This window comes from Rhinichthys klamathensis, unplaced genomic scaffold (genome assembly GCF_029890125.1).
Source record: "Rhinichthys klamathensis goyatoka isolate OS25496 unplaced genomic scaffold, OSU_Roscu_1.1 h1tg000006l_1, whole genome shotgun sequence".
Classification (NCBI taxonomy): domain Eukaryota; kingdom Metazoa; phylum Chordata; class Actinopteri; order Cypriniformes; family Leuciscidae; genus Rhinichthys; species Rhinichthys klamathensis.
The window spans coordinates 1,685,206-1,829,384 of record NW_026606559.1 but is presented as its reverse complement, the minus strand read 5'-3'; the positions used below and the strand labels follow the sequence as shown (position 1 = coordinate 1,829,384).

General features: G+C 38.9%; 4 protein-coding genes and 1 long non-coding RNA gene across 6 annotated transcripts; 4 read left to right on the top strand and 1 right to left on the bottom strand.

The window, feature by feature from the left end:
* Positions 1 to 17,629: 17,629 nt before the first annotated feature.
* Positions 17,630 to 34,542, top strand: tcaim (T cell activation inhibitor, mitochondrial). The gene is made up of 11 exons (XM_056257355.1): positions 17,630 to 17,742; positions 19,220 to 19,265; positions 19,403 to 19,535; positions 19,938 to 20,088; positions 22,367 to 22,622; positions 24,753 to 24,875; positions 26,063 to 26,160; positions 26,255 to 26,346; positions 27,259 to 27,491; positions 29,431 to 29,562; positions 33,938 to 34,542. Exons 2-11 carry the CDS (start codon positions 19,234 to 19,236, stop codon positions 34,161 to 34,163), a joined length of 1,476 nt encoding a protein of 491 aa, XP_056113330.1. The 5' UTR covers positions 17,630 to 17,742; positions 19,220 to 19,233; the 3' UTR covers positions 34,164 to 34,542.
* A 5,997-nt stretch (positions 34,543 to 40,539) lies between these two features.
* On the top strand, positions 40,540 to 74,414 carry trim71 (tripartite motif containing 71, E3 ubiquitin protein ligase). The gene is made up of 4 exons (XM_056257342.1): positions 40,540 to 42,111; positions 64,807 to 64,974; positions 72,279 to 72,413; positions 72,555 to 74,414. Exons 1-4 carry the CDS (start codon positions 41,395 to 41,397, stop codon positions 74,004 to 74,006), a joined length of 2,472 nt encoding a protein of 823 aa, XP_056113317.1. The 5' UTR covers positions 40,540 to 41,394; the 3' UTR covers positions 74,007 to 74,414.
* Positions 74,415 to 83,423: 9,009 nt separating this feature from the next.
* Positions 83,424 to 103,439, bottom strand: cnot10 (CCR4-NOT transcription complex, subunit 10). Of its 2 annotated transcripts, none has more exons than XM_056257325.1 (19): positions 103,263 to 103,439; positions 102,689 to 102,783; positions 102,442 to 102,603; positions 101,369 to 101,519; positions 101,093 to 101,235; positions 98,895 to 98,981; positions 98,621 to 98,704; positions 98,369 to 98,486; positions 97,960 to 98,109; positions 97,643 to 97,848; positions 95,819 to 95,940; positions 95,354 to 95,533; positions 95,107 to 95,187; positions 86,563 to 86,676; positions 85,619 to 85,749; positions 85,495 to 85,530; positions 84,498 to 84,625; positions 84,275 to 84,350; positions 83,424 to 84,121 (listed from the first exon to the last, which is right to left on the bottom strand). In XM_056257325.1, exons 1-19 carry the CDS (start codon positions 103,279 to 103,281, stop codon positions 83,955 to 83,957), a joined length of 2,250 nt encoding a protein of 749 aa, XP_056113300.1. In that variant the 5' UTR covers positions 103,282 to 103,439; the 3' UTR covers positions 83,424 to 83,954. The 2 variants fall into 2 exon arrangements, with proteins under 2 accessions (XP_056113300.1, XP_056113307.1); XM_056257332.1 differs by having other exon boundaries at positions 101,093 to 101,232.
* A 19,484-nt stretch (positions 103,440 to 122,923) lies between these two features.
* LOC130090987 (putative ferric-chelate reductase 1) lies at positions 122,924 to 141,026 on the top strand. Its single transcript, XM_056258657.1, has 6 exons — positions 122,924 to 122,990; positions 124,068 to 124,168; positions 124,252 to 124,446; positions 140,348 to 140,443; positions 140,535 to 140,718; positions 141,010 to 141,026. Exons 2-6 carry the CDS (start codon positions 124,070 to 124,072, stop codon positions 141,024 to 141,026), a joined length of 591 nt encoding a protein of 196 aa, XP_056114632.1. The 5' UTR covers positions 122,924 to 122,990; positions 124,068 to 124,069.
* Positions 141,027 to 141,996: 970 nt separating this feature from the next.
* Positions 141,997 to 142,310, top strand: LOC130090920 (uncharacterized). The gene is made up of 2 exons (XR_008807745.1): positions 141,997 to 142,061; positions 142,189 to 142,310. It is a non-coding gene; the product is annotated as an uncharacterized LOC130090920 (long non-coding RNA).
* The last annotated feature ends 1,869 nt before the right edge of the window (positions 142,311 to 144,179 follow it).

Genomic DNA, 144,179 nt, shown 5'->3' with positions numbered 1-144,179 from the left:
TTTCCTCTGAATTCACCCCTTTGAAATTATTTTACTTTGGAAACCATGTATCTGAATTTATTTGTTTGTTTGTTTTGTTTAAAAACCTGAATTTCAACTTTAATATTTTTCAATGCTCACAAATTCAGATAAAAAAAAATCAACTTACAGAATTTCAGATAAAATAGATTCAGGTTGATCAAATTCGACTGCTCAAATTCAGATCTCAAATTAATTTCAAGTTAAATATTCACATGGTAACATCCGGGCTACCCAGGATAGGCCACGCCCACACCGGGGGGAAAACAATCCAACCGTCTCTATTGATTTGCGTTGCGAGTGGCTGCCTCCTTGTCATTTATGACTTATGACAAAAAAACAAAACAATGTCTAAAAGCTGTTGTGAGACAAGGTGTACAGCAAACAAGCTAAATAATCCAGAAATGATTTTTTATATGCTGTCGACCCCAAAAACGGTTTGTTTTCAGGACATAAAAGTGGATCAATTGAGAAAGAGCGCAACTATTTCTCGAACTACTCTGAGAGAACTACGCCCACTGGAACGCGACATGATATTGTAAAAAAAAAAAAAAAAAAAAAAATCATAATTTTAACCATGTCGATTGCTTATTTCACCACCCTATGTGAACCTGAGAAGAGGAGATATATTAAATGTACACCCATTCTTCCTGCTGATGTTCGGAAGCTTATAAAACTGTATTTCTGTTGTGTTTTTTTTAGCTTATTTGCTGTAGGCCTACACATTGTCACACAGCAGCTTTTATGCATTTTTCTGTCTTTTGTTATGTTATAAGGAGGCAGCCTCTCGCAATGCAAAGTCAATGGAGACGGTTGGATTGTTTCGCCCCGTGTGGGCGTGGCTTAAATACGCTCTGTCTCTACACAGGCTCAGCTGTTTTTCCTATCCTGGGTAGCCCGGATGTTACCATGTGAATATTTAACTTGAATTTTTCGATCTGAATTTGAGCAGTCGAATTTGATCAACCTGAATCTATTTTATCTAAAATTCTGTAAGTTGATTTTTTTTTTTTTGTATCTGAATTTGTGAGCATTGAAAAATATAAAAATCGAAATTCAAGTTTTTAAACAAAACAAATAAACAAATAAATTCAGATACATGGTTTCCATAGTAAAATAATTTTAAAGGGGTGAATTCAGAGCAAATAAATTCAGATAAATGTTTTTCAAAATAAAATATTTCAAAACTAAGTATTCAGTGGCTGTTAAATTTCAAATAGTTATGTCTCTTATTTGCTTCCATACTAGTAACAATTACAAAAGATGTCTAATAAATAGGTACTAGTATCTATTGAATAAGTATAGCTAATGAATAAGTAATAGTATCTATTTAATAGGTACTAGTATCTAATGAATAACTACTAGTATCTAATATATATATGTACTAGTCACACATTTGGAATACATAATAGTCTGAACTGAATAGTTGATATCTGAATGACAGATCCACATAGAAGTCAATGGCAAAAAAATTAATTTGTAACTAGTAACAAAAGAATAGTTACTAGTCACTATCGAAATAAGTAAAGAACTTATCTGAAGCAGCAGAAAGGAGCTGGCTGTGGTTGAGACGGAAAGATTCTAGCTGGCTGTGTACAGGCCGCACAGGATTTGAAGAGTCTGTTGGTTTATTTGTATGCATTCCTGTGGATATTGCGTGAATGACGGGTGGTTGGGCAGATATTGTGTTTTGCGGTAGGTGGTATGCCATACGGAACCGTTGCCACTGAAACTGCTTTAACGCACCAGTGGGGCTCGACAGCCTTAGTCAAACGGGTTGGCGCGTATGGTTGGGTTGCGGAGAGATTGTGAGATTGTGGTTAGGTCTCAGCAGCAGGAGGGATGTAGAGGTCAGTAAGCTGGGCTGAGTTGAGTGGGGGACGGAGGGGGGTGACTCTGGGACGCCAGAGTCACTGTCGAGCCCTCTTGAGGTGTCGTGGGCTAGTCGACGAAACACTGAGGATGGAAGGTGCCCACTTGAAGACCCTAGAGATGTCCCCTACTCGGCTCAATCCAGACGGTTGTCGTGCTGGTCCTGAAGTTGCAGCCGTCGCGTGTGCTGACGCGCCAAGTACACTCCAGCCGTTAACGTCGGACAGAAGGGGAGTCACACCACCATATGGAAAGAAGCGTAAATGGATGGAGAAGCATAGTTTACTGTAAAGCTACGTCTTAGTTTTGCTTATCTTGGCGAAAGCCGAGTACAAATCAGCATGAAGTTTTATCTACTATCGTGTAATGGAAATCAGTACTAGTATCTAATGAATAGGTACTAGTATCTATTTAATAGGTACTAGTATCTATTTAATAGGTACTAGTATCTAATGAATAAGTACTAGTAACTAATGAATAAGCACTAGTATCTAATAAATAAGGACTAGTATCTATGAATAAGTACCAGTATCTTTAAAAGGGTACTACCTAAAGAATAAGCACTAGTATCTAAAGAATAGGCACTAGTACCTAAAGAATAAGCACTAGCTAATGAATAAGTACTAGTACTTAATGGAATAGATACTAGTATCTAAAAAATAAGTACTAGAAGCATGAAAATAGAGACTAGTAGTTTTAAATGATTAAATGTTAAAACGGCTTGCCATAGAGTTGGCTTTACAACCTTGGCTATATGGAGTATACACGATACTAGATAATGATCTGAGATGTCATCGCTCTGCTGCAGAATTTCAACGCCATTAACATTGATTCCATGTGACAATACTAGATCTAAAGTATGATTATGACAATGAGTGGGTCCTGACAGGTGTTGTTTAACTCCAATAGAGTTCAAAATGTCTTTAAAGGAAAATCCCAATGCATCTTTTTCGTTATCTCTATGTATATTAAAATCACCAACAATTAGGACTTTATCTGCAGCCAGTACTAACTCCGAAAAAAAATCAGCAAATTCTTTAATAAAGTCTGTATGGTCGCCTGTATACAATAGCTAGCACAAATGTCAAGCACGATTTATCATTTACACAAGAATTATATTTGAAACTAGACTTATCAGTAATTCTGAAGATATTACTATAGATTACAGCAACACCACCCTCTTTTCTTTTCAGACCTGGCTCATTTTTATAACAGTAATCTTGGGGACTCATTTAAAGTAATGTAATTGTCTGGTTTTAGCCAGGTTTCTGTCAAACACAGCACATCTAGGTTATAATCTGTAATCATATCATTAATAATAAGTGCTTTTGAAGTAAGGGATCGAATATTCAGAAACCCAAGCTTTATCATTTGCTCATCTGTATTACAGGTCCTTCTCCAAAAAATAGCATATTGTGATAAAGTTCATTATTTTCCATAATGTAATGATAAAAATTAAACTTTCATATATTTTAGATTCATTGCACACCAACTGAAATATTTCAGGTCTTTTATTGTTTTAATACTGATGATTTTGGCATACAGCTCATGAAAACCCAAAATCCCTGTCTCAAAAAATTAGCATATAATGAAAAGGGTCTCTAAACAAGCTATTAACCTAATCATCTGAATCAACTAATTAATTCTAAACACCTGCAAAAGATTCCTGAGGCTTTTAAAAACTCCCAGCCTGTTTCATTACTCAAAACCGCAATCATGGGTAAGACTGCCGACCTGACTGCTGTCCAGAAGGCCATCATTGACACCCTCAAGCAAGAGGGTAAGACAGAAAGAAATTTCTGAACAAATAGGCTGTTCCCAGAGTGCTGTATCAAGGCACCTCAGTGGGAAGTCTGTGGGAAGGAAAAAGTGTGGCAAAAAACGCTGCACAACGAGAAGAGGTGACCGGACCCTGAGGAAGATTGTGGACAAGGACCGATTCCAGACCTTGGGGGACCTGCGGAAGCAGTGGACTGAGTCTGGAGTAGAACATCCAGAGCCACCGTGCACAGGCGTGTGCAGGAAATGGGCTACAGGTGCCGCATTCCCCAGGTCAAGCCACTTTTGAACAGCGGCAAAAGCGCCTGACCTGGGCTACAGAGAAGCAGCACTGGACTGTTGCTCAGTTTTGCATGTCATTCGGAAATCAAGGTGCCAGAGTCTGGAGGAAGACTGGGGAGAAGGAAATGCCAAAATGCCTGAAGTCCAGTGTCAAGTACCCACAGTCAGTGATGGTCTGGGGTGCCATGTCAGCTGCTGGTGTTGGTGCACTGTGTTTTATCAAGGGCAGGGTCAATGCAGCTAGCTATCAGGAGATTTTGGAGCACTTCATGCTTCCATCTGCTGAAAAGCTATATGGAGATGAAGATTTCATTTTTCAGCACGACCTGGCACCTGCTCACAGTGCCAAAACCACTGGTAAATGGTTTACTGACCATGGTATTACTGTGCTCAATTGGCCTGCCAACTCTCCTGACCTGAACCCCATAGAGAATCTGTGGGATATTGTGAAGAGAAAGTTGAGAGACGCAAGACCCAACACTCTGGATGAGCTTAAGGCCGCTATCGAAGCATCCTGGGCCTCCATAACACCTCAGCAGTGCCACAGGCTGATTGCCTCCATGCCACGCTGCATTGAAGCAGTCATTTCTGCAAAAGGATTCCCGACCAAGTATTGACTATTGAGTGCATAACTGAACATAATTATTTGAAGGTTGACTTTATTTTTTTGTATTAAAAACACTTCTTTTATTGGTCGGATGAAATATGCTAATTTTTTGAGACAGGAATTTTGGGTTTTCATGAGCTGTATGCCAAAATCATCAGTATTAAAACAATAAAAGACCTGAAATATTTCAGTTGGTGTGCAATGAATCTAAAATATATGAAAGTTTCATTTTTATCATTACATTATGGAAAATAATTAACTTTATCACAATATGCTAATTTTTGGAGAAGGACCTGTATATCTTTCCAGAAGATTTTCCAGAAATTAAACCGCATAAAATTTTAAGAGCACCAGCCGTTTGTTTTCAGTGTGGACAAGAGGGCGACACAAGACCAGCCTGCCTACAAAATGCATCTAAACTTACTTATGCTATTTTCCTAGTGGTGGGGCAGCAAAAGGAAACATCCCAAATGTACTGCTACAGACAATTACAGTGACAGTAAATGGTAAAGAACTAAATGCCCTAGTCGATACTGGGAGTGACCAGACCCTGGTGAACAGGAAATTTGTGGCTCCATCTTTAATGAGGTCCTCTAATAAATTACCCATCTGCTGCATTCATGGGAAGGAAAGAATGGTGCCCACTGCAGACCTAATGGGGTAGCAGATAATCTTCTGTTCTCTTACGAGAGGTTCTCTCGTATTGCGTAAGCTAGCTTACGCTGCGGGAAAGATTCATCTTTGCTGAGAATTTGAAGCCAAAAAATTATTTCATAATTTGTATCCATTGACAACGCAGTTCCTCTGCGGCAGACCTTGAGCAGGCTAGCTAGCGGCTCATTGGTTCGCTCAGAGAGAACTGCTTAAGCCTATGGGAGAGCGGGGCTGAACCCGCTGCCAATGAGAAGCGCCCGCGCGCTCATTGCGTCATGGCCCGCCAGAATGGGCGTGGCTATGGTGTATATAACAGTCTCTCCCAGGCTTATATGTTGATTCATTTCATCTTCAGCGAGCTACACGCTTCTGCTGACTTGAGAAAAGCCGTCGCCGTCGAGAAGGCATCACTCTAGTGAGCTCCCGGACCCTGAAGAAGCCGGCCGTCTTCGCCACCTTCAGCCGCCCTGCAAGCTAGCGCCATCCGACGACTGTATCCTTCTCTCATTATCTAAAAGAGCGCGAGCGTCTTTTTAAAGATGCCTCGCTTCGCCTGCGGCTCTTGCCGCGCTCCTCTCGAGGACGGAGACCGCCATGTCATTTGCGCTCTCTGCCTGGGACTCGAGCACGCGGAACTCGCCCTCGCTGATGGAGGATGCGACTTCTGTGAGAGCCTGCCGTTGTCGTCCCTGCGGGCACGACTTCTGGCGGCTAAATCCGCTCCCGCGCCGCCTCTCTCTTCGCCGCGGAAGAAGAAACGCCGCGCCCAGAGGCCGCCGGAGCCCCCTGCGGAACCATGCGGGCCGCCGCCGCCGCCTCCCGCTTCCCGCTCTCCCTCCCCGCCCCAGCCAGACATACAGTTGCCGCCGAGTGGCCGCTCTGTCGCTTCCGATGACGCCGCGGAGGAGAAGGATTCCTGTTCACTGCTCGCGTCAGACAGTGAGGAATGGTCATCTCTCGGATCCACGAGAGAGTCGGCGGGGATCCGCGCCGGAATAGAGGAGGAACTAATGCGCCTCCTCTCACAGGCCGTCGAACGCCTCGGTCTCGAGTGGTCTCCTCCACCCGAGCAGGCCCCGAACCGGATGGACGGCAGCTTTTTTCATCGGCGCTCGACCCCCGCGTGCAACCGGGCCGCCCCATTCCTGCCTGAACTTCACACAGAGCTGACGAAGTCCTGGAATGCCCCGCTCTCGGCCAGAAACCGCTCCGATATCTCCGCCTCGCTGCGCTCGGTGGACGGAGCCGCCGAAAAAGGTTATTCAGCCATGCCGCCCGTTGAGGACTTGGTCGCCGCCCACCTCTGCCCGCCCTCTGCTAGATGGCGCTCTTCCCCCACGCTTCCTTCGAAAGCTTGCAGAGCGACCTCGAGCTTTCATGCTCGCGCCTATGCCGCCGCCGGTCAGGCCGCCGCGGCGCTGCATTCTATGTCTGTCCTCCAAGTGCTACAGAGCGATATTCTCCGTGAGTGGGCCGAGAGCGGTAGAACCCCCCCCTCCGCTGTCACGGATCTGAGAAGTGCTACGGACCTCGCCCTTCGCGCCACTAAAGCCGCCGCACAAGCTCTGGGAAAATGCATGGCTAGCCTTTGTATATCCGAGAGACACTTATGGCTCACGCTCGCCGACATGGGAGATTCTGAGCGCGCCGCGTTTCTTAACGCGCCCCTCTCCCCGACGGGCCTTTTTGGATCTGCTGTCACGGGGATCGTCGATCGCTTTTCCGAGGTCCAGAAAGCCACTCAGGCCATGAATTTGTTTCTGCCCCGCCGCGCTAGCTCTTCCGCAGGCCGCTCTCGCGAGCCTCCTGCCAGAGCCCCACCACAGCGCCCTCCTCCGCAGACTCAAACAGCCCAGCGCAGACAGGGCGGCCGCCCTCGCTCTCGCTCTGACAGCCGCCGCAGACCGCCGCCCCCACGGGGTCCGCGACCCAAGATCACGCTGAAGCCTGATCATCAGAAGTCTGCCTAGCACAGTTAAGAAAACGACGGCGCTCTCCCGCTGTGGCCGGACCGCCGTCAAAGCTTCACCCTCTGCCAGTCCCCGTTGTTTCGCCGACTGCTGTAGTGTTTACCGCCACAAACAAGCCGGTGTCCCAGCCCGCTTGCGAGCGACAAAAAGCCGTTTTTACGGCTACCCAGAGAAATCTCAAAAAGAGAAAATATGCCAGTTGTGTAGAAAATGTGCCCACAATCATGTGTTCACCCATACACACAAGCATAACATATCCCGTGTCTCTCTCAGAGCCCCCCCACATGAAGCACAGCCCGCTCTAGTATCAGAGAACATAAACACGCCCACGAGCTCATGCGCGTGTCCCCTCTCTGCTCGCTCTGTTTCACGGCCCATAGACTCCTCTCTGAGTGTAAGTCCCGTTGCCACACACATTCAAAGCGCGCCCACACACTGTGTCCAGCCCGCTATGTGCAGCAATCAGGGCGATATAGCCATTCGGCCACTAGCCGCATGCTCCAAAGCGTGGGAAGCCATTCCAGGCATTTCCCCGTGGGTGCTAAGCATTATAAAGAACGGCTATCTGCTACAGTTTCGCCGCCGCCCGCCTCGTTCGCGCGCTCGGCTCGAATCTACTGTCAGCCCGCTGGCCGCCAACACGCTCAGAAATTGCGACGCTGTTGCAAAAGGGCGCTATAGAGAGAGTCCCGCCATCTATGACCGAGTCGGGGTTTTACGGCCGTTATTTTCTGGTTCCCAAGAAAGACGGCGGCCTCAGACCGATTTTAGATCTCAGGTTTTTGAACAAAGTGCTCATGAAGAGACCGTTCAAGATGCTCACTATCAGGAAACTCCTCGCGCAGGTGCGCCAGGGGGACTGGTTCATCTCTCTAGACCTGAAAGACGCCTATTTTCAGATCCAGATAAATCCCCGTCACAGGCCATTCTTACGTTTCGCCTTCGAGGGTCATGTTTATCAATACGCCGTTCTCCCGTTCGGCTTATCCCTGGCGCCCCGTACCTTCACGAAGTGCATGGATACGGTGCTCGCCCCCCTGCGGAGCCAGGGGCTGCGCATATTGAATTATCTAGACGACTGGCTGATTTTGGCTCAATCACGGACGGAGCTTCTGTCGCACCGCGCAGTTCTCCTCGACCATCTGAAAACGCTGGGCCTCTCTGTCAACTGGACAAAGAGCTCCCTTCAACCCAGTCAGTCGATTTCCTTCCTAGGAATAGATTTGAACTCGGTCACAATGACGGCTCGTCTGTCTACACAGCGCGCGCGCAGTGTTCAGCGACTAGCCGCCTCTTTTCAGATGGGCACCCGCACACCTCTGAAAACTTTTCAGAGGATGCAGGGTTACATGGCCTCAGCCTCCGCTGTGCTTCAGCTGGGCCTTCTGCACATGCGCCCGCTTCAGCTCTGGTTAAAAAGCCGTGTACCCCACCGCGCGTGGAACACGGGCCGCCAGCTGATCAGGGTTACGCAGACATGTCTCACGGCACTGCAGCCATGGACAGTAGCAGAATGGTTTCGGCGAGGCGTCACGATGGGGACCTTTTCCCGCCGAAAGGTCATCTCGACAGACGCATCCAACACGGGTTGGGGGGCGGTCTGCGAGGGCTCACCAGCCTTCGGCCATTGGTCGACTCAGGAAAGCCCCTTGCACATAAACTGTCTGGAAATGCTTGCGGTCGAGAACGCGCTCTCGCGCTTCCTCCCGCTCATTCGGGGACACCACGTCCTGATCCGTTCAGACAACATGGCTGTGGTCTCCTATCTCAACCGTCAGGGCGGTGTCAGATCCAGGAATCTCTTCCTGCTGACACACCGCATTCTAGTTTGGTCTCAGAGCCGCCTGCTCTCGCTCAGAGCGACGCATGTGCCGGGCCATCTGAACGACGGTCCAGACATACTGTCCAGGAACCTCATCTCCACAGGAGAATGGTCCCTGAACACACAAACGGTCCAAATACTGTGGCGGCTATTCGGCAGAGCAGAAGTGGACCTCTTCGCGTCAGAGGAGAACGCTCACTGCCCAATATTTTTTTCAAGGAGCGAGGACGCGCTAGCCCAGGAATGGCCTCGCCGCCCGCTCTATGCATTCCCTCCGATCGCTCTGCTACCGCAGGTAATTCAGAGGATCAGGGACACACGCCACTCGGTGCTCCTCATAGCCCCGCACTGGGAGAGTCAGACTTGGGTTCCGGAGCTCACTCAGCTGTCACAGACAGCCCCGTGGCCCATCCCAGTCAGAGCAGATCTCCTCTCTCAAGCTCGCGGCACGATCTGGCACCCCCATCCACAGCGCTGGGCGCTCCATGCATGGGTGATCAACGACTATTCGTCGATTTGCCAGAGGGAGTAAGAAACACTATCATACAGGTTAGAGCACCTTCCACGAGAAGGCTCTATGCATCTAAATGGTCTGTGTTCTCAAAATGGTGCACCGACAAAAATCTGGACCCACGGTCGTGCGAGGTGCCGTCTTTGCTTGTTTTCCTTCAAGAGATGCTGGACAAGGGCAGGTCCCCCTCCACTCTCAAGGTTTACGTGGCAGCCGTCGCGGCGTTCACTGAACCCCGACGCGCTCAGTCCCTGGGCAAAGACGAGTTAGTCATCCGCTTCCTCAGGGGAGCTAAGAGGATGAACCCTCCGCGCCCCCCTTCGGTTCCTATCTGGGATCTTTCTATAGTTCTCGAAGCTATGAAAGCACCCCCGTTCGAACCGCTCGAGTCTGTGGACCTAAAATACCTCTCGCTCAAAACCGTTTTTCTGACGGCTCTGTCCTCAGTAAAACGCGTGGGGGATCTTCACGCGCTCTCATCCAGCGCCGCGTGTCTTGAGTTTGGACCGAATGATTCTGTCGTCATTCTCAAACCTAGGCATGGCTATGTCCCGAAGGCGATTGGTACCCCGTTCAGGGCTCAGATTATTTCCCTATCGGCTCTACCTTCATCCGATAGTGAGCGCGACGCCAATCTCCTCTGCCCGGTGCGGGCCCTGAGATTGTACACTACGCGCGCTGCCGCGTTCAGACGCGCTGAGCAGCTTTTCGTGTCGTTTGGGGGGCGCACCAAGGGTCTGGCCGCCTCAAAACAGACGCTGTCTAGATGGATAGTGGACGCGATTGCCTCTGCTTACGCATCTAAATGCCTGCCCTGCCCTCTGGGCATCAGGGCTCACTCCACTAGAGGCATGGCCTCATCGTGGGCATGGTCCTGTGGAATTTCCATTCATGACATTTGTGTGGCCGCAGGATGGGCCTCCCCGTCCACCTTTGTCAGATTTTACAACTTGGAAGTTCCCGCCTTGCAGGCAAAAGTACTAGCCGTCTAACGATCAGCTCCCTAAGAAGCTGCATTACTGGGAGTCCCTCACACAACCGGTTCGCCCCTTGTGCTCCAGATAAAGGATGCTTATGTATACACTTCATGTGCCCGCTCTGCCGGCCTCATATTACATTCACTCCACGTTAAGAATCCCCCGGTATCTCCCCGGGATTCATGAGTGGATTCATAGCGCGCACGGCGTTGACCAGGTGTTCCCGCAGCGTAAGCTAGCTTACGCAATACGAGAGAACCTCTCGTAAGAGAACGAATCGGTTACCTAACGTAACCTCGGTTCTCTCTAGATGAGGGAACGAGTATTGCGTTCCCGGCCGTGCTTGCGCTACTAGCGTTTCGCTTCACGCTGAAATAAATCAACATATAAGCCTGGGAGAGACTGTTATATACACCATAGCCACGCCCATTCTGGCGGGCCATGACGCAATGGCTGGCGGGCGCTTCTCATTGGCAGCGGGTTCAGCCCCGCTCTCCCATAGGCTTAAGCAGTTCTCTCTGAGCGAACCAATGAGCCGCTAGCTAGCCTGCTCAAGGTCTGCCGCAGAGGAACTGCGTTGTCAATGGATACAAATTATGAAATAATTTTTTGGCTTCAAATTCTCAGCAAAGATGAATCTTTCCCGCAGCGTAAGCTAGCTTACGCAATACTCGTTCCCTCATCTAGAGAGAACCGAGGTTACGTTAGGTAACCGATTCGTTTTCTGCTGTATTCTGTATTCTGTACTCCTAGATTTAGTCCAGCCCTCGTACCTGTGCAATGTGGTGGTATCAAGAGCTATGGCAAATCAGCCAGGGGGACCAATACAGATTCTTTCAACTGCCATTTTATGATGCAGACTTAGAGATATGCTCCCCAAAATAAAAAAAAATCACCAAGCCAAAAGAGACAAGCAAAGCTTGAATATAATGCCTCCCAATTGATCGTAGAGAGTGTATGCAATCTAACACCACATGTTCAGCTGCCTACCAATATAATTCAATTAAAACGGAAAGATGCCAGTCTTGCTGCATGCCTAGAGAAAGCAAACCAGGAAAATGCAGGAGAGGGGACTCACTAATGACAAGGTTGAGTGTTATTTATTTGAACAGGTCATACTCTACCATCGGATCGGTGAAACAGCTGGTGGTCCCACAGGTAGCTCGGGCTGGCCACCTAGGGAAAAAGAAAACCACAGCACGAATCAAAATACACTTACTGGCCCAGCCTGGAAGCGGATGTTGCCCAGTACTGTAAAGCTGCCCTTATTGTCAAAGTATCTATCAAGCGTCCATCGAAAGTGCCCCTCCAGCCCCTTCCTGTAATCAGTGCACCTTTCGAAAGGCTGGGCATGGATATCATTGGCCTGGTGCAAGAGCCATGCAGGTAACTGGTTTCTACTGGTGATCACTGATTATGCAACGAGGTGCCCAGAGGTATTTCCTTTAAAGTCTATAAACGCCAAATATGTCACAACTTGTTTAATCCAGTTCTTTTCCAGAGTCAGGTTGCCTGCCAAAATTCTCACTGACTAAGGGACCAATTTTATGTCCAATCTCCTGAAGCAGGTCTACCAGTTGCTGGGTATCAAGAGTTTGCGTACGACAACCTACCAACCTCAAACTGATGGACTCACCGAACGATTTAATCAGACGTCAAAACAAATGCTGAAGTCCGGGGACCTCTGACATTACTTAAAGAAGTCAGGGAAGGATACCACGGTAAGAGTGAGCCTACTAACATTGTGTCTTATGTCTAGCAAATGAGTGAACGTCTGGAGAAAATGAGGGCATTGGCCCAAACCAACCTGATGGAGGCGAAGAAGCACCAGTACTTCTTCAGTACTAGTACAGTAGGTTATGGAAAAAAAAAAGTTGTACAGTATCACGTGCCGTTAGAGAGCTGAGGCGCTACAGCAATCTGTCACATTTAAAAGCAACAAAAACTGTATTTATTGTTTGAATCTCGTAAAAATATTACCTGAATATGAGAGCTGAGAGTTTGTTCCATATCAAAAGCAGCCTATAACTTTTTCTGTCAGGTCTGTCGGTGTCTATAGCTACTAGTGTCCTCTCTTTGACTATTTTTCTCTGCGTGAGAAAGATGTGTGGCGTGAGCACGTGTGAAAAGGGTCAATTACGTGAGTCTCACGGTCAATCCGGGAGGGTTGGCAGCTCTGCGAGTGGCTCAACAGGTAAATCTATAAACTCATCTTTCAGGCATTTTACCAACCGACGTCAGTAAAGTAGTCAGCAGACGGAAATTAGTGAACATGAGTGAAGAAAAAAATGCAGCACAGAAGAATGTCATATTTAGCGTGAGATTTCTTTGTTGAGCGTGAGAGCGTGAGATTGAGCCTGAATGCGTGACTGTCACGCCAGATGCGTGAGAGTTGGCAACCCTGTGGGTATCTCGACCTGAACAGAGAGCACAAGTTATGATGATTCGCCAGGTGAAGGAGGAAGAGCAATGGGAGGACCAGTACTTGCCTCAACCAGTAGCTGGAGATATCAATCTGGACCATCTGCCTGAAGATCAGCAATCCCAGGTGAGAGCTCTATGTACCCCTGAAATCTTCTCTAAATATACTCATGATGTGATATCATGGCCAGAGGAGAACTGGCCCCCCAACTGGGTTCTCCCAAGGTTTTTTTCTCCATTCTGCCACCTGATGGAGTTTTGGTTCCTTGCCACTGTCACTTTTGTTCCACCTTTGTTACCATTGGCTTGGCTTGCTTAGTTGGGGACATTAATACCATGCAGCCATATCACCCTGTAGCCCAAGACTGGTTGCCCACTGAAGCTAAGCAGGGCTGAGCCTGGTTAGTACCTGGATGGAAGACCTTCTGAGAAAACCAGGTTGCTACTGGAAGAGGTGTTAGTGAGGCCAGCAGGGGGCGCTCACCCTGTGGTCTATGTGGGTCCTAACGCCCCAGTAAAGTGATGGGGACACTATACTGTCAAAGAACACCGTCCTTCGGATGAGACGTTAAACCGAGGCCCTGACTCTCTGTGGTCACAAAAAATCCCAGTGGCCTCTGTCCCTCATGGCCTCCGAATCATCCCCATACTGATTGGCTTCATCACTGTCTCCTCTCCACCAGTAAGCTGGTGTATGGTGGGCGTTCTGGCGCAATATGGCTGCAGTCGCATCATCCAAGTGGATGCTGCACATTAGTGGTGGTTGAGGAGATTCCCCCTTATATGTAAAGCGCTTTGAGTGTTGAGAAAAGCGCTATATAAATGTAATGAATTATTATTATTATTATTATTAAATTTAACATTTAACATTTAATTTAATATTCAACAATAATATTGATCTGCCAGCATTGACACTATTATACAAGCAGTGTTAATTTCGTTGACGAAAATAACGACGAAAATTATTCGTCAACGACATTTTTTCACAGACGAAAACGAGACGATAACTAAATAAAACCTAGTTTTGAATGACAAAGACTATGACGAAAATCTATTGACATTTTCGTCAACGAATAAAAACTAGACGAAAATGTTAGATAGTGACGATTTGGGAAGCGATCCGTCAGAACTGATGTCCTGAGCGTGTGTGATAGATGCGCACATTTGTAGGCTATAACGTGATCTACCCCGCGGTCATAAAACGTTAAAAAATGTGAACGTCTGGGAGAATGAGTAGAGCAGACATATAGATCTGAATAAGAGTGACGATGCAAAGAAGAGTTCTATTCGGTGCGGTTTTCTGTGCGCACACACCTAACCCGAAGCGTGCAGTCATGCACAATACACCTACAGCGCGCGAGTAGGCTACTGAATTGAGCTCTCTTTCGTGTCTGAATGGACAAATACACACAACAGTATGTCTAAATGTCCGTTTTAGAGAGTATTCATGTAAACTATGCTGGTTATGTCTTAAACTGTGAGTGTGTCAGATGTGCATCAGTGCAATTGTATCCGCATGTCATTGGACATGATCCGACGTCTTAAAGTGACAGTGGCAATAAACATAATGCGGTCCGTGTCCTTAATTTTGATCAAGCAACAAAAGAAAAAGAGAAAAGCATTCACTGTTTGTTAATAGCTTTAATAAGGATTAATTATATTGAATTCATACAAATAAATATGTCTGCTTGAAAGAATAAAGAATGATGTATGCAAGTAGTTATAAGGAATGCATATATCATTCATTGTAAAGAAGACTGTGTTGTACTTTAGGAAAAGTGGTTTTATTTAATTTTAAGATATTTTTTAAGTAACAGCAGTTAAATCTGTATCTGTATTGCATGTTCAAACTTAAAAATCATTCATATTAATAGGTTAATAGATGTTTTCTCCGGGAGTAAATGGGTTTGGAAATTTTAGAGAAATTCTAAATTAACGCATTACAATTTAACTAAACCCATTATATTTTAGTCGACTAAATCTACTGTAGATTTAGTCGACTAAAATGTTATTGTATTTCGTCGACTAAAACTAGACTAAAACTAAAACAATTCAGATGACTAAAATATGACTAAAACTAAATGCCATTTTAGTCAAAAGACTAAGACTAAAACTAAATCAAAATTTGCTGACAAAATTAACACTGTATACAAGAACTGAACTGAGCTGGACGATGACATCACGGTTTACTCCAGAGCGGCTATATATAGGCCTATATAAATTAACTAAATTAATAACTTTTTTTTAAACAAAAATGAAACATCACTGAACTTACTTAAACCGGGCTGTGACGCTATTTTCTTCTGGTAACAAACTTTTTTGCATTATTTTCCTGTTATCTCTGTAAAGCTGCTTTGAAACAATCTGTATAAATAAATGTGACTTGACTTGACTTGATAATAAAGCCTGATTCATCTGTTAGACATTTGAGTTACAGAATACCTGAGACACTCCAAGAGGCCTTAAAGGAGGAAGTGAACTTTATGCTGAGATTAGGAATTATTGAACCCTCTAAAAGCGAGTGGTGTCATCCGGTGATCCTAGTACAGAAAAAGGATGGGAGTATCTGATTTTGTATTGACTTCCGGTACTTGAACTCTGTTTCACAGTTTGATTCATATCCTACACCCCGTATAGATCCCTTAATTGATCGACTGGGCAAAGCCAAATACCTGATGACCATTGATTCTGACGAGCATTCAGGACACCGTGGGGGCTATTCCGTTTCCGAGTTTTACCCTTTGGCCTGCATGGGGCACCAGCCACCTTTCAGAGGCTTATAGATCAGGTATGGCGACCTGTGGCTTTCATTAGCCGCAAAATCTTTCCAAGGGAAGTTCGCTATTCTACACTAGAGAAAGAGTGTTTGGCAGGAGACTTTGGCATGGGCCCTAGACTACTTGAGATATTACCTACTGGGAAGGGAGTTCAAATTAGAAATGGACCATAAAGATCTCCAGTCGTTGGAAAAGATGAAAGATACCAATAGGAGGATCACACGGTGGTCTCTGGCTTTCCGGTTTTTGCAGTCAAACATGTTCCCGGCAAGTCCAATGTGACTGCTGACTACTTCTCTCATTGTATCTGCGCCATCTATAGGTTAGTGTATAGATATATATATGTATGTGTATATATATATATATATATATATATATATATATATATATATATTTAAGATTTTGCCAATATTGCAGTATATTTGGAATATATTTATGATAGAATAGAACAGTATGTACAAATGTACAGAAGGTGGTATATTGGTGATATTGGGTATTTTTTTCTACCCGAATCCTGGGTTAAGCCTTTTGGGTCAATTTTTTTGGGTTATTTTTTCAGTGTTTGGGTAGTTTTGTGTTACCCAGCTCCTGGGTCGGACGTAACAACCCAGTGTTTTGGTAGTTTTTGTGATACCCAAATCATGGGTTAGGTATAACAACCCAGGGGTTGAGTTATTGATTGCAGGGCTTTTTGCAACCTCTTCAGGAGAAAGCAGCTGCAGCTGTCAAATTGGTGCGTGTCTTCGATAAAATACAGGTTTGTGTACTACAATTTTTGTATCTGAAATGCCTGATGACTTGCATAAAATGTTATGATTTTATTCAAAAGAAGTTATAGAATATAAATGCTTGTAAAGTAAAAATTTGTTCTCAGAACTGTACACTGATTGTTTATGGACAGGTTATGGAGTCAGTCACAGCATATTTCGGCTACTAGTGAAACGCAAGGCGGCGGTCTGAAGTTAGAAGCTCCCCCGCTAAACATGATACAAGTGCCGGTGTTGTGCCGAATTTCGACTTCCTGCCAAATTATTACCCCCTCGTTGAAATCAGTACCTGATTGCCTAATCCTAACCCCACCCCTAATCCTAACCCCTCCCCCACAACTAATCCTAAACCTACCATACTAGGGGGGGTAATAATTTGGCGGGGGTCAGAATTCGGTACCACACCGGCACGAGATCCAGCGCCGTTGCGGTGGAAACAGGACAACAGATACTGGTCGATTACACTGGAATTACTTCTTAATGTTTAATTTTTACTTATAATATTTGTTAAACAAGCTTAAATGTATGCAATATGTATTCAAAACTATATAAAGTATGCTATACTGCAAAATAAAGGAATTATCTGGCAAACCAGTGGTTGTGTGGAGAATTTGTTAGTTTTTTTTTAGTTTTGAGGATTTAAGTTAATCTATAAACATTAATCCATGTATGTAGTAAAAAAAAAGAAAAGAAAAATATAAACAAATAGATAGTACGTTAGTAAAAATGAATCATCCCAGTATGATGGATTAAATCCACCCATTATGCTGGGTAAATAAACAACACAATTTGCTGGGTAAAATTAACCCAACATGTGTTCTGTCCCATATTTATCCAGCAAAACAATTTGGGTTGTTTTCAACCCAGTTTTAGTGTTCAAGTCAAAAAATAATACAACAATAGAAAAACAAATTATATTAATCACATAAGCGAGTAGTCAGGGCAACATAAAAATAAAAAATAAAAAAAATTAATGCATTTGTTATGTGTTCAACTGACTTGATGTTAAATGTTTTTGATTTGTTTTAAGAAAGAAAGAAATATCGCAAAATAACCTATAGATGGCACCAGGACTGTCTCAGATTGCTCATTGAATACACAGGAAAAGATGGACTGGCGATTAGTTCTGCCTGGTTCATGTGAGCAGCTCTCGCTAGCTGCACTTGTTTTCCAAAGATAGGCAGTTGATTACTCCTGTCGGGATGATTGGCCTGAACGGAGTAACGTTACAAGAGTTCAAGCTGAGTTTTAACCACAGCGAGCATGTAAGATTGCGTAATCACAGGTAATTGTATGGTGTTTTGGACATTTTTATCTCATGCTGACATGAATTGTGTGTGTGGCTGATTAAGTCTTGGACAGTTGTGTGTATTTTAAGAGCGCACAGAGTTTGTGTTTGTCCTTGTTTACAGTGTTTATGTGTTGACTTGAGTGTATTGAATGCTGAATAATCTAATGTCTCTAAAGTGTGAGTAGTATGCTGTCTTAGGGTGGAACCATTTCTCGTCGTGTTGTTTGTTTTTGTGTCAAAATAAGAGGACTGTGATTACACTACCCACAGTATGTAGGTCAAGAACACACATGTCTGCACCTGACCTGAGTTAACCGTCTCTGCTAAGTTCACTCAAGCCTTTATTGTTGTTTATCCATATCCTATAATGCATGAAACTAATTAGTTGCACTGTCATTGTGATTATGGTGATGTGTACCTGGTCTTTCAGAATAAGGAGATATAAATAAAATAGAAGTTTAATCCATGCATACATCAAATAGGTCTATTTGGCCCCATAGAGTTTGGATTTTTAGTATGAATAAAATAAATTCTTCCGTTTTCCAGCATATTTTGCATATTTGAACCCTTTCCAGCAGTGACTGTATGCTTTTGAAATCCATATTTTCTAACTGAGGACAATTGAGGGACTCAAACACAACTATTAAAAAAGGTTCAAAAATTCACTGATGCTCCAGAAGTAAACACGATGCACAGGGGGTGAAAACTTTTTTAATTTGAAAATCAAGGTAAATTTTACTTAATTTATCTTCCGGGAAACATGTAAGTATCTTCTGTTGCTTCCGAAGGGCAGTACTAAATGAAAAAAAAAAAAGAAGATATTTAAACAACAAATCTTCATCCTGTTCAAAAGTTTTCACCCCCCTGCTCTTAATGCATCGTGTTTCCTTCTGGAGCATCAGTGAAGGTTTGAACCTTTTTTAATAGTTGAGTTTAAGTCCCTCAATTGTCCTCAGTGTGCAAAGATGATCTCAAAATCATACAGTCACTGCTGGAAAGGGTTAAAATATGCAAAAGATGCTGCCTGGAAAACAAAATCGCAAAAACAACAATCACAAAACAAAAAAACGTGGATCATCAGGTAACGACACACAGTATTAAGAATCAAGGGTATGTAAACTTTTGAACAGGTTCATTTGTATAAATTCAGCTATTTTTTGTCTGGTGGACATCTTTTATGTAAAATATCTTATTCAGGACAGTACAAAATAACAAATAACATGCATTTTGTATGATCCCTCTTATTTTGTTCAAATTATTCACATTTTCATTGATTCTGCAAGGGGTTCACAAACTTTTAAGCAGCACTGTATTTAGACACACCTTTTACTTGTTTCTTTTACATAATGGGGAATGATTAATTGATTCTGCAGACATGCAGTATAATGTTTCTCCTGTGATTTTGACCTGTTGAAGAGGCTAAAGTCTGTCATGCTTTTCCTTTCTCATGTGCCTTGATTTGTCTTGCCAGAAGTAAGTAACGTGATGTATGTGACCACCTTCCTGCGTTATATTAGGTACGTTTTATCCAAATTAAACAAAAAACGTATACACTATCATATTATAATCCTTATAGACAGCTGCAAAGAATATTTACAATGTTTTATTATTCCTGTCCTCATGCATCCAACCAATATCATTCTCATTCTTACAGGCTTGGTGGTAGATGCGTTTCTGCTCGTGTCATTCAGAGGAGGAGTCTCTCAGGAGCGGATGCCATTAATGCCCTGCGGCCCTTTTACTTCGCTGTACATCCTGATTTCTTTGGCCAGCATCCAAGAGAGAGAGTAATAATATATAAATAATGATATATTATTATATACACAAACATTTTAATTCAAAATGCATGATAATAATGCTTGTTATATATATGGTAACGCTTTACAATAAGGTTTCATTTGAGCAATACATTTGTTACAGTATTTATTAATCTTTGTTAAAGTTAGTTGTTCATTGTTTGTTCATGTTGGTTCATGAACTAATGTTAACTAATACAACTTTTTATTTGAATAAACTATTAGTAAATGAAATTAGCATTAACTAAGATTAATACATGCTGTAGAACTATTGTTCATTCTTAGTTCGTGTAAACTAATGAGACCTTATTGTAAAGTGTTACCATAAATATTTTTTTTCACTTTTCCACATTTCTCTGTTTTTTTTGTTTTGTTTTGTTTTCTGTGTTATAGGAAGTGAATGAAAACTCCCTCCAAAGGCTAAATGGTTATCTGGAAAATCTTCAAAAGCCTGGAGCGAGATCCCCCAAACCCACAAACCTCACTTTTTATGTCAGGGACACAAAAGAAACTGCAGACTCCAGCGGTAGTCTGATAGCCTCAGGTAACACCAGTTCACCTCTGATTCACAGTCATTTTTACAGCTAAACTCCAATAAATAAATAACTAAAAGTAGTCTCCTGAAGCCATGTGATAGGATTGTATGAGGAACAGATTGTAATTGTTTGTTTTCCTTACTAAAGTCTTTAATTCCCTATTTGAACAGTTTTGACAGTATTAAGCAAAGTTATCATTCAAACGTTTGGTGTCTAAAAGATTTTTTTTTTTTAAATGTTAATGCTTTTATTCAGCAAGGATACAGTGAATTGATAAAAAGTGACAGAATGTTACAAAATATTTTTTTATTTAAAGAATCATATTAATTAATTCAAGAAAAAAATGAATCCGTTTCCACACAAAAAAAAAGCACAACAGTTTTCAACATTGATAATAATAAGAAAGGTTCCTTGAACACCAAATTGGCATATTAGAATGTCACTAAAGACTGGAGTAAGGCAGTGTGTCCACCACCAAAGTGTTTTTAGCCAGCTGAAAATGGCAGATGCTCTTCTGAAAATGCCTAGCTGCGGCCACAGTGGGACAGTGCTTCGGTGGCACAGTGGTTTGGTTGCTATGATCGGTGAAAGTGTTACTAGCTTCTGAATTCGCAGATAGTTTATTTCTAAATATAAAAATATCGACACAATGTGAAGTACTTGTTCTGGCCCATGTTTTAAATGTTTTTGTTCTGTTGTTGTGTTTGTTGTTGTTGTCTGTTGCCGTTGTTCAAGCAGGATGTGGTGGTTGGTCGTTATGGTATTTGTCCCGCCTCTCATTCACTCTGATTGGATGTCTGGGTAAAACGTTTTTGAACTCTCTGCATCCGGAAAAAAACACCAAGCATTCAGCGTAAAATCGAAGCTCAGTATGGAATCTTGTTTCCCCCACGGAATAAAAAAATACGTGTAATTACGACTTTTTATTGTACAATTCTGACTAGAGTTTTGAGTTAACATCTTGCAATTCTGATTTTTTTTTCTCCTCACAATTGTGATAAATAAACTTTCAAATGCAAGAAAAAAGTCAGGATTACAAGTTTATAACCCGCAATTCTGATTTTTTTTTCTCCGAATTGCGAGATCCACTTCTGAGAAAAAAAAGTCTGAATTAAGAGATATAAACTCACAATTCTGAGAAAAATAAATCTGAATTGCTAGATGTCAATTCGCAATTGTAAGAAAAAAAGTCAGAATTGTGAGATTAAGGGTGTGTTCACACTTGGCATGTTTGGTTTGATTAAAACGAACCCTGGTGTGATTGCTCTGTTAGTGCGGTTCATTTGAATAAGTGTGAACGCTGCCATCGGAACCCTGGTGCACACCAAACAAGCGGACCAAGACCCATCAAAGGGTTCCAAATTAACTCTTGTGCGGTTTGAGTGAAATATGAACGCAACATGGATGTAAACGTAGATGTAAACAAGACATGTAAACGAACCAAAAACAGGACATTATGTCACAAAATACAACCCTAAAAAGGAATAAATGCTCAAGCGTACCTGTTTTTTCTCGTCATAGTCGCGATGTTACACATCACATTTCGGTACAGGCATCAGAACCACGTCTCCTCGCAGCAGATCTTCGCTTGTATGTTTGACAGAGTGATTCCTGCCGTTGTTTTGACTCCTTTACACATTTTATAAGGTCTTCACGAGTTCTCAGCTGGTCAAAATACCATCACACGTAGATTACGCACATACAACGATCCCAGCACACAGCATTGTTTTGGATGTTCAGTAAGCTCGGTCATGAAATATATGCAATAAAAGCAGACCAATCAGGTTGTAAACATATCCCTGTCCATTTAGGTTCGGTGTTAAAATGCCAACAACATGTTATGTTGTAACATGCCTAAATGTTTTGATTTTCTTTTGGTCCGGACCAAACAAACCAGGCAAACCAAACTACAAGTGTGAACACACCCTAAAAGTCGCAGAAGCAAGCTTCGATAGCTCAGCGCCTCGTCACATGGGGTTTTTAAATATGAAACAATTGAAAAAACAATTAAAAAAATACTCTGGCCTTGGGAAAAGAATAATTTTGGTGGACACTCAAATTCAGCTTTGCCATCACAGGAATAAATCACATTTTAAATATATTGTAACAATATTTCACAACATTACTCTTTTCAATCTATTTTTATTCAAATATATGCTGCCTTGGCAAGCAATAAGAGACTTTTTTCAAAAACATAAATAAAAAATCATACCGACCCCAAATGTTTGAATGGTAATGTTCTGTTTCCAATGCATGATTTTAACTGAAGAACCCTACACTTCCCAGGATTCCAGTCGGTGAGTTTCACCCTGCAGTCTAAGGATGTTCTGAGCACAGTGCTGGATGTCCTGAGGTCCTGTAGCCTCTCGGTTGAACACATGCAGGATGTGCTCAAGGCTGAGACCAGGAAGAGCTCAACACAACAGCCTGAAACAGCTTTCTATCGGCCCATCAAATGGGACAAGACTTATTACACTTTCACTGGCTTCAGGGACCCAGAGCAGGAGTTAGAGCAAGCCAAGAGAGTGGAGCCCACACTGAGGTATAGAGAGCGAGAGAGAGACCTTTCCTTCGTGCCAATTCACATTAATCTTTCTTTTTCAAATCAGTTTAGGATGCTTATTCACTCTTAGCACTACCACATGGCCATTTTTGGATGAACTGTTCCTTTAATGTTTCAGACCACCTAACTGCTAGACAAGTGCTCCTGCAGCTTCTGTTAAAGGGGTCCTATTATGCCTTTCCACTTTTTTAACTTAGTTAGTATGTAATGTTGCTGTTTGAGCTTAAAAAAGATCTGCAAGGCTACAAAGCTCAAAGTCCACTCCAAAGGGAGATATTTTTAAAATCCGTGCTTGATATACGTTCTGCACTATCCTCTTGTTCGTTAACATTGTCAGGGTCTGAATCGGGCTCGAATTGGTTTGAAATTGACGTTATCCTTATTCATGTTTACACTAGAGAAGAACTTACGGTTATGGAGGGGCGGGACATTTCCTGAAGTGGTGCCAATCTTAACACACTTGGCCAGGTAACCAATCACAGCACATTTCGTATTTTGGAAGGGTCCATCGAAATCGGCGTGTTCGAGCCAGACTGGGGAGAGAGTTGCTGTAATAATGTAAAATATGTGAGAAATAATGTGTTTTTGGAACAATCAAGCATGAAAATATATTCTAGTTCAGTGTTCACCCCAAAAGCAAAATCAAGACTTTGTGAAAGGGCATTATGGACCCCTTTAATGTTCAATTTTAAATTTTGTAGAACTCACGAGACACCAGTGGGTGTATCACAGCGGCTAGAAAGAGCCCAACTGCCACCTTTAGTGTCACACCAGAATCCTTGTTTGTGTTTTTACATTTAACCTTGTCCTTATCCATAGAACAAGTCTTCGTAAGCCATTATTTGTATATTACTATCATTAATGTTTTTTTTGTGCCATTAAGTACAATGAGTAATGTGCACATTGAACCACAGATAAGCCCAGGCTCAACAGAAACCCATAGCCTGAGATTGAAGCTTTGGAAACACTGAGGCTGTGAAATTTAATGAAAACCTTGGCACACACGTTTAACTGTACAAAGCTCACTGTATCATATTTGGTAAGCAAATTCCACAGACCTCTTCTCTTAATTATCAACCTAATCAAAACTTGTTGTACTCCATCTACTACATGCCTTCTGTCTTCTAATTGATAGTTCAGACTTTATTTTAGCAAGTTAAAGGCCTTTTGGTATAATTCTAAAAATTTCCTCTTTCAGGTTGTGGTTTCTGTGTCTTTCTGCTGTGACATTTTTAATGATTTTTATAAAGTAAACACAAGAATAACTTTTATATTGTTACTAATATTGTAAGACGAACACTTACTGGACTGAAGTAACTTGGGTTTACTTAGATTATCTATACTTATTACACGGCTCTGTGGAATACTTGATTCTGATTGGTCAATCGCGCCATCCAGCGGTGGTCTCGCCTCCCACAGTAAAAACTACTGAGCTTCAATCATAAAACTAAGCATTTAAATAACAAAATACTTAAAATATTTTTGCATTATGTGTAAGTAGTCTGCTATACTGTTATGAAGGTCTCATCGATTTACATAAGCTATCAGATATCATCTTGCTTTGTGGCCATGTAAATATCAGCAACTGCACCATATTTTATGCTGTTTTCTGAATAAAACTGCGGTGTTTCTTTCCCTCAAGTATGTGCTCCATATTCTCACTATATCAGACTATAAGCTATAAAAGCCTGATGTATCAAATATGATACTCAACAAAAAACAGATAAGATAAGATTCAATAAACTGTTCCATTTCAAAACATGTTATTTTCCTGGTTATTTTATATGTGAAGCTTTACAGGGTTAAACCTGAACTTGATTATTGTTTGCTCTAGTGTTGGAATGGTGTAATGGAATTGGCTAAATCTTCTCTCTGACCCATTTGAGAGGAGGAACTTTGAGCTTTGTGACAACTTTAAGAAAGGGTTTTGGACACTTTTGGAAACCTGAATAGTACTGTCAAATACTACATGTAATATATGAACAAAGATCTATTATGTCAGACAAAGTTTATTGTCAATATTCTTTAATGAATCTGGGATACTGTATAATGTTTCATTGAACTCATACTGAAACGTTGTTTCACTTTCTTTCTTTGTTTATCTTTCAGTTTCTGGCTGAGAAACAATGAGCCGGAGGCCACAAAGAAACAGAATGCCAGTCTCCCACGCCGTGAGGAGCTGAAAAGATTGAAAAGAGTGCTGATTCAGAAACTTGGTTTGTTGGATATCAGGTCAGCTCTAACTCAGACTAAGGTGCTCTTATAGTCTGTCAAGTGTGCTTGGTAATTTTTAATCAGACTAGCAGCCCTCTAATCGGTAATTCTTCAGTTAATGGTGAACTTGAACTCCTTAAAACTGTTTAATCAATGTTTTATCACATGTCCCGGAAAGATAGCATTAGTCAAATTTTAAGTGGCATTTTGGTTATAATGTCTGGTGGTGTGGCTTGCTTATGTTTTTATAAAGATTTTTTCTTTTTTGGAGTTGGCTACCAAGTAGTCAATTATCTTTAAAACTTAAAACTATTCTCAGATGATGAGTTTAATGAGTTTATTCTCAAGATTGTATTATGAGGGTTTTTTCTCGAAATTTAACGAGTTTTTTCTCGAAACACAACGACTTTATTCTCGGTATGTAATGAGTTTATTCTCAAGATTGTATTTTCGACTTTTTTTGCGAAATTTTACGAGTTTAATTGCGCATTATAATGACTTTAATCTCAAATGGTTTTATTTTTTTATTATTGCTTGGCCCTAATCCTCTTCCGTACAATCAAAATCAAGCAACTGCACCCATATAATTAATGGTATATTCATCATGGTATGGAAAACCACTAAAATATTACACTAACATCAAACATTTGTGTTTTTTAATCCTTTTATTGTGCAAGGATGCATTCAGTTGATCAAAAGTGATGGTAAATTCAAATGTTATAAAAGATTTCTATTTCAAATGAATGCTGTTCTTTAAAACTTTCCATTCATCAAAGAATCCTGAAAAAAAAAATTATTATGGTTTTCACAAAAATATTGAGCAGCGCAACTGTTTTTAACTTTTATGATAATAATAAAAAATCTTTCTTGAGCACCAAATAAGCATATTAGAATGATTTCTGAAGGATCCTGTGACACCGAAGACTGGAGAAATGGCTGCTAAAAATCACAGGAAGAAGTGACATTTTAAAATATACTAAAAACAGACATTTTCACTATCATTTTCAAATTGAAAATTAAATGCAGCTTAAAAACATAAAAAAAACAACCCTATACTTTTAAACAGTAGTGTATGGCTGCTAATGCAGGTATGTGTAAAACTAAAAGTCGTTGACCTTTGGACACAGTATCTTGTGTTGTGTTCTTACATCCTGCTGTCAGTGTGTTCTCCATGTTTAATCATCATGTGATTCTCTGTCCTGTAGGTGGCAGCGCAAATGGGGAGTTTCACACAAATGCTGTCAGCTGCAGAGTCTGATTCGTCTCTCCACACAAAACCCTGAGGCTCTGCACCACCTGAGAGGTAACCATGGAAATAGAATTCATGAAATGGGATCAGATGGATTTGTTCAGTGGCACAAGTATTTACTCAATTTCCTCTCTTTCCCAAAACATAGGACACATAATAGTTTTTACTGACCAATCAGGGATGAATGCCTCAGGGCATGTGATGTTAGGAACAATGGATGTCCACCATCAATGGTCAAAGGTACAGCTTTTTTATTAAACCAGTGTCAAGGTAATATTTACTTTTAAAAAAGCTTAAAGGGATAGTTCTACCCATGATGAAAATTATGTCAATAATTACTCTATCATGCCGTTCCAAACCCGTAAAACTTTCGTTCATCTTCGGAACTCAAATTAAGATCTTTTTGATGAAATCTGAGAGCTTTCTGTCCTTCCGTTGACAGCTACGCCACTACCACTTTGACGCTTCAAAAATTTCATAAAGAGATCGTAAAACTAAACTATTTAAATTGTGCAGTTTAGTCCAAATATTCTGAAGAGACTTGATCACTTTTTTATGATGAACAGTGAATTTAAGCTTTTTATTCACATTTAAACATTGATCAGCGAACATAAACAGAAGCTCAACCGAACCTGTTTAACATGCGAGAATGAACCTCATTGGTTCTTTATGAAGCTCAAACGTGCTGCGTAACACGAGAATGAACCTCATTGGTTCTTGCTGAAGCTCAAACGTGCTGCGTAACACGAGAATGAACCTCATTGGTTCTTGCACATCAAGCAAACATGCTTGACCTTCCATTTACCACAACTGCTGTGTGAATTGATTAATGTTTATATGTGAATAAAAGCCTCAATTCAATTTGTTCATTATATAATAAAGCTATCGTGCCTCTTCAGAAAACTTGGACTAAACCGCTCAATTCATATGTATTAGTTTTACGATCTCTTTATGAACTTTTTGAAGCGTCAAAATGTTCAGATTTCATCAAAAAGATCTTCATTTGTGTTCCGAAGATGAGCGAAAGTCTTACGGGTTTGGAATGACATGAGGGTGAGTCATTAATGACAGAATTTTGGGGTGAACTAACCCTTTAAAATATCATGGCAAACATTTATGCTGACCATGAGGCTTGTCCATGTGTATGTTCAGCTCTTTGAAAGATTACAGAGTTACAGAAGCCTGTTCCAGCAGTCGGATTGGCTGAAGGAGCGCATCAGTCACCTTCTGGGAGGGATTCAGGTGATCCACATCAAGCGGATGGGTCCCGCTCTGCCTCTGGAGGAACACTACAGTACCCTCAACACCTTCCACAAGAGACTGTTGCCTCAGCGCCTCTACCTGCACCCCCGCAGCCTGCAAGGCCTCACGATGACCTTGGAAAAGTAAATACTCGTATACTTTCTTTCAGTGCAGCCATTTGCTCATGTGTAGTTCCTTTGTTTACAACCTTCAACTATGTGGGGCAGGGTGCTCAGAAATGCTCTAGATCTCATCACTGAAAGCACGATTGAGCCTCAGTGATAGCAGGCTTGAGCAGTGCTTACGGGCAGACTGCTCAAGCCTGAGCAGTCTGCCCGTAAGCTTTAATTAGCTTAGTTAACATGCAATCAAAGTAGTTACTTTTTTAATAAATGTCCCTGGTTTTGTCCATGATTTATGAGGGCCTGTTTTTCAAAAGGAAAAAAATCGGTAACACTTTTTTTTGATGGTCCCCTTTAGACATTTTACTAGCTATAAGTAACTTTGCAATACATGTCAATTAACTCTCATTAGAGTATTAGTAGACTGTATGCTTAAAATCTGCTAACACTTTATTTTGATGCTCCTCCAACAGATATTCTACTGACTTTAAGTAACTTTGCAAGTACATGTCAACTTATTCTACTAACCCAAAGTCTATCAATGATACTCTACTTTACTTACTTTACTCAGCTTATACTCTGATGACAGTTAGTAGAGGACATGTAGGTGTAACGTTACTTATAGTCAACAGAATATTTAAAGGGGACCATCAAAATAAAGCGTTGTATCAGCAACTGCACCAAAATAAATTACCAAAAATTCTTGTATCAGATTGATGGATCAGGAAATGTTTTCTCCACCTCTGAACCAACTGTTTTTTTATTCAGAAAAAAAAAAAAATTTACCCAAGTTTGGGGTTTGTAAGATATATATTTTTTGTGTGTGAAAGAAGTCTTTATGCTTAGCAAGGCTGCATTTATTTGATGAAGATAAAGTAAAAAATATATATATATTGTAAAATATTATTACATTTTAAAACTAATTTTGATGGTAAAGCTAAAGTTTCAGCATCATTACTCCAGAATTTGTTGCTCAAGAAACATTTTTTATTATTTTTATGTTGAAAACTGTTGTACTGCTTAATATTTTTGGAGAAACTGTGATACATTCTTTCGTGATTCTTTGATTAATAGAAAGCTCAAGAGAACACCAGTTATTTAAAACAGATTTGTTTAGTAACAGTGTTAAAATGGAAATCTGTTGTACATTATGTCTTTACTGTCATCTCAATTGAATGCATCCTTGCTGAATAAAAGTATTAATTTCTTTTTTTTTAAACAAGCAAACAAAAACAACCTTTGAATGGTGGCATATTATAATAAAAAAAAAATATATAATGTCTTAGCCGACGAGAGTCCAATGTAATCTGTATGGGTAAAATCTAAAATTATGTGGACAATAAGCCAATTCTCGATTGACAGGATTTAAACTAGCTGTGTGATCTGACATAAATTGCAGATATGATATTATAGTTGATGTTTTATTTGTGTCCTCCTGGTTATTTATTTAATTAGCTATTTTCTTCTAGTGCCATCAGGCAATCAGAAACCACCCGACTTATAATAACTGCAAAAATAATTACAGTATGTGCTTGGAGTTAACAGAACGTATTGTCCGTTTGTGTGTCCATAGTTATCATTGTAGTAATAATTATTGATGTGAAAAGGCCTTTAGATGCATGAGGCATTTGTCTCAATTGCATTTGGTGCAGCAAGTAACATTACAAGAAATGAATTGTTGTAGCTTTAAATGGATTGCTATGGGAAATGTTTATTGTACAGAATAGTATTCCACTGAAAGGACAAGATAAACATAAAGATGAAACAGAAGAGAGACCATACTGGACTGTTAACAACAGATTGTAGATGAATGGCATCATCTTAATTCCTGCGGTTCCCTCTGTTCTATTCATTTCTGTCGTATTTCTGACTGATACATCCTCACTGTTCACTGAGAAGGCTTTGTGCTGCTTAATGTCCCGTCAATCATTGTTTTTACTCTTCTGTTCTGTTGCCATAGTGACCGCTCCACCCCCTGCCTGCATGAGATGGGCCACTTCATCATCCCCACTATGTGTGACACCCTCCAGCTGCAGAACTTCCTCCAGAGCCAGGCCCAGGAGGCCCGGAGACGCATGCAACGGAAAGACAAGTGAGTGCTTGACCTATCGGTGCTCATTAACATGACATCAAAATTGACCATTTACCGTGTTGATGGTATTAAAGGGATAGTTCACCCAAAAATGAAAATTCTGTCATCATTTACTCACCCTCAAGTTGTTCCAAACCTTTTATTTTATTTTCCATACTATGGAAGTCAATGGGGTCCATCAACTGTTTGGTTATCCATATTCTTCAAAATGTGTTCTTTTGTGTTCAACAGAACAAAGAAATTCATACAGGTTTGGAACAATTTGAGGGTGAGTAAATGATGACAGAATTTCCATTTTTGGGTGAACTATCCCTTTAATGTGCATGAATCATCAGTAAATTATTCTATAGAGCAAACATGTTTGTTGTCATTATCTTGTATCAGGTTGTAATATTTCTATTTTGCTAATGTAAACAGGGATGTGAGGGCAGGGAAAAACAGTATTAAGCGTTATTATTACTGCATTTAATACATTCTTGATTCATACATTTTTAACAATCCAATCCCAAGTCCCAATGGATAAAATTGAAATACATTATTTGAACTATATGTCCTGTTACATCTCAATAAAGAAATGAAGTTTTGCAGCAGCTGTTTTATATTTTATATCAAATAAAATATAAAACAGCTGTTGCAACACTTAATTTAGGATAGCATAATGATTGGTTTTAGCCACTAGAATTACTGTCTTTGAAATTCACACCACCATTTGCTCAAAAGATTTTTTTTTTTTTTAGTTTAAAAGAAATGAATACTTTCAGGGACACATTCAATTGATAGTAAAGACATTTTTAATGAAACAAATGTTTTCTGTTTCAAATAAGTCCTGTTCTATTGAACCTTCTATTCATCAAAGAATACCGAAAAGAAATTCTATCACGTTTCCAAAAAGTATTAGACGGCACAACATTGATAATAAGAAGAAATGTTGCTTGAGCAGCAAATCAGCATATTAGAATGATTTCTGAAGAATCATATGACACTGAAGATAGAAGAAGAAATGGCTGCTGAAAATTCAGCTTAATTGCCAGCTTAAGAATAAATGACATTTACAATATATTTTTAATTGTTATAATATTTCACAATCTTACTGTGTTTTTTTTTTTTTTTATCAAATAAATGCGGCCTTGGTGAGTATAAGAGACTTAACATAAGATATATACAGTATATATAATTTTTTTTTTTTTTTTTTTATCTTATTGACCACAAACATTTGAACGGTAAAGTATGTTGGACTTTATTCATCACTATTTTAGAAAGACTGGTATGATTACCGGTATATGTCAAAACGGATTTATAAATTTAATTTAGCAAACCTTCCAAAATGCATCTTGAAAAGCTTTGTCTTGTGGCTCTGAAGATGTTTGGTCTTGTTTTAGGCATAATCAAGACACAAACACAAAACAAAATAACTTAAGAATTCTTTTGGGTTAACTTTATTTTGTAACACTTTATTTTACAGTGTCCTTGTTACATATGTTAAATATACTTACTGTAGTAATAACAGTAAATTATGCATGATTACATGCAACTAACCCTAAACCAAATCTTAATCCTATAGTAAGGATCCTATTTTAGATGTAATCACAGAAATTAATTACAGCTGTAATTATATGCAGTTATCTTTTTAAAATATAAGTATAATGTAAAAACACTCATGTACACAATAAGTGCATTGCACCAAATGATTAATTTAAACGTTAGTAGTGAAAAACACCTGATATAAAGTGGGACCGAATATGTTGTTAATTAATATTACTCAGTCGTGTTGGTGAAAGTGACTTTTTAAAAGTAGTTTAGTTGCTTAGTTACTTAAAGTAATGCATTACGTTAATTTTGTCTTACTTTTTTTATCTGGCCTGGTTCTATTTTTGGCAAAAGTAAAAGCCCCTCCACACCAAAATGTAAATGAATAAGCCTCAGGCTGAAGGAAATGCAAAAATACTATATTTGTGAAATTTAACATTTAATTATTGCAGGTTTGGGTAATATTCTGAGTTTGCATTTCACTGTTTTTATTCATTTTGAGGAATACTGAATATGTTTTTGTGCAAGTGAGATCAGTAAATGCCTGCTTAAATTTAGTCTACCGTAACCATCATGTTTAAACAGCGCACTGTACTTACTCCCAGTTCCTCTCAGCATGGGGACAAGAGAGGTGTCAGTCGATAAATGGGAACACCAAGTAACTTGCGTTACTTGTTTGAAAAACTTTGTTGTAAATTTAAAGCTGCTGTCCGTAACTTTTTTAAGTTAAAAATAATCCAAAATAATTATATTAAAAAAAACTTATTCTGCCAGTGGTCAAAACTATCTGCTTGCCATAGCTAGATTCAAAACGGTTAGCTTGTAATAATGATTTTAATTCCAGTGGTACTGGTGGGTTTCCGTGGGAAATTCGAGGATGTCTTTGCGTCATTACGTCACACCTGTACACATAAAGAAGGAGTTTCGGCTAGCCGGCTATACTGCGCGTGAGGAGATGTTTAGATGAATAGGCTTCTCTCGCAGCACTTTACATGATTAAACTTATGGCATCCAGAAGATCCAAACAACAATCATCAGTGTCAACTGGAGATTCAGCAGTTTTAAAACCCAAAAGACTTCGTACTTTGGATTTAAGGTGGCTAGAGAAAGAGAAAGAAACCGTCTCATGCGAACACAAGGATTTAAACATCGGCGGGGCTTTTGAAAAGTGCGTGAACTCCGTGTTTTGAAGGGGTTCAAAACGGAAGAAGAGACGGCTTTTTTCTGCTGAACAAGTAAGTTAAGACATTTCAATAGTTCAATCGTGTAACAGTACGTTTTCTTAATTCACACAGTTATGGAGTTTCCTTTGTTGTGCCTTTCTCGTTTTGCTATTATGGAGAATATGAATTCTGAACTACACAGGTAACCATAAAACACATTAAATTTAACATTAGTCACGCAATGCTGATGTTGTTAACATGAACAATTTGAGAACAAAGTAGGCTATAATTTGCACGGTTGCTGTAAATCGCGTTGATTAAATCTAACGAAGCTTATCATGTCGAATGCTTTTTCCCCCTTAGTTGGTCAGAACAAAAATGGATTTTACTTACTTGTTCAGAAGACATTTTCTTATGAAAATTCTTATGTTGGTCAAACTTTCAAAAAGTGAATCTGTGATTCTGTATGACAGTGACTGACAGCAGCACTCGCCTCAAAGCACTGTGTTCATCCGCGCTGTTTCATGCCGATTTACAACCCACGTAAAGATGATAATTCCGCGAATCACTGCAGTTACAGATTTCGAACAGAGAGATGGCGACAAAGAGGAAAAGCTACGGACTGCAGCTTTAAAGTAACTCGCGAAACTTGTAATGCATTACCCTCAACACTGTTACGGTACTTAAATATATAATTACACTGTAACAATGACACCTTAAAGGGGTGATGAATAAGAGGTCATCAAATTATAAGAATATCCTGTAAGTTTCAGAACTGAAAACGTCCTTGTTAGTCCAATAAAAGCTTTTATTGACACCAGGCTCAGCAAACGACTCGTTTTTCAAAGTGGGGAACTATGACGACAAAGAGGATAAAACACCACCCCCGCAGAAGAAGATCAACGCCTACTTCAACACGGCCGGTTTAGCCCCGCCCACCGATTCGCGCATTTCACGAAACTCATTATAATATCCAAAACTGTTATCCACTCACAGCAGTGGGCGTTTACTTCCAAGTCTTCAATGCGAGACGCCCATAAAAACCAAGCGTTTTTGAGCTAGGCTCAAAACTAGGGTAGAAAATAGCCTGTTACTTATTCATTTTGATGTTTTTTAATGTAAAAACCAAGCGAATGTCATAAGTTGACCTCAGACAACAATATAAAACTATTTAAAAAGCCAGTTCATGACCCCTTTAAAATAAAGTGGTTTACACTTTATTTAAAGTGTCATTGTTACAGTGTAATTATTTAAGTACTGAGTAATAGTAATTAACAGCATGTACTTACATGACTTAGGGTAGGATTAGGATTTGGTTAAGAGTTAGCTGCATGTAATTATACATAATTTACTGTTATTACTATGGTAAGCACATGTAACAAGGACGCAAATAAAGTGTTACCATAAAATGTAACCCTTTATTTTAAGGGGTCCCTGTTACAGTGTAATTATACAGTTATGTACTGAGTAATAACAACTTGTACAGTACTTACTATAGGTTTAGGATTAGTGTTTGTTTAATGTTAAGTTACTTGTAGTAATGCATAATACACTGTTATTACTATGGTAAAGACATGTTGAAAATGTAACGGGGACAGTCTAAAATCAAGTGTTACCTATTTTTGTAATGTAGCCACTGTTTAAAACCGTCTTTGATTAAAATGTCAAATATTCCATGTATGCAGGTTGGAGGCAGAGGAAGAAGACCTCATTTGGAGTTGTCTGCAGGATCTGTCTCTGCGCAGCCTGTCTAAAGAGCCCAGCGTGTCGAGCAGTCAGATGATCCCCTGCTGCAGGCGTCTGATGGAAGAGAGATCCCCTCAGATGCAGGGCCTTCGTCTCTGCGTCTCTCACTTCTATTCAGTCATGCAGGATGGGGATCTGTGTATTCCCTGGGACTGGAAAGGCTGAAGAACGCTGAACTTTATTTCAGACTTTATTACTCATGTAGTCACTATAAGATTTTGGAAACGGCCTATTGTGTAGGCATAATTATATATGCACTTTGGTTCCTAAATACCTGCACATGGTGTTGTGCTTTTCAGCCAGTGGGCCACAGTAATGTGATGTTACAACTTAAAACAGAAAGTTGATTATTGATCATTTTCGCTGCCAACCATATACATTACTCATGAGCATAACGCTTAGAAAAAAACATGGTCACAAACATGTCTCAATATGTTATAGAAATAGCTTTTGGAAGTACTGATAAGGCTCTTTTTTGCCTTGAAACAATCAGTTGCTGTATTTTAACATGCAACTTTGAGTTATTATAAGTGTGTGCATATATATATATATGTATACACACACACACACATTTTGGCTGATTCTGGTTTTCACTGTGATGCTGGATTGATGCTCTATATGAGTGATTGCTTGAGTCTTTATCATTTCCAAAGCTGAATGTTCCTGATTCACAGGAGATCAACTCTTTTACTTATATGTAATGCTGCCACAATCTAAAATGCACAGTCAAAATTCAAATAAAGTGTTTAGAAAAATGATTTGTTTTTCTAAATGCTGAGTGTCTATATTCGCAGTATTCAGAAATGGAAAAGTGTTCTCTTCAGATGTAGAGTCTGTACATTATCAAATGCTGTAATACTGTCTGTTTTGAGATGTAGTGTACAGTGTATCTATATCGTTTGCTGCTATTGCATTTTAAAGCTTTATAATGTGACATCTGTATGTATAATAAATATCCAACTGTGTAACCACAAAGTTCAAACAATGGTTCAAGTGTTCATGGTTACTATTGTTATGTACATATTTGGTTTACAATGTTTTTGAAGATTTTGTTCATTGTGACAGTCCATGAATTTCCCACTCTTAACAGATATGAAATGTAAGTATTCAGTTGTTTCAATATGAATGTGTATAATACTAATATTATTTTTATCACATTTGTATTCGTATTAATGTTGAAAACAACCTTTCTGCTTAATGTTTTTGTGAATACCACAATACAACTTTTTTTGTTAGGATTTTTCAGTATCAATTTCTTTCTTTCTTTTTTTCGTACTCACCCCAAACGTTTGGCGCATTAGAGTTTCCACAAAAATGGTTGTCAACATTGATAATAATAACAGATATTTTTTGAGCACCAAATCAGCATATTAGAATGATTTCTGAAGGATCATGTGACACTGAAGACTGTTCAGCTTTGCCATCAGAGAAATAAATTATATTTAAAAAAAATAAAAGTGTAATAATGTTTCACATTGTTGCTTTTTTTTTTTTTTATCACATAAATACAGCCTTGGTAAGCATAAGAGACTTCTTTCAAAATAGTAATAAATGCCCATTATTCTTTAAATGTTTGGTGTAGATGTTATTTAAAGCATCTCAAAGCTGAACTTGCAGGCACCCCCACATTTTAGAGAATGATCTCATCCCGGCATGACTGAATGTGAATCATCACATGTTCATGGTCTGCGTCGCTGTCCTGTCTGCTTTCAGACAGATTTACACATGGAGGATTGAGACAGAGGTTATCCGCAAGCAGATCACAGTCCAGCCAGAGGTATTTGCTTCCCTGTGGGCAGGGAGGATTTTCTGGTTTCTTCTAATTTTAGTCATTATTCATCAAAAACTGCCCAAAGTCTGTAATTATCATTAAGAATGAAACTATTTGAAAATACTTGAATATCTACTAGTCAACCGTTGTTGTTGGGGCTGCAAACAAACAACCAATTACATATTGTAGATAAATAGATAGATAGATAGATAGATAGATAGATAGATAGATAGATAGATAGATAGATAGATAGATAGATAGATAGATAGATAGATAGATAGATAGATAGATAGATAGATAGATAGATAGATAGATAGATATGATGAGAACTGTAATATTGTGAATTATTATTACAATTTAAAACAACTTAGTAATAAATGTAGTTTTCTATTTTTAATATATTTGAAACTGTATTTTATTTCTGTGATGGCAAAGCTGAATTTTCAGCATTATATCTCCAGTGTCACATGATCCTTCAGAAATCATTCTAATATGATGAAACATTTTTCATTTTGAAACTGCTTTTGCTGTTTAATATTTTTGTGGATTTTTTTTTTAAAACACTACCATTCAAAAGTTTAGGGTCATATGTTTTATATATAAATATATATATAATTCATACTTTTATTCAGCAAGAATGCATTCAATTGATCAAAAGAAACAGTAAAGACATTTATAATAAAGGAAATAAAGCCTGTTCGTTTGAACTTTCTATTCATCAAAGAATCCAGAAAAAAAGATGTTTCACGGTTTCCACATTAACATTATGCAGCAAAACTGCTTTCAATAATAACCATTATAAATACTTGATCACCAATGATATACTTGATCAAATACTTGATCACCGGGGGTGGTGATGGCGCAGTGGATAAGACACGTGTCTTTCGTGTGAGAGACCCGGGTTCGAATCCACTGTGAGACACCAATGTGTCCCTGAGCAAGACACTTACCCCTAGTTGCTCCAGAGGCGTGCGACCTCTGACATATATAGCAATTGTAAGTCGCTTTGGATAAAAGCGTCAGCTAAATGAATAAATGTAAATGTAAATGTAATTGATAACAAATCAGCATATTAGAAGGATTTCTGAAGGATCATGTGACACTGGAGTAATGATGCTGGGAATGTAGCTCTTTCATCACAGGAGTAAATTATATTTAAAAAAATAAAAGTTCTTTAAAATTGTAATAATATTTCTCAATATTACTTTTGATCAAATAAATGCAGCCTTGGTGAGCATAAAATATTTCTTTCAAAAACATCTTAATTTCAAAATTTTAACCAATTTAAGTAGGGTCTTTATTGAAGACTTCATGTGTTTTTGTATTCAGTACCGATACTTTGCCCCAAAGGTCATAAATATGGCAGATGAGTCGTGTGAATGAAATATACGCAATAATATATCTTTCTGCCAACATTCCATGTATTTTCATGCAGCTGTGTATTTCAAAGCAATAGTGAAAGCTACTTTCACACGCTAAACAAGAGACTAATTATCAATTAGTCAGGACAACAGTGATCCGATACGGTACGACAGGACAGGACTCTTTGTTAGGTAAGTGGATATAAATGTAATCCCGTGATTAAGACGGGCCTGCAGGAAACCCCTGCTGATAACGAATCTATCAATTGCATTGTTGAGGTGTAAGCACATATTAAGCCAATCAAAAATGGACAATCACATACAGATACACTGGGCTATACGTCACAATACAGTCACAAAGGAACATTCACTTCTGACCCCAAGATGAAACAATCCATAACATGTTGATAGCCTACATGAATTAATTGTCAGAAAAATCACATTCTTTCAAATGAAACAGTTTGAACCTGTAAGGCAAGTTCAGTCATCTTTCATTTTTATAGCGCTTTATTATGTTTCAAAGCATTTCAAATTCTGCTGTGAAGCAGCCGTAGCAAGTTAAGAGTGTTCATTAAATTCGGTTCAATAACTGTGTAAAGGTCAAGAAAACAAGTTTATGATCCTTGATCCAAGATCTATGTACATATATCATGAGCTACATTCAACATTCATATTATCATATTTGATACATCAGGCTTTTATGGCCAATGTAGGAGAATATGGAACAAAAAACCTCCCAAATGGGAAAAAAATATGCAATTTGATGCAATTTCTGATATTTATATGAGCAAAAAAAGTATGGAGTAAGAAATTCTGATAGCATGTAATGTAAATCAGTGGGCTCTTTATAACATAGCAGACTACTACACAAAATGCATATAAATTAGGGCTGTCAAATGATTAATCACGATTAATCACATCCAAAATAAAAGTTTTTTTTACATAATATATGTGGGTGCACTGTCTATAATTATTTTGTATATATATAAATACACACACATGCATGTATATTTAAGAAAAAAATATTATTTATATATAAAATATTTATCTTTATATATTATATAAATTATATATAAATCTATATACAGTATATACATGAAAATATTTCTTAAATATATACAAGCATGTGTGTGTATTTATATATATAAAATAATTATACACAGTGCACCCACATATATTATGTAAAAAAAACTTTTATTTTGGATGTGATTAATCACGATTAATCATTTGACAGCCCTAATATAAATATAATTTGTCACTCTTTATCTCCCAATAATATGTCTTAGCAAGATTACCTTTAAATGCTTTAATGATCAGAGCTCTGTAGGTCTTTAGAATTAGACTAAAAGGCCTTTTACTTGCTAAAAAGTATACACTGTAAAAAAAATTCACCTAAAAACTTAAGTTTAGTTCCTGCCTTCAATTTTTATGTATAATCAACTTGGTTGTACAAGTCATTTCAACTTAATTTAAATTATAAATTGCTTTAATTATTTTGATGAGTTAAAGTAATGTAAAAACACGGGTTGCCATGACTTATTGATCGTATATATATATTTTTTTTTTAACAGTGACTATAATTCAGAAAAAGAAGGCATGAAGTAGATTGTGTACAACAGCAAAGTTTTAATAATGTTAATAATTTAGAAATGAGTATCAAAGGGTTAATAGGACTAGCTATTTCCTGGTCTTGAGAGGGAATCAGCGCTTCATTACACAGATCCACCCTCGCACGTACACATAACCTCGGGCCACATTGCCTCTGGTCATTTCCACCATGTGACATGACCCTTTCCTTGCTTTGCTTGGTTTTGCTGAGCCTCTGCCCTCACCCAACCCCCCGTTTTCCTCATGTAGATCAATGGAATGTCCTTGGGATGGCCAGAGCGCTGCAGCTGAGTGTGGGCAGCCTCCACTACCCCTAATCCCAGCCATAATAATGGGGTCAAAAGGTCCCTCCCAAAGCCCTGTCTTTCAGCCTGGCATCCCACTGCTTTATTGGGTAGCCTGCATCTGGAGCCTAAGCCCCACCGAGAAGCTTCCTCCCTTGTCACAAGAGCCACCCCAGCACCCCGTCCTAAGTGCCCATAAATGCGCACAAAAGCCAGTCCTACATGTGGTAGCTATCTATTACAGGAGGGGCCCTCAGGAGGCGTATAGCATCGATTACAAAAAGGTTGAGATTGATTTCATAGGTTCAGGTGTGGGTGGGAAATTAGCATGTACTGTTGAGAGATGGCGGCTGGGAGATTTAATGAGAAATAATGAGAGAACAAAGGGATCTTCATGTCCTAGAACGTGTTTACCAACCTTTTTTTTGTCCCATGTAACCCCACGGCCACATCAATAATGCTCAATCGGCCCTTCATCGACACCGAAACAGAACTGTGTTCCTTTTAAATAACATTACGCTCCATGTCATCGTCATAATCAGCTGAAAAATCACGAATCATTGTTTTATTTAAACAAAAAGAGAAGATAATATAATAATAATAATAAACATACTGTATATGCCAGTGATGTTGCTAAAAAACAATTGAAATATGGGAAATAAAATAAAACTTTAAATATTATGCTCGATATCATTGATTTTCCCTTCAAAATGCAGCAGAAAAATCATGATTCATTGTTTTATTTAAACAAAACAAAAAAGAAGATAGGTTAATATTAAAATAAAATAAACATATGCCAGTAATATTATTAAAAACAATCGAAATATGGAAAATATTAAAATGAAATAAACATTCACATAGCCTTTATTTACTATCTTTAGTAATGTTGTTGTGTTTACTTTGTCATTTTTAGTAGTTGCCTTTTTAATAGTAAAGATTGTTTTGATTTTTATATCAGTTTATTATAGAAGCCTATATCAAATTTACCTAAATGAAAATGAAAATGTTGTCTTGCCAACTAAATTACCGTCAGTCAAACAGTTACATTTAGCAAAGGAACCTATTCACATTTTTAAAGGCAAGAAGCAAGACACATGCTGGAACATAATATGGGATGAAAAACACGGCTGCAATAATACAATAGATATTTCGACACTGAGAAACATAAGCTTTGGTCTTTCTGTTGTTTCTTAAAAATACGTAATACAAATAAATTAACTGAAAGAGGGTCTGCGTTTTTCCGCATGCGCAGATACATAAAACTCGAGCAAAAGACATAAGGATCCATGTAAAAAAACGAAATCTCTTCTATAAAAACAACAACAAACAAAACAACACTACAGGATAAATGCTAAATAAGATCTTATAATTAGTCTCTTTGAGCACCAGGTATTCTGCTGCCCATTAAAAAAAAAAACAATTTTTTGGTCACTGAATATAGGCTACTATTTTATTAGTCAATGCCATGCCTAACCCCGCCCCCTCGCAACACAAACCCCGCCCCTCTAAAGTGTTCTCAGGCGGAAGTGCGCGCTGGGCTTTTTTAGTATGGACGCGTTCTCTTGATGGTCACGCGCTGTAGAATTCTCGTACGCGCGAGCGTCATTCCCAAAGAAAATGAATGCGGATTGAAGCGGCACGCGGGGAGAGAGCGTTTGTTTTGCGCTGCAAACGCGAGACGAACATGGGCATTTGCGTTTGAACCCTCGGGAACGAGTGGAAACCAAAGGTTGAATGGTTACTTTATTCCCCTCGCCGAACTGTTACTGTTAGCGGACTCGGAGAAGTTAAAGGGGCTTTTTCACCTTCAGCCTCATCACAGTCACAGGATTTTGAGGGGTGCTCTGTGCTAACGAGCCACATGGGACATACTTTGAATTATTCAATTGCGGCTCGCGCAAGCGCGAATCGAGAATAATGACACGCAGATGGTAGACTAAAGCGCGTTCATGGAAAACGGACATATTTGCGTTTGGAAAGAGAAAAACTGACAGTGTATCGAGCGCGTTTGGCCCCTCGTCATGCGGCGGTGGGGGAGGATCGGAGCAGGGACCTCGCAGCGGATTTCATGTTTCGCAACTATGTTAATGCCCCACAACGAGGGATTATAAGGCCTCAGAATGACACTTGCTTTCCAAATGGTTAAAGTGCACGCGAGAAGTTGCGTATAGAGTTTGTTCTGCGAGCGGCAACAAAACCAGAGCGCCCAATTCTATCTAAATGTTTCAAACGGCAATGCATATATCAAGTGTCGTTGAATGTAACGTTAGCTCACAGTGCAGCATGTACACTATGACTCTATGACTACATTACTTGCTTTGAATTGATCAGGGAACCATTTCGGCTGCCTTCGTGTGTCTTAACGCGTCTTTATGTGTGAAGTTATTCTGTGGTCCTCTGCACAAATGGCGTCTTTCCCAGACTCCGACCTGCAAACATGTCCGCTGTGCAAGGAGCTGTGCGGCTGCTCTGCTCCGATCTCCTCCAATTCATCTACCTCCTCCTCTTCCTCACAGACCTCCAACTCATCTACCTCATCCACCAGGAGACTGCACGTTCTGCCCTGTCTGCACGCCTTCTGCAGGCAATGCCTGGAGGGCCACCGGAGCCCCGGTGACCCTCTGAAGCTCAGATGCCCCACATGCGACCAAAAAGTGTCTTTGTCGGAATCAGGCGTGGACGCGCTGCCCTCCTCCAACTTTCTGTTCAGCAACCTTCTGGATGTGGTGGTCTCTGCTGAGGAACAGGGCAAGAACGGGCGGTCTTCATCGGTGGTCCATCACGGTGGTCTTCTGAGACCCCAGCACCTCTCGGACCCCCAGTGCAGCTCTTGTGATGAGGGGAACCCCGCTACCTCTCACTGCCTGGACTGCCAGGAGTACCTGTGCGATAACTGCGTACGGGCCCACCAGAGGGTCCGACTCACCAAAGACCACTTCATCGAGGGGCTGATGGAGAGCTTACACCTGGCTAACCGCACCATCAACTCCAACACCCCCGTCAACATCTCCCAGTCCTTCCATAACAGCTTCTCCATGCTGAATGTGTTCCAGGAGAGGGTGGAGTTCTGCCAGCAACATGATAACGCGGTGAGTTTGATCTACAATTCACTGCACGTTCCGATTATTGTGTCTAGTAGTGGTTAAAGATCACTGATGTTTCCACACATTCACTGTATAAGTGCTTTGGATAAATGCATCTGCTATATTGGTGCTTTTAATATTAACAGTCAGGTCTACTAAAATGTTGTCATAGATGCACTACTTAGCGGTCAATGATTTATTCAAGATCTAAGGATCATATGGAATAATTTAAAGTGAACCGTTGAAAAACCCATATTGGTTGACCACTAATCTGGGGGTTATGTCATCTAACATTTCTTTGTAGGTTACAAGCCTGTTTTGTGGAGCTTATTGCTAAAATTGTTATTGATAGAATTCAGAAGACAGAAAATGATTATATCAGTCAATTAAATTTGTTACCACTAAAAATGTAAGTGTTTCTAGAATACAGAAATGAATTAAATTTAAATCCGCTTTAAGTTTATATATATGTTTATATATATATATATATATATATATATATATATATATATATATATATATATCAGTAACAAATTTATATATATATATATATATATATATATATTAAAAGATATATTAGGCCTATTTTAGTATAATTTCAGCTTTTTAAAATATGTAGTTAGATAATAAATAATAAAAACAAAATAAGTATGAATTTAAATTATTTAAAATGATCAATGTCAATGATTAATTGGTAACACTTTACAATAAGGTGTCATTAGTAAATATTAAAAAAAAAATGTTCACATGATATGAACAAACAATGATCAGCTGTATTTTTATTAATGTTACTGAGATGCTGTAACAAATGCATTGCTCATTGTTAATACACTAATGTTATAAATGAGACCTTATTTTAAAGTGTTACTGATTAATTTATGCTTCTACATTTATTTATGCAGAATTATTTTCTGAACTAAATGGTTTCAAATGTAGGCTATATTGGGTGTTAAGCATAAAATGTGTATTTCTAACTTGATAGTAATAAGCTGTTGTATCATAAGTTACTTATGATTAACTTTATGTATGCAAACCACGAGTCTTAACAGTATTGAAGTACACAATTGCGAATATCACCTCAAACACTGATCATCTCCATTTATGTATCAGTTCAAAGGGTTCATATCTGTTTTTAAAAGATCCTGGTCATTTCAAGAATTCCTGACCATGCATCTGTTTGAAGGTTTTAAATAACAGGCCCTTTTCATGTTGGAAGTTATTTTTTCAGACTTTGATCACCCTGTCATGATGCTTTCTAGAAATCACAGCACTTTATATTTCTTACCAGTGTTGTAGATTCCAAAGCAATATGCAGAGCAGCTGCGTATAGTAGCTTCAGGAATCCATATGTTTTCTAGATTGATGTGAGAGCTCTCACTGCTGTTTCATAGGTTTTTTTTTTTCCCCAGATTTTTTTTATAAGGGACATGCTGTTCTCTGTTTGAGTGTAGTTGCCCAGTGCTGCACGAATGTCACAGGCGTATACATTCTCACTGTTTTTACCTGTGGCCTTTGCACTGGACTTCACATTGGCTTAGAGAACCCAGATTGTTTAGCTAGAGTCCTAGTGTTGTCAACAATAATTCAATGAGAAACATACTTATTTGAATTTGGAAATAATTTTTCACAGTTGTTTTGTAAGTTAATAATGTTAATACAGGCGTTTTCAATGAAGGTATGTATAATGTAGTAATAATTTCGCATACATGTGTAATTTAATTTTAACTTTTTATATATAATTTTATATATTTATATATATATATATATGTGTGTGTGTGTGTATGGTATGTTTTGTGGTGCTTTTTGCTAAAGTTTCATGTTAAATTCTGTTTTTTTTATACCACTAATAAAGATTTGTTTCCAGTATACAGAAATTAATTGATTTTAAATGTTTTAAGTTCAGATTTTTTTAGATGTAATTTCAGCTTTTAAAAAAACGAATCTCAATAATCATTGAAGATTTCAATAATCAAAACATAATCATGATGAATTTAAATTGTTAATTTAAGTGATTAACACATGTTATATTATTAATGCAGCTTTTTTATTAAACCAAACTGTAATTATCATAAGATTACACTAATAAAAACAATCATTATGAATTTAAATGGTTAATTTATATGATTAATATGCTATTATATTTATTAATGCAACGTTCATTTCTGATCTAAATGTTCTCGAATTAATTGTCTATGTACACATGAATTTGTGTGTTTATTTAATTAACTCTATCCCCGCCAGCTTTTTTCTTTTTTTTTTGCTAGCCACTGCCAGCATTTTTGATCATTTTCACAAAATTGAATATCGGAACATGCATATATCATAAGAATGAACAGAGCCTCATGCTTTTAAACAACAACAAAAAAAAAATTCTCAGTTAATTACAAAGAAATGACAAGTAAAACATTGAATGAAACGTGAATTTTTCAAGTAGAAGGACTGAAATATTATTCTCTTGTAAAACTCTAATAATCGTTGTAAAGTTGACATGGTACCAAAATTTCATTTGTCGGTACCAACACTAGTCAAATTTAACAATTTTCTGTACCAAATTGTAGCTATTTTTTTATATATATTTTTTATGTAACTACTTGAAAATTAAAAATAAGTAAATTAAATTAGTTAATTTTTAATGCTGTTAATGATTATAAGTAAATAATCCATTAACACATTATGTAGCTTTCCAATATTGTTCAGTTAATTAAACATGGCATTAAAAATATCTAATGAAAAGTTAGTAAAATAATACAATGAAAAAACAAAGAAACGCATTAAGGGTAACAGAACAGGTCACGGGTCTGTTGCACTTACACTGCACATTTGAATAATGTTGTCCCTTCTGAAATTTTGCTGTATACTACTTAGCAGTATGAAAAATAAAACTTTATTCAAAATATGAATGGATTATACAGAAAGCTGTCAAAGAGCACTCCCTTTATATTGTTTATAATCAATTAGGCTGATATCACTTCAGTTCATCCGCAGCGCAAGCTCACTGTCACTGACTGAAAACTCATGTTATAATAAAATAAAAACGGTCTGTTATACTTACTACTTCTGAACAATAATGTTTTTACAGTGTAGTTTAATTCTACAATCCATATTTTCTTTCAACATTAACAAAAGTATTAATGTGCCATGTCAATATGCCATATTTCTCATTGAATATATTCCGTACGTCATAGATTATTTTTCAACTTTATTTTGTCTGCAAAAGAAGCCTACATAAATTCATCACGTATGTGTATTTTCTCCATGTGCTGGGAGTTTTTATAGTATGTTAGTGTCTGTATGCAGGTGGCATCAGCTGTGTGTTGAGCACTCATCCTGCTTTCCTCACATATAGTCCACAATGCACTGCACTGGACCAGCCACAAACACACCGTCCATCAGCGTCCACACAGCAGGGCTCTGGTTTCGCTGAGCCGTAAACAGCATAGCTTATTCATGTTCCTCTGACATTATGATCAAATTAACTGTGATTTAGTGCCTAACTCATGACTAATAACATGACATAATTCAGTGTCGTATCCGTAGCCTACTGAGCATGAAGGCCATATTTTCCAGCAATAATTTCTCTTAGGATGAATTTAATTGCAAAATTGAGATAGAAGCTATTGATTTATGTGGCATGTTGTTGGCTTCATAGATGCATATGTGCTGTGTTTATGGAAGAGGAATATAGTGTGTGTATAGTAATGATTTCGATAGAGAGTGGAGTTAAACCTCAGTGGGGGGGAACCGGAAGCTCTTGTTCTGAGGCGGTCTATGGAATGCCATGACATCAGTTCCCAGAAGCCACCTGGGAGACCAGTGGGATTCTTAATCATCGTCTACATCTCTGTCTGGTTGGTTTGGTTAGAGTGAACCGACCTGGCCATTAGTTGCTCTTTACATTCCTGTTTCTGTGCGTGTGTGTGCTTTACGGTGAAGAAATCCTCCTGGTCAAAGGTCAAACAGTAGTGTGTGTAAGCGCACTGGGCCGGTGGGTAACACCCAGCCCCATCCTCCTCCTGAAGCGATTTAGAGTTTACATTTAAAAGCGCCTTCAGCCATCATGACATCTGCTCCTTTACTTAGACCTATTTACACAATGAAATAGGAAGGCTTTTTAATATTTTTGAATCGTAAGTCTGCAGATGTTAAACATTTTGCGCTCATAAGCCTGAATATGCTGAAACCCGATCTAAAATCCTTTAATTAATGGAAGGACTAATGGTGTCCATCTCTTTGTTTGAAAGTAATTGCCTTTGCATTATTCATGAACTGTCCACAGTTTGCACTATCGACTCCTTTTGTTGCGTAAAGTACTGGTCTATTAGGATGCGTTTACACCGCAAGCCTAATGCCCCACATGCAATACATTTCATGTCTTTTTTTTTGTCTCACCCATTTATATTCACTTAAGGCATAAATGACTAAATGAGAATTCTGTCATCATTTACACACCATGTTGTTTTATACCTGTATGAGTTTCTTTGTTCTGTTAAATGCAAAAAGATATTTTGAATAATGTTGATAACCAAACCCCATTGACTTTCATAGTATGGAAAGAAAGCATTTTGTTAACAACATTCTTCAAAATATCTTCTTTTGTGTTCAACAGAACAAAGAAACTCATACAGGTTTCAAACAACATAATGGTGAGTAAATGATGACAGCATTTTTATTTTTGGCAAGGTCTAATATATCTGGAGAAAGCATGTCCCATTCATCTCAATCAGATAAAAATGTTTTAAGTAACGAAAATGAACAAAATATGTCGATTGTAAGAACATATTTTAATTTTTGTATTTCATTCTGATAATTTTCCATGAAAACTATGACCCAATAATTAAATGCCTGTTACAGTTCTTTTTAAGATTAAATGAACTTTTTCACTCACCAACCAATTTGGCCACTAAATTAAGTTACTGGCCATACAGAACTTAAACTAGCCAGAACAAAAATATCAGAAATAAACCAGATTATCATAGTTGCTGCTTGGATTTAAATATTAGTATTATTAAATCTGAAACGGAATCATTGAAAGACTTTCAGGTTTACAACAGTCAATCGTTATTTGCGGTGTAAACTACCATGTACAATAAAATTGTTATAAAAACAATTTCTTCTGACTTCTCTTATAAAACATATATTTCATTGTAATTTCTGAATATAGCTCACTCAAGTGAATGTTTAATGCAAAACGCATTGAAGATCTGGACAGACTGTCATTTCATAAAGTGATCAGCTGTTTCTTCAAAGTCAGTGTACAGAATTCAGTGTATTGAAGCTTCTCCTCATTGGCATCCATAAAAAAAGTAGCCTCGAACATCTTACAGGTAATGAACACAGGATCTCATTCAAGGCGGTCGTCTAAAATCGAATTACTAGTAGCCTATATAGGCAAAAATTCGCTTCCAGAATGAACAAAGTGTGGTCCGTGAGTTTGGTTTTAGGTGGGGGAAAAAAACTGTGTAAATGGAAAGAGATATTTTTCATATATTTTTTATTCATGCCAAAAAACAAACAAAACTTATTACTGAAAAAAGCACTATACATAATCTGCCAGCCTATGATGAAGTCAGTAGTATGTGCAAATATATGTCCCAAATTGTTGTTCATGTAAGTTAATGTAAGTGGATGGGGTTTCGAAGAACGTTCCAAATTCGTAGTTAGGTTGTTACCAATAGATCCAGTCGTTGTGAAAGCATTCAAAAGAAGCCGCTTGTCAGTTGGGTACTGATATTTTATTTATTGGTATGGTATGGTAGCATGGTAAGCATGGGAAAAAGCATATCTGAAAGCTTGTTGTCTTCTTTTGCTTAAGGCTCTAGCTTAGGGGTCATCCCAAATAGGCAAAATGGATTCTATGTAGGATTAGTTGGGTCAATGAAGTACCATAGAGACCAACCCCTTCCCTGCCCCTCTTATGTGAACTATCCATCATTTTTGTGACATGAATGCAGTTTCCTTTCCCATTAGTTTAGTCACTGGATCTAAGGATGAGTTGATTGGCTGGACATCTTCCATGTTTCCATTCTTGATTTTGGCCTGTGCTGAAAGTTGATCAATGAGAAAATATTAAAATCAAAAGTCTGGTTGTGTAAAAGTAATTTGTCTCTTAGCTGAGCAACACTCTTCAACCTTTTTCTTTTTTGATATATGCTATACACTACTGTTCAAAAGTTAAAGAATTTAAATGAATACTTTTATTCAGCAACGGTGCGTTAAATGAATCGAAAGTGACAGTAAAGTTTCTGTAAAGTGAAAGTCTAAACTAAAGTTTTCTATTTCAATAAAAAAAAATCTGTTCTATTCATAAAGGAAATGTATCACGGTTTAAGGAGCACAATTGTTTTTAACATTGAAGGCAATGGAAAAATTGCCAATTTATCAGGTTTTACACAAATTATGACTAAATTACCAAATTAAACTGATACAGAAAGGCCCATATGTAACCCATCAATGTTTTATTATTCTGATCTAGAACACGTTGTGTTTAATTCTTGTCTCAGGAACTCCATTACCTTGTGAATGTTTTTTTTTGCTTTTTTACCATCTTCATTTGAACTCATCTCAGTGCTTTGCTATAGAATCTGGTGGTCCACTCTTAAAACGAACTGGACTCTCGGGAACCAAGACGCAAGCCATATGCAAGAGTCTTTCAGGGGTTAAGAGGAGTTTGCAGAGTGAGTTTTCCTACTACTGAGGCAACATTTAAGAGGAATGTGTGTCAGCACATTATGCAGTAAATCCCTCACTGATACAACATCTAGCTATCTATAAGACTTCCTCTATATATTTTCCCATTTGTAGTCAAAAACACTCTCGCGTTTCTAGTCCGTACAGTTTTATAAAGAGCATCTTTAAGAGAAAGAGCTTCACACATGGCTTTAACATGGCTTACTACGTTCCATCCTCCCCCAAGCCCTTCATGAAAGCATTTTAAAAGTGTCTGGCTAGAGGCTCTGCCTGGAGCTGTAAAGCAGGATGCAGTGAAAGAGCAACATATGTCTGAACATTTAATGCTGTTAGAGGAAGAAAGACAGATGTAGCCAGTCAGGATGGAGAAAGGGAGTGCACTCAGAAGGACCCACAGTGGAAACTTTTAGTAATTCCACCAGTCAAAACAGTCCACAGCAAATTTTACCAGACGACCCACTTCTCCGTCTAGACTTCAGCTGTTTTATTTCAAGGCTCAAACAGCAAGATTTTTTTTATTAAGAGTTATGTAGCAGGCCATTCGTCTCATTGAGACAACAAACAGACCTTTTGGTGTCATGGCCAGTCCATCCATTGGGCAGCAGATGAATTTTATGAGCCTGAGATGGCATTGGCCTGTATGTGAGCTCGTTGAATTTATTGCTTCATTCATGGAGATGCTGGAAATGCCATCCTGAAATACAGTAGCGTGTGGCACTGGACAGTGATGCATTCTAAGGGCCTTTCCAAGTCTGACATCATCATTACAGCTGTTCACCCTTCACCTCTGACATTTCTACTTGCGTATGTGGAAAGTAGGTCTGCTTGGACTCGTGTGTGTTTGCGTGTGCTTTGAGGGGTTAGATGGCAATCCAGATGGAGTTTCTTCTTCCCATTTCCATATACCAGCAATGCCACATGGAAGCATTTTCATAATTTTAAATAAGAAACCTCTGGCAGCTCATCAAAGAAGCTGTTATGGTATGCAGACTATGTTTTGAGATAGTGATGGGTCTAGAGGTCTTTTTATTATTTGTGGGTACAGGACTAACTTCAACTTTGATTCATTTTTTGATCTGCATACTGCCACAGGGAGAACAAATACAATTGTGTGTGTGTATATATATATATATATATATATATATATACACACTTTAGATTAGGGTGTAATTCTCACTATTAACTATGACTTTTGCCTCAATAAAACTTAAATTACTGCTTATCAATGCTTATACTGCTGTCCATCTGAGAAAGTCCAGTTTGAATAATCCAGTTGTGTACTCTCAAACTGTCCTGTCAAAATAAATATTTGATACATTAGTTTTTAAATAAAGAAATGTAACAAAAAAAAATACAGGAATAAATTAAGCAAACCTAATATTAAGGCTAATTAAAATACATTTTTAGGAACTGTGTGTAGAATTAAGTCAGGAACTGTATGTAGATTTAAGTCAAGTCATCTTCATTTATATAGCGCTTTTAACAACGTAGATTGTTCCAAAGCTGCTTTACAGTGATAAATTAAGGGCAATGAATGTCAATAGAAACCGGTACTTGGAGTTGATTTGTGAATTTGTTGGCCTATGTTATGTTTTCCATTTACCAGTGGCAGCACAGCTATTAAAAATAGCTCATTGGGTCTCATTCACCATTTCATATTTGTACACATAGGAGAATGTTAAGCAATGAAGAACACGAGACAGGAGTAGCTAACTTAATCCATCTTGTTTACTGATCACTTCAGTTCTCCACACATTGTCATTACACGACACTTCAGCAGTTCATACTTCCTGTTTCAATAAGGGTGTGGGTCCTGTTTCAATTTTTCCCTTTTTTAAAGAAGTTGCATCGACAATGCAAACACATCCACACATCAGATCCAGAACAGCACATCGGATCTTAGTCAGACACTCGGGAGGCCGTGGAGCCATACGCACACGTTAATCTGATAATCGCGTCAAACCAGCTGATACACGACATATTCATAAGTCAACACCATTGCTGAGTATTTTCATCTTAAAACGGCAGTGAACCAAAGACAATCTCAAAAACGCAGTTTGAAATTGCCTGCGTTTCTTACGTCACAAACTACCTTGTAACCATTCACGTCACCGTGCGGGCGGGCTTTAGCATATCATCATTACTATGCTGCGAAGCAGGGGAGTCTCAAGAGATGCCAGGTTATGAAAAATGAGGTACATTTAGGTGGATTATGTATATGATATTATGTTTTAATGAACTAAAAGCCTTTATCCACTGACTTTCTGAGTTCAAAGTGTTTCTGATGATTTTTAGAAGGCAGCTGTCTGACTCTGAGATGGCGAACGAGAACATGGTTTGTGTATTGTTAGCAACACAATAGCAACAGGCAAAAGGCTCATATTAATTACTGTTATGTGTCCGACTTTGTAGAAAGCGATACATAAAAGGCATTACCATTCTGACACATCGACTTGTATACGAGCCTGTATAATTCACTCTTCCTCTTCTTCTTCTGAATCAGTTTCTGGTTCAAACATATATGGTTGAAATAAACCAGTATTTCCACTTGCCATTGTGCAGGGTTTACTACTGTGAAGTTGACCGAGTGGATCTCTGAGCTGGTGTGAGTGGAGGCGGAGCTAATTTTCATATTTATGTATCCACATATATGAAATGAAGCAAGAGTATAGTTACATTCAAGCTATTTTAAGGCATGAAAAAAAAATTCACAGGGAAAAAAAAACATTTGAATGTCATTTTGGTGATCAAAAATGAGGTTTAAGACACAACGTTATTGACTACAGGGGTACTTTAACCAACTAGCTTCCGGACATCACGTTTAGGTCTATGTGTGAGTGTGTGTGTGTAGTGAGCAGTGTTCTCAGCCGGAGTTGTCGTTGTGCATGGAAATGCAGTGTGATTGAAGCAGTCCATGTCTTTCCATCACAAAGAACTAGGGGTGTAACGATACACAAACCTGACGGTTCGGTTCGTCCCACGGTTTTGAGGTCTCGGTTCGGTTCATTTCGGTGGGGTGGGGGGTTTTAGAAAGCTAAAATTGCTTTTATTTTTTATTAAACAGTACTTTAATGAACAAATTGTGTCCTTGTCTTTAAATTAATTAAATTACAAGTAAACGTTTCTCAAGGATAACAAAATGATCTGCTAATGCTGTAAACTATATAGGAGCCATTACTTGCACATTACTATAACATTAAAGCTTAACAACAGAGCCTAGACTTTTAGCCTAAATGATATAATAATAATCAACACTCAAATAACAAATTGTATGAAAACATGTAAACTGCACATAAGGCAATTTTTTGCATTAACATGTTTTTACTCTAATTTGTTATTGTTATATAATAATTTACACAGTTGCTGTTATTTTCATGACAACTATTTTAAACATACATTAAATAATTAAGATATCATAAACAGGTTAAGTAAAATATAATAAATAGGCTAATATATAGCATTTATTTAGTGAAAGAGTTAGCAAACCAGCAAGCTGTGGACACTGAATGACTTGCCTGAGGTAAATATAAAGCTATGTGGAAAACGAAGCGTTTTATTGACGTATTTCCGCTGTTGAAACACTGATTGAGTGTTTACACGAGTTATGATGCCTTTCAGTAAGTATACTGTATCTTTCAACATACCTTCGGGTGTCCATTCATGTTTATTCTGTAACTGAGGAAGAGATGATCGCGCTCCGCGCTGCCGCATGCATACAGTGATATCTGTCACGCCACATCTAAGAGTGCCAAAACGGCATTTATTGTTTGCATTTCGTGATCAAATAGACATAATTTGAAAGATTACACCTTGCTTATTATCAAAAGTAACAAAACACTGAGCTTATTGCGATTATATGTGGTTAATGGTGGTTAGGCAACAGCCCTGTATTCGTTGTGTACACATAACACATGAGGTGCAATGAGCCGGGGCTGGGCGGGGCAGCATCGGGCGGGGCGTGTTCGGTTCGCCATGAGAGTATCGCGATACGTATCGTGGGTGGTGTATCGCGGTTTTTCGGTTCGGTTCAAATATCGTTACACCCCTACAAAGAACGGATGTCTTTTGGCAACCTTGAGTGGATCAGTAAACATTCGGTGTCCCTTAGGAACATTTAAGGTGTTCCTTACCTTTATCCCCCTCCTGAAAACAAGGAGTGCGAGCACGGTACACCTGGAAGAATTCAGTAACCTGTGGTATGTAAGCTATGGAAACCTCACAGGTGACAAATATTCCTTCCAGAAAAGCAGCGAAAGCAGCAGACGTAAACTGAACACCGTTACCTGTAACAATACTCAATGGATTTCCATGGCAGCTGAACACTGATGACCGAAACTAAACCACAGAATCCGTAGTGGCAGTGTGAGTAAAGGAGACCTCAGGCCATTTGCTGTAATAGTTAAGGTTATAGCAAACCTGCAGTGGGATGCAGCAGTGTCAAATGGCCATGGTCCATCTGGCAGCGGCACCGGCTGGAGAGGAGCAGGATGTGTGTGACTTTACAGTTTTGCCATTGAGTTGACAATCGTGACAGGAACAGGCAGCAACATGAACCTGAGCCATCTTCAAAAGCGGTTCAAACACAATACACGCCTTTTATACAGACTATGTTTGAATGCCAATTTTTTTACACAGATGAGACCCACTGTTCGAATCGGTTTTGTTTTGGAGATCAGCTGCTAGCGCGTAAGTTATTTTCAGTTTAATGCTTTCACTCTTAAAACCTAAACAAGTGGAAAGGCCAACATCAACAAAGGATTGAGGCCTGTCACTCAAAGTATAATCTCATTGATGCAATCCAATTCCAGTGCCATTATAGCGTGGCCACTATTCCTGATACAGTGCTTTCTTTATTTAGTTTATATGTGAGGTTACGTGTTAGCAGTGGTGGGCCGTCAGGGCCAGCAAGGCCTTCTCTGCTGGCCTAAACACTATCAGAATCACTGACTTGCACTCTAATATATTTTTAATCATTCTCTTAATTTTATAGCTTTTCTCTTGGTTGCGCTGCTTCCAGTAGTGTGTTTATTTTAGCGCTTTTATCCAATCATATTTCAGCCATCATGCGTTGCCAGGGTCAAAGAAATCTGCCTTCAGAATCGACAGTGCGGGCACCTGTAGCTTACAATGAATGGCAATCAGATAAGCAGTCAGATTTAATCAGCCAATCAGATTTCGATTTGACTGCAGCGGGGCCATCTAGCAGGCATACAATAACGTCGGGATTTTCACGTTCTTTGATTGGATGCTCAGAGCGCGTACTATTACTGGTTGTCAGTAGGCTATCCGCATCTGTAGCGAACTGCAAACTAAAATATATTCCTGTAGATTTAATAGTTTTTCAACCCACAAATTAATGTTTCTTTCCCTCCTCGACCCCCAGCAGGTTCAAACCTACCGTAAAAAATCCCTCTTTCAGCCTGAGCTTAACGCAGAGTCACAGAACTCTATTCGATCTGTCCGGGTAAAAACTGACTAATGTAAGTTATGCCACGAATGATTTTGAAGGCAAAAGTCCCGCTGATCTCATTGCTTTCGTTCAAAACTCTGTGTGAGAGCGGTACACATCGTCAGGTTATGCGGTGACTGTGTCCACTGCTTCTGTCGAGCAGACACTCTCTAAAGCGAATTAAAACTTATGCTAGAAATATGACGGGACTCGACTTTCAGCATTAGACTCGTTATTGTTGGAACTGAAACGCACAGATAGCCTGTACAACAGAGTAATTTAAGTCTTCCTGAGGAAAGAAATAAGGATGGATTTTGTGTAAAAAATAATCAGTAGTTTTGGTGAGTATAATGCTTTTTTTCCCGTGGTGAATATGATTTTCTTCTTAATTTTTCTTTTAAATTTATGATCGAAACTTAATTTTTTTTCAAACATCCATACTATTGTAACCGTTGAACGACAAGATAAGGGAGGCTCCGTTTCTGAACTTATAATCGGAACGCAAGAACGACTGTACACAAACGCACCAGCCGAACTCACGCGCTCGTTTCTCTCTACCGGCCTTTTCCAAACTCACCACATTAACCCAATATCTGCCGGTGCAAAATAAAAACAACAATTATAGAGTCTTTGCACTGCTACACTATTAAAAGTTATTAATTCAGGTAGGACAGAAGGCCTAGGTGTGAAATGCACGGCCCGCCACTGCGTGTTAGCAAAGCTCGACTGTTGACGCAGCCAATGCTAATGTCATATATTGTTGTGCCAGCCTCTCTTATGGGCAACTAAAAGTGCAAAGGGAAATACAGCTCTTCATTTAGTAAAACCAGACCAAACCTCAGCCACCTGCACGGCATGTCTGTACAAACTCATTCACGCTTCACTAAAACACTTCACACGCGCACTCCGGAATCCAATGTGCCAGAGGCCCAGCTGATTTTGTTTTTGCCCCTCGTGAGCAGCCAATAAGGTCATGGGCAGACACCTCCCACCGCGGGTGGAAGGGTGGAGGGCCATGTGGTTCTGTGTGTAGAGAGAGAGAAAATGTTGTCCATGTGTGTTTTGGGAAAAGAGAGAACCTCAAAGGGGATGTGTGACTTCCCAGATAAAAAGATTGAAAAACAGAGGGCAGTTTAAGTTTGCCTGACGGTTACTTCATAGTGCTTAAATTAGCGTGGTCCTCTGTGGTCTTTAAACAAAGTTTTGCCCTTTGCCCTTGACTTTAAACCTACCATTGCCTGTCATTCTAGATTTAATGCTGGTGTATATAATTTAACTAAAAATATTTAGATGGGAAACGTTGTGGTTATAATTTGAAAATGCATTATTATAAAATTGTTGATCATGAAAGTTATATTTTCATTCTTACAGCATATGCATCTGCTTTTTTTGTAGCTTTTGATATGATTTTCTGTCAAACAGGTCTGCCATGGGTAATCCCGCTTCCTTAGCTGGACTTTGTCATGGTGAAGAACAAAGGAAAGTTGGATTTAGTTTCTTGCAAACCTTTCTTTGCAACCGAAGAACTAGGGCTGGGCGATAAAACGGTATTGGTATTTATCGACGGTACACTATTGTCGGTAATGATATAAAAAATGTTTGATATAGCGCTCAATATTTTCATTCAATTGCGCACGCATCACCAGCGCGACCACCACGACGTTGCCCAACATCAAATGGCAAGCATAATGAAAGCGGAACGAAACTGCGCTATTATTTTGTGCTTCACTGACCATTTATCAGTTTGGACCATCAATGTCAGTGCAGCGCGAGCCGATCTTGATCAAGCGACACTTACTACACAGTGCTAAGAGATCCAGTAAAGAAAGCATTTGAATTCGCCACAGAAGTAATAACATCGCTGCGAGATCTAGTGAGAAGCATTCACATTTCTCTATTATTAACGTTTCAAACAGCGCTGATGGTGGAAACCAGGAGAAACATCGTGCCATGAATGATCTAGTTATAGGCTTTAAAGCTATGGTATACGATTTTGAAAATCGGTCGAGAAAGCCTGAATTTTTAAAAAACTCATCCCGCCCCTCCACACACACACCCCTCCCCTCTGTGCTACCTGATCCCTCCCACCGGGAAACGAACTGAACTACGTCACTCAGTCAAGCTGTGATCACTCACCGGTAGTAAACATCGGAACTGAGATGTAATGTCAGTTCATGTAATGTTCAATCTAATGACCTCGCTAATGACACATCATATGTTACCTTTAGACACTTGAACTTAGTTGCTTCATCAACAATTCAATGACTACGTTTACATGCAGCCAATAACCCGTTCAAAACCGGGATATTAGCAATAACCCGGTCGCGAACGGCCATGTAAACACCGGCAAAAACCCGAATATGCTCATATCCCGGATTTTAAAAACCGGGATATTATACCTGGGGTACCCCTTTTCTAACCCGAATTTTCGGTCATGTAAACGCGCATCGGCATATCCCCATAGTGATGTGTGTTCTGCGCATGCTCTATTCGCAAGGAATCTTGGTCTTTTGAGTAGAGAAACTTCTCGGCGCATACAAAACCCCGCGTGTAGTATACCGGAAGTAAACATGGCGAGACGCAGCACAGCATGCTTTTGGAGCGAGGTCAGTAACGTTACCAGCACCAAAGCGCAAACAAAGGCGATCGCTATCTGCCCCGAACTATTCATTATCCGCGTGCTGCTGTTGTTGTTGTCTTTGGATACAGGAAGAAGAATCGGAAATGACGCATATTGCGTCTTAAGGTTGTCCGTACGTCCAGACGCTAACCGTGCGTCGCCGTTTACATCGGGATATTGCAATTCCATGTATACAGGAGTAACTCTCTCTGCTCACGCATGTAAACGGGTTATCCCTAATGTTTCAGAAACCCGAATAGTGACCTTAACCCGACCATAACCCGAAATTTGGCTGCATGTAAACGTAGTCAATGTCACGTTTGAGTTCACGTCAACGCAAGATTAGCAACACATGAAATGTTCTAAACTCCCCACCACCATTAGTATAATCCTACTAGTATTGCTAAGGTTTTCAGTAATTGTTATTGCAGCACACAGCGCATCTTGTTCAAATTTCGATCGGCTCGAACAGAAACCCGCTTAGGCCAACTGAAATATATTCAAGGACTTCAAGAAATATAACTACTTTGACCCGTGATAGGCGATGCTAAACGGCTAACATTCCAATGCCGACCGACAGCATGAGCAAGTTGTCAAACTGATAAAAAGCTATTTATGTAACACGTCACAGCATAAAAGTATAAATAAATGTTTACCTGCTCAACAAAAAGTCAGCCGTGTCAGCGTCGGTCTTCAGTCCCAGATCTTCCTGAAGCTTCCTCCAACGGTCAATGTTGGAGGGTCCATATATTTATCTTACTCAAAGTTCGGCGTTCTTCACATTTCAATCTCTGCTCGTTCCTCTAATGACTTTCTCTTTCGTCCTAACTTTACCGTAGGGACAAGCAGGGGACGCTTGCTGCTGTCTTTTTTTTTTTATCCATTGCTGATATGCTACTTAGCTAGCTACCATAGACTGTCAGCTGCTTACGCGCGCAATTTCCTCTAGGTTTTCCTCTAGGGTGCGGTGGAGACGTGAGCGCCAGGCGGAGTTTCAAGTGGAGCTGGTGATTGGATGAGAGCAGTTGACCAATGTAAGCTGTCCGACCAGACAGCTTACATTGGTCAACTTCTCTCCGGCTGTACAGCCAATAGAGTGAATGGATTTTTTTCATTCTTTTTTCTATTCCTATTGTTAGGTTTGTACTAAATAACCATAACCAGCATCTAAACGAGGATATTAATAATGAACGATCTTTGAAATCGTATACCCTAGCTTTAAGTCCACAGATCTGCCATATTCACCATGGATTTAATGTAGTAACACTAACTGGCAGGAATAGTAAAATGCTTTCAAGTACGTCACACCTTTTTCCAGCACTTCAAAACTCAAATATTATCATATTTAAATGTAATTTTTAATGCGATGACCAAAACATTATTTGTTCATCCTTCAAATATAACCCCCATTTATAAAACTAAAAGTTTCAAGATGTAGGAATTCACAATTATTAAAAAAATATTTTTCTTTTAATACTTTTTTTTTGTAAATCAAGGAAATTTCTCTGGCATTTCTTTCTTTTTGCTGTATCGAAAACGTACCTAACCGTGACACCACTGTGTCGTATCGAACCGAACCGTGAATTTTGTGAACCGTTACACCCCTACTTATTACAGATGTTGATCTACCTCAAAGTTTTCCTTGATTTGTTCTACGTTTACACTTTTACATTTCTACATTACATTTTACATATTTAAGTTCAAGAGTTTCTTTACTTTTTTTATCTTAATATAAGACATAAAGAAGATATTTTTGTTTACATTTTATTTTTGACCGCTAAAACAAATATAATGTGTTTTTTGCCTTTTAATAATGTGGATAAATAAAAAACAATGGTTTAAATTCAAACTTTTCTACTTGTCTTTAATTTTTTTTTTAATTGTCTATACCGAACGATATGAAACATTATATCGTGATTTTTTTTTAGCTATATCGCACAGCCCCAGTCCCGGCGCCATGGGCGGGCATTGGGGGGCCTGGCCCGCCCTGTGAGTCACTAGTGCCCGCCCTGAGCGAGTCTCTCCCTTCACCAACTCCCCTTCCAAGTCCCACCAGTCCTTGCTTGTTTGCACAATATCTTTTTTATCAATAGGCTACTGTTATCAAAAGTTATCCTTTTGAATATACATAACTCCTGAATAAAAATAAAAATGTGTTTGGTCTGATTTTTTTTAAATTGTAAACGGATTGATTGGTTTGTCGATAGAGAGCGCGGAAATGCATTTGATAGCGGTCTTAAGCGAGTCTTTGAGTCATTCATTCAAACGTTTCGTTCAAACGCCATAGAGAAATGCACATTTCATACGAATTACATGAGCAGGGAGCAGTCTATAGTCTGTTTTCTTTCGTTTTGAATTGTTCTGTTTAAAAGTAGACATGTCTGTGAGGCGGGCTACCTTATACGCCTACACTGAGTTTCGGTTCAATTGCGACGAGCTCCAGTTCACGCGCTGGCGCCTCCGGTTCGTCATTATCGTCTGCTATATTTACTTCTTATTTATTAAATCCATCCAGGCAATTGGTTGATGAAATATTGATTAAAATTAAGATACAATTAATACAAAACGAAATTCACTTTAAAGAAAGGTTTTGCTTTCTGTTTGATGTCTCTGTGAAAGTTTTAAAGCATCTTTTAGTGCCGCTTTCAGAGCGCTCACGTCCGTAACATTGTTTTTTCCTCATAAATGCGAACACGAAAAATAAAATGAAAAAAATATTTTATGCTCTGTGGAGACTACTGTTAGCCTACTCATAATTTGTATTCTGAATACGTAATACGTTGTATTACTTTTAATGAGTGTTTTTGCTTTCGAGGTTTTTAAATAAGCTTGATATGTGTTTGGGAAGATGTTTATGTTTTGTTAACATGTCGAGTTTTTTCGGTATTATATTTAGTTTTTTTGGCTAAACAGCACAAGACTTTAATTAAGTAATGTTAGCCATTCTGTTTGTGCTGCGTGATTTAAAGAAAAGTGCGCTCTTGCTCACACGATCAGCATGGTGATCTTGTGTTTTCTCCTAAATAAAAGCTCAAGGGTTTATTTCTTACAAGTGAAGAAATTAGGACAAAAGTAGAGTCATTTTCCTATTCTATAGCTTAATATAAAATACGATGTAATGTAGACTGAGACTATAATTAACAAGATGTTTGAGCCCTCTTTAGGTACAAGTCAATGCTTTTTCTTTGTTCAATGTGCACAGTTCATGGGTCGAAGCCGGTTGAAGCTCTTAATTTTGAGCTCTCAATGTGCACCAGATTGATGCATTTAAACTTAAAATTTTCTTGCGGGGGAGAATGCCCCTGAACCCCCCTAGGGACAGAGGTCCACACAACATGCCCAATTTTTTTTCAATAATAATTCACAGCACCCACTGATGACCTGAAAACACCTCTCAAACCTACTTAAAAAATTACATCGAAATTTGCGGAGGCAGTGTGTAAACGTACCTTTAGCGTCAGTAGCCTATTATATAATTATTATGCTCTATCGATCATTGCATAGTATCATAATCGATTCTGTTATGATGCAATGAGGTTGTTTTCATTTGTGCCCCCCTGAAAAAAATGAATGCCCGTCCGTGAATTTGTGTCTGGCCTGTGTCTGAATTTGGGTCTGCACAGCCCTACGAAGAACACTCGGTCATGATTAGGGTGATTAAGATTCACAATCCATTATTATGATACGTGGACCATGATCTGCTACATAGTATTTTTATTTTGAGATACACAAAGATAAGATACACCTCAATAAATGTCTTATATTATACTGCAGTAACTTGGCATCACTTAAAAAAAAAATCAGATCAGGCATGTTCTCTGTAATGCCATAAAGCTAAAGTGAACCCATATGTGTGCTCCAATGTTGTCAAGGCATTGTGAATTTGTTCAGATACATTTATTTTTCTGCTTTTTTGAGATGTATTTTTACAAAAGTTTTTTTTCTTGAAAATGGTTAAAGGTTTGGTTGCAGATTTAGTCACGAACATGCAGACTGAATGACTGAATGACACTTTTAATTAAGCAGACTGTCAAATTGAGATTGCTAAACTCCAGCTCACTTCTTTGTCTTTGTCTTTAGAATATCAGTGGCGCTTCCGCATTGTAGAGAGAGTGCGAGCGCATGGTTGCCAGATCGCAAAGATTAAGTAAAACACCAGGCAAAACTAAAAAAACAGTTTTTGGTAAAGTTTTTATTTTTTTAACTACGTTTTAGGCTCATCTTTTTTGTCAACGATATTGCATATTGATAGTCACAGTTATTATTTAGTGACGTTAGTGTAGTCATAGAAAAAAGGTCATTGTCGAACATTTGTCTTGGTTTTTAATGAAATTAACACTATTCAGCACATACTTTGTCTTGAAATATTTGTGGTACAGACATGAATCATTAATCAGAGGTATTGTATTACATACGAGATTCTGACTTGCGATTTTTCTTGGTGTGCAATAAAATGGACCTACGCCATATTTAAGGACTAGAATGTCAAAATGGAGATTTGGTGGTGAACCTTTTTGACCCGAAGGTCCACCCAATGTCCAACATAATCTTTGAAGCCCCCTTGCCCATTGTTAAGCTATTTCCTCTAGCTTTTCTACTGTAATTAGGACATTCCTCCTTGTTGACAAACTTTATTGATTTATTTACGATTTCAGAAGATCCTGGTTCTGTATGTTCCTCAACAAGAACAGTAGTTATTGAAGGAGAAAAAAAAGACAATTCATATTATATGTTTTCTGTATGAAGCTCACCAAAATTGGAGCTTCATCAGAGTTTACATTTAGCAGGACACTTCTCTGTTTCTGAGGAATTAACTTGCTCTTTTTTTTACCTCAGAGAGGGGAAACTCTATCTTTCCACACCTGTTTTAAAGGAAAACCGGTGGATGCCACAGGCACAACAAGAGGCCCCAATCCTGAGAGAGAGAGTCAATGGGGGTGGGGAAGATAAAAAGTTGAGTCCAGTATGGAAGATAATAGATGTCAATGCATAGGCAGGAAAAGAAGCATGAGTACTTTGTCACTGTAAGGACTGGTATATGAATCTTTGACAGTTTTAGCATAAAGAAGCCGCCAACAGGAAAGTTGCATCAGCCACATAGCCATTGAAAATCCCATTCCCTCATGCTGTTTTCCACATCACCGGGGACAACAATTTTCCATTAAAAATGCAAATAAGTAAATATGGCAAGAACAAAAAAAGTCTCATGCCACACTAAGCGTTCGCCAATAAAACTGTATATACTTTGAATACTTTGGACTTAACAGTTGGTGTGAAGTTATTTTGAACAAAATCAGGCCAAAAAAGAGTTTGTTTTGGGAGTACGTAACTGCTCTACAAAGTAAACTTTCAAACTGCCATTTGGTCCATGCCGATTCCGTAATAGGTAGGTGTGCTCTGCGGCTCCACATTCTTTGACATGTAAATCTTCTCAGGTTAATTTTTTTATTCAGTCCGTCGAGGTCAGACGCAAGTAAAATATGAACACACTGGAGAGCTGCTTTATAGTAGAAATAGTTGTAGAAAATATTTTTCATGTTTAATACTATAAACCTGCTTGATTTAAAATAGTATGTTGTTCTATATGAATAAACGTGACGTCTTGACTTGACACCTGGGGTGACTATGATCAGCTGTTTTCTCACCGCTGTGAGTCTGAGTATTTTGTCATTGAAAGCATGCATCACATATTTATACATTCATATAAATGCTGCTTCCAGCAGAGAGGGGAAACAAAAAAGAACTTCCCCGTGACTATATTGGGGCCTTAATGCAAAGTCGCTGGATCCATCAGCTGCTGCCTGCTAATATAGTTGTGCTACACATTGTGCCTGTGAGAAAAGCCATCGGAACATGGGAATCCTGGGTGGTAGGTTTCCTCCCACCACCTCTCTGTTGCTTCCTGCTAATTCCAGTCACTCCGAAAAGCCGCTTCCCAAAAAGTGCTTCCATGTGACCTCTTTACGCACTAGCACAGTTGTAGCATCTGGCCCACAGAGAGGGGACCCATTTTTTACGAGCAGGTAACTCGAGTGGAATCACGACTCTAGATTTACATGCAGCTGCTGCAGCCGTATAGCCAAGTGAGATATAATTAGCGTTTGATCTGGTCTTTGGGAAAGTCATTAGGTTGCAGGAAGGCGGTCTAGTGGGGTTTGAAAAGGAATACTGTACCTGACACTGAGCTTGACTCTAAGGAAGGTGAAGAATTTGTTTGGGTGAGATGGAGTTCAGGTCAATTACATGGTTTTGACCTTTAGTTATTAATCTCAGGAAAATAATCCTGAATGGGTTATCCAATGCATTCTCTTAAACATACTATATTTAATTTTTGAGATTATTTATATTTATTCATTTATTTTCCTAAAGTTAATTTGAAGGTTCGTCTTTTGATTGAAAGTCTTGTTTATTTGATGTCAAATATCTTAAAACAACAATGAAGTGACTCCCAAATGGATCAGAGGATTGACAGAACAATAGACTTCAAGCAATCCATCAGCAGGCTGTCGGAACACAGGAAACCCAAAGCAGGGCCGAGTTCCTGTTTTGGGGGAGATCTTTTACTTTGTCAAGTTATTTGAAAGACTTCAGATTCTTTGTTGCGTGTCATGGCATTCTTACGGTTTAAATAAAATGTTCAGTTTGTGGCAGAATTGAAGTAGTCTTGATTATTGTAACTATGCATGAATGGAAGTAGCATTTTGCGAGATTCTCGACATATTTTATATGAAACCTATTTATTGACTAGCTGTCTGAACGATTAGATGGCAAAAACCTTGACAAAACACAATGTAAACAGCTAAAGCACAGCACAGTCAACAGGCTAATTTTAGATTCAAATATAAACACTTCTTTTTGAAAAAATATAAAAAGAACTCTAGGTTACCAGTAATTGACTAGTTGGCTGTTGGACGATTGTGACTCATCCCGTAGTAGATATAAAATACATTTAATGCATGGTAATGAACGTAAGTTTATTAAAATAATTTTTTATCGTTTTTTTTTTTTGCTCTTGAGTTAAATGTGCTGATTTGAGAGTGCTTCTAAAACCATATACGTGATAAACACATCTCCCTTTTACATGTAAACATTTATAGTCTTGGCAGTTGACCAATGTAACTGTTTATGAGCTCTATATTATAGAGTGGTTTTAGTGTAAGCATGGCCTTTGTTTTCACATACACCGATTACATCTCACAATCTGCCTGCTTCCTTTTCACACTTGTTGAATTAACTTTTACATTTATTTTATTTGTACTATAAAACCTAGAGGCACACATTTACAAATTTGGATCACACTGCATGTCAGTCTTGCCTGCGGAATCCATTGCTGACCGTTTTGGATTCAAACTAAGTTTTGTTTTAAATTCTCATTTTAGTAATTAGAAAAATTCCAGCATCCTTTAGTATTATAATATGGACACATATTTAAATGTTGTTGCTGTTAGGCAACAATTTTTATTTTTCAGGAAATGGATCAAAACACTATTTTTTTTTTTTTGTTAAATGAAATACTGCATAATCAAATTTGATATTGTGGCTTTATATATGGTGAGACACTTGTGTCATATTAACATTTTACCAAAATCGAGCTGCAATTAGGTTATGAGGTTTTCGATCAGCGAATTTCGGACATAAATGTTTTGTCATTAGAACAGCAGTAAGTGCACCGCGTTACGTTTTCATCAACTTAAAGGTTATACAGTTTATATGTATTATGTAAATGAAAGATTTTCTAAAAAGTAATCTTAAAACAAGATGCATAAACGTCAGGATGTTTGTATCCAGTCAATCTCCTGCCAAAAACACATTAAAGGATTATTGTCGTCATTAATCATTGCTTGAGTCTTCGAAGAAATTCACATGCAATATACTGCAGTCGAACACTCAATAAATTGTGCCGCAAATCCGTTAATTTCACAGTTTGTTTTGTTTCCGTTCACAGGTGCTGCGCTTTTTCTGCGACAGCTGCTCCGTGCCGATCTGTAGGGAGTGCAGCTTGGGCAGACACGCAGGTCACAGTTTCACCTACCTTCAGGAAGCACTGCAGGACTCCAGAGCGCTGACAATCCAGCTGCTCGCAGACGCACAGCAGGGTAGACAGGCCATACAGGTTAGTGGACAAACAGTCTCTAATAAACGGACATCAGCACAAACACCTGCTGGGGATTTTCTTCTTTTGTTTATCATTCCTGCTGTTTTACTTAAACCTCAACCTCAGTGTCTTTTTACCAGGTACTACAAGACTTCCACTCGCTTCATTTTCTTTACTCTGATTACCAAAAGTAATAAATAAGGGCAATAAATAGATAAACAAATAGAGTTTGAGTTGTTTAGTGTGGTGCCTTTCCAGTCCGCTGTCATTGTCGTTGCTTCAGTGTCACGTTGAGCTGTTGTCTTTGGTATAATTCACATAAAAATGTGAGGTCAGTAAGATTGATTTTTTTTGTAAGAAGGTAACATTTTTATTCAAGAAATCGTTAAATTTATTAAAAGTGGCTGTAAAGTCTTTTGCATTGTTACTATTTTTTTTTCTCTCAAAAGAAAACTTAAAAAAAATCCTGATCATGGTTCTCACAAAAATATTAAGCAGCACAAATGCTTTCAATATTGGCAATAATGGTGATAAGAATAAGAAATGTTTCTTGAGCACCAAATCACTATATTAGAATGATTTCTGAAGGATCATGTGACAATGAAAACTACAGTGATGATGTTGAAAATATAGCTTTATCACAAGAGTAAATCACACACACACAGATATATACACTCACCGGCCACTTTATTAGGTACCCCATGCTAGTAACGGGTTGGACCCCCTTTTGCCTTCAGAACTGCCTCAATTCTTCGTGGCATAGATTCAACAAGGTGCTGGAAGCATTCCTCAGGGAGTTTGGTCCATATTGACATGATGGCATCACACAGTTGCCGCAGATTTGTCGGCTGCACATCCATGATGCGAATCTCCCGTTCCACCACATCCCAAAGATGCTCTATTGGGTTGAGATCTGGTGACTGTGGAGGCCATTTTAGTACAGTGAACTCATTGTCATGTTCAAGAAACCAATTTGAAATGATTAGAGCTTTGTGACATGGTGGAAGTAGCCATCAGAGGATGGGTACATGGTGGCCATAAAGGGATGGACATGGTCAGAAACAATGCTCAGGTAGGCCGTGGCATTTAAACGATGCCCAATTGGCACTAAGGGGCCTAAAGTGTGCCAGGAAAACATCCCCCACACCATTACACCACCACCACCAGCCTGCACAGTGGTAACAAGGCATGATGGTTCCATGTTCTCATTCTGTTTACGCCAAATTCTGACTCTAACATCTGAATGTCTCAACAGAAATCGAGACTCATCAGACCAGGCAACATTTTTCCAGTCTTCAACTGTTCAATTTTGGTGAGCTCTTGCAAATTGTAGCCTCTTTTTCCTATTTGTAGTGGAGATGAGTGGTACCCGGTGGAGTCTTCTGCTGTTGTAGCCCATCCGCCTCAAGGTTGTGCGTGTTGTGGCTTCACAAATGCTTTGCTGCATACCTCGGTTGTAACGAGTGGTTATTTCAGTCACTGTTGCCCTTCTATCAGCTCGAACCAGTCTGGCCATTCTCCTCTGACCTCTGGCATCAACAAGGCATTTCCGCCCACAGAACTGCCGCTCACTGGATGTTTTTTCTTTTTCGGACAATTCTCTGTAAACCCTAGAGATGGTTGTGCGTGAAAATCCCAGTAGATTAGCAGTTTCTGAAATACTCAGACCAGCCCTTCTGGCACCAACAATCATGCCACGTTCAAAGTCACTCAAATCACCTTTCTTCCCCATACTGATGCTCGGTTTGAACTGCAGGAGATTGTCTTGACCATGTCTACATGCCTAAATGCACTGAGTTGCCGCCATGTGATTGGCTGCTTAGAAATTAAGTGTTAACGAGCAGTTGGACAGGTGTACCTAATAAAGTGGCCGGTGAGTGTATATATATATATATATATATATATATATATTTAATTCATCCATCTAGAAAAGTTGTACCAATACCTAAATAAAATATTTTGTTAAATTTACTGACCAATAAACTATTTTTTTTAAATTGATTTAATTTCAAAGTGCTTTAATAGTAATGCAAGATATTATATGTGCTTAAAAAAGCTTCTTGTGCAACTTCCCTATAGATGTCAACAGTAAATGTTTTTTGTCTATTTTTATTTTATTAGTGGTATTAAGTCTCTAATATTCCATTCAATGTTAATTATTTCCTCTATTTTCAGTGGTAGTGGTCATTGTTTCATTATCACTGTGTGATTTTTCGACGCGCACATAAACACACTTGAAACTGCATGACCGTGAGTGAGGGTCCTTCCCTGTTTTAAAAAAGAGGCTGTATAATCAAGCTGACTTTCTATTAGCATCACCCCCACTCGGCCTGAATGAAGAGAATAGAAGAGGGGGAGGGAGGGACACTGGCCCAGTGCTCGGTCACTGCCTCTATTCACACCCTGATGGCCCTTGCAGGGCGGATCATTAGTCGCACACAGAGGAAATGTTTCTATTTCTCTCAAAAGTAGCGCTGCGGGTGGGGGAGAGAACGGCACCCATTACGACTGTTCAAACCCATCCTTCTCCAGGGACATGGAGTCGGTTGGCAAGGAAACCCAAAGTGAATTTGAAAGTGAAAGATAGAAGAGATGGGTTTCAGGCACTTAAAGAGAATGAATTCCAATGGCAGTTTATGCTTTTCAAACGTGCCGTTTACGTTTGAATACTTCCCCCGACAGTTTACCCACAATTGACTTTTTTCCCCTTTCTGTGTGAGAATACAAAAATATCACTAAAGGGGCGGTCACACTATACCTTTTTTTGTTTCATTGACTTCCATTCAAACGAATGCGAATGTGTCGGACCGGAAACGCAAGCTCATGCTGCGTTCCAAAATTCAAGTTTGGTGAATTCTGAGCTGCGAATTCACATCACGTGAACATGTGACCAGTAGCAGATCGATACGTCACGGCGTGACCTCTTGGCTGAATTAAAAGAACGATATTTTTTTTAAAAGTTTTTTTTACTATGTTAAATACATGTTTATAAAAAATACGCTGGAGAGAATGTTTAAAGTCTTAGTGTGACCACGGCTTTATTTTGGGTCCTTTAAGTTGTGGATGGGCTGTTGGGAAATATTCCCCATGTCCTGTGTCCAGCTAATATTACATCATTAATGCACACACCAATTTTGACACAATGTAATTTCAAAATGCAAAATATATTTTTATTTATTTCAGTTATAACTGGTTGCCAATCACATGCAACATAAAAGAGTTCACCCAAAAATATATGAATGTGTACATGTGTACAATATATAAATTTTCAATCTGAACACAAACAACAAACACACACAGTGCAGCAGTAAAAACAATTGTGAAACTTGTGCAACAAAAAAACAGTGCAAATGATTTTCACAAGCTATATAAGTAATTGCAAAAACACAACTGATCTCTTGGCTGTGGCAGTTATCTCCGTCGAAATCGATTCCATCAGGAAATCGTGTAGCGACTCATTTGAAAACATATATTTCAATGCCTCATGCGATGTTTACCGGTGCTTTATACTTCTTTTTGGTTTGTGTTATGCCAAAGTTACGCTTTGTCAGAGAGTGCTCTCATGCTAATCTTTTTTTCTTTTTCATGCATGCAAATACCTAAGGCAAATACTTTCACTTTGCGTTAGTTCAAATTTCCATAGAAACATGCCATTTGGTGGTTCAAAAGACCATGTTTATTGGTTGAGTAGATGACTGTTCAACCAATTGGTCACAGGGGTGGGACTAAGCATCAATAATCATTCTTGTTTGGCTCAGAGAAAAAAAAAACTGCATGGGTTTCTTTGACGAATTAATGCTGATCAAAATTTGATGACATAATCACGTTCACTACGGAGCCTCTGATTTGTCTCTGATCCAACCGAGACAAATGTGATACAACTAAAAGCCAGGAAAATCCTTTTTAAAGCATACAGATTGGATTTGTGTTTCAAAAGAGAATACAATGCTGAATAAAGTCGTGGTTTTTATTATTTTTGGACCAAAATGTATTTTCGATGCTTCAAAACATTCTAACTAACCCACTGATGTCACATGGACTACTTTGATGATGTCTTTATTTCCTTTCTGGACAAGGACAGTATACCGTACATACATTTACAATGGAGGGACAAAAAGCTCTCGGACTAAATCTAAAATCTCTTAAACTGTGTTCCAAAGATGAACGGAGGTCTTACGGGCTTGGAACGACATGAGGGCGAGTCATTAATGACATAATTTTCATTTTTGGGTGAACTAACTCTTTAATGCAATGTTTATTTCATGTCTTATTTCGTAAGTTAAAATAAAATTGATTGTATCGCCCACCCGTACTTTGAACTGAATGGTCTGTCGCTCTTTTTTTTCTTTTGTTACATTGTAAGGCAACATTTTTAAAATGGGGAAATTAGTTTAACTGCTCAGTGACTTGCAAAATGGTCTTAAAAACCAACGTGAAAAAGAATCGTGATAAGATCAAGGATTGTATTGTCATATTGTCCACCCCTAGTAGTATATTTGGAAAGTAGTAAGCTAGTATTCCATTCCGAAGATAGCCCATGCGTTTACAATTATCTAAACCTCTCCTAAAGCTTTATCAGGCTCAGCCTTATAGCATCAGCTGAAAGAGCCTGACCTGTGTTTTCATGCGCTTGATTGGCTGCTTGTTCTAGTGTCCCTCTAATCCTGTTACTGGATGGTGTTAAATAGGAAGCCTCTAAACGGTTATAGGTTTGAAAGCGCATGCAGAGTTTAACAATGGCTTCAGCCAGAGGTCGTAATCTCTATTCTGGGAGCACGCTGCCCATGATGGGCCCGCTCCATAACCGACCCCTGACAGCTTAGTCTTCCTTAGCGCTGCATAATCTCATTTACTGGAATTTAGCCTGTTATTTTGCAGCTGCTTATTCCTTTCCTCCCATTCCGTATCTGACCCTTGATTGGTTTGCATTCTGCGAATGACAGCTCAATCTTAGAATCGGGATATCTTGGAGGACAATTGCAAATATGGAATGGGGGATAAACTCTGAACAGTGCACAGTATAAACAAATATAAATTTTCATCCTTCAATAACTATATTATTTACAATTGGTTTTTAACCAGTGTTGGGGAAGATACTTGGGGAAGAAATGGTATTGCTTAAAAAAAAAAGTTAATAAAAAAAAATTTGCTAACAAGACTTTAAGAGTCTCTCTATCTCTATATATATATATATTTATTTAAATATATATATATTTTTTAATATAAGATAATATAATGCATAACGCTGCAGAATTTCTTTGCAACACAAGAGGTATAATGCCAGACAAAGATTTCAGTGCAATGACTATTATTATTATTATTATTATTATAAGCATTATTGTTACATTTGTGTCCAGAAAGCCTGAAATTTATTTGAATGATTTTGTAAATGCATTTGTGTAAAGCTGTTATGTTTTCGCTGTATGTATTAGACCCCCGGACCCTCTTTGAACATTTTGGTTTGGTTCAGATTAGGTAATCTGGTCTTCTGCTCCATAGTAAATGACATTCGTTCCCACACTTTTTTTCCCTCTTAATATATAAACCCTCTTGACCCAGATCATGTGACTAAAGAGTCCTTTGGTATCTCCTCTCAATGTGTGTGAATTTCAGGTGTCATCACAGATTGGATTTTGTATGATCAGTCATCCATAATCTTTGAAATGACAATGCTTAAGAGTTGATAATGGCCAAAAATATATCTTAGGGTGCTTTCACACTGGCAGTTTAGTTCTAAACAGGAGGACGTTCACATGAAAACTGGTAATGTTAAAACTGTTATGTGGTTGCAATGGAACTGTAGCTCTATTTGCATGAATGTAAAAGCAACTCCGACTTGGGTGCGCACTTGTTTTAGGGGATGTTTTAGAGCACGTAAAGCACTCAAAAATCATGTAGGGCATGACAGTGGCGATGATTTGCCTCGGATGCCAGCGAGAGAGAGTGGAGAGTGTGCAATCAGAGCCACAAATGAATGGCTTGGAATCAGCTTTCTCAAAAGAGACCGTTTTCAAGCCTTCATGTGATGCACATACAGTGAACGCTGTGTCGTTCACAAATAATACATTACCAATACATTCACCTGCATTCTGTTTTCAATCATCTGCCATGCACGTTTGTGATGACGTAAGATTGAACACAAATGCGGCAGGGTTCGATGGAATCAAGTGAGTGTGAAACGCTGCGGCTGGCACTCGGACCGCAGAAAACGTGCCCAGTGTGAAGGCTCCCTTAGATTATAGTGGAATCCCTGAAAGCTCAATCAGAGCTGGATGTAAATTAAGGTTGTGATATGTTAGAATGGTTGGCAGTTTAAATGTTAGCTGACATGCATAGGTAGGACTGTGCGCAGATTGCTGTTTAAGCAGATGTTGGAGGTCATTGTATTCAGGATAGAGTTTTTATCCCTCTTTTGTGTGATATCACAAAGGACGCCTTTAATTCTTTCTTGGAGCCTTTCAAATGAAGACATTTTAGCTGTTTTGTTTGGTGGAGAGTTTGTAATTTATTTGTATTTATTAGTTTGATTTAGACCTTTTTGCAGTAATTTTATATTTATTTTTTCATGTTCTTTTAGGTGGTAAATAATTAAATTGCAGAATAAAGAAATTACTTTAGAGCTATTGGCTCCTAAAACTATGCACTAGAAGTGAAATGACTTCAGTTGTCAAGATCCAAATTCAAATGTTGCAGTTTGTAAACCATGACAACCTAAAGAACTCAAACTTCTGAAATGCCGTTCAATGTGTTTATGGATTAATTCATTCATTGATTTAGACCAGGCCCTCAAGATCTACTTTCCTGCAGAGTTTTGCTCCAACCCCTATAAAAAGACACATGAACAAACTAATCAAGGTCTACTAGAAAGGTACAGGCAGGTGAGTTTAATCCAGGTTGGAGCTAAACTCTACAGGAAAGGGGGCCAGAGTTGACACCTGATTTAGACATTAAGGTTCACCATCGTCCAGCATAGTACTTCCTTCATAGCTCCTTAGCCTCTGTGTGCTTTTTGTGGAAGACTCTTGTTGAAGATAGACATTCTAAAGATGTAATCAACTAACAGCTAATTACCTGAAGAAATCTAATGAATCCACGAATCATCGCAAAGTTTTTTGGGTTCTCTTGCTACTGTTAAATTATTGCAAATTTGTAACTTTGCCCTACAATCAGCTATTTTGTGTGCAGTCTTAATATATCAGTTTTTTTTTTTTTTCATGACCATTTCAAATAGACGACAAATGGAATTACTCCGGCTTTTCAGTGAATTGCAATGTCCCCACAAGGGTGCATCCGTCTAATACCTTTCTTTTACTTTCTTTCAGCTGAGCATCGAGAAAGCCCAAGCCATTGCTGAACAGGTGGAGCTGAAGGCTAAGGTTGTGCAGTCAGAAGTGAAAACGATCACTCTACGTCATAAGAAAGCTCTGGAGGAACGCGAGTGTGAGCTGCTCTGGAAGGTGAATGAATGAACATTAATTAATGGAGTATAATAACTACCTTTTGAAAGTCTGTCTTCATATTTAAGTATAAAATATAGTCCTGACTTTGCTTTGAAATACTTTTTGAAGCATCAGCAACCAAATTTGTTTCCTGCACAGGTGGAAAAGATCCGCCAGGTGAAGGCAAAATCACTTTACCTGCAGGTTGAGAAACTACACCAGAATCTCACCAAGCTGGATAGTACTATCGCCACAGTGACGCAGGTTTTAGAAGAAGGCCGTAGCATAGATGTCCTGCTAGCACGCGAGCACATGTTAAATCAGCTACAGGAGCTTAAATCTCTCCGCTGCTTCCTACAGCCCCAAGAAGACGATCGCATCATGTTCACCCCTCCAGACCAGGCTCTTCTGATTGCCATCAAGTCCATGGGCCTCATCAGCAGTGGAGCCTTTGCCACAGCTTCCAAAGCTCACGGTGAAGGCCTCAAGAGAGCACTGCAAGGAAAGCTAGCTTCCTTTACTGTCGTAGGGTATGATCATGATGGTGAACCTCGGTTGTCCGGTGGTGACAGCGTCTCAGTTGTGCTTATGAATCCGGATGGTAATCTGTCCAGCGCAGATGTTTCTGATCACCAAGATGGAACGTACACAGTCGGCTATTTGCCCAAGAGCGAGGGTGAGCATTTGCTCTCGGTGCTTGTATGCAATCAGCACATTGAGGGAAGTCCGTTCAAAGTGATGGTCAAGTCCGGTCGCAGTTACGGCGGTGTTGGCTTGCCCATTGCAACCTTTGGAGGAGAGGGCGATGGGGACGGGCAACTGTGTCGGCCTTGGGGCATCTGCGTGGATAAGGAGGGCTACGTGGTGGTTGCTGACCGAAGCAACAACCGCGTGCAGATCTTCAAGCCTTGTGGCACGTTCCACCACAGGTTTGGCACTTTGGGCTCTCGACCGGGCCAGTTTGACCGCCCGGCTGGGGTCGCCTGTGACAGCCAGAGGAGAATCATTGTAGCAGATAAGGACAATCACCGCATCCAGATTTTCTCATTCGATGGCCAGTTTCTTGTCAAATTTGGCGAGAAGGGAACCAAAAATGGGCAATTCAACTACCCATGGGATGTTGCCGTCAACTCTGAGGGAAAGATCCTGGTTTCGGATACACGCAACCACCGCGTGCAACTCTTTGGGCCTGACGGGTCTTTCCTCAACAAATACGGATTCGAAGGTGCCCTCTGGAAACATTTTGACTCGCCTCGCGGTGTAGCTTTTAATCAGGAAGGTCACCTCGTCGTGACCGACTTCAACAATCATCGGCTGCTTGTCATCAGGCCCGATTGCCAGTCAGCACGCTTCCTTGGGTCCGAGGGAACCGGAAATGGCCAGTTCTTGCGCCCACAAGGCGTAGCCGTGGACCAGGAGGATCGTATTATCGTGGCTGACTCCCGCAACCATCGCATTCAGGTGTTCGAACCCAATGGCAACTTTTTATGCAAGTTTGGGACTCAAGGGAGCGGCTTCGGCCAAATGGATCGCCCCTCTGGTATAGCGGTTACTCCTGATGGAATGATTGTGGCTGTGGACTTTGGAAACAACCGAATCCTCGTGTTCTGACCTTTTATTGTTTGAAATATGAAACTATAGCTGTGGACAAATGGAAAAAGAGATTTTGCACATCTATCATGAGCAAATGCAGTTTGATCTTTGCAAGATGACAACAGTTGTGGATAGTTTTGTACGATTCTCAGTGATTGTGTAACACCAAATGCTTGCCGTTACAGCACACAGTTTCGATTGCTGCAAGCTGAGAGTGTTTTGCTCTTGGTATGTGTCTTCAAATCCTGTTTCTTTTTTTTTCTCAGGGAATTTCTTGCATTCTTGAAATATTTTCTCTCTGCATCCCACCTACCTCATCTAGCTTATGTATGAATGTACTCACGTTTGTGCAGAGACCTAGTCCGTGAAGTTTTATAAAGAAACGTCTACCTCAGTGTTTTTTTTTTTTGTTTGTAAAATGTGAGGGGGAAAAAAACAAAAGAAAACAAAATGAAGCAATGTTTGGATATTTGCACAGTTCGCACAATTTTTTCCTGATTGTTACTGTGCAAAGAACGCAAGTTATATCCCTGAATGTTTCTCATAGCGATGGACAAAAACAGAGCTGCACGTTTTGGCAGAAACATAAGGATAACTTTTTGATATATCTACTGCTATGTGTTCTTTTTTTGAATTTTCGTGTACATTTTAAATCAGACTTCATCTTTATCTCGTACCTCATTTAAACCGCTTACCTCATTTACTGTATTATACCTCTGGGTCCATGAGCCTCATTACACATTTACCTCACTTTACGGTCTTTTCCATTTGAAAATTATGCAAGCAGTTACCAAAAATTAATTTTCTATAACTAATGAAAGAGACTGCTAAACTAGGCAAATTATCAGAATTTAGTAATTTAATAGGACCCTCATGATGTAATCAAGAGTTTGCAACAAGACTTTAGAAGAACAGATACCCATGATTATTTTAAATGTGATATGATTAAAAAAAAGAATGAAATGGAGAATGTTCTTTAAATAATATCTTCAGATCATTGAAAGAATGTAGACACTAAATGGAATATCTAAGTGTAAAAATGGCCTAGCCCTTATCTTTGTGTTTCTATTATTAATATTATGTTTTTGTCTCTTCATATGAACAATTTAGGCAAGGTAAAATCTGTTCAAATAGAGGCACATGATTGACGAACTGGATTATATCCTTGTTTGCCAGTTATCTCTCATACTTGGGAAACGTTGTATTGTGTTTTTTCAACGTTGGATGTATTTTGAGGCCAAGTTCGTAGGTCTCATTACAAACAGCTGCATTAGATCATAAGTTGTTTTTTGTTGTTCTATTGATTACAGCATGGCCTACAGTGCTTCCTGTGCCAGTTTAAAGAAAGATCTCCAGGGAGACCGTTCACTCCGTCAGTGCAACATCATTTGAAAACACTTGGAATCAATTGAACCCAGTTTGAAATCGGATAGTTTGTGCCTGACTTGTGGGTAACCACTTTAAAGTGTTGTTTGCTTCGGTGTTCGATTGATTAAAAGGAAAAAAAGATGAAGCAAATCATTAGGAGGAAAGAAAAATAATTTATGAATATATAGCACTGGTATACAGCAGAACAAAAGCACATGGCTCTCCCATTATAGTCTGCCTGAACTTCTTATGAAAGTTTATGACGACAGGAAAGTATCTCTTACCAATGTAGTCATACCTCAGTTATCGCAAGTTATATGAAGTCATGCAAAGAGGCAATGAGAATCATTAACCACTAAACGCAGAGTGTTTCCTTGTTAATCTGTATGTTTCTGTTCTCGCGGGCATCATGTGTGCGTGTGTTGGATATTTTGAAGTGGGTGAACTGCAAGTGTGTGGTACCAACTTGTTGTCTGGACCGTACATGCATGGCAGGCCCACTTACAGAACCAACCCTTTTGAAGCTTTGGGGTTAATTTGCATGATGCTTTCCGTTTTACACTTGAGGTAACATTTAAAATCAGAAATTGTGGGAGAGCTGGATGACCTATTGGAAAGTGGTCATGATGTTTTGCCCCAGTGTTTTCCTGTAGGCTGCAGTTATCTTGTGTCCTGTCATAAGTATTAACGTGCTTGCATGTAGTTGCCTGTGCCTTTCGTGATGCTAGATAAATCGAAATCGAATGTCTTTGCCAAAGGGTGACTATTGGAAATGGGCAAGTGCCAAAAATGATTCTGAAGGTCACGATTGCATTGAGCGTTTGCTTTTCATTTATAAAGTGGATCTTTCTTTACTGTTCTTTTCTTTATGTATATTACCTCATTATGACCTTAATATTAACTTCAAATTGTGGATCATCAGGCATATTTATGTTGCAGCTTAAACGAGAGATGTGAATTTTATGGTAATGTTGCTTTTTACACATGGTAAGAGTGGAAAGCAGTCAGTTAGAGTTATGAAAATTGATAGACCTCTGCACATTAGACCACAATAGAGGAATAAAAGGACCAGCATGGGTAACGGAAACCCATTTGATGGACGTAAGAAGCTTATGCAATAAAGAATGAAAGATTTGCTGACCTTCCCTGTCTTCCAGTATTATCACATTTGATCTGATTAGTATTTAGCTGCAAAGTTTTCTCCCTGAATCCCTGCTCTCTTTAAGAGGGAAAAAAATTTTTTTGCATGCTGTAAAGGTCCTTGAAGACAGGTGGATGTTGGAAAACAAGGGGAGGGAGGAAGAAAACATGGACACTTTTATAATGTACCAAAAAAAAAAAATCAATTTACGTGAATATCATTTGTTTGGTCTTGGTGAATGGTTGACTATATGATTGTACTATTTCTAGATAGCTTTACAGAGTAAGGTACCTCATTGAGCTCCATTCAGATGCCTTACCACAGCTTCTTAGCTTTAGCATCAGAACTGGAAAACTGCCAAAGACCTCGTTCAAATGAAACCACGGATGTATTTATAAATCGATTTTTCACGTTTGCCCAAAGATTAATATGTTTGGCATCGATCATTCTTGTATTTCAACACACTGTCAACATCTTTACATAGAGGCGAAACGCTCGCAGAACACGTCCCTAGATGTTGGCTTTTGTGTGTAACACGAGTTTTTGAGCAGGTGCCCTACAGGACCAAAGATGGGTAAATGTTTGAATCCAGCTCCCACAGTTACCGCTGAAAACTGGTAGCGTTATATTTGGCGAAGGAATCAGGCAGCCGTTTTGTGGGTTGTGATGATGGAAGCGAGATCAGTAAGCCACTATTTAAAACCCCTTTAGCAGTGATTAGGATACTATTGAAAGTGTAAATTCTACTTTGAGATACAATTCACTTTTGTAGGACTGATACCGTATGTCATCTACATACTTTCTGCCTCAATGGACATGAAAGTCGCTGTTATCAAACTCAGTCGGTGTCTTTGAATTCCAGATCATTGCAGGTTTTTTTGTTTTTGTTTTTGTTGGACCTCTGGTCTCTAATTGTACGGGTTTTGTCACCATTTCTGGTGTATTCCAGCTTATGACTTCTTCCTTACTGGGGAAAAACAGAAAATGTAAGTTCAGAATTGTGTGGTCATAGACCCTTTTATGATTGTATTATCTTAAGGAAAAAAAAAGAGATGTGTATACACATTAAAACAACTCAGGTAGCTTTGTAGAGATTTGATTAAAAATTCAATATTTGTTTCTTACAGTTTGATAGTGAATCCTTTGTTAGTACCTCATGAGCTTTTTGTGTGTTGTTTTGATGGTAAAAAAATGCTGTTATTGAATTCCATGGGATCCTTTTCAACCGTGTCACAGTTAACAGTCAATGAGGGGGTGAACAATTCAATTCAAACCTTAATACCAGCATGTCTGTATTTTGTGTTCTTTACACAGTCCTATCTTGATTTTATAACTATATAACCCCATGATGGATAAACTATGATTAAATGTGTTTGCATTCAAAGTCTGCTACAAAATTCATTGCCTTGAGATGATCAGAAATGCCTTAAGGCTTGGAAAATTTGTTTTTCAAGAACTTTGAGGGCAACAGTCTGTCTCAGAAGACATTTAGACCCTGTGTCCCTGGCACTGAAATTTGATATGTACATCAATACCTTCTAAACTCCCTTAAGTCACAGTGCTTTTAAGAGGCTTGGCTGTGAGACAGGCTAAGCAAAGAGGTGTGGGCAGATTCTGCCCCAAAGCTCTCACCTGGAATCAGTTTTGCCTTTTTAAAATACAACGATTAGGGTAGAATCAAAGTAGCAAATGCTGATTCCAGGTCAGTTGTCCTGGATGATATTGGCTTAGGAGCCCTCTAAGAGGCCCACCACTCTTCTTCATCTCTTTCTCTTTCTGTTTCATAACTCACCATCCCACCATCGGTCACCCTCTCAACCAAAGCAACAGAACAGTCATTTATTACTCTGAATAAGGCTGATGAGACTATATGAAATATTTAGTGGTCTGCAGTCTTGTTCTTTCGTCTTTGTGGACTTTAAACATTTCCTATGCAGTTTTTTTTTTTTATTATTATTATTATAAATGTTTGGTTGTTTACAAATAAAGTTGTACCTCTTTGGATCCTGTAATTGTGGTTGAGTGTTTTTACTTTCTACTAAAGTATAAGTAACATCTAAGCTATTGAACACTAAACTCCTATAAAGCCTACTTTATGAAAATCATGCTAATTTAGATATGATAATGTAAACATAAGAATAACTTGTTGCATTGCCCATAATAAAAACTACAGAGCTTTGATCTCAAAACTAAGCGTTTAAATGTCATCTTACTAAGACATTTTATTGGGTGATATAGAGTGACAATGATATTTATATGCATGTATGTGCTATACTGTTATCAAAATCGTGTTGATTTATGTTTCAGAAAAGGTCACATTGGTGAGCGGTTTCAAAGCACCGAAATACACTCCAAAACACCATTTTGGCCAGATTTTGTTCAAAATGACATCACACCTGTTCGTTTTCCAAATTCACTGTAAGAATATGAGGGCCTTAACCCTGAATATTTTGATTGTCTCTCCTTAGTGCTTTGCTTGGTGACCATTCATAAATTATGTAAGCGTGTAGTGTGAATGCAATCTGGACATAATGGGCCTTTCCAAATACCCACACTTGCGGTCTTGGCCGCTTGAGAGTGCATGCGTGCAACAGGAAGTGCGGAAAACTGTCCCAGGTCTGAGAAATGCCAAAGCGCAGCACACTAAATTCACTTTAGATTTTTGAGGTTAAGCTTATCCCATCATTCATCACATTCAAGAACTTACTGGGCCTGATTTCGCATCATGTCTATGAAAACATTTCAGTGTAAGTTTAATTAGATGTTACGTTTAGGCCCGGTTTCACAGACAGGGCTTAGATTAAGCCAGGCTTAGGCCTTAGTTCAATTAGAGCATTTAAGTAAAGCTTTACTAAAAGGCACTATATAAATAAACTGTGTTTGAAAAAAGTGTTTTACAGAAGAGAACTACACAGAAAAAAAAACACGTAGAGAAATGATAAAAAAAAGAAAAAAAAGACTAAGTTGTTCGTGGTACCCCTATCTGAATGAAAGGGTCAGAGAGCCTCGGTTAGTGATCTAAACCAGCAGCAACCCCCGGCTTCCCAGTGTCTTTCCACCCTTACTGGACACACCTGAGTCATACAGGTGTACAATAACACTAGCCAAAAGTAGCTTTTATGAACATGTCTTAGAAAAAAAAATACGTCACTGGTGTGCATCTTGAGACAAAACAATGGCACTGACATAATTTAAGATGCGTCAGTGCAAGTTGCTTTCAGTTAAAACGGCTCAGACATGGATTTTAGTCTAGGACTAGGCTTAAGCCCTGCCTGTGAAACTGGGGGATCATGTGTTTGTAAAATGTGGCACATTTTATTGGTGCAGAGATTATATGTAGTGTGTAAAACGTTTAAAAAAATGGACCACGATCATGCAGTGATGAAGTGTGTCCCATTGAGTAAAGCAGTGCTTCTCAAACCGGTCCTGGGGAACCCCCACCATTGCACATTTTTGAAGTCTCCCTGATCAGACACACAATATTCAAACCCCGCGTCTCAATTATACTATCCATCCTAAACAGTATGTGAGATTAAAATAAGTGTGTCCCAAAGCATAGTATGTTGAAAGGAGTATGCCTGAAGTTCCCGGAGGGTCTACAATTTCCGGTGGATTTTCAAAGTGTGGAACTCCAGAAATACAGTACAGTGGTCAAGTGCGGGTATTTGGACAGGCAATACATCCACAAGTTGGCATTGTCATGTGACCTATGGCTGAGATTTTAGCACAAACCCCGCCCCACAACTGCTTTCATTGGTCAACCTAAGCAGTCACCAGTCAAGAAAAGGTCAGATGTCATGGGCTCAGTTTAGAGTTCTGAAAAATGACGAATGGATCTGATCACGACAAAGAGAAATGCAATCAGTCTGGATGTTTTACCATTGGTTTACTCTAGTTAAGGTTAGGGCTTTGTGTAGCCAATCAGCACTGGGGAAAAGCATGTGACCTACAGTGTCAGTTGCGATGTATCACCTCCTCCATTTACAAATCCTCTCCCGAGACCTTATGGGATAGTAAAGTGCCCTTTGGATGTGCACTTAAAGGGATAGTTCACCCAACAATGTAAATTATCCCATAATTTACTCGCCCTCAAACAACCCTAGGTGTATATGACTTTCTTGTTTCAGCCAAACACAGAGTTATATAAAACAAATATCTTGGCTCTTCCAAGCTTTATAATGGGAGTGAATGGTACCTTAGATTTTGAAGCCCAAAAATCCATCATAAAAGTAATCCATATGGCTCCAGGTTAATAAAGCCTTTTGAAGTAAAGCCATGTGTTTTTGTAAGAAAAAATATCCATATTATTCACTTTATAAATTATAAACAGTGGAGACTAGTAATAAACAGAGAGTCTAGTTCCAGTGGAAGAGTGACCTCTGACACGACGCATGATGTAGGCGAAGCATAAGCTTCGGTGAGAGTACAAACAAACAAATAGGGCTGGGCAACAAATACAAGAAATACTTGAAAACGAAATCCACTAATCCGCGCTCGCGGCCATAGGAGTATACTTTTATACTTTTGCTGTGTCCCAATTCAAAGGCTGCATGCTTCGAAGGCCGACTGAGTCACCACAGCGTTACAAAGGCTGTCCCGATTCAAAGGCTCCTTCAAACGTAGCCTCGAAATGCGCCCTTCGTTTTGCGGGAAATTAAGGTTATATATATATATATATATATATATATTGGTTCAAATGTTTATTTGTATCTTATCAAGATATGATTTTCTATAGTTTATACTCTTTATTATGTACATAAATGGACCAAGGTTAACATATTTTAGTCAGGTTGTGAACCCCGTTTTGTTTTTAGGAAGTTGAATGTAACTTTTAAAAAAAGTCCAGTACAAACGTTACTGCCGCTAGTCAACGGCAGCGGTCACAGTTGCTAGGCGACAAGAACACTCCTTCATAGGCTATTTAACAACGCTCCGTCTGAGCTTTGTGGCCTTCGAAGGCCTTTGAACGTGGAAAATATAGTATACCCGGGCTTAAAAACTGGTGTCAAAAGGGAGACCGGTTTTGGAACAAAGCAATAAACTGTAGATATATACTGTTATTGTACATATAGTGATGAATCAAATAAACCCTTTTCAATGTAGTCTAGAAATGTGCAGTCTGAGGAGCTTTCTTTGTTCTGATGAGCATTTCGCTGACAGCAAAGGAACACCCCTCTTGCTCGTGATTGATGGAAGCAACCTCAGGATGCTGTACAAGACATTTGAGCCCATATCTGAGCTTTCATTCGTTTACTTTAAATGAAAGAGATCTTTTCTCCGATAGCATTTAAAGACGAGGTAATGGTAACTGCGCTTTAAATCACTCTGTGAAATATTTGTCATCTTGTTTAAAGAGTACTATCACAAGGAGTCTTTGCTTTGTCTAAATTACTTAACAAAAGCCTCTTAAGGCCACCAATGCTGTTTGAGAAATGGGCGTCCCTGCATACCAACAGGTCAAAGGTCGGAACGGGGCAGGGCGTAGCCCAGAAGGTCAGCTTGAGCCTGCAGGAAAATGTTTGTCATCTGGCAGATGGGATCATTCCGGGTGTAAATAACGATAAGGGGTTCAATTGGGCCGGAATGTTTAATTCAAAGTTTTTGGAGTTTGTTATCAGTCCATTCCAGTTCATTTGCATGATCCAGATCAATTCACAAACATTCTGGTTGCCTTTAGTGAGTGAAACCACTTATAAACAGCTTAAGTTCACAAATGAGTATTCTTCCCTTTAGTCAGCCACAGACCACGGATAACCAACAGGCATTTGCCAAGGGCAGGGGTTCCCAAACTTTTTTTTCAGCTGAAGTATTATTTCATTCGCACATGTATTGTTTATATATAAATACATATATAAACACTCATCAGCTTGTAATCTTGTCATATGTTAAAGCTGCCTTTGCGTGCTTTATCTGAAAATTCCTACTTCCTGTTTCTGAAGTTGTGATTACGAGCTCGTCGCATTCAAGTGCTTTGTCGTTGGAAAGAACAGGAATGGAGGACACCAGGTTAATTCTTGCATATTTATTGGGAAAATCTTATTAAAGCCAAAATAAGATTTAGCGTCCCATTCATTTACAATCATACAAACATTCAATCGCTATCTATAGTCAGCTTGCTGACGATTCTTGAATTTCGGTCAAATACAGGCTATTTTCGCTGTGTATAAAAACATACAATACACTTCAAAGGATTATTCATATTTGTAAATATGCTCTACTTTAACAGCCAGACAAGGCGATGTAGCTGTAGTGGAAAAAACGAATAAATAAAAGGTCACAGCAGCAATGTTTCTCCCCTCCGCCATGTTTAAAGTTTATGGCTCACCCAACTCTGGAACTACTTGTTGGGAACGTGTTTTTTTGGGGGGGAGGAGGGGGCAGCACATATTGCCACACCCGTACACATAGCTCAGATTCACGCTTCACATCTATAGCATTCATCTTCAGCCGCTCCAAGGGGTCACCCACCTACATAAAACAGCATGGCTATAAATAAGAACACTTGCTCGGCTGTATTTATTATAAGAAACCAACAGTTGACCTCTGCAATTTGCCTGCATTCGCACAGCATAGTTTTCTTAATCCATGATGCAGTAAAAATAGTTATCCAAATGCGTTTTTACGAACATGAAAAAGCCTCTTGGGGAACAATCTATTGAGCTGCGTTTTTGGCACTAGCATCTGGCTGGAAAAAAACCCATAAAGGCTTAAAGAAGAGCTCTTTCTCGAGTCCAAAGCATCATTGACAGGACGTCAGATCAGAGAAACAATGGGGAGAAAAAGAGGGGGTGTGGGGGCAGAGGGATTTAGCATAAGAAAGACCCTGCATGAGAAAGGTGATGGGCCACCCTAAGGAAAAAGGGCAAAAAAGGAGAGACCACACATGAAAGAAAGCCGACATCTGTCCACCCACGCCAGGGACGGGCTTTTAGAAATCAGGACATTTATTTGAGTCTTATGCACCAGTAGAGAAGGAATCAAGTTATACAATTGAGATATTTAAAAGCTTCTACATTTTAAAGGACTGTTTTTTATTTTTTTTATTTGCCATGACTGATGTCAGACAATTGTCCATGATTTTATGCTAATTACATCTTAACAGTGACCTTTGGTCCATCGATTTTTAACATCCACGTGATCTCGATTATCGCAATATAAGGGCTCCATGCAGATTTTCCAGAAATAATTTACTCATAATCTGTATAATTTCATATATGGCAGTTCGTCACTGACCCCATTAATGTCACACCACTAACAAGTGTAAATAAAATTTATTTATAATTTCATAGACCCCAAAACACGTACATATTTCTAACCGACTGCAACAGACAACCAGTCTACAACTCTCTTGCTTGTTTTTTCCCCCCATCATCCATCTTGGTTGCTGCAGCATCATAAATAAAATTAAAAAAAAAAAAGATGTTTGTGCATGTTTTTAGGGGTTTGTGTCAGTGGTATCACTTGCGCTGTACTTGTGTAAAGGAGGAGGGGGTCTGTATGGGCTGTACTGGCTGTGATGACTGGAACGGAAGTGGTTTCTTACGGAGGTCAGGGGAGGAGATGGGCATGACGGAGGGGAGGAGCTGGTTCCGTTTGATGATCTGTAGGGCCAGCTGTGTGTTTCCTGTGGAAGAAACGATCACAGTTTTAAACCATTAATCAAAAAAAAAAAGTGACAAATGATTCCAGGTGAGGAAAGGTGACCAGCCACCTCCTGGAAATATAGAGACATTTCTCAGCAGGCACTGTGTGATTAAACTCTGTGTGCGTGACTCACCGTTCTGCAGTTCTAAGTAGACGCCCAATAAAATGGCTTCCGGAGGAATCTCCTTAGTGTTAACCATTGAAGCAGCCTATATAGCCGGGAACCAGAAAACAAATGGGTTGGAGAGTGTTTAAACTGTATGTATGTAGTGTCCAGATAGATAATTGCATTATTGTGGTTTTTCAGTGGTAAACTACACATAAATGTGAGTGCTTCACATGAGATGAATGTTTACCTGATGGAGGCACTTGCGGGCTTTCTCGTACTCGCTTCTCAAGCAATACGCACTGCCCAGGTTGAAGAGCATTGTGGCCCGGGCAGAACTTACTGAGCTGGGGTAACATAAAGGCGTCTGTTTCCCTGCTGCAGAACACCAAAAATTAATAAATGCATACATAATAAACCAGACTATACACTGTCTGAATCACTTAATCAGTGCATGTTATTCTGATTAAAATTAAGTTTTGTAATCATATTTATAAAACATAACTTAATAATAATTAAAATTATAGTATACGGTTAAATGGTCATTTTTCTCTGCTTGTGTGAAAAGTATTAAGAAAATTCTACAAAAGTGCAAAGGAATTATTGGTAACGCTATTTTAGTGTCTCTGTTACATGTACTTACTGTAGTAATAACAGGAAATTATGCATTATTACATCCAACTAACCCTAAAGCAAACACTAATTATATAGTAAGTACATGTTGTTAATTAATAGTATTACTCTGCACTTAAATGTATAGTTACACTGTAACAAGGACACCTTAAAATAAAGAGTAACTGAATTATTTTCTAAATAAAATAAAAATCTAGTTTAACTTCTTAAATAGACAATATATTGCACATTGAATACATTATGAGTGTACACATTTTATTGTTTAGCTTCAAAATGTCTTTAAATATACTTTTATGGTGAAACGTTTTATCAAATATTTATAATGTTTTTACAAATTTGTTTCACTGACTTACCATAAATATAAAAACTTTTTTTTCTTTTTTAGAATAAAAAAGATCTACTAGCAAACTACTTAAGGCTGTCTTTTAAAGAATTGTATCTTTTTAAATGAGGCTTTTCTTTTTTTGTTTTTATGATCCCAGGACAGCTGTAGAACACATACTTTTTACTTTATAGCCCCCAAAAAACATCAAAATTATTTTTAATTCAGAGGTATGGATTTATTTTTTAAATTAATTAATACATAAAAAAAATAAAATAAAAAAAACACTTACAGGACTCCACAGGCTCCAGATCTCCTTTATCAGAACCTGTCATTAACAGCACAGGCACATGTCAGTAACCACACATCACATCCTTTGACACTTGCATGTTTTGATTATGTGCTCATTTTCATACCTTGGTCTTGTTCGGTGGATGACACACCTAACGAAACGTCGGTAACGTTCTCTGGATTGAGATGTGCAATGGCGTCAGAGATTCTGTCCAGAGAGATCAGGGCTTCAGCAGCATATAGGTGACCCAGGAACCTGAGAACACGCGCACCACACAACTCATCAGAAATGTATTATTGATCAGCTAAATACATTATTTAAAGCCACTTCTCAAGACAAAGACTAATGCTAAACTGACTGCTTTACATTGCGAGCGCTGATTCCCCACTTAGTCTCAGCTTCATCAGTGTCTGGGAAATCTAGCTGGAATAAACCAAACCAGACCCGATTACGAGATCATATTCTGGACATTCCAGGACATTTACAAAACAGCACGTCAATTTAGGGGGACAAAAATTGGGGGATTTCAGAGTTTTAGTACGATTTCACATGAATTGTACCCCAGACATCATCCAAAATAACCGAACCCTTACGTCAATTGAACTTGGGTGCACACCAAAAGTGCTAGTGTAAAAGCACCCTAAAAATAAAATCTTTGTCACTTGAAATAAAATAAATTAAATTAAAATGTAAAAAATAATAATAATAATAATCTAGTTGCCGTGGAAACATCTCATTTTCATTTAGATGAAGTTGATGTTAACTAAAACTGAATTAATAATTAATAAAAACTATATACAATTGACCAAACAAAACTAAAATTAAAACAGAAAAGAAAAACTAATTTACAAAAACCTGTCGACGATACTAAAATAACACTGCAAAAGAATAAGATATTTTGTAACTTTTTTTGCAAGGAAAAACATAAAATAAAATAACTGGTTGTACCACACATCAAACATCCCATTACTCAGGACTGGCCATTTTAGGAGGGTAAATATTTGCTGAATGCTGTGAGTGCAGGACCCATAAAAGATGTAAATCAGCCAGAAGAAGAGAGACACTCACTTGAGCGATCCTGACAGCTTCGTCTGATGCAAGAGCTTTTCTGCGTGGTTAAGAGCCATTAAGTTGTCCCCAAGAGCAAGAGCCACATATGCACTGCAGGCTAGAATTGAGCACCTGTGAAGAGAGACCGGCCAAAGAGAAGTAAGCAGATGAAAGGAAAAAATAACTAACCCAACTAATGTGTCATTTCCCTCACGAATAGTGTAAACGGGGTCCAAATAATTTAGTGATGAGGTGAGTAAAAAACATTCAGGTAACGTTAGTCAGTTTACTTGCAGATTAGTTTTAATCAAATTTAAAGGACAACTCCTGCGCAAAATGAACCTATGGTGTAATAAGACATTGGTACTGAGTCAACCATTCTCTGGGATTTGTTTTCACTGTTTAGCGTATAACGCTAGTATATAGGCGATAGAATAGTTAATCGCTAGTTAATACCACTAACAAGGCTCAAAACAGCCCCACACTAACACGGTAGCATATTGAGGGTCCCTACATGCAAGCGAAGCATTGAGAACTTTGTAAGTGTACAGACAGTTTAATAAGAAGATACTTTATAAAGACAATACACTTCGCGTATACAGGCAGGAGCCATCTTTGGAAAACAGTCTCGACCAGTCGAACCACGAACGCCGTGCTAAGTGAGCTGGTCGATCGGAATTACGTTTGTGAAATCTAATTACATGGAAATGCATGAATTACCGTATTTTCCGCACTATACGGCGCACCGGATTATACGGCGCACCTTCAATGAATGACCTATTTTAGAACATTTTTCATATATAGGGCGCACCGGATTATAAGGCGCATAAGATACTGCAGTCAAACGTTTGACTGGGTTTGCGTTATGCATCCACTAGATGTGCTAAAGGGAATGTCAACAAAACAGTCAGATAAAGTCAAACTTAACTCCGTTCACTCCCATGGTAACGTTGTTCAAACGTTAAAGGAAAACTCCGGTCGAGCTCATTTTTTGTAAATTTGGAGTGCTGTCAGTACAGATAACAACGACAAAAACCGGTGTTGCCTACACCGTGTTATCCTCTTTTTAAAATTTGCACCCTGTTGACTTAAACGGGACAAGTTTTAAACCTGCTTTTAGCCTCTTAACAACCTTAATGTGTCATTACAAGTGCACAGCCATGTGAGTGAACACGGTGAATCTGACTGCGGTAAATGTGAAAGATGTGAATAAAAATGATGTTTATTCAGCCAGCTCACATACCCGTATTTTCTTCCTGTTTTCGGTGGAAGTCCACAGTAGTCAATTGTCGAGTGCGCGCGCGCGATCATTGGTAAAGCAACAGTGGAGACTCAGACTGTCAGCTGTCAGCCAATGACGGTGCTGTGTGGTGTTCTGAGAATATCAGCTCAAATGGATAGTTCATCCGAATCAGATGTTGAACACACGGAGGAGGTTTGATCGCGCGCGCACGAACTCGACAATCAACTACTGTGGACTTTGACCAAAAACAGGAAGTAAATACGGGTATGTGAGCTGGCTGAATACCATAGACAGTAAAAGAAATGGACAGAGCGACCCCATTGATTTCAACGGAGAAGAATTGAAGCCCGATTATTGCACTTCCTGTCTGATGTCTGAGCGACTGCGCAGGCTCAAACTGAGCGTGACGACAGTCTGGCAGTTGAAAATCTTATAGTAGCTGTGCCAAGATAAATCTGAATCACCTAATTCCTCAAAAACGTTGTTGAAATATTTTGTCCCATTGCTTTTATAGACTCTCTATTTATGGGCTTCTACCTTGACTTTGTGCCTCCATGTCCTCCTGATTGCCTCATAGACAGTTAAAGATTGCCTGCGAGCTTCTCCTCCTGTCTATACGGTAATGTCTCTATTGTGCGACAGAAAGTCCCGTGGTTATGACGCAATCTTTAGCCTATTTTTAAAAAAACGGCTTCTACGGGGCTATAACGTAAGATACAAAGTAATAGAACATTTTATACATTGTCGTGTTTCTTTAGAAATTAATAATGGACAAATGAAGTCTTTGGACGCCTCAGATGTAAAGTTATTCGCTGTCAAAGTGACGCCAAAATGAATGGGAGTCAATGGGATGCTAACAGCAGGTGATGGTCTGCTACAATGGTGGCTCCAGCGAGGCTTCAACTTCCGGCTGATGGATTACCCCCTTGCTGAATACAGAGATTATTCCTGCCTTCGTGAAAGCTCGGATCACAGTTGAGACTGATATATCAGCCCAGGCATCCACGATCCATTGGCAGATAGTGGCGTAAGTCGCCCGGCGCTGTCTCCCCGTCTTGGTGAACGTGTGTTCACCATCCATATATAAGGCGCTACAAGGGAAAAAGGGGTCCCATACTTTCATATGAGATTCCAAGTCACAGTTCAGCTCACTTAGCACGGCGTTCGTGGTTTGACTGGTCGAGACTGTTTTCCAAGATGGCTCCTGCCTGTATACGCGAAGTGTATTGTCTTTATAAAGTATCTTCTTATTAAACAGTCTGTTGACTTACTCAATGACTACTCAAAGACTTCAACTTGTTTCATTACCAGGGCTGCCAACTTTTGAGTTCAGCTTAGAGTGAGATTTTGGGGGGCGGGGCTTGGGTTATGGGGGAGGGGCTTATTGAGGGGCGTGGCTTAGTGTGGGAAAAAATACAAACACAAAATCCTTGCATTAGCAGAAGTGTATTAAGTATATATTGATTGTCAAAGTATTTGGTATCTGTACAGAATTTCTTTGGAGATTTACATTACATTTAATTTTACATTTAACATTTTAATTGACATTCTGTTCTTAGAAAACAATAATTAACATTAACTACTAGGCATGTCCAGATATTTGTCATCTGGAAATGCTTTTGTACTATTTTTTTATGATAAAGTTATGTAAAATAACTGCTCAGTGCTGCAAAACAAACAACTCTGCTAATGCTAACTTAATTCTATATAAACTATATATCAGGCCTATTAGTTACTAGCCTAAACTGGATGGAGACAAGGAGCGCCCTGTAACTCACTGACCTGCCTGCGTTCACAATTCACACGGTGCAGAAGGGAGGAAGAACGGCTGACTACACAGTTTATGGGAATAAATTGTGTAGGCTATTTCCCTCACAATTGTCACAAAAAACTCACACTGTCTGTCTGGTCTCCAGAGCCGGTCCGAGCCTTTTGGGGGCCCTAAGCAGAATTTGATTTGGGGGCCCCATCCCACTACGCGAAGTCCCCTGTGCTTGACGATTATTGACACAAATGTCACGCAATAATGATACATTATGAATGAATACAGTGAGGTTATGTATTAATACAAAATAAATAGGCCTACTTAATAAAAAATAGATGCCTACTTAAATAAAAAAGTTTTAACTTTTACTTTACTCTTTTACTAACTCTTTGAAACTTCTTAAAACAAACTGTCTCAAAACATATAAAATAAATGATTTGCTAAATTAATGACAAAACTGAGAAATCAGAAACATAATAAGAGCAAGGGTTCAACAATGACAATTATTGTTGAAAACTGTAAAAATATTATTATTTCTCAACTGTCTCAATACAGTGTAACTGTCCACTGGGTTGTGTTGCGAAAGACACGCAAGCTCGCTTACCTCTCTGCCGTCGTGCACGCGCGTGCGCGGTTAGGAGCTCAACACATCTGTCTCGCATGCACGCTCGCTCGCTATAGATTACAGGATATTTTAACTAATTTGCGGTAAAACTAGTCGATCAGGATTGGCTCAACTGGTAGATCTATAGATAAACTTATCTTTCAGGCATTTGACCGACCGGGTTGACACTTCAGCGTGAGAAATCGGGGGTGTGGCGTGAGAGCGTGAGAATTGGCTCAATTGCGTGAGTCTCACGGTGAATGCGTGAGAGTTGGCAGCCCTGCATTACTGGATGGATCAGCTCTTTTGAATGAATCTCATGAATTAATGATTCAACGACTGATAAATTTTTTAACAGTCCCTTGTTGCCACCTACTGGTGAAACTATGTAATTGATACAATTTTTATTTGAAGCTTCAAGTTACTTTCAAAAGAATCATTGTCATTTAGGAATGAGATTGCATGGGTGTTTGAATCAAGATGGCGATCTTTAAACGATAAATCGTGCAGCTCTACTTAACGCATTTTCCGGAATATCTTGCATTTTGTTTTATCATCCGAAACATGCTGACTTATATTCCAAAGCGAATTATATCATGCAATTAACGCAAATCAATGTGAAACATGCGACAAGAGCTCACATTTGGATTTGTGTTTAATTGAATGAAGTGCTTGAGCCCAAATTTATTTGTTTAGTGCATTTCCAACACGCTGGTAGTTTCAGTTTCACGTTAAATATATTTGATTTTATTAAAAAAATGTTTTACATTTCTGAATCTAATAATAATATGTGACTTTTTTTTTTCAACAAAGCAATGCAGTCTTTGTGTCTTCTGTGAGTTTACATTTAATTAACAAATACATCTTATTGTGTACCCAAAAGACCAATAACAACCAAAAAAGTTTAAAAAGATAATTATATAAATGATAAAGCTAAATTTGAGACTTTATAGCCTGGTTTCAAAGACAGGGATTATATTAAGCCAGGATTAGGCCTTAGTTCAATTAGGACATTTAAGTAACTTTTATAAATATGCCTTAGAAAAAAAAAATCACTGGTGTTTATCTTGAGACAAAACACATATTTTAAGATATGTCAGTGCAAGTTACTCAAGGTTAAACCAGCTCAAACGTGCATTTTAGTCTGGCACTAGGCTTATGCCTTGTTTGTGAAACCGGGGGTAGGACTTTTTAAGGACCACCATCACATTTAATTCGGATTGAGCTAAATCAATTGCAGCGTTTACACGAAAGCTTTTCAATCTGATTGAGCCATCAAAGCAATTATTACCATTTTATTGAAAGCAAACATAGCTAATGATCAATATCAGCTGTAAACAAAATAATTTGCATTAAAACAATGCATTACAAAAAGTAGGGACTAAAAATGCATACAATGACAGGAATGCAATTGTTTAAAGATGGAAATATATTTCTTAAGTACCTAGGAGTGACCAGGCGCTCCACTAAAGTCCATCCTAACTATATCCAGCACTAATTTATAACATTTTAACATCTGTCCTATTATGACTTACATTACTGTGCATTAAAACAGGTAAAATTTTGAATTAAAGTGAGTGAAATCTTAACTGCCTGGTGAGTTTTAGGCCATTTTGCTTATAGAAGAGTTTTATTTTCCATAAAAGTCCTTTTGTTTGTTCACCTTTTTTTTTCAATCTTAATGTGGACAGGCCACAAAATTGGGGGCACACGTGAACTAGTGTATGTAAAAACGTACTTTAATGAAAAATGATTTCAATATAATATTTTCTTAGCTTCCTAAACGACAAGCTTCTCTGACAGGGGTGAAACAGAGAAATGCTCAGTGCACTGAGTGGCTGCCTGTGACACAATAGCCAGCAGGATTCCAGGAAGAGCCCTTTGAGTAAATGGTGCTCTGGCTCATAAAAGTGTCAGTGTATCAGGGTGTCAGTGCAGGGTCAACACAATCCACACACCACACCCCTTCCCTTCACAGCGAACCACGTCCGGACAGCCCTCTGTAGCAGACTGTCCCGCTGGATCAAAGATGAGGGGGAAGGGGAGAGTGTGGGATGGAGGTGGGGTTGAGGGTCTAATCAATTCCCGAGGCAAAAAAAAAAAAAACAGAGTAATGTGAGAGTGTGCTGTGAAGTGGGGGTGTAGAATAAGAGGTGTATTGTGGGCTAGCCGGGGGAGGGGTATTCACAATTATAAGTATAAAAGGTACGCTGCCTGAAGCAAAGCTTGCTGCCAGTGGAGTCTAACAGTGACTGTGTTGGTTAAAATAATGCAGGTTAACTGGCTTTACTGCAATTACTAATGTAACTAGCAATTGTTGCATTTGTGAACTAAAGAATTCTAAACCATTATGAAAACACTATGGAAGACAACAATAAAAAAATGAATATGTAACGTTTGGTTAATTCAAACCGAGGGGAGCTAATGTTAGCCATGTTTGGAATAGCATACTACCATTTGTGAATAAAATCTGCCTGGAATAATGTATCCCACAATGATCTTGACCCGGAAGTGATGAATGTACCGGAAGAATCATCAGCTGTCATTTTGTTTTGTGTTTTAAAGATTTTTCTAGGCTCATTATTTACATGTCGCAAGTTAAGATGTTGTTAGTCAAAATTGGATGTAAAATATAACTGTTTATAAGGGTTTCTGCAGGGTAAATTTAAGAATTTTTAAAACACCTTTTTAAGACCAAGTAAAGGAAATTTAAGGAATCAAAAGGGAACTCAATATGTCAATATGTCGTCTAAATGTAAATATCTAGGGAGAAACACAATGAGTTGTATTTGCAACAGAGTTTGAATACAACTTCCAACAGATATCCATTACTTTTTCATTTATTTCACAAAAAAAGCTCGAACCCAACCACTAGAAAATGGAAATAACTTTACTGTACATTCGGATCACACTGCAAAAAAGTAATGTTCTTTCTGTTCTTCCAGTACAACTGTCTAAAGAGTCTTATCAGGATGCATTTACTGGATACGAAATTACATAAAATATGAAATCAGAATGAAGTAAGTTTGTATAGAAAAAATATCTACCAATAGGCTCAGAAAAATCACCTTAATTCAAAGGGAATTTATCATAATTTATAAATATTTGTTCTTCTTTTAAGCATAAACTCATAATTTTGTTTAATTTTTCAAGATTTTATTTTACATTTGCGTCTTGAGACGCAAATGTAAAATAAAATCTTCATTTAAAGATGTTTAGATATCTGTATTGGAAAACAGGGAAATACAGAAGAACCTTTTTTTGTGAAATCCATGCAAAATGTAATGCCATGACTTAATGAATGTAAGACCTTTCTGTTCTCATTTAAGGCCTTTTTATAAGGCCTTAATTTGTGTAAGGGCAAATTAAGACTTTTTAAGGCCTGCAGAAACCAAGTAACATAATTAAAGGTTCTCTAAGCGATCCTGGGTGACGTCACTTCTTGTTGACGTTCGAACTATTGTCAAACAAAACGGAGGCTAGCTAGACCCTCCCTCCTCCTCATCCGCACACTAACCCCCCAAACCACACCCCCAAATCCTTCTTGTCGGTCATTGGCTGGAACAGTTTGTTATGTTTCGTGGTGCGGGTAAGCCCAGTTTGTTTTTGTTGCCGTTTGTGGAGCCTGGGGTGTCTGCAGAGACCGCGTTTTTTTACAGTGTGTTCAGGGGACAGGCAGCTAGCGGATAGTGAGGAGATGTTTGCTGTATGTGACAAAAAAAGTTTTGGCCTAAAAAACGCGTGACATCGCTTAGAGCACCTTTAAACTGTGTTTTCTTACTCTGTATTTCTGTCTTGTTTTCCAGTACAAGTTTCACCGCTAGAGGTCGCTAATTCAAAACAATCAAAAAGACGTAGCTTGATGACGCAGTGACGGAGAGTGGAGTCATGGGAGTTGTCGTGTTCACCTCCACATCCGTTTTTGCTTTATATGTTTTATCTTTGGCGACAGAACCAGCAGCAAATGATAATGAATAATTGTGGTCCATCACGAATGTGCAAAACAAACAACTGTGGCTTGCTAGATGCTACCAGAGATCGTCGGCTTTGACGCTACAACTACTACTTTCTGGATTTTGTCAGGAAGCGCACTGTGTTTCTACAGACAGCTGAGGGTAGGGACAGGCGAAGCAAAGACACTGGCCAGGTCAGAGGTCACTGGTTAAATCCAGAGAAATCCACAATTTTAACCATAGTTGGAACATATGGGATAATCTAAGTACACAAATCAAGAAAACATATTTGTTCTAAAGGTTTTTGGATATTTTAATGCAAAAATTGTACATAATGTACCTTTAACATTCATAAATGAAGAAAGATTTACCAGAGAAATAAAATGACATAAGATATTAAGTATTGTTTTCTGAAAAATGTATCAAAATTAAGTGGTTTAAGCTTAAAACAAGAAAATAAATCTGCCAATGTTCTTGTTTACTTGAGAAGCAAAATTACATCAGATATTAAGTCTTATGTTAAATCAAAATTAAGAGAGTTTATGCTTCTAAGTAAATGCTTCTTAATTTAGGAATTTAAGATATTTGTACTGGAAAACGGAGCAAGAAAATCTCTTTTGCACTGGCTAACAACATTTCTGCACACAATGGGCTGAGCCAAATCAAATGTGTTAAAAAATGGACTGCATTTATATAGCGCTTTCACAGACCCAATGGCCACCAAAGCGCTTTACATATTGCCTCACATTCACCCATTCACTCACTCATTCATTCATAAACCGACGGCGGTGTCAGCCATGCAAGGCGTTAGGTGTCTTGCTCATGGACACCTCGACACTTGGTCAGGTGGGACCGGGGATTGAACCTCCATTCAACCTACATGAACCACTGAGCCACTGCCACCCCAGTCTATGTTAAAGCAGTCTTTCAAATCATCTTCAGGCTCTTTTTATATGAAGTGAGAAATTAATTCCAGAAAAGTCTCCTGTAACCTCACCTTAGATTCTCCACCTCCTGCTTTCTCAAGGGTGATGAGGGAGCAGCAGGAATGAACTTGTCTCCCTCTTGGGTCTTCCCACTGTCAGTCAAAGAAAAAATCCAAGTCACCAGATCATCTCTATCATCAAAGGGTGAGAAGAGGGTATCTGACAAGTTCTGAAATGTGTTCAGCAAAAACTGTATTCAATCTAGTCAGGGATCTGTTTTTGCCAGCACTGGGTTTGCATGCATGCATGTACATGTACCTGCAGGCATCGCTGGTCTCGCTGCCGCTTTCTGTGCTGCCCGGCTGACTGCAACTCTTGGAGCCGTTGTCTGGTTTGCTGTCGTGCTGCTGGTGCTCAGGCAGCAGGAGCAAAGCGTTACGCAGACAGATTGCTGCAAACTCCATACTGGCCACTGGGATTGCTGCTGACTGGCCTTCACTGCACACAAACACAGATATGCAAATACATTTTAGCATGGAAGTGCATAAGAAGGACTTTTTTAATATATATATAAGCTGGAAACCTAAAAGGTCGATATCTTTGAATGCTACTTCTGTGAAGAAGTGCAACAGGATGACATCTTCTGGAGAGACTCTGACATTACAGTACTTTCGCCAATTTGAAATCTAGTTACACCCCTCCAATCAGGCACACAATCTCACACAGCTACTTTTCTAACACCATTAACAACTAGAAAATGTCAGTTAAATAAATCTTCCTCACCTGTAGATGGTGTTTTGTGTGGACTGTGATGCTAGAACAATCTTGCGATGGTAGCCCTGGCCAACAACAGCCTGCACAATCCCCTTTTTACTGGGTAAACCTTTTGTTTCCTGCTCCGTGCTCTGAAGGAAACAACAAAAAGTTTATTTATCAAAGTACCAACTTCAAAATGGCATGGATGTTATAAAACCTCAAATGATTCTCAAAATCCTCTACTCATTAACCAAAGCGTTTCCAAATTTAAAAGAAATTATTAAGACTTGGGCTGCGTTTCTCAAAAGCCTCATGATCTAAGTTGATCTTAGAGACCATTGGTGGTAATGGTTCTGCAATCTACTGAGGATCACAATGCTTTTGGGAAACGCAGCCTTGGTCATACCTAGTTTTCAGCGTGCAAAAGATGTTAACTGACAAAAAAATACATCACCGTCTAAAATACTTAAACTGCAATTTAGTGTGGAAAATATTGTTTGCAAATAAATAATACTTTGGTGTCATTTAAGTATTTGGGTGTGAACAGGCCTTTAAACGAGGCAAACCAAATGTACAGGACTGTTCAAAAGTTTGGTGTTGGTAAAATTTCTTTCATTCAAATGTTTTAGAGAGATTAAACTCACAAAATTGCATTTATTTGATCAAAAATACAATAAAAAAGCCACATTGTGAAATATGTTTTTTAAAAATAACAGATTTCTACTATATTTAGAATGTATTTTTTTTTCCTGTGCTGGCAAAACTGTACTTTCAGCAGCCATTACTTCACAACCAAAATAATTGTGTTGCTTAATATTTTTTTGTGAAAACCGAGATCCATACATTTTTTCTTCCTCAGGATTCTTTTATGAATAGCATTTATTTGACTAACTAAAGTTACTGTATTCAGGTATCTTTTTTGGCTACTTTGTACTTTGAGTATCAAAGATAATTATATTGTATTTATACCATTTTTTTAATAAGTTTATGTAATCTTTACTTTAATACATTTTAATACATTAGTAATTGCATTACTCATCACAAATGTAGTCACATTTTGCATGGCACCTAACTTTTTCTGCTACAAAAGACCGCCATCTACAGGGCATTAAAGGTACTATATCTTGTGTGTTTTGCCCAAACTTGTCAACAAGGCTACTTTACATGAATATGAGTGCATTAGAAGGAAGTTGCTGAATCGCAGGTGTTTCATATGAGATGAGGACATGACTGCAGCCGGTGATGAGGCTGAAACCAGCATGTCCAGTGAAAGTAGGCTTTGACTATTTCATTTGACTAAACATTATTTGATTTATCTGTTATATTGAAGAGACCTTATTGAAGGATTTTGGTTTACTTCTGCCATTTTTGAGAACTGCTTAACTGACACTTGAGTGTTAGTAGACGTTTAAGACGCTGTTGTGTCGACCTTGATTTATTGCAATTTTGAGGTGTTCAGCTTTATTTCCAATTTAGAAAATAAACATGATTGCTCTCCTCACAAATCAACAGTTTTTGTGTTTTGTTTTTCACTGGCATCTCTTAGTTGTTGAGGGCTAGTGTATCTTTGAGCCTACATTCAGTGCGAGTAAAATACTTAAGTACTGGTAAAATCAGATAATCTAAGACTTTTACTCGAGCCATATTGGAATTGGAGACTGTCATTTTCACTGTAAGGTATCTGTACTTTTACTCAAGTATGGTTTTCAGGTACTCTTTGCACCTCTGTCAATCTTACCAACCCCAAACTTTTGAATGGTAGTTTAAGTATACATATATTCCTGCCACATTTAGAAAAGCAAGGGGTTCTTTCATTTTACATTTTAAAAACGTGTGTGTTAATGTGAGTACCCCTTTATTAGCTGTGATGCAGCACTCTGCGAGCCTGAGCCAGAGTCGAGGGCTGGAGTGATACACCTGCACCGCCTCCATCAGACACTCAAACGCTGCCAGCGGTCGCCCGATATGAAGTAACTGAATCCCACAGTTATACAGCAACTCATAGCGCTTATTAGCTAACAGAGCACACATGGGGATGCCCGTGAACATCTTAGCTGCTGTGGAAAAATAATAATAAAATAATTTAACAAGACAACACATTTTTTTTCCCCATTATGAAATTTAAATCTATTATGATCGGGCATGCAGAAGGTTTTCATTTCTCTTACCCTGCCCATTACCGCCATCACCAAGCTGGGCGCATGTGTTGTCATTTTCTTGAAGTGCTTTTTTAAAGTAAAATAGACCCAGGTTGTGCTTCCCCATGGCAAAATGGATACAACCAAGATTATTCCAGAACATACACCTCACACATTCACCTTCAATGGGGGGGAAAAAGGACAAATCTGAGCCAAAACATTGCAGAAGAGAAAACCTTTTGACTGGAACATTTACTGAAATTTCTAAAGTGTATTTTACATGTCTGACATCACTTCTTGGAATAAACAGATTTAAATGATTATGGTGTTCACATGTCTCAGATTAAATGGAAGAGAATGGAATGGGATCCATTTTTTTTCTTTTTAAAGCACATATGGGTGGTTTGTAACTATGATGCACATTACAGAAGTCATGTACCTGTTTTTAAGGGTCCTGGATGCTCTGCAATATTTGAACTGTTGAGGAGTTTCACAGCTTTACGATAATTTCCCCTCAAATACTCAAAATTACTCTTCAAGAAGAGTGAGGGCGCAGACTGAGGAAGGAATGTGTAAATACAGACAATCAACAAAAGTTACATTACAAGTGTATTATGAAACGTGCAGGTGTACCTGACCAACGTTTACAGTATGCATGTATTGTGTGAATCAGTTGACTGTGAATCCTCACATTTCCAGATGTGTTCATTACAGATTTGATTTCCCGTTTGCAGGCCTTTAGTGACTTCATCTGGATATATGCTCGTACTTTATACTGCACACACAAACATATCCAAAACAGCTTGATTTTTAGACAATGTTGCAAGCTGATCGGCATTATATTGTTTTATATATTAGTTTAGAACTAATTAACAGTGCAATTGCTCTATTGCAAACCTTTATTATTTCATTTTTTCTTATGTTTAATCGGAGTGCTGTAACATTCATTATTCATCTGCTCTCACCTGGTGCATCTTTGATTTAGCTGCTTCGATCATAGCTGTGAACTCTGCTTTCAGAGCGGCAGATTCCTTATTCATGCTGTTGGCACTCTGCAAATGACACGTGATCCAAAAAGTTGAAGTTGAGAGAACAGAATCTGGAGCAACAACTCTATTTAGCATCTCACAAAGTGCCATTGTTTTTAACCCATTCTTCATTTTCTAGGGCAGGAACTGGTGAAATACAGCCAAAGGTTTGGTTAAGCGAAAATGTTTTGTTACTTTGGCAGATAAAAATATAATAAGGGACACTGTTCAAAAGTTTGGGGGCAGTAAGATTCATTTTTTAAAGAAATTAATACTTCTATTCACTAAGGACACATTAAATTGATCAAAAGTGACAATAAAGACTAGGGCTGGGTATTGACACAAATTTCACAATTCGATTCGATTTCGATTCACAAGCTTGCAATTCGATTCGATTCCGATTCGATTCAATATTGATTATTTTGGATATCAGGTACAATACACGGCAAATTTTCTCAAGAAAAACAAATCTCTTAACTAATGCTGTAAACTATGGGAGTCAGTTGTAGCCTATAAGCTTCATTAGCCTACTATAATATTGAAGGTAAAAATGAACTGATTTGTAGCTATACAAACACTTAAATTACACTTTTATTTATTTTTATAATAATAAAGTTATATGAAATATAAACATTTAAATGGTGGCTGTCATAAAAACTTGCCAGATTTATTCAAACATGCATTAAATATCGAAGAACATTAAACATTATAATGAATATGTAACATGGTGCATATATTTAGCAAAATGCTCCTCTTTAGAGTTAATTTTTCTAGCTGACTAACGAGTTTATGGTCACATATGGTTTTTCTGAGGTAAATGTGACGTTACATGACATTGTTTACAAGTTGTTTTACTGACGTCTTTCCACGGAAACACTGATTGAGCGATTCCATGTGACATGATACGGATTTCGATAAGTTGTACTCTATCTTTTAACACACTTTCAGACGTTCATTCATGTTTATTTCGCGCTGTAACTGGTATTATTAAGCAGAAGAGGAGATCATGTGCACTCCGCGCTGCTGCTTCTCTTGAGCTGAGCTGAGCCAGAGCGATCTCACGCCACAGCGCCAAAACGGTATTTATGTTTTTGAATTTCGTACAAAGCACAAAGATTATTGCGATTTATTGGATGGGATGCGCGCTACAATGTTCCATTCATTCATCAGATGAAAACAGGATGACTAATCGATTCTTGAGATTTAAGAATCGATATCGGTTCGTAAAAATGAGAATCGATTAATATCGAGAAATCAATATTTTTTACCCAGCCCTAGTAAAGACATGTTACATATTTTTATTTTGGTAACACTTTACAATACATTCTCATTAGTTAATATTATTTAACGCATTTACTATGTTTGAGCAATACATTTGTATGTATTAATCTTTGCTATAATTAGTTGATAAAACTTACAATTGTTCATTGCTTATTCGTGTTATCTAAGGTCCATTAAATAATATTAACAGATACAACTTTTGATTTTAAATATGTATTAGTAAATGTTGAAATTAACATTAATTGAAATTAATAAATGCTTTAAAAGTAATTTTCATAATTTTTTTCATGTTAAATAATATAGTTAACTAATGTTAACAAATAGAACCTTATTGTAAAGTGTTATTTAATTTATTTCAAATAAGTGCTGTTCTTTTAATTTTTTTATTTGCCATCAAGGGAATAAATTAAACTTTAAAATATATTAAAATCAAAAATTGATATTTTAAATTGTATTTAAAAAATTTAAAAAACACCCCAAACCTTTGAAAGGAAGTGAATTTGGTCTATTACCCACAGAAGCATTCTCATTGTAAACAAAGCCAAAAAAAAATAGTATAATTAAAACATATCAGTTATTCCTGAATTCAAGCTCATCAATAAAAAGAAGAAAACAATGATGGACAAAAATACAGCATGACAGAAAATACACAAGCCTGTCAAAGTAACAAATAATGATTATTTTGTAGCACAACCTGTGCCATCAGAACCCTACATTGGTTTATCAGTAATGTTATTTGAAAAATGCTTTTTCTTACAGATGTTATCATTTTAAATATAACAACAAGAACTAGTGAGACAGGAAGAAACTATCAAAAACTCAAAACTATTTGGAAGGAGGCATACATCTCTCACCTCTCCTTTGCCATTTTTGCTGTTCCCTTCCTTCACGGTGAGTTTCTCCAGCACAGCCAGCAGGTGCAGAGCCTTCTCTGGCTGGAAGGTGAGCAGGTACAGATCCACCAACAGGAAACAAACGGCCTGAGCAAACTTTTCTACTGGGACAGAGAAACCCATCAAGCAATGCCACACTACTGCACCAGCTAAAATACCTACCGGTAATACTTCTGGTGCTAGTGGAAGAACTCACTGCAATACCATAACAGTTTTTATTTGCATTCTGAAACATACCAAACGGTTCGAGAAACTGGTAGAGTTTCTCCCCAATGGATATAGCTTCTGAATACTGCCGCATATGGTAATGGATCACTGCTTGATTGTAGTACAGGATACTGTTCTCGACATCATCCAAACCATCAATATCTTCCACGGCTGTATGCATCTGCAAACAACAATTAATTATCATTAATAATAACATAATAACTAATAACTATAACAACACCTGACAAACGCGGGTGGATTTCAGCAGTGGCGTGTAACGCAGTCACTCCTGCTAGCCACTTTAGCGGGTTGAATTTTATATACAATATATACACATTTTTCAATTGTAGTCTCTTAAAAAGGCATCTGAAATATAATCCTATGTGCAATGTAGTGTTGTCAAAAATACTGATTTTTCGATACTGTAATATCTGAAACGCTTCCAATACTACTTTTCCGCAGAATAGATACATGATACCAGCTGTGCCTTTTCTCTCTCTCATCTCTCCGACAGCGAGTTTACACACAAAACCGCCTCCCTTCACTCACTCATTTCTTTTGCTCCAGTGTTACAGGGCTTAAATTTCGGCGTGGGATTGTGCTTATAGCGCATAATTGTACTCTTTCCCACAGATTTTGTGCTCACAAGCAAAGTGCGGGCACATAAAGCCACCTCTTAGAACTAAATTGAGTTCTATTCGCTGCTTATTGTGCTTAAACAGTGAAATACACACAAAATAATATCAAAATGCCAGTCTTGGCGAGTATTCACGTAAACACAGTCAGTTATATTTCAAGTGAATGTGAACAGTTGAGAAAAACAAATGTGGATACAATTTAAAAAATATAATGGATCTGAGTGTCAGGTCTTAAAGTGACAGCAGCTATTAGATAATATTAAAAAATATCTATGTGGCAATTTTCCCCATGGTATCAATGTCAAAATTGTGGCCAGTGAAAATGCTGAGTGGCTAGTAACTCTGGAAAATCACTAGCCAGAGTAAAAAAAATTATGTTAACCCCTGACTATAATTGCTGGGCATTTTTATGACAATTGTTGAGCAACATTTGACAATGAAACAGAGACTAATGTAAAACCATACCTGATTTTTCAAGGTAGTTAACATCTGCTTCAGGGTGCTGGTTGTTGTCTGCCCACTTTTATAAAACTCAGTGATTGCTTTATTCATTGTAATCTTGTAGTCATCTTTGTTTAGCTCCTGAAGGTTGTCAAGGTTTTTCAGGGACTCATCATAGCTTCCAGCCTAAAGAGACATAATCACAATATAACATCAGCTAATATTCACGCATACAACCACTCGCTCAGACAACTGTATTGTAGTTATTTACGTTAAAAGCCTCAAAAGCATTGGTTGCCATCTCTTTCTCTTGATCTGAGACCCCAGGGGATGAAATGTTGTCATGTTTCATGTCACCAGCTTGATCTTGAGAGGAAACAGATTCAGTTAAGTGACAGATGATTGAATCAACTCGTGCAATTCCTACTGACAACATTCACTACTGTTACATGACTGCAAACTACGCTTTAAACCTTTAAGACAAAAATAATTTGATCGTAATGCAAGCTATCAAAACAAGGTAAATTCAAAAGCCTAACTGTCAGAAACCGATAACGTTAATATACTTAAAAGCATTTCTTATACAATAAACTACTTATACAAACATAATTAACATTGTATTTCATGAACAAACACTATTAGGCCAGTTCAATGACGCAGTTAACTATCTGTTTAGGTCTCGTTATAACACTAATTATATATTTGTAACATAAATGTTATTAAATTATACGAATATAAAAATAAGAATTTGTTTGTAAAAAAAAAGATCTGTTTACATTCCGGGCAGCGCTCAAGAACAGCTGCAGTGTTTATCAGACTGACTGAATATTATAAACGCCGCTCACCTGAGCCTGTTTCAGCCATTACTTCAAATGTATGGACGCTAATGCGCTTTTACAACGGGTAAAGATGTAAGTTAAATCCACAATTTGAATATATAGAAAGAAAAAGTGGAAGGTGTGTCTCTCCAGAGCAGATTCAGAACTCCGCCATGAATATTACCCACAACCACGGCGCGAGGTTTTTTTTTAAACCAGCCTTTTATGTACGCGATCCCCACCTATCGTTTTGGAGGATGAACTGCAGCTAATTGTTGGTTGACCATTTCGGATCCCAATTGCTCTTGTTCAGTCAATGTTGAGGTCAGTAGGCTATAGTCACGGCCGCATTAACAATAGGGCTAGGCGGGGCTAAAGCCCCGGGGCCCGAGCAAGGAGGGGGCCCGTGATTGGCTGTGGTGCAGATTGACTACTACTAGCAATCTGATTTCCAAAGCCTTACCACGCCCCCCACAAATTGGTCCTGTTATTTAGTGGGGCTTTGCCGTATATTCCATGCATTATCATGGAATCATTATCATTAATATTATAGTGACCGTTCGCAAAGACCCGCCTTTTTTAGTTACTGTGTGACAAGCCAGGCGGCTCTCAAGAGTCAAGCACATCATGTTCTCACGCAGTGAAAAATACATCGCGGGGCAAAGACTAACTTTACACTGAGTGACTACATACAAGAGAGGGCTCAGACTGTTGATATGAAACAAAGTCTCAACTTTCAAATATTGTCATTTAAGTAATTTAAACAATACCGTTTTTCACGTTCAAGTCCACCGACGTTAATCCACTGACAGCTTTGTTGTCGGACAAAATTGCGTATTCGGCGTTATGATTGGCCAGTTCGCCTGTCAATCAAACCCCCGTGGGCAGCAGGGCATGGTAAATTGAAACGTCACGTTTTAATTTGATCTACCAATCAAATATATTTATTCTATATTTAACGCGTGAACAATCGACCTGCTGCTGTACGTAGGCCTATCAGATGATGGCTGCCTGAGCCTGATTAAAATATAGCCTACGCATCAACCTATCAATCGCCTCCACTCTTCACTTCATTCTAGAATCTAGACCAGGGGTGCCCAATCCTGCTCCTGGCGATCGACTGTCCTGCACAGTTCATCTCCAACCCTAATCAAACACACCTGAAGCAACCAATTAAGGTCTTCAGAGCACGTCAGGATCACTTGAAAATTAAAGGCAGGTGTGTTTGATTAGGGTTGGAGATGAACTGTGCAGGACAGTCGATCGCCAGGAGCAGGATTGGGCACCCCTGATCTAGACTATTCTTAAGACATCATCGACCCCACCAATTTTCGGTAAGTTTGATTATTAACTTGATGGATATTGCTTTTTGTGTTTGATCAAACTCTATATTCGGCTAAAGGGCTGGCGTGGCGATAATATATCCGGTAGAAATATGTTAATTTTGCTGCGCCATCATGATGTAAGTTAATAATTTAAACGCGTTTTTAATTGTGGTTTAGATACAAACTATTTTAAACTGATCAGGCACAGTAAGCAGCGGGAGAGAATTCATTTAGTAAATGCTCGTTTTGAGACCATGGTGAACTTGAGACGGTTTTGCACAGCGCACTTGAGTTCCGACCCTGAGGTCTTAAAGTGACAGTAGCTGCTAATAAAGCTGCTGTCGCCATTTGTGTCAATAATGTTAATCAAACATAAGAAAGAAAGTAATTTACTGCTCTTGACTGAATCACTTTTGTAAAATAAATAAAAATGAGTGTTGAATTTATAGTGAAAACTATTGTATATTTGATTACTTTTTACAATATAATATTCAGTGCTTTAAGTTTTTCAAGTAGGTCGATTTCTTATGTGCCTTTGTTCTATTGTTATCTGGGACTCTTGTCATCAGTAAGCTTGAGATTCTTTTCTTAAACTACTATTATTTATTGTGATATTGAAATTGGTCTCAAGAATTATGAAATTTTAGTGGCATTAAATTTTAAATAATAAAAATCATATTAAAATTAATATAACTTGACTGTGAAGTAGGCTATATCATAGATAGATAAAATGACTCGTATAATGATATAACATTTAGCTCATGTAGTTGGTGACCTAAAGTGGTGGTGGGGGGGCCCTGCAGTAACTCATAGCCCCGGGGCCCAGTGAGCTCTTAACGCGGCCCTGGCTATAGTAGGCCAGACCTTTAGGTCAGTGGTTTCCAATCCTGGAGTACCTCCACCAGCACTGCACATTTTAGATGTCTCCCCAATCAAACACACCTGATTCAACTCATCAGCTCACAGGCTATAGATTCCAAGACCTCAAATATGTGTTAGAAGAGAGACATCAAAAATGTGCAGTGTAGCTTTAGGATATTTTGCCTTGAGGTCCATCGGTAAGTTCCCTATGGGTTTTTAAAATAGCAATTTGGATTTATGCGCAACCAAAGGTCTATATCTCTACTCTCGTTCTAACCAAGGCTAAAAACTATGACGATAACTAGCATTCACAACAACAACAGACCACATAAAAAAATAAAAAAAAACCTTTTACTTATCTTGAAAAAGTGGCTAAATAATACTACAGAGGTTGTTGGGGACACAAACGTCCTCACACCAAACAGATAAACTCATATACTAGTCCGCTTTCACAGCATCATTGTGTTTAAAATTGTGCTCTTGGAAACTATTCTAACTCAAACTTACAGGGAAAATATTTTTTAAATCAAGACTGAAAGAGTTGTCAGATACTGGTGGTGATGCTGAAGTAATGCAACCGTCGTGTGGTTCATTTATAACCTATTTAGCTGATTACTTTAGGCAATTGTATTTAGACTTCAAAAAGTGGTGTTAATTTGTGAATACTATACTAATGTAGGCTACAAAACGTGTACAAAACAGAATGTTTTCTGCAATAATCAAAAAACCAATGGAGGGAACCAGGGTGAGCTAACTTCCGCCCAACAAAATGATACGATCACTGTAGCACAGTATAATGGGTGGCTAATGGTTAAACTGAGACTGACTTTTCTTTACAAAGAACTTAAAACTTTTCAACATGATATTATGACTTATGTGAAAAATGTTGTCTCTTTACTTTATAAACAGGCAAAGTATTATTTATGTATAGTTTTAAGATACACTATATAACTGTTAGAAGTATATTTGCATTGTGTCACAGCGTCATGCTTCAATTAAAAGAAGACTCGTTATTATTGTAAGGAACAATCATAGTTCTTCTTAGTAGCATCCAATCTAATGATTCTGATATGCAATCTGAGTAGGACCAAATGACGAACACCATTTTAAAAAAAAAAACCCACCTGAACACCTGACAACACCATGAGCATTGGAATGGATGGAGAGTCTGAACCTTTCTGAAATTCTTGTTGAAACCACTAGATGTCGATAGTATCAAAGAATTTTAGGCTAATTTCTCCATCACTGTCCACTGTGCCATGAGAGGGGTTCTGGAAGTCAGTCTGCAGGTAATGTATAGATGTTGTTAGATGTTTTTATAGGACTGAACTGAAGCAACATTGGTTGCGTATGGATTTAACCTCCATGCCACTGAATAATGTCAATTACGTCGTATTAGGAAAAATATATTTAAACTAGGTTGTGAACAGAGCCAATATTCTGGTGCCTATAATAAGACAAGGTTTGTTTTATGAATTTATAAAGGCTGGTGGACAACTGGACAACATACCATGACTGTCTGATCCAATACTGACCCAGTCAGGAAGATGATGACAGCATCCCTCCCAGAGACAGTAGCATTCCTCACAAAGACAGCAACAATCCTCCCAGAGACACCAGCAAGACAAAGAAAAAGTAAAAGTCTGGGAAGAAGGTTGTTTGAATTTTACGAGGTGGGTAATTCGTACGAATTCATACGACCTCACTCGTACGACTTAGTACGATTTTTGCGAAATCGTACATATTTTACGAGTTGCCCAATTCGTATGAATTTGTACGAATGACCTACCACTGACCCCACCCCTAAATCTAACCATCACGTGGGTTTAGATGTCTTTCGTGGTCTACTCACTCCCGCAGTTCTTCCGATACTGTAGGAATAGCCGTTGTCTGTAATATAGTTAAAGTTTCCTTATCTGGTACAATGTCAAAGCAGGAAATGGAAGCTGTGCTGCACGCATAGTAATAACTCCAAGTCTCATGCCTTGTTACTGCCTCACCTTCCGCAAGCAATAATGCCATCTGAATCACCAGACGTTGATGTGCTGTCCCATGAATATCTAATGAAGAGACAACAGGAAGATAAGGTTTTGAGCAGGATGATTTGTTTTGTCGAGAGAGGACGGAGACCAAATAGGAGGGAACGAATGAATGAGGCGACAGCTGTCTTGAAACTTATGAAACACTGGGGAAAGCTGATGATGAAGAATGGTGTGTTGTACAGGGTGTCAAAGAATGGTGTCACCAAGAGAAAAACCTACCTGTATGTTGTGCCTTACGCAGTGAAAACCATGGTTCTGAAAGGCATTCACGATCAAGCAGGACATCAAGGTCAGCAGCGGACTCTGTATCTTCCTCGGCAAAGATTCTTTTGGCTTGGCCTGGAGAAGGATGTGAAGGAGTACGCAAAGTGCTGTCGCCGATGTGTGATCAGCAAGACACCTGAACCGGAAGGTCGTGCACCGTTGCAGAACATCATTATGACAGAGCCTCTTGAACTCGTCTGCATAGACTTTTGGTCAGCGGAGGACTCTGCCAACCGGTCCCTGGATGTACTTGTTGTTACAGATCACTTCACAAAAATGGCTAATGACTTCTTGTGTCCAAATCAGTCTGCCAAAGCAGTGGCGCATCAACTGTGGCATAACTACTTCTGTGCATATGGCTTCCCAGGCCGAATTAACTCTGATCGAGGAGCCAACTTTGAGAGTGCCCTGATTGCGGAGCTGTTGAAGATCGAAAAGTCCAAAAATCGAGGACAACTCCATATCATCCTATGGGGAATGGAGCTTGTTAGAGGATGAACAGGACGCTGGGCAATATGATACGTGCTCTGCCGGCAAAGACCAAGCACAAATGGCCGCAAGTACTCAAATCTTTGACTTTTGCGTTTAATTGCACCAGCCACGAAACCACGGGGTATGCTCCTTTCCTGTTGATGTTTGGAAGGATTCCACGCCTGCCCATTGACCTGGTGTTTGGAACTGTTCTAGACGATCCCGATGTTGTGAACTATGACAATTACATCCAGGCTTTTCGGAGAGATATGAAGGAGGCAATGTGCGTCGCACAGGCATCTGCCAAGAAACAGCTTAAGAGACATGCTGACTTGTATAATAGGAGAGTCAAGGGAGGACCAATTGATGTTGGTGATAGAGTTTTGCTTGCCAACAAGGGAGCACGTGGAAAACGGAAGCTTGCTGACCTTTGGGAGGACACGGTGTACACTGTTGTTGGACTTAACGCAGACAGTCATACCTACAGAATTCAGCACAGTGGTACTGGTGTTGTGAAAACTGTACATCGTAACCTTATAATGCCAGTTAACTTTCTTCCACTTCCTGATGATGACTTGGAAGGTGAGCCGTCCGAAAACCACCTGAGTGGCTCAGAGAGTGTTGATTCTGAGGCTGCTGATGTGTCTGTGGATGCTACCAATTACAGGACACGAGAGTGGGTATCACAGCTACCTTCTGATGATGCAGACTTGGACTATGTGGAGAAAACTGCAGATGTTTTTGAACCAACACAGGCTGTGGATGCGACTCAGGCTAATGAATTAGACCATAATGTGATTGACAGCTCTAACACTACCCATCTGGGACCAGAGGGTTATGAGGATGTTGAGAGTATGGACAGGAGTGTACCTGAATCCGCTGCAGAGCAAGTTGATAAATCTGCTCCTGTTTCTTTGAGTCTTTCAACGCCTATTGGTGGTCGTTTTGAGGAAAACAATTCAGTGTCGAATATCAGTGTTCGTAACTTTCCGGCTGGAAGTTCACTAAGTCGTGTGAGATCCAGAGCTGGTAGATTGTTTAAACCAGTGACGAGATTCATTGAGATAATGAACCAGCAAAAAGTTCTGGGGTAAACGTGAATATGTTGTTTGAGTGAATATATCATCTTTTTCTTTTCTTCTCTTCTTTCTGGTATACATTTTGCTATATTGGTTGATGCAAACGTTACTGTAACGTTTATATTTATGTTTTAAGAGATTGTGATACATTAATTTGAGATTGGAGTGAAGTCTCACTGCTGAGCCACCTGTGTGTGTTCAAATATAGGAATTGTGATTGTTTAGCTAACATGCAACGGGCATGTTTGTCTAAGAGTGCCTAGGGGATTGGCCACCCCTATTTCCACCTTAATTCCTGTGGGGAATAGTGTCTACACTGAATTGAACTGACAATTTCATGAAATTTTGAACACGTTTTTTTTCTCTCTCTCTCTCTCTCTTCTCTATGGCTGCGGGTGAGTGAGTGCTCCATGAGTAAAACATATTGTGATAAATGTATAACCATTTTATGAGTTAATACTGAGTTATACGTGTGTTTAGATGTATGTTATTTGATTTGTGCTTGTGCCACTGTTATATGTATTGTAATATTAAGTTTAATGTTCACCTCCATTATAGAATGCACGAGGGTGATTGCTGAAACTGATCACCGCTGTTCTATGTTATTCAACAGGTACAGACCATGAGTTTCAAATTTGTGTATTATAACTGTTTATGTAGTTTATGTAAATGAGTAATTAGATTCGCGCCAGCCTAGAGAGTGAATGGCTGCGAATGCACGAGGGTGATTGCTGAAACTGATCACCGCTGTTCTATGTTATTCAACAGAATAAAAACCGATAAAGCGCGATTTGGTGTCCATCTTGAGTTAACACACAACACAACGCAGAGACAACACTGTTACAAAGAGATGTGTTTTTAGTCTAGATTTGAACTGACAGTGTGTCTGCTTCCCGGACAATGTTAGGAAGACTGTTCCAAAGTTTTGGTACTAAATGGCCAGCAGCCATATCACCCTGTAGCCCAAGACTGGTTGCCCACTGAAGCTAAGCAGGGCTGAGCCTGGTTAGTACCTGGATGGGAGACCTTCTGAGAAAACCAGGTTGCTGCTGGAAGAGGTGTTAGTGAGGCCAGCAGGGGGCGCTCACCCTGTGGTCTGTGTGGGTCCTAACGCCCCAGTATGGTAATGGGAACACTATACTATCAAAGAGCACCGTCCTTCGAATGAGACGTTAAACCGAGGTCCTGACTCTCTGTGGTCACAAAAAATCCCAGGATGTCTTTCGAAAGAGTAGGGGTGAAACCCCGGCATCCTGGCCAAATTTGCCCAGTGGCCTCTGTACATCATGGCCTCCTAATAATTCCCATATAAATATACCAATTGGCTTCATCACTGTCTCCTCTCCACCAGTAAGCTGGTGTGTGGTGGGCGTTCTGGCGCAATATGGCTGCCGTCGCATCATCCAGGTGGTTGCTGCACACTGGTGGTGGTTGAGGAGATTCCCCCCTTCTGTAAAGCGCTTTGAGTGCCGAGAAAAGCGCTATATAAATGTAATGAATTATTATAAATAGGAAAAGGATCTACCGCCAGCAGTCGATTTTGATATTCTAGGTATTATCAACTGGCCGGAACTTTGAGATCGCAATAGACGTGAAGGACTATAATGCGTTACAGTTTTTTTCAATTGCTTACACACTAAAATTAAAACTTTCCCACTATTAGCAAAACCTTACACTCAAGGAGCAAAACACCAGCCTAGATTTGCACAATTGTAAGCACGTTGTCAGCTTCACCCTTTTTGCAAAACATTACACACAGTAATTTGTAAAACACTACACACATTTTCACACCTTAGACACAGTTAAGGATTGTGAGGTTACTTCCTTGTCATTACAAAGCCCCGGTTTGCCATTGACCACACTAATGAATGAATTGGATATGCACATCCACCAGGTGTGGAAGCACACATGTGCTAATTTGAAAACGCAGCACTCAGGTGTGCTATAAAAGGCAGCAGGTTTCAGTTCACATGTCTTCAACAAAAATGGAAGGAGCTAGAAGAAGAAGAAGAAAAAGAGTGAGAATAAGAGGGGGAGCTCAAAGAGGAGATGAAGGAGGTAGAGGAAGAGGAGAAGAAGGTAGAGGAAGAGGAGAAGGAGGTAGAGGAAGAGGAGAAGGAGGTAGAGGAAGAGGTGAAGGAGGTAGAGGAGGAGGAGAAGGAGGTAGATGAGGAGGCCCAGGTAGAGGAAGAGGAGAAGAAGGAGATAGAGGAAGAGGCCTAGGTAGAGGAGAAGAGGTAGAGAAGGACTTGAAGAGTTGATAGAACCTGAACAAAGAAGACGAGGACCAAATTTGACTCAAGAAATCCGTGCAACACTTATTGACCATGTTATCAACCATGGACTGACACTGATGGAAGCTGGACAAAGAGATCAACCAAATCTCTGGTTGATACTGTAACTGAATAGTTACAGTATTCTTGTTGCTTTTACAGTAGTTTTTCTTCAGAGTCAAACTGTATGTACTTCATGCAGTAATTTTTATTTGTCTACAGATTTTATTTTTTTCATTGATTTCTTTGTTGGTTGATTACTGTAACTGATTATGGTAAGAAATACTGTAAATAAATACTTGAAATATGAGTCTGTAGAAATCAGTGTTGTGCAGTGCTTGGCAAGTTTATAGTAGGCCTATTTGTGTACATTCTCCCTATATCTCAAACTAATCATGAAGAATGTTGTGGGTTTGTCACTATTTTTTTTTTTCATCTAAATTATCCCTTACATAACAATGTCTGGCCAAAAATCTAGCACATGCTATTTCCTAAAAATTGTTTTTTTTACAAATGTGTTTTTTATTTATCACAGCCGTGTGAAACTGGCTGCAATAGTGTCTGGTCATTGAGGACTGTGTTGGTTAAATGAAAACTAATAGCATTTTCACAAATATGTGTATATCTTTTGACTGAAGTGTGTATGTTTTGACAGAAGTGTGTCAATTTGCAAACAATCTAGGAATTATGCAAATTGAGTGTGGTGTTTGGATAATTGTGATTATATTTTGAAAAAAAGAACCCGGTTTTCAAAATTGCATGTAAACAATTGAAAAAAACTGTAAGAGCTCGCTCAAGTACTGCGGAGCTAAACCATTTAGTGCTTTGTAAGTAATCAGCAATATTTTGAAATTTATATGATGTTTAATAGGCAGCCAATGCAGTGTTGATAGAACCAGGCTAATATGGTCATACTTCCTGGTTCTGGTAAGAACTCAAGCTGCAGCGTTTTGAACTAGCTGTAGTTTGTTTATTAAGTGTGCAGGGCAACCACCCAGTTGAGCAATACAATAATCTAGCCTTGAGGTCATGAACGCATGAACTAATTGTTCCGCATTTGTCAATTTAGAGCATATGGCGTAATTTAGATATATTTTTAAGAAGGAAAAAATGTGGTTTTACAGATACTACAGTAGACACGTGACTTTCAAATGAAAGATAGGTATCAAAGAGCACAAAACTAGGATCTGAAAGCTCTGCAGGCTAGTGTGAGCACTGAGTATGGAGAGCCACAGCTGAATCCTGGAAAAAGTGCCATGGATGAGACCCTCCATCACTCCACCGGCCCTTATTGCCTCAGATTGTGAAGCACAACACATCACGCAACAACCTCCGGCACGAAGGCACGGCTCACCTCTGGTGGTCAGCTGATTCATCAGAATAAAGCCGCAGAATGGGAACCGCTGTGTTGAGATGGCAGTAGGATGTGGGGTTCAGCGCCTGTAACTACATGATTCTAGTTTGAATAAAGCTTTGTTTCATGTGTTGTTGACTTGTATATGCATTTGTTTATTGTGATGGTTACTTTTATTTGTTCTTTTACTAATTTATTCATGTTTCTTCTTGTTGTCAGTTTATAAAAGTTAATTATTTAATTAATATATGCATTAACTCATTGCTTGACTGAAAATTGAGATGTGTCACTGCATTTATCTAGTGTGTATTCATGCATAGCTATGTCATATAACAAAACAAATTACATTCTGCTTGTTTTTTTCAATTATATCATTTTTAGTATTAAAAAAAAGTAATATAATTAAGTATTGGTCAGCATTTATTATTATTATTTTGTTTAAGTTTTGGGGTGGGCTAGCAATGCAATTCATTCTGAGGTAATATTATTTTTTAAGGAGTGAGTGATACATTTTTTCGAGTATAAAAATACCATAGTTGTATCTTTAACAATGAACAATCATAATGACAAAAACAGAAAACAAAGATCATGGGTTTGTGTACAATATGATATTTTTTACACAGGAAAAAAAGAACAATGACAAGTAGCTGGGAAGGAATACGTGAAAATTCATGAAGATTGGGCACTTCTGGAAAAGTTTTTGATTTTTGGAAGGGTGTTAGGTATGGGCCTAAGGTTTTTAAAAAACCATGGATACAAGTTGGGTTGTTTCCCCTAGTAGCAGTTATCCATAAAATCCAAATTGGCCCCCGCCGAAATGAGAAAAGGTTACATCTCAGCTTCCTTTAGTCTTAAATTGTTGTATAATGTAATTTTCTCTACTTTGTTTGATACAAGGAATCCAATTCTGATATGTTCTTCTTATTTTAAGTCCATTTCCATGTTAAATCTATTATCATAGTCATATTTAGCTCAAATAAACTGTCAATATCTCTGAAAAAGTCACATTGAAATATTACTCAGGGCCCTAGACCCATATTTTTACCACCAAGGTATGCTTTTCTTTGTTGATTGGACAGGACACTATCGCCATAGTGTCAAAAATCACATGTTGTGACCAAAAGGACCATTGTTGAGGCTTTAATTGAACAGAACTTCAGAACTATGCCACAGTGAAAAGTTATATTAGGCTTTTCACCATGTTAAGGATCAATATTACATTTTAGTCAAATAACACACACACAAAAAAACCAATACATACTTAAACATCATGTATTTATTTAAAAAAATTATATTTCAATGTGACTTTTTCAGAGATATTGACAGTTTATTTGAGCTAAATATGACTATGATAATAGATTTAACATGGAAATGGACTTAAAATAAGAAGAATATATCAGAATTTGATTCCTTGTATCAAACAAAGTAGAAAAAATACATTATACAACAATTTAAAGGTGACCTATAATTCAAAATTGAATTTACCTTGGTATAGTCAAATAACAAGAGTTCAGTGCATGGACATGACATAGAGTGAATCTCAAACTGGACTGTTTTCGCGTTCTCATTTAATTCACGTTTATGAAAAACACCCCTGAAAAACGGTCGGTTCTCCACACAAAACCGACTGTGACGCAATAGTCGGGATCATTAATATGTACGCCTCCAAATATTTGCATAATGCCAGCCCTCAATGCCAGGCGGAACTGCGCAGCCGAAGCATGGCAGTTGCTCAGTGTGGATGTACACATGAACACAAAAGTATTTTTTAGTTCCTTCATCTGAGCCTCTGAAGAAACAATGGGTTCATTTTATTTTCTCTGGAAATTTTCAAACATTTCACCGACTGTTTCCTCAACTTGGGCCAATACAGAACTGGCCTCGGATCGAGCTACCAAGCAACACTTTCTGATGTGTAATTGTTCAAGTTCAGACAGGTAATCTTTCTCTCAAAATCGTTCAATACTGTTTATGCATCAGTAAGTCAAGCCAGTGACTAAAATATCAGCTTCACATCGTTTCTTTTAGTAGGATGAAAATAATCGTATTTAAATTGTGAACAAATTATATACAGAAAGCGATCAAAGAACAATCTTTCCACACAGCGCGAGTTTATCTGGACACTTGCCAAACTCGTTATGAAATCAATGACGCACGTTACTGCACAACGAAGCTCTTACTGTATTTACATCATCGTGTTTGCATTGGTGAAAGCAGAGAGAGAGCAGAAACTGCTTTGCAATGATAAGATCTTCATTCTCGCGATCAACAGACTTGCTCAATCTGCTCAATGCTCATCACGGCAACATTTTATGTGATGGGAATAGATCTAAATACTTTAAAAACATCTCACGATTCGTTAATCTCGATAGCTGTTATAGTAAAAACGTATAATAGCAGTTGTAAAAGTATTCGGGAGAGAGTTTCACATGTAATGCGTACTAGCTATTTCATATGCAAGCATGTCAGCCAATCACAGCAGTGGCCGCGGTTACACTGAATCCCACAGCAGACACGCCCCTTCAAACAGAGTGTTCAAATCAGAGGCTAAAAGCAGGCTAGGAAAAATGCCATTTATTTCTAAATTATGATTATTTTTTATCTAAAAAACATACTAACATTATAAGGGTAACCCAGGAAGCATTATAAAATAAAATAAAAAAACATTCTAGGGCACCTTTAAGACTAAAGGAAGCTGAGATATAACCTTTTCTCTTTTTGGCGGGGGCCAATTTGGATTTTATGGATAACTGCCACTAGGGGGACCACCCCAACTTGTCTCCATGGATTTTTAAAAACCTTAGGCCTATACCTAACACCGTGCCAAAAATCAAAAACTTTTCCAGAAGTGCCCAATTTTCATGAATTGCATCCTAGCTAAAGGCTAAATTTCTTTAAATAGCTCTTCATAATACATAAAAAAAATGATTTTTATAAGCCTGAGGGATGAAACAAGAGGTAAATTCAACAAGAAAAAGAGGAAAACTTAAAGGACAAAATTTTGGGATATAAAATAAAGAAATTAACAACATATTAAAGAGATGATGATTTGGGGGTTTCTTAATAAAAAAATGATATCATTATAAGGATAAAACTGTGGGTCACATTAGTAGGGTTTAAAGGAACACTTCACCCATTTGCATTAAGCTTTGTATTGTTAGAAACCCAGTCATATATTGTAATGATCGTGGATTTTTCCTTTATTTTTCCCTGAGATGGGAGAAATAAGGATTTAAGTGTTTTACTTCCTGCTTTTTATGACGTAAAAATCGTCATTTTGCGTCATAAAAAGCAGGAAGTCCCATTTCATTGAAAAGTGTAGAGACTACAAACACAAGCTCATCATTTATTCAGGGCGTGGGACTCACTCACGCTACAGACCTATTACAGATCAGTGGGTGGGACTTCCAGACATGGGGACTTGTGACTTGGTGACTTGGACTCGAGTCGACTCGAGTCGCTATTTTTATGACTTGTGACTTGACTTGACATAAAATGAAATACTTGAGACTTGACTCGGACTTGGAAGTTAAAGACTCGGGACTTGACTTGACTTGAGACACGATGACTTGAATGACTTGAGTGTTAATCACATCATGTTTTCAGTTTGAATATAAAATATATATAAAAAAATGTTTTAAAGTTGATCACGACACTATCATCAGTCATACCTCGTACCTTACGCACACCACGCCCACTTAGATCAGATATCACATCAAAATGTCAGCCGGAGGGGTACCGAGGGTCATTGCTTTCGGCTTCAAGAATTACTCACACGATGGCAAAAGACGAACAGCGCTTTGCAAGACATAGGCTACAACATTAACATTGCGGACAGCCAGACGACAACCTCCAATTTCGTCCGTCATTTGAAGAGCCATTCTGCCCAGTAAGTGCTTGTCAATTTGTTAATGTTAGTTGGTAGTTAGCTAATGTAATAGCTAAAGTAGCCATTAACCCTTTCACAAGTAAGTTTAAACTATTCTAACTGATCCCCCAGCGTGAGTTTTTCTAGGCGACCGTTATTTAGAACCTGTCACTCACTTTAATGTTTCATGGTGACGCGTCATTGCTTGTCAAGTGACACAGCGCAACCACAACACAGCGCTGAATGAATGATCTGCTTTTATGTCATTTTTCCTGTTTTATTCAAAATGTTCACAAATGTATTAGCTATAACATGCAACACTGATATTCCGATTGTCAAATATGTGTAAGTGGATGTGTTTTGTTGTTTAAACACCTTTATAATGATCGCGTTAGTTGAGCTGTATGTGCGAATGGGTGGTGCCATGTTAACGTTAGTTTACAACACGTCAATTTCTCAACTTCTCACGAAATACATGAAAGTAAGTGACCGGTGAACTGGGAGAAGAATAGGGTAAAATGTAAAGCTACTTACACAATGTGTATCTGAATAAAACGTGCGTCTTATTATAATGGAAATGATTATTATTGACGCTTCCATAGACATCAGTGTATATTTTACAAACTACAAATATATTTTTTGCTAGTAGTTAAGTGTATTTAAATGTCTGAAACCTAAAATAAAAATGATGTGGTTGAAAACACTGAACAGTTGTGATATATGACAGCACTGAGAGCGTATGTCTCTGGCTCAGCGCCAGCCAACGCGTTTGAATTCATTGATAAATAACTTACACGAAGCAGAATAGTGGGTCATATGTCTAATGCTTTTTGAAAACTTAAAAGGGGCATATAATGCCATTTTTGTACAAGCTAATATGATTCTTTGGGGTCTAAATTAAAAGTTTGTAATATACTTTAATTAAAAATTCTCATTAGTATTGTAAGAAAACACTTATTTTACTTGGTCAAAAACAGCTCTGTTTTCAGCACGCCGTTTCAGTGCATATGACTTTAAAAGATAATGAGTTTTGCTCACCCCGCCCCTCTGTTCTGTGCGTACACCGTTTGTAACACAATAACACAATAACCATAACGCGTTGTTCAGTATAAACGTGGAATTATGAATTATATTGAGAACGTCATACATAGAAAACATGCCGTAATGTACCCTGAGTGTAAACCTTAGACGCATTCATTGTGAAGTGTGCAGCTAGCGATTTGCAAAGATATAAATATTAATACAAAGTTGAATAAAACGTTACACTCACTTCAGTTCTTCTGGAGATTCAGCAGGAACACGAATATCTGGTACCGATCTTTTTTCATGAGCAGCTACTTAGCAAATCCAGCTTTATACTCACCCTCATTTATAAAGCAGTCTGGTGTGTGAAATGATTCGGGCAAACATGAGAGCATTGACGTTGCTCGTGGGGAATATTCCCTTCGAAAACAAACTCAGCCACTGCGTCTTCAGCGGTTCGGATTTAGGAACATTAAAATGACTGTGTTCCTTATTACACCCAAGAACAGAACACCACAATCGCTTAGATGCCATTCTGCTCATAGACAGTGCTCCAGCATATCAACAATGACCGCGCCGGTCCGCGCAGACTATGATTGACAGCTCGCTCTCACGAGCGAGGGCGGGTCTGTGTTGAAACGCGGCTGTCATTCAACAATCGTGGGAGGGGCTTCCGAGCCTGTGACGTCACAGGCTCGAACGGCTCGATTTGAGGCAGGGGAAAACATATAAGGAGATTAAAACAAAACCACTGGATGGATTTTTATCATTATATGATGGTTGTGTACAGTCACTGCCAACACACATTTCAGTACAATCAACTTGTAAAAGTGCATGTACCATTATATGACCCCTTTAAGGCTTTCTTCTTCATAAAAGAAGTCAGACATCACATTTTTGTATACATTTTTATTTCTTTAAATTAGTAAGCTACAGGACACCATCTTTCAAAACATGACCTGCGTGAAAGAAAAAAGTGAATGAATGCGTCATTGTTCCCAAATGCACTTCCGAATGCGCCTCTGTTCATTTCAAACCAAACTGACGCCCATAGATCAAATTCTGCAGGTAAAATTACAATAATAAGGTGACTTGACTTGGACTTGACTTGACCTACTACAAGACTTGACTTGACTTGACTTGACATAGCCTGTGACTTGACTTGACTTGACTTGCCCAGGAAAAAAATACTTGGGACTTACTTGAGACTTGAAGGTTAAGACTTGAGACTTACTTGAGACTTGCACATGTGTGACTTGGTCCCATCTCTGGGGACTTCACTTGCAGATACAGAAAGCAATATCAGCCATCTTGTTTGGAAGCTAAGCTGACAAGCGCTGTGGAGATAGGAAGTTACGACAATGACGGAAGAAACTAAACATGATATGGAAGAAGAGGATTTTGAAATTCTGCTGCTCGAATCCGGTGTTCGTGGCTATCTTTACGAGCCGCAGTATAGTGAAGAGCAGCTGAGGCTGAGGAGGAGCACAGGAGCCCGGACTGGCTCGCGCTGAGGCGGACTGAAGCGGACGAGGAGCCCGGACTGGCTCGAGCTGAGGCGGGCTGCTGGTGCGTGTGCTCTCGCTGTGCGCTACGGACAGAGTCCATCTGCTGCAGAGAATTTCAACGATCGCAATTTCTCCTGGACGAAATCTCTGGATCAGACGAGCACACGGACGTTTGTGTTGTGATGTGAACAATCCTAGTGTCGCACCGCATTTGTTCTGACTGGAACATACAGGTATCATGCAATAATTCACCATATAGAAAGAAATACAAACGAGGAGTAATTCGCTAATGAGTTTGCCAATGTAACGGGGTTCGTTGTTGTGGGAAGAATGAGACGGGAATCGGCGAACATTTAAACATTTTAATAGTAAAATAAACAAATACAAAACAAAAGTATAAGCCAGCAGCCCCTCACTGCTGGCCACACACAACAGAAACAAAACACACCATAAAATCAGGCCTGTTCCTCTCTCGATCTGGACTGTCGTCGCTCCTCGTTTTATGCGTCCGCTCCTCGGTGAGAGACGCGAGAGAGACCGGTGCGTCTTACAGATGTCGATCATTATCACTCACGCCACCGGCCTCGCGCCGCTCTCACGTCCCTCGTCCTGCTCGCCACAGCCAACTAACTATACATTTTGTGTGAAATGAATTTCTAACTCTGGTGGCAGCTCACGTTAGCCTTGTAGACGAGTGATTTATCTGATGTTTGCGCTGTTCTGGAGTAGTGGGAGTGGCTTGCGGAGCTGTGCAATGTGGTGCATTGTGGGAGTTGTTGTCTTTCATACAAATGCGCCCTAAAGTTATTTTCTGTCTTTTCTCGGTCAAGAGGGCACCAAATTCAAAATTTCTTTTACATGTCGACTACATATATGACCCACTTTCAATAAAGATTAATGTTGAAATGGGTGAAGTGTTCCTTTAAAATATAACAACTTAAATCAACCCTAAATGTATTCACAAAATAAATGGGCAGCTGTTTCTTAAACAATACCACAAAATGAGCAAGTTTCATCAATATCAAGATGTTTACAGATAGATGAATTAAACGTGTCGTTCGTATATTTTAAGTTGCTGCGTTTGTGATAGCGCGTCGTAGGTCACATGATAACGGCAACATGGCAGATGTCGGATTGCATTCCTACTTAACGAGATCTGGCTATACACTCACCTAAAGGATTATTAGGAACACCATACTAATACTGTTTTTGACCCCCTTTCGCCTTCAGAACTGCCTTAATTCTACGTGGCATTGATTCAACAAGGTGCTGAAAGCATTCTTTAGAAATGTTGGCCCATATTGATAGGATAGCATCTTGCAGTTGATGGAGATTTGTGGGATGCACATCCAGGGCACGAAGTTCCCGTTCCACCAAATCCCAAAGATGCTCTATTGGCTTGAGATCTGGTGACTGTGGGGGCCATTTTAATACAGTGAACTCATCGAGATGTTCAAGAAACCAATTTGAAATTATTCGAGCTTTGTGACATTGGTGCATTATCCTGCTGGAAGTAGCCATCAGAGGTTGGGTACATGGTGGCCATAAAGGGTCAGAAACAATGCTCAGGTAGGCCGTGGCATTTAAACGATGCCCAATTGGCACTAAGGGGCCTAAAGTGTGCCAAGAAAACATCCCCCACACCATTACACCACCACCACCAGCCTGCACAGTGGTAACAAGGCATGATGGATCCATGTTCTCATTCTGTTTACGCCAAATTCTGACTCTACCATCTGAATGTCTCAACAGAAATCGAGACTCATCAGATCAGGCAACATTTTTCCAGTCTTCAACTGTCCAAGTTTGGTGAGCTCTTGCAAATTGTAGCCTCTTTTTCCTATTTGTAGTGGAGATGAGTGGTGCCCGGTGGGGTCTTCTGCTAATGTAGCCCATCCGCCTCAAGGTTGTGCGTGTTGTGGCTTCACAAATGCTTTGCTGCATACCTCGGTTGTAACGAGTGGTTATTTCAGTCAAAGTTGCTCTTCTATCAGCTTGATTCAGTCGGCCCATTCTCCTCTGACCTCCAGCCTCAACAAGGCATTTTCGCCCAAAGGACTGCCGCATACTGGATGTTTTTCCCTTTTCACACCATTCCTTGTAAACCCTAGAAATGGTTGTGTGTGAAAATCCCAGTAACTGAGCAGACTGTGAAATACTCAGACCGGCCGTCCATGCTGTCTTAGCTGTCCATGAGCTAGCAGCAGGAGCAACTTTATGACTCTCTATGGGCTTCTCACTTGACTTTATGCCTCCACATCCCCCCGATTGCGTGCGAGCTTCTACTTCTGTCTATACGGTAATTTCTGTACTGTGCGACAGAGAGTCGCGTGTTATGACGCAATTGTTAGCCTATTTTTACAAAAACTGCTTCTACGGGGCCACAACGTAAGATACAAGGTAATGGAGCCTTTTATACATTGTCGTGTTTCTTTAGAAATAAACAATGGACAAATGAAGTCTTTAAACGCCTCAGATGTAAAGTTATTCGCTGTCAAAGTGACGCCAAAATGAATGGGAGTCAATGGAATGCTAACAGCAGGTGAAGGCTTGTTAGCCAATGGCGGCCCCCGGGGAGACTTCAGTTTCCAGCTGGTAGATTACCCCCTTGCTTTTTACTAAGAATTTTTTGACACTTAGGTCAAAGCTTAAGAGCCTTTTTGAGAAGTTTTATACATACGGGCCCAGCATATGAATCTCAACAACGGTGACAATAAACAAAATATTGACAAACAGATCAACTTTGAACTTCACAAAAAAGTCACAATAAAACAACGGCAAAATAAAAGCAAACAGGAACAATTAAAAAAAATAATAGGACAATTCAGCTGCAAATTTATTCACGCTGCAATGCATGATGGGAGCCATGGTTGAGTTTTGATTGGTGGCTCCCTTCATGCACTGCAACATAAAGCATTTTGTTTGATTGTCACCATTGTTGAGGTTTGATGTCTGTGTTTAAAAAAACAGCACTGCTCTCAAGCTGTAACATCACAGATTTACTGTTATGATTTTACAGCCAGAAAAAAACTATTGTTCAAAAGTCAAGAGTTCAATTAAAGAAAACATGACTTCAAATGAAAATTTCATTAACATTAAAATTGTAATTTCTGTTAATTCTTAATAAGGACTTTTGTAGAAGTGACAGAAATAAATAAATAAATAATAATAATGCAATAATGTGTAATGTCTGGAAGTCAGTTGCAGTCGTTGTGTTTCTGTGGGTCTCTTTTTCTGTTCTTGTTGTTTCTCTTTCCTTCAATGATTCTGCTTATTAAAATCAGGTGGCACTACTAATTGTCAATCATCACATGATTAATTACTTAATTATCATCATTAACCTCAACAGCTTCAGTGTTATTTTAACACCCAGTCTGGACCATAGGGTCTGGACATATATATGTACACTGAAGGGTGTTAATTTAACACTGGGGTTTATGTAAGATTATGGTTTTAAATGTATTATTTTTTTAATATATTATTTTGATAAGCGTTCTTTTAGTTTACAGATTTACTACATAACAATCCGACGACAATTGTATTTCCTCATGCATTTAGTGGGGTGTGCTCATTTCCAATCCGGTTCTGTGGGCTTTGTCCTTTACTTAAACAAGGAATTCATTACTCATTTTCCAAAGGTGTGAAGGTCAACGTATCTACTGGTGAAGACATCTAAAGGTAGAAGAAGTAAAAGTAGCATATATGCAAAGTTTATGATTTTGATTAAGGTTTGCGTAGTTTATTTAATTTTTTTCTGTATTGTGGTGTTTAATCCATGCCAATTATTCAAGTTTATAGATTCAAAAGTCTGAGACCACTACTCTTTCTTTCTTTTTTTTTCTTTTTTTTTGAATGGGCTTTTTTATTTTACTTCTAAAAAGTAGCAAACTTTTTTTTTTTTTTTTGTAAATTGAAATGCAATGGATAAATTGATTGGAAGACATTAAATTAAGTTTGCTAATTACTACTAAAATAAAAAAAAGAATATTTTTTTCAGTGTAGTTATATTGTATAGTAAATTGCAATTTAATATACTACTGTAATACACATACACCTGAAAGACAAGGTTTAAGCCTAGTCCCAGACTAAAATGCAAGTTTGAGCTGTTTTAACTGAAAACCGCTTGCACTGACATGTCTTAATGTCAATGCCATTGTTTTGTTTCCAGATGCACACCATGTTTTGTTTTCTAAGGAATGTTTATAAAAGCTACTTAAATGTCCTAATTGAACTAAATCCTGGTTTATTCTAAACCCTGTCTGTGAAACCAGGCCATATATTTATGATTATTATTCATTTAATTATCATATTATTATTTGAGATATTGAACTGAAAGTGTAAAATTTTATAACTTTAAAGAATTTGGTATGAATACCACAGGTTTGTGCAAGATCTTGTGCTTCAGGGGAAGGAACAAAATCTCAGAGATTCGTTACATGGGAAGAGTGCACAACCTATAATATTTCTTATTAATTTTACTCTATAATGTTTTTTTTTTTTTTTATGTTTTTTCAGAACCATAAAACTAATAATTTAAAATCAAACCCTTCTATACATAACAATTAGTTGTCCAAATAACAAATAGTTCATTGTTTGAGTAAAACATACTTGTTTGCAGAATTATTATATATAGACAACATTACTTTAATTATAAAATGTTTTATTTTAAATTGTAATCCATAAATGATTTATTCCATAAATATGATATACGATCATTTTAATTCAGGTTCATTTTATTAAATGCATATATAATCTTTTTCTCAGACATGGAGAGTAAGCGGATGTTTTTAGTGGTTTGCGTTATAGGCTGTGCAGTGTCTTTCATTAAGGCTGAAAGCAACCTATCAACACCAACAACTTTGACTGTAAGAATACCATTTACTCCTTTCCACAATTATTTGGTTCAAAGAACCATTATTAAATTACCTTCTTTTTTTCTTATTCATAGACCCAAATCACCCGCAATGAGTGTGGAAAAACCAAACTGTGTTTGGACAACCCTAAAGGATGTGATCCTTCGGCTAGCTCTCAGTGTTTCTTCACCTCAGCTATCTTAACTAACATCAGCCTCACTGTTGAGCTCAGTGGCAACTCTACCGGTTACATAGCTTCAGCAGCTGGACTGACATCTAATATCCCTCAGGTATACAAAGCACATTTTACAACACACACTCTTCAATGCCTCTGTGGACCATACTACCGTAAAGCAAAGATGATAACATGGTGGTTGAGTCGTAATATATTGACTCTTTTGACAAAGCGTCTATATCCAACGCACATGGCACCCTTTAGCGTCATATGAGACGCAGGTATATGGCGCCTCCTAGTGGTCTAACCCTAACACTACCCCAGACCTAAACCTACCCAAAACCTAAGCGTGTTATATTGACGCTAAAGGGTGCCATGTGCGTTGGATATAGAGGCTTTGTCAAAAGAGTCAATATATTACGCTTTGGGATGAGAATGCGTTGGAGATTCCCCCTTCCATGTGAAGCGCTTTGAGTGCCTAGAAAAGCGCTATATAAATGTAATGAATTATTATTATTATTATTATTATTATTGTTTTGACCAAAAGTCATAAAATGGAAAGCCGATTTGGTGCCCCAGAAACATTAATTATTATTATCAATGTTGAAAACAGTTTAATTCTAAGGAATTAGATACAAGGAGAGTTGAGGCAGGGTGTTCCACCTCAGTGTTATAGGCCAATATGTGTCAAATTTGATTGATTTATGACCCTTAAAAAATCCACACCCCTCCCAAATATTCAAAAACAATGTGCTTTAAACTTTTAAAAGGTGAAGTGATGTATTGGGTAACGACAAACATACGATCAAAGGATATTTTTATTAAAGAAAGTTTTTTACATAAATTTGAAGAAAGTGTTCCTTTTACAATCATATAGCATTTAAAGACATTAAAAAACGATTTATACCGTTAAAATACAAAGGTTTAGCATTCATATATTTTAAGACATTACACTGCTGCTGGCTGGAGATCTAGTGCGGTGCACCCCTCGAGGCCCTGCCGAAACACCTCAGCCCTCGCTGGACGCGCCTTTTCAGCTTCCGGTCAGGCTGCATCGGCCCTGCACACCATGGCGGTGTTGCAGGTTTATCAGGCAAAGCTTGATAAACCTGCGCAGCGCCACTGACTTAGCGCTACGCGCTACAAAGGCTACTGCCCAGCCCATCGGCAGAGGCATGGCGAACCTTGTTGTGCTTGAGCGCCATCTATGGCTAAACCTCACTGGGCCGGCGATTGCTATAGGCGAACTAGGCGGTTGCCTAGGGCGACAAATGTGTTGGGGGCGCGGGCGCCCTCTAGTGTCGCCCTTGGCCTACTTCCCATTAATCACAGAATTAGAATGACAAGCGAAACAAAAACATGTTTATTAAACATGATCATCCTAAGGCGCCCCTCAGCCATACGTTTAATTACTTGTCAACCTGATTATTAGATTGAATGGATGATTATTGTCGATCATTTCCTAAAGGGGGGGCGGGGGTTAGTTGCGTTACGTTGCGTTCTATGGTTACGTAATGCCGAGTTCAGACTGCACGATTTTCAAAATAATCGGGTCACTGTTGTTTTCACACTGCATGACTATCTGGGCTGGGTAACGTTCAGTTGCTGCTGTGTTCACACTGCACGATGGATCGGCGACAGGAGGTTTCACACTGCATGACTTTACAAAAGAAAGAATCGCCGACAACTTCTGCCTGGTCCGCAAACTACGTTTCACAACCAAACAAACGCGAGAAGTGATAAGGAAATAACGGAAGATCACGCATGCGTGATACCGGAGTTCTCGCGCGACACTGAATTTGTTATTAAAAATGATAGCCTACAAATTGTCTGTGCACTGATTTGTAGCGAAAAAAAAAAAAAAAAAAAAAAGTTTATGCAGGAAATGGTTGGGAAGACGAGGGGAGCAAGGACTGTGTTTTGCAAAGAGAGTTGGGGGTAAATAAATAATTTTGCAAATGTCCTGCTGTTGCTGCTGGTCATGCAAATGTTTGTGCTTTGTTTCTGTTTGATATAATTGTAAATATAGGCCTATCTATTAAATACTGATATTCTGCTCTATAACTACTCCCCCCCCTCCTCCCTGTATCTTGCTCTCTCATTGGCTGTCGGTCATCGCCGATGTAGTTTTTAGTCAGAACACATTCACACAGCAGGATTGTGAATCGCCGACAGGTACAGATATTTAGCATGCCAAATATCTCACGGGCGTCGGCGACTCGTCGGCGATTCTCTCAGATCGCATCTTTGCTCATTCACACTGCGTGATTGTCACTCGCGTGAACGAGCACCGATTTGCCTGTGATTTCGGGCATTTGTCGGCGATTTCTCAAAACCTGTCGGCGAGCCAAAATCGGGGCTAAAATCGTGCAGTCTGAACTCGGCAAGTGCTCGGCTGCTGCGCGCGCTGATCGAAAATGAAGCGGTCTAAACCCTCTGGTGCACAGGGACGAAAACAACAAGATAAAAAGAAAGCCCAGTATAGAGGTAAGTCTTCTCATCTCATCCATTAAGGTGTCAAATGTTCTGGCCATCGGGACAACCGGGAGATTCCCGCGGGCCCGACGTGCTTTTTGGGCCGATACATACATCTCATACTTTTATTTTTCTATTTTTGTCTTAACGGCCCATAAAACTCGTACATCGGTGGCCCATTCGTTTTGTTTTGCTTAATTGGCGGCGCTGGGTTACTTCCAAATATATAACTTACCTTCAAGTATAGAAATTTGTACAATACTCATGAAAGTTTCCTTTATTTTTCAGTGCATTTGTTTTACAATAGCCTATAGCCTATGGCAATTACTGTCATGGGATTAATATTATATCTATTATGTAGTAGTAGTGTAATGTAGACAGACACTGTAATTAAATCTTTGTTCAATTTGCACACTGAATATGGGTTGGAGCTTTTAGTTTTGAACTCTCAAAGTGCACCAGATTGATGAATTTAACATTAAAATGGACAATTTTCTTACGGGGAAATACCCCAGAAACCCTCTTAACCTTGTAGCAGCCCAATAGATTGTAATAATAGTAGGCCTAGTGGTGGTAGTAGTTGTAATTTATCTATTAAAAGTTATTTATGGTCAGATAAAATATAGTTGTACAATGCAACTATGATATAAATATCCTTGAACGTTCTTTGTAGCATTTGTATGAACAATTTATTGTTTAAGTTTTTGAGTAACTATAAGAGCATGTTTAGTTTAATAAATACTTATAATTTTTTTAAGGGTGGGTGGGTGGGGGGCGCAAAACTCAATATCGCCTAGGGCAACCAAAGGGTTAGAGCCGGCCCTGCTGACATCAAGGAAGCGGACAGGACGGCGTTCCTCGATTTCCCCCATATCCAACACCGGTCTCTTCAGCCCGCCGGAGAAGGGATTTTCAGAGAGGTTCACCGAGGCGCAGAAGTCTTCTCAGGCCATGAGACACTTTCTGCCTAAACGCTCCAGCTCTGCGTCGTGCCACCACGAGCACGCCACCTCCTCAGCCAGCCAAACCAGCGCCTTGGGTCTCCCAGCCCCGCCCTGCGGCTGATACCCGAAGTCGCTCAAGGTCCGAGTCTTGTGCTAGCCGGACCGCCCTCGAAAAGACAGTCACTCACAGCTCCCTGTTCAATTCAGGCGGCTGGAGTTTTTCTGAATGTAGTCAATGGGCCCGTCGCACTGCACGCACCCCTACAAACAAACGCTGTTTTCACAGCGACCCAAATAAAGCACAAAAAGATAATGTTTTCACAACACACAACACATGGGTATCCGGTCCCCATGTATTAGGCTAGGGCGCCGTCTATGAGACGACTCTACGGTGCTCAGCCAGAAACTTTGAGTCCCACTCATGCGAGGTGTCAGTGGTGCTCTCCTTTTTACAAGAGCTTTTGGGTGCGGGTCGCTCCCCATCCACGCTCAAAGTGTACGTAGCGGCCATAGCGGCCATATCTGAGAGACGAGAGAGAGATTGACAGCCAATGTCAAAACCAACAACATGACAGTTTATTGTAATGTTAACCCATAAAGCTAAGTGGCTTCTTAAGTTTGATAATTAATCTGCTATGTCATGTTTATGACATATTTATGACAGGTTGTGATGTCTTAGTAATGTCAAGTTGTCATGACAAAGACACTGACAGGTTATGATGTATTGGTTTATGTCAAGGTGTCATTACCGAGACATCTCAAACAATGTCATATTTGCATAAAAAATGTCATAATTGAGTGAATGACACTTAATGACAGTTGTCATAAACATGCATGAAACCTCCTTTATATTCATGACATGTTTCATGTCATGATTATGAAGGTGTCATGTCAGTCTTATGCACCCACTTTAATGAGCGTGCATCACTAAGTGCACTAGTCAGATGTGATTCAGTTATAATAGTTTAAGTGTAAAACAGTATGACTTTTCGTGTTGATCCTTCGTGTGATCCCACATCAAATAGCCAGAAAGTTGCACTAAACGAAATATCAATTAGTCAAACAGAACGACTATCACTTGAATTCTTTTAATTTATTCCTATAAAGACTGAAGGTTGACAGCTCTCAGAGTCTTCACCTAAAAAACATAGTCCAACAAACAAAATGTGAACACGGTCATCTGCTATCTGAACAAGATGACTAAAACTATTGGAGTAATAAAAACACATTTACAAAACACACCAGGTCTGGGTCTATCCTCATTCAAACGTTTGTCGTTTGCGAGTGATGATGCCACAAACGGAACAGATTAAGTTACTTCATGTTAAATGTTAAAAACTGAAACTGCTCGTTGGACATATTTTAACTACTCTTTAATGATATGTTTAATGCATAGCCTACGCATTGTAGCATGAGCATTTACGGCAATTTGAGGTAGAACGACAACTGCGCATGTGCGTAGAGGGGGTGTCTGTATGAGATGTGAAAGGTGAGCAGGAGAAGAGATATCCATTCTACAGACAGACTTGTGTTCTATTCCTTTAATTTTCCTTTCTATTGGTGAACCGAGTTGAATGTTTATTGTATACTTTCTCACGTAATCTCTATGTATGTGGACGAGTGTGGCGGCACTTAAGTCATTTTAGCTATGGAACCCGGGGAAAATACGCCTGCTCTCGTCTCTCGTGCACCTTTTCATCCGATACCACACTGATTTTCTCTCTGAGTTTCATTCTCCCTCTGGAAGTACTGTAGTGGTAATATCGAAGGTCACAGTTGATATTCTCCCTTTGGTAGGCTACTCCCTGGGTTTTGTGCTGAACTAGCTGAGACATTTTTTCTTTGAGCTCTGCTTTTAGGGCCTTATAAGGCTGACACCTGTCCTGCAGAGAAGGGAGGAAGGATGTAAAGGCCATGACTTCCTTACTATAGAGCATAGAAGCGTGGGTATCTTGTCCTACTATTGAAATCTTGGCTTAGGGAGTGGCGTCACTATTTGGAGTGGAGTCGTTTTGGATGGACCCTTGGGGTTGACGCACTCTGACTCCGGTGCAGTTCATTGCCACACCTAAGGCTTGCCTAGAAGAAAAATGCAGTCAGATTTCACAAGTTCACACTCACATAATTAAAGGTAAGAGTAAAGGTTATGCGTATTTGGCGTGCTGTCCGGGGGTAGGGCCGTGAGCTTGGAATTTGACCTGAACCCAGAGTACTCCCCCCAGGTTGTGATAGTTAAAACTAGAAGTGAGGAGATGGTGTGGTGGAGGGATGCTGATAAATTGTCAACGAACCGAGTTAAGTCTGCTGTATACCTCTTATATCGTTAATTGTGTTGATTATCTAAATGCGCTCCTCTCGTGTTAATTAGGTTTATTATCGGAACGAGCTCCTCCCGAAATATAATTTTCTTTATAGACATTGTTTGTGTATCTGTCACTGCCTGTTTAATTTGTGTTTAATCAAGTCCATAATGGACCTTATTTCAAGCAATGTGTGAGTAGTTAATTCCATATTATGTGCGGTTTAATACACTATCACGGTCAAAAGTTTGGAAATTTTTTTATGTATTTGAAGGAAGTGTTTTATGCCTGCCAAGGCTGTATTATTTTATCAAAATACAGTAAAAACTGTGAAAATTGTATAAAATATTACAATTTTAAAGTAACTGTTTTCTGTTTTAATATATTTTAAAATGTAATTTATTCCTGTGATGGCATAGCTGAATGTTCAGCAGCCATTACTTAAATTTTTAGTATCACATGATGATCAATTATTAATAATTATTATTGATGGTCAATCATTTATAATGGTTCTTGTCAGGAATGTTGAAAAATGTTTTGCTGCATTTGTGGAAAATGTGATCCCTTTTTCAATTAAATTGATCAAAAGTAACGGTAAAGACATTTATAATGTTACAAAAGTTTTTTACTTCAAATAAATGCTGTTATTTTGAACTTTCTATCTAGAATTTTGATAAATGGATCACATTTATATTTTAAAATATATTCAAACAGAAAACGGTTCTTTTAAATTGTAATGTTTACAATATTACTGTTTTTAGTGTATTTATGATCAAATAATACAGCCCACACGCGCATGCCTATAGACTAAACACGTAATAAGCATGTGCATGCTGTCACCGCTTTCACAGATTTACGTTTTTGTCGATAGCGGTACTGTTTTCAAAAGCTTGCATTTTGAAACCCGTTTTCAAAAGTTTGGGGACATGCTTAACGACTAGCTGAAACATTCTAAGACTGAACTGAACACATTTAAGCCTGGCTCACAGGAGTTTTAATTTTTTTTTAAACCGATTTTGAAATCTGGTTGCAGCACACACTTGAGGAGAATCTTTGCAGATTTTCTTACCTCAAATCTTAAACATGCTCACACTACAAGTTTTGAAATTCGCGGCGCATCACACACTACACAATGTTATTAAGATTCGTGCCAGAGGAAGTGCCTCACGTGATCTCACGCAACAGATCGGAAGCAGAAAGGTGGATGTAAACAAAATATCTGTCCTTCATATCAAGTCGTGAAATTCGTGAAAAGGTTGCTGTGACCAAGAAAGTGAAATCTAAAAAAAATAAAAAAATAAATAATTTTAATAAGGAGATTTCTAATGAATGGCGTCAGCTCTGTTCAATAGGCTACAATAATCAATGCCATTGATCTCTATAAGGTAAAGCATCAGCAGCGTTGCCCATTGCTGCTCAGCTGAGCATTGTAAAGTGGAGCTCAAAGTTAAAATTAAACATTAAAATAATTAACAGCTTGTTTCATTTAATCTATCTTTAAATGAACATAACTAGTTGAAAATAAATTCTTTACAATTGGGCAATTCCAGCGTTATGGGCATGACATTTGCAGTCAAAACTTGAAATATAACTTCTCAGAAAATGCATTTAATACCAATATATTATATAGGTCTATACTCCCTTAATAAATGAGTCCAGACATTAGAAACATATTTGTCTACACATGCGTTTTATATTTAATAAGAGGGAAATAAACATGCATAACAAATCTTTAACTTTTAGGTGGCAAAATATTTTTTTGTAATTCTGTGAATTACACTGCGCAAACCAAAGTAATAGCCTAGAGAAGCTACTACCCACCGGATGAAGAAGGGTTGGCGCTCAGTCTCCACAGATAATAAAATATTCATATTGTTTTATTTTATTTTTCGTGTTCGCATTTGAGGACAAAACAATTAGGCTATGGATGTGACCGTTCTCCGTGAGCGCTCTGAAAGCGGCACTAAAAGATGCTTTAAAACTTTCACAGAGACATCCAACATAAAGCAGAAAACCTTTCTTTAAATTGAATTTAGTTTTGTATTAATTGTATCTTAATTTTAATCAATGTTTCATCAACCAATTGCCTGGATTTAATAAATACGAAGTTGGCTAAATATAGCAGACAAAAAGGAAACAGATGCGCAGGCGCGTGAACTGGACCTGGTCTCATAAATGAACCGAAACTCAGCGTATAAGGTAGCCGCCTCACAGACATGTCTATTTTTAAACAGAACAATTCAAAACGAAAGAAAACAGACTACAGACTGCTCTCTGCTTATGTAGCCTAATCCGTATGAAATGTGCATTTCTCTCTGGCGCATTCACTGCGAAGATCGCATGCATCCTGCAGCGGAAGAGTTGCAGATAGTTCAGTATCGATATCATATGTATCGAAAACCCGGGTTGGCGGGTGTTAATGTCAAGCCCTGCTGAACATGTAGGAAACTCGTCTTCGTGCCTGCTGACCACAGCATAACACTTATTTATTTAGCAATAAATAAATAAATGGAGATAATGCGTGCATCGCGCTGATGAGTCACTCAAAATTACCTCAATGGAAATTCCTTCACCATGACAGCCCTGTTTCTTATAGGCTATTGTGACAGTACTGGCGTAATCACAATCTTGCTCATCCCGATAAATATCAAACATGTTTCATATGATCGGGGCGAGCCCGATTTGAGTGAGAGCAGATTGGGAGGTGCAAGATTCGATCTGTGAACTCCTCACATTATGAACGCCTCACATTACCAGATAATCTGTGCCAAACTTTGGAACCGATCGAGGTTTCTCCGATCCTCGACAAGATTTTTTTCTCCGATTCTCGGGAGGGGTAAATCGGGCATAAATCGGCCTAAAACTCCAGTAGTGTGAGCGAGGCATTACAGACTGTTTCCAACGACGGCAGCAGATTTTAAATACCAACTGTGAACACCAACTGAACGCAACGGTCTCTGACTGTGCGTTTGGGCATGATCAGTGGTAAGTATCAAATTGTATTCAAAATCGGCCTTACAGTTGTTAAGTGTGTCCCCGGCTTTAGGCACCCAAAACACAGTTGTCGTGTAAATGAATGGCCAAAACGCATGAGAAGTTTTCCGTTTAAAATCGAAAACGGTGTCGTGTAAACGGCCCCTTAGTTGACCTAAGCTGTTTCTCAATATACTTGTGTTCTTGTGGACTTGTGAAACGTCATCAGTCGCTGCCCAAGTACTCAAAAGTACTGTTTCAATTCAAAGTTCAGTTCAAATCCCCAGATGTGTTCTTGATCCGCCCCTTTGATCGAGGATGCATCGAAAGGTGACTTGTGTGGACTTGACTCAGCCAGGTATCCCAGAATGCATCTTGCACCCACCAGCAAGCGTCAATAGCGTAGGAGAAAATCCAAATAATTAAAAAATACTACTGTTATTGTGTAACGAAATGTAGTTTAAAGAGTTTTTCAGGTGAGAATGTAGTTGTTTAAAGATCAAAGCTGTGGGTTATTTACAATGAATGCGCCTATTTGAAAATGTTTTCGTAGTTGTGAGATCCAGGTGATCACCGGACACTTAGCGCTCTATAACCCCGCCTGGAACAGCCTTTCCTTGGCTAGTCCTTCTGACGTTTGCCACTGGATCTGATGTCTCTAGTCTATTTGCTAAACATGAGATATAATTCGTCTTGTGTATCTAACGGGCGATCTTTGGTGAAGTTTCATAACTTCTTAATATACACTCACCTGAAGGATTATTAGGAACACCTGTTCAATTTCTCATTAATGCAATTATCTAATCAACCAATCACATGGCAGTTGCTTCAATTTAGGGGTGTGGTCGTGGTCAAGATAATCTCCTGAATTCCAAACTGAATGTCAGAATGGGAAAGAAAGGTGATTTAAGCAATTTTGAGCGTGGCATGGTTGTTGGTGCCAGACGGGCCGGTCAGAGTATTTCACAATCTGCTCAGTTACTGGGATTTCTAGGGTTTACAATGAATGGTGTGAAAGGGGAAAAACATCCAGTATGCGGCAGTCCTGTGGGCGAAAATGCCTTGTTGATGCTAGAGGTCAGAGGAGAATGGGCCGACTGATTCAAGCTGATAGAAGAGCAACTTTGACTGAAATAACCACTCTTTACAACCAAGGTATGCATGCATTTGTGAAGCCACAACACGCACAACCTTGAGGTGGATGGGCTACATCAGCAGAAGACCCCACGGGGTACCACTCATCTCCACTACAAATAGGAAAAAGAGGGGGGCTACATCAGCAGAAGACCCCACCGGGTACCACTCATCTCCACTACAAATAGGAAAAAGAGGCTACAATTTGCAAGAGCTCACCAAAATTGGACAGTTGAAGACTGGAAAAATGCTGCCTGGTCTGATGAGCCTCGATTTCTGTTGAGACATTCAGATGGTAGAGTCAGAATTTGGCGTAAACAGAATGAGAACATGGATCCATCATGCCTTGTTAGCACTGTGCAGGCTGGTGGTTGTTGTGTAATGGTGTGGGGGATGTTTTCTTGGCACACTTTAGGCCCCTTAGTGCCAATTGGGCATCGTTTAAATGCCACGGCCTACCTGAGCATTGTTTCTGACCATGTCCATCCCTTTATGGCCACCATGTACCCATCCTCTGATGGCTACTTCCAGCAAGATAATGCACCATGTCACAAAGCTCGAATCATTTCAAATTGGTTTCTTGAACATGACAATGAGTTCACTGTACTAAAATGGCCCCCACAGTCACCAGATCTCAACCCAATAGAGCATCTTGGTTCAGAGTGGTTCATGTAGGTTGTCTGCGAACCGGAAGGTTGGTGGTTCAATCCCCGGTTCCACCTGACCAAGTGTCGAGGTGTCCATGAGCAAGACACCTAACCCCGGCTGCTCCCGACACGCTGGATGGCGCCTTGTATGGCAGACACCGCCGTCAATGTATGAATGAGTGTGTGAATGGGTGAATGTGAGGCAAATGTAAAGCGCTTTGGTGGCCATTGGGTCTGTGAAAGCGCTATATAAATGCAGTCCATTTACCATATCTTTGGGATGTGGTGGAACGGGAGCTTCGTGCCCTGGATGTGCATCCCACAAATCTCCATCAACTGCAAGATACTATCCTATCAATATGGGCCAACATTTCTAATGAATGCTTTCAGCACCTTGTTGAATCAATGCCACGTAGAATTAAGGTAGTTCTGAAGGCGAAAGGGGTCAAACACAGTATTAGTATGGTGTTCCTAATAATCCTTTAGGTGAGCATATTTAGGCTGGTGTTCCTAATAATCCTTTAGGTTAGCATATTTAGGCTATTTAACTGTAACATTGTAGCCTACTAGAGCGCTGACTTTGTACGTTTGACTGAATCGTTTACTTGTCTTTATTTTTTATTGTATAGCTTATACCTTTTACTTATACTTTTATAATGGCTATTATTGATCTTTAAAACTGATGTTTAACAAAAAGAGTGTTTTGTCATATTTCATTATATTACAGTGCACAGATTATCAGAGTAGGGGTGAGAGGGGCACAACCTAACGCAGGGCTAGTAGTAACACACTTGTTTTAAATACTTCCACACATGCTAGCATGACAAAAGTTAGTGTATTTACTAGTAGCCATATCAACACTATATAGAGAAAAAATTGTGCCAAAATTCAGAAATCTTTGGAACATTTATTTAACCATGGCAGAAGTAAATTTTTTGCTATATAATTTTTTTAAAATTAATTTGTTAAATTTAAAATCAGACAAATCTGGTAATATTCTAATATTATATCTGTTATTTAACAGTTTAGATAGTTATGTAATGTTGATCTAACCAGCAGAAGACACTAGCCGAGTTTAAATCCCAGTTGCGCAGGTGGGGAACGTTAACACTGTTACAAATGTGCCCCTATTAGAACTATGCTATTCTATACTTTTATGAGTTCTATTGAGAAAAAGGAGAAAAAAGTCAATGTTCAGAAATTATTAATTATGTTTTGAACTATATGCTGTATAGTTGTGTTTTCCGGTGTGTTTGTTGTCAAATTAGTTTATTTTCAATAATATAAAAAATGCCATATTTTATATGAAAACATTAATAATTTTATATGAAAATATTTTAGTTAGTCTTGTATATTTGTTGTCACATTTTACTTCCATTCTTTCAGGGTATATCAAGAAAGAAATATATACTGTATTAATGAAACAAAGCCACATGTGTAAAAATGTGGGAATAAATACTCTGAACCCTAAGTAGGTTTACACAAACTGAGAAAGTCAAAAAGTGTTAGGTTGTGTTCTGCTCTCCCCTACATCTGTGCACATATTGCTTGAACCACATATTAATACATTTAATATTTTTTTAATATAAAACATCCCTGCCTCTACTCTTTTACATTTCATTTTGTTATAAATATTAGGGCCTGGACTTTAACGCGTTAATTAAGATTAATTAATTACAGACTTTAACGCGTTAATTAATTACACAAATTATTTTAATCACACTTAGTTTTGCACCGCGGAACGTTTCTCACTGGATGAGTTTCGGCGGACCGATTATACTGGCGCACCAACTAGCGCTCATGACGAAGAAGCTGACGAGATCGCTTTGGTTGGCCGGTGGATGGGAAATTTTGTTATAAAAAGCGAATGGATGGAAGCGTCGATAAGAGCATGGTTGTGTGCAAGCTATGCAACAAGGAATTCGCTATTGCTATTATGGTGTGTTCACACCGAACGCAAATAGAGCGTCAAATACGCGTCTATCGCGTCTAGTTAGACGCTTGAACATTTGCTCGAGTCCAAATTTTTCAACTTGCCGGGAAGACATTCGCGGCAAACGCGTCGCCCAATTCGCGTCATTCGCAACGCCCGGCGCGATTGATGCGTCTATTCGCGTCTTTGCATTGACTTTGTATGTAATCTACTCGCGCAAATAATTAAATTCGCGTTCGGTGTGAACACACCATTAGTGTGTTCAATATGCTATTGCTACACTTAATGGCAAAAATTGCACTGGTCTGCTGGACTTGGTTGAACAAAAATAAACTATTTTGTTGCTTTAGCTTATGTATTCAGTCATTATTCAATAGTATACTAAAAATCCATGTGAAAAAAATTACTTCTCACTGTTCTCAGGTCAAATATTTATGCAATTAAAATGCGATTAATTTCGATTAATTAATTACAAAGCCTCTGATTAATTAGATAAAAAAAATTTATCGAGTCCCGGCCCTAATAAATATACATGCAGCAGTGAAGATAATCATTGTATGCGTTGTCTGAACCACATTTTTGTGGCTACTGGCTATTTATATTTCTAACATATTTAATTTCATTGTTGCCTAAAATATACACACTGAGATAACCGGACTCGCCAGAGCGAGCTGAATGACACTATCAAGAACGCTACTGTTCCATTTGTAGAATTACCATACTTGCGTCCTTTTGTTCTCCTGAATCACACTTGGGTTCCAAAAAGTCCAACTACCAAGGACGCTTGTCCGAACTTTGCGTACTTGGAATTGAGAAATGACCTAGTTTCCTAGTGTGACCCATAGACTGTAAAAAAAGATGGACGATGCCCCTTCCCTCTCTTGAAAAGTGAAGCCGCCAAAGTCCTAATATGGCGCTGATTTGGGACCTGATTCTGCGCAGTAGTGAACGCGGGACCCGAGTCTGCACAGTAGTGAGCGTGAATTGGAGCTGCGATATCAATGTACTGCCCTCACTCCCGTAGAAACGGTTAGTACAATGTTTATTACAGAGCCACGCATTGTGTCAGTGTGAAATAAACAGTTATGGGCATGTAGAAATTAAAGGGTTAGTTCGCCCATTTTAGACATGAAGTTGTATGCAATCCTTACCAGCACTATAGTGCATACACACTGACCCACTCTGTTGTCACCTCCCTGGTCAGAGTTCTGGCCGCTGGAAGTTTTTCAATAAAGTACTCCCGGTTATTTTCCGGGGCCACAAAACTGTGCGTTTTAACGTGAAAAAATAATTTGCGTTTCAAAGCTTGATTAATTTACCACACAAAAAAACACGCCGGTCAAAATTCATACCTCAGTTTTAATCGGCACTATTTTCTATCCATTTCTATCAATCCGCGCATTCCGATCAGCTGTTCCATAGTGTTTACACAATCGATTGACAACGACGTAAAAAGTATTAAATTAACAATGGTGCGAACTTGTAAATTCCCAGGCTGTGACCACAAGGATGTGCCGTGATCAAAGTTCAGATTCCATCGTTTTCCTGTTTCGAATATAACTATGAGACAGCTTTGGCTGGTCGCCATCGGCTACTCTGCGGGAGCTAAAATATCCAGAATAAAGGATTTACGTGTGTGTAGTGCTCACTTCAGCGAAGACGATTACATCCCCAACCAAGGAGGAAAAGGAAAATTAAAGAGTTTTGCTGTACCAGTACCACGGGTAAGCTCTATTTACTAACTTTATGATCCCATGTCTAAACTGTACGGTAAACAAGCTGATGTTATAGTCTCCATTATAAAACACGTGAAAAGATGTCTAATATAAAAACAGTAGGCCTATATAGGGATATTGGTACAATTTGCTGAGAAAACTATTTGATTGAACACACACACAATTGAGGTTTTGTGTTGCAATCAATCGTTGTGCTAAAATTACTTTCATCATCTGATCCGTCTGACATTGTGCTAAAATTGGTTTCATCATCAGAAGTTTCGCAGTCAGACATGTTGTCAGCGAGTCACACTATCAACAGCTGATCGGAACGTGCGCACTGTTGACGTTGACAGCAGCGCGGATTGATAGAAATGGATAGAAAATAGTGCCGATTAAAACTGAGGTATGAATTTTGACCGGTGTGTTTTTTGTGTGGTAAATTAATCAAGCTTTGAAACGCACATCATTTTTTCACGTAAAAACGCAGATTTGTGGCCCCGGAAAATAACCGGGAGTACTTTATTGAAAAACTTCCAGCGGCCAGAACTCTGACCAGGGAGGTGACAACAGAGTGGGTCAGTGTGTATGCACTATAGTGCTAGTAAGGATTGCATACAACTTCATGTCTTAAATGGGCGAACTAACCCTTTAAAGTTGAAGCTCCAATCTCCTCCCGAAAATCCCCCAAAAAGTCTGTTGGACTACTTCGTTTAGAGATTCTGTCAATCATGACGTCTCATTCCCGTTTTTATAGCATCAAATAACTAAGACTAAACTTTTTTTTTTTTTTTTTTAAACGAACACTTAAACTTAAATCAGCGTGATGAAAACTATACCTAAAATGACAGAAAACATCTTTGGAAAAAATGTATTTGAAGTTTAATTTGATTATTTAGTTTCCATCGTGTCCCATTAGACTTCATGGGGTGGGCAGGGTTAATTACCTATACTGGGACCAACCACCTGAGATGCTTTGGCTTCACTTTTCAGGGCTTGTGCAGCACGCTTGGTGTGACCTAGTTTCCTAGTTGTTTGTTACCATAGCAACCTATTGTGTCCACCTGCCCCTTGTTAACTCACTCATTTAGGATGTGACCCAATTCAAAGGCTGCATCCTTCGAAGGACTCAGACTTTAAAGGCCACGCCTTCGAATGCCGCGAAGGTCAGACCGAGCATTGTTAAATGGGACGGTCTATCCTACGAAGGGGTGTTCTTGTTGCCTAGCAACTGTAACAGCTGCCGTTTAGTGACAGTAACATTTGTACTAGACCTTTTTGCAAGTTATATTAAACTGTCTGAAAACAAGTCTCACAAACTGTCTAAATATGTTCACCAAGGTCCATTTCTGTATATAATAAAGAGTATAAACTTTATATAATTGCATCTTGGTAAGAAATAAGGCAACGTTTGAACTGATTTAAAGTTTTATTTGCAACCACACTGTGACAGTTTAAGCAGTCTGCTATTTGAGTTTTTTTAAAAAATTTTGAAAAGGGACCATGTACAAATTTTATCATCACTAACATACTTCCTATATGATCAAATAAAACAAAATTTCTTAATACAAAACATACAGTACATACATTTCAGTCCGTTTTTAAAATCGAGTAGTCTGTTAATAATGTGTGTGGGGAAATGTGAATAAAACAAGTTTGTCTGTTTGTTTGTTTTTTCCAACCCAGTTATGAAACAACTATTATACATTTAAATAAAAAATAAATTATGCTTTTTTTTTTTTTTTTGGAGTATCATATGCAGAAATGTCCAGACTAGATGGAAACCAACCTAATCCTGCTTTTACATTACAGAGGCAGTCTGCTTGGTGCTACATCCATTTTCTCCTTCTCAAAATAACACACCCCCAACTTTTGTTTCTTCTTATTTTTTGCAGGATCGTAATGTAATCTTTGTCTGTGGAAATAATAATGGCGGGTTTTTCTTCCAAACTACAATGCTCTACAATAATACACTGTGGATCACAAATATAGTAAGGATGTTTGTGAGCGTATTGTTTGAGCACTCAAATAATTATCAAACAATCAGATATTGATATGTGAATCAATATCCTTTTTCCCCAGCCTAATGTAAACAATATCCAGGGTTTGATACAGTCAAGCTTGATTCAGTGTGTTTTCACCATCCCCATTGATGGAAACGTCACATCCTTCCTAAGCGGTGGCAATGGCACAAATTTCAACATCAGCAACATTGCTAATTCCCAAATTCTCATGTTCCTTGACATCTTGAAGGGATCAAACAATGGTGAGTTTGTTACATTACATTACAGGTTATAGGATGTGTAGCTAATGCTGAAAGAAATATATTTCATAAAAAATCTCGGTAACACTTTACAATAACAGGGCATGAATAATCATGTACTAATACCTGAATTAATAGTTACTTCAACATGAACACATGATTAGTGAAGATATGAAATCATGAACCAATGAAGAGTGATCCTTAACTACGACAGGAGTCATATTGATTCATGCATGAATAACAGTAGCCTTAAATATGTTGGTATATTAATGGGATTTTATGTCCTTTTTGCAGCACTTTGGTCAATGTAAGCGGTGTTAAAAATATTTTAATAAAATATCCTTATTTTTGTAAAACAATCCATTAAAAATGTATCAAATATTGTAGGTTTTGCTCTAGGTCACTAATCAAATAAACACATTTATAACATGACCTTATGTTTATAAATTAAAATATTTTTTTTTGCATGGATCATTAAGTTGCTTAATTTCTATGTCAGCTTAAGTGCTGCTGTCATTGAAGTAAAAGGTGGACATACCACATGCTAACACGTTGTGAAATATGTAAATGTTTCTATTCAACTTTCACAAAATAAATGTTTTTATATAATAAATGTAGTAGGGAAAATGTATAATAAATATGAAAAATGCTAAATTTTTACTAGTGGCCTCAGACTTTTGGTCCCAACTGTACATGCATAAACCCTGAGCTGATTATTGACTGCCATTTTACAATTTGTTTTAAAGGAACTGTGCTAGGAGCACCAACAAGTGTACTTGAGTCCTCTGTTCGGGTTAATCTAGCTAATGTCAATTCTACTAATGTTGTAAGCACCACAGCTGGCACCACAGCTAACTCCACAGCTGGCACCAGAGCGAACAACACAGCTAACTCCACAGCTGGCACCACAGCTAACACCACAGCTAACACCACAGCTGGCACCACAGCTAACACCACAGCTAACTCCACAGCTGGCACCACAGCTAACTCCACAGCTGGCACCAGAGCGAACAACACAGCTAACTCCACAGCTGGCACCACAGCTAACACCACAGCTGGCACCACAGCTAACACCACAGCTAACTCCACAGCCGGCATCACAGCTAACACCACAGCTAACTCCACAGCCGGCATCACAGCTAACACCACAGCTGGCACCAGAGCGAACAACACATCTGGCGTTACAGCTAACACCACAGCTACCACAGCTGGCACCAGAGCGAACAACACATCTGGCGTTACAGCTAGCACCACAGCTACCACAGCTGGCACCAGAGCGAACACCACATCTGGCACCACAACTAAATCAAATGCCAGCATCTCACTCACCAGGCTACTGAGTCATGGTAAATACATTTCTCAAAAGTTCTCCAATGTTGTGTTAAATCACACTTTATTCAACAACTACATTTATGTTCTTTTCTCAATGCATCCAGTTCAAATAACTCTCTCTTTTCTTGTTATGACTTACAGAAGCAATTTGCTTTCTCAGTATCTTCTTGCATCTGATCTGATGAGACCCGAGAGACCTGAGGACAAACCATGCTTTAGAGTAGTATATGGATATAGTAGTAACGTTGGCATATTTTCCAAAAATATTCTTATTTCTATTGGTTTATTTCTTTTTCTGATTCTTTACCATCGGTGTATGAATGAGTGTGTGAATGGGTGAATATGAGGCAAAATGTAAAGCGCTTTGGTGGCCATTGGGTCTGTGAAAGCACTATATAAATGCAGTCCATTTACGATTTACCATTTACTTTATAGGATTATTCACAAACATAAAAGAAACCCATGTGTGTTTGACATATACATGGTGTTAGGTATGTTGCACACGTATAAAAACTTTGTGTCGTTTTAATGATCTTCTAACATTATTCATTATTTACTGATAGTGCAAATGATCATGAACTGATCATTTAAAGAGATTTGAAGTTACATTAAAAATAATTTGTTAAAATAACACATAAATAACAATTATAAAAATAATTAAAATACAATGTTATTAAACTAAAATCATTTTGTTGGTAAATGTTTACTTAATATACTTACTATATAAAAACATATATTGTCTCTTTAAAATATACATCATATTTTCTGTCATATAATGTAAGGGTAGATTTTCAGGAGGCCAGTGTTTCAGGCTACAGGATTGACGAATGACTAAAGAATCGTTATCAGCATGCTGGTGTAAAACAATGATGGTGGTTATGGTTACATTTGAATTGGTTACGAAATATATGTATAAAGCCCTATTAGGACGGGATTAGTTTTACAAGGGTAGATGGAGTAATGTAATTTTACCACAGGACGTCTGTAATATTAATTTACGCACCACCATCACCTCCCTGTCGTAATGTGCGTATTACGTTGCTTCCTGATATCACGTCCGTAAACACACACACACGTGTTTATTGCAATCAATTTCTTCCGCGTTGAATGAAGAAATTATGATAAACTTAGTCGATGCTAGTCTGACTCTGTTATGGTCGAGGAAGTTGCACATGGCTTGATGTGTTCGGGTCTGGCGGCCCACAACCTCGCAGTCGGACCGCGTTTCCGGTCTCACACGCACAGCAACCAGGAGGAGAAGGGAGGGAACTTTGTGTTGGCTTTTAAGTTCCACCGAAGTCACACCTTTTGAGTTTGGCTTGACAAATGGGAAAAGTGCAATTTCCAAGCGGGAAAATTCCTGGCCCTTTGGATGGAGCATGGTTAGAATGGGTCTGGCAGTTCGTTTCCATTTATACTCTGATTAATATAACAAACACACACTGCAGTCTATGAGGAGGTGATGTACACTAAAGTGTGAGTCGTTGAATGAGCATTCCTTTAATAGGAGACACGATATAGGTGGCGTTACATTAACTAGTATTTCTCTCATAAAGCTTGCATAAAATAGTATCCAATACCAAAGTCATACATGACAATAGTAATCATACACGCAATGTTCTGGAGATATGCATGTTCATTTATAGAACAGTTTGTCTATAAATGAATGCAAGAAGGTCTGTTTTACAGGCTATGTGTCTTTATGGCCTTTGCTTTTCACATGGCTAAATTTTTTCGAGCAATAAACAGTCTTATCTGATGGTAGAACTAGTAACTGAGGCCTTTTCCAGCTCTAGTTGCGCTTTAGGGGATGGATCATACTCCGAGTGGGTTATAAAGATTATTTGTTAAAAGTAACAAAATAATTAAAGGGTTAGTTCACCCAAAAATGAAAATTCTGTCAGTAATTACCCTCATGTTGTTCGAACCCCGTAAGACTTAAGATATTTTTGATGAAATCTGAGAGGTGTCTCACTCCTTCATAGGCTACTAGGTAATTTCATTCTGCCGGCCCAGAAAAGTTAGAAAAGACATCGTTAAAATAGTCCAAGTGACTAGAAGTGGCTCAACCTTAAGTTTATAAAGCGGCGAGAATACTTTTTGTGCGCAAAACGCCCCCAAAATAACGACTT

Coding starts and splice junctions, on each gene's coding strand:
- cnot10 (XM_056257325.1), bottom strand. Junction 98,982..101,092: donor GCAAAAATGGCAAAGGAGAG/GTGAGAGATGTA, acceptor TGTCATTTGCAG/AGTGCCAACAGCATGAATAA. Junction 98,705..98,894: donor CTAAATCAAAGATGCACCAG/GTGAGAGCAGAT, acceptor TTGTGTGTGCAG/TATAAAGTACGAGCATATAT.
- LOC130090987 (XM_056258657.1), top strand. CDS start 124,070: ATGGAGAGTAAGCGGATGTTTTTAGTGGTTTGCGTTATAGGCTGTGCA. Junction 124,169..124,251: donor CAACACCAACAACTTTGACT/GTAAGAATACCA, acceptor TCTTATTCATAG/ACCCAAATCACCCGCAATGA. Junction 124,447..140,347: donor TGACATCTAATATCCCTCAG/GTATACAAAGCA, acceptor TATTTTTTGCAG/GATCGTAATGTAATCTTTGT.
- trim71 (XM_056257342.1), top strand. CDS start 41,395: ATGTGTGAAGTTATTCTGTGGTCCTCTGCACAAATGGCGTCTTTCCCA. Junction 42,112..64,806: donor GCCAGCAACATGATAACGCG/GTGAGTTTGATC, acceptor TTCCGTTCACAG/GTGCTGCGCTTTTTCTGCGA. Junction 72,414..72,554: donor AGTGTGAGCTGCTCTGGAAG/GTGAATGAATGA, acceptor TTTCCTGCACAG/GTGGAAAAGATCCGCCAGGT.
- tcaim (XM_056257355.1), top strand. CDS start 19,234: ATGTATGTGACCACCTTCCTGCGTTATATTAG. Junction 27,492..29,430: donor CTCACGATGACCTTGGAAAA/GTAAATACTCGT, acceptor CTGTTGCCATAG/TGACCGCTCCACCCCCTGCC. Junction 29,563..33,937: donor CGCATGCAACGGAAAGACAA/GTGAGTGCTTGA, acceptor CCATGTATGCAG/GTTGGAGGCAGAGGAAGAAG.